This window comes from Schistocerca cancellata, chromosome 2 (assembly GCF_023864275.1).
Source record: "Schistocerca cancellata isolate TAMUIC-IGC-003103 chromosome 2, iqSchCanc2.1, whole genome shotgun sequence".
Lineage (NCBI taxonomy): Eukaryota > Metazoa > Arthropoda > Insecta > Orthoptera > Acrididae > Schistocerca > Schistocerca cancellata.
The window spans coordinates 480331840-480475508 of NC_064627.1; the positions used below are offsets into that span (position 1 = coordinate 480331840).

Consider the following 143669-nt stretch of genomic DNA (forward strand, 5'->3'; position numbering starts at 1 on the left):
AGTAATTAGCTGATAAGTACTCCATTTGCTATTGCTCCTAGTTTGTCCAGTTGGCTGCGCGCCGTGAGTGCCGATTCGCTTAAATTCTAAAATGGTTTCCGTCACGGTGCGCAGTGTGTCTTTGCGCATCTTAAAGGGGACACTGAACTCAACCTTGCTTTTTGCCTACTTGGCCCCTACGATCAGCTGTTAGCCGCTTCGTATATACAGGGTGTTTCAAAAATGACCGGTATATTTGAAACGGCAGTAAAAACTAAACGAGCAGCGATAGAAATACACCGTTTGTTGCAATATGCTTGGGACAACAGTACATTTTCAGGCAGACAAACTTTCGAAATTACAGTAGTTACAATTTTCAACAACATATGGCGCTGCGGTCTGGGAAACTCTATAGTACGACATTTTCCACATATCCACCATGCGTAGCAATAATATGGCGTAGTCTCTGAACGAAATTACCCGAAACCTTTGACAACGTGTCTGGCGGAATGGCTTCACATTCAGATGAGATGTACTGCTTCAGCTGTTCAATTGTTTCTGGATTCTGGCGGTACACCTGGTCTTTCAAGTGTCCCCACAGAAAGAAGTCACAGGGGTTCATGTCTGGCGAATAGGGAGGCCAATCCACGCCGCCTCCTGTATGTTTCGGATAGCCCAAAGCAATCACACGATCATCGAAATATTCATTCAGGAAATTAAAGACGTCGGCCGTGCGATGTGGCCGGGCACCATCTTGCATAAACCACGAGGTGTTCGCAGTGTCGTCTAAGGCAGTTTGTACCGCCACAAATTCACGAAGAATGTCCAGATAGCGTGATGCAGTAATCGTTTCGGATCTGAAAAATGGGCCAATGATTCCTTTGGAAGAAATGGCGGCCCAGACCAGTACTTTTTGAGGATGCAGGGACGATGGGACTGCAACATGGGGCTTTTCTGTTCCCCATATGCGCCAGTTCTGTTTATTGACGAAGCCGTCCAGGTAATAATAGGCTTCGTCAGTAAACCAAATGCTGCCCACATGCATATCGCTGTCATCAATCCTGTGCACTATATCGTTAGCGAATGTCTCTCGTGCAGCAATGGTAGTGGCGCTGAGGGGTTGCCGCGTTTGAATTTTGTATGGATAGAGGTGTAAACTCTGGCGCATGAGACGATACGTGGACGTTGGCGTCATTTGGACCGCAGCTGCAACACGGCGAACGGAAACCCGAGGCCGCTGTTGGATCACCTGCTGCACTAGCTGCGCGTTGCCCTCTGTGGTTGCCGTACGCGGTCGCCCTACCTTTCCAGCACGTTCATCCGTCACGTTCCCAGTCCGTTGAAATTTTTCAAACAGATCCTTTATTGTATCACTTTTTGGTCATTTGGTTACATTAAACCTCCGTTGAAAACTTCGTCTTGTTGCAACAACACTGTGTTCTAGGCGGTGGAATTCCAACACCAGAAAAATCCTCTGTTCTAATGAATAAACCATGTTGTCTACAGCACACTTGCACGTTCTGAACAGCACACGCTTACAGCAGAAAGACGACGTACAGAATGGCGCACCCACAGACTGCGTTGTCTTCTATATCTTTCATATCACTTGCAGCGCCATCTGTTGTTGAAAATTGTAACTACTGTAATTTCGAAAGTTTGTCCGCCTGAAAATGTACTGTTGTCCCAAGCATATTGCAACAAACGGTGTATTTCTATCGCTGCTAGTTTAGTTTTTATTGCCGTTTCAAATATACCGGTCATTTTTGAAACACCCTGTAATTGAAGTACGCTCTGCTTTAAGCGCGGCAGCGGCTCAGTACACTTCATCGCTCATGCCTCTCGCTTAAAGCTCGCGCGCTGTGAATTAAGTCGTAAGAAAGTACAATATCAAAATACAAGGAACATTTCTGTTCACTAGGCTGCATCTCACACTCTGCATGTTAGATAGTAGAAGAAAATTAAACATTCCTTATTGGCTAAACAGGATAGTAGAAGTGGGAGAGGGTACCGGAAATATAAATATTGTACCCCCTAGCTACAGAGGAACCGAGCGTCAGTCGGTTTATTCGTCAAAGAGCGACAAACCTCCTACCTTCTTGCGTTTTATTGATGCAACAGATAAGGAAAGAATGAGACTTGAATTTTAATTTAATAAATTTTCGCAAATCTTTATGTGGATACATGCCTTTTATTTTACCATTTTTTATATTTCCTATCAAGTAGCACCCCGGATGTGGCTTGTCAACAATGATATACGGACCAACACTTAACGATTGCCATTTTTTATTCAATGTCTTTAATTTCGATGATTTCGGATACGTTCTTAGTGGTACCTCCTGTCCAATCTGGAATTCTGTTACGTTTTTCAATTTCCTGTCGTAAGTTCCTTTCCTTATTTGAGCTTGCTCTTCCAGTGTGATTAGCGCTCGCCGTACTTTCTCATCTAAGGCTACGTCTTTATGCAGTAATTTAGGTATCTGTTTTGCCCATTCATCTAGTTCCACCTTTTCAAACATAAGTTCGGCCGGTGTGTACCCTGTTGACGTGTGTGGTAGGTGATTTACTATGTGCTGAAACGGACCCAAGTATTCTACCCATTTCCCTTGCTTCTTTGGTATATATGTCCGGATAAACCTATTAAATTCACGGAAGCACCGTTCGACGGGACTTGCTTCCGGGTGGAACTTGGATATGATGTATGTTTTGTGTTTTTAAAAATGATTTCCATTGGCCACATGTAAAATTTGATGCGTTATCACTTAAGACTGCGTGGGGTTTCCCAATGCGTGGTATCTAGTCTTCCAGAATCCGTCTTATAATTGGTCCTGACCTAACTGTTTTGACTGCGTACAGCTGGAGATACTTACTAAAAACATAATACAGGGCTACGATGTATTTAACCCCGCCGCGGGCTTGGGGATAAGGTCCTGCGGCGTCAATAGATACAAGATCTCTTGGTTGCTTTGGTATTATTGGGTGTAGTACGTTAAGACATGTCCTGTTCTGATGTTTGACCTTTTGACACACCGCACAGCGTCTGATTACTTGCTCTATACGTCGCCTCATATTAGGGAAATAACAATACGTAGAAATTTTGGCGGCACACTTTAGCTCTTCATAGTGTCCCCATGTGCGGTGCGTGTGTTGAATTAAATTTTCCACATATTCCTGAGGTATGCACACACACCACTTATCCATTCGTCGATCTCTTCTGTGAAAGAGGACGCCATTATGTATAATGTAATACTGCTCTAAACGTTCGTGTGTTCTAGCCTGCAATTTTTTTCTCACCTTGCTCCATCTCGGATCTTCTTCCTGTAAACGTTGCATGTTTTTGCACATTCTAATATAATATGGTTTAAAAGTTCCATCATTTATTAAAAGCACCTTGAAGTCTGATGTTTGTTCCTCTAACTCGTGGAAATCGGTAAGACCTTGAGGTAACCGTAACAGTGCATCCGCCAAAACATTCTGTTCCCTTTTTATGTACACTATCTCAAAATCAAACTCTTGGACGTACATGCACCACCTCGCTATTCTCTTATGTAACAACTTGCACGTAAGAAGAAAGGACAAAGCCTGATGATCACAGTAAACTTTGGTATGTTTTCCCCAAAGGTAATATTGAAATTTACGAAACGCCCAAACTACTGCTAACGCTTCTAGCTCAGTTACGGAATAAGATCTTTCACATTCTGTGAGGGTTCTACTGGCAAAACTGATTACATTGACTTCTTCCTTGCCATCCTTTGTTATTATTTGAAACAGACACGCACCGAGCCCCTGATAACTAGCATCGGTGCTTAAACAAAAATCCAATTCCATATTTGGGTGTTTCAGGATAGGTGCGTTAATCAGCGCCTGCTTAATCTGCTGAAAATCATTTTCACATTCTTTAGTCCACAACCAACTTTGGTTTTTACGCAGTAAGTTTAATAGTGAATTACTGTTCAACAATTGTTGTGGCAGAAACTTCCTGAAAAACGAGGCCATTCCTAGAAAACCCTTTAATTGTTTCTTAGTATAGGGTGTTGCGAAATTCTGTATCGCATCTAGTTTACTGGGGTCAGGTAGAATTCTTACTGGTGAAATAATGTGCCCTAAGAATTTTATTTTTTCCTTTCCGAATTCAGACTTTTTAAAGTTAACTGTGACATTGTATTCATCAAATTTTTGAAAAACCTTTTCCAAAATACTTACATGTTGATCCCATGATTGAGTTGCAATTAATAGATCATCAACGTAGAGTGTAACCTAGCTAAGCAGTTCCGGTCCAAGTACCCTGTCTAATGCTTCAATAAATACACCAGCGCTCACATTTAATCCGAAAGGCAGCACCCAAAATTGGTAGCTCCTCCCGGCATTTATGAAAGCTGTATACTTTCTACTCTCTTCATGTAATAAAATTTTCCAGTACGAAGTTTTCAAATCAAGGGATGTTAAATACTTAACGCCATGAAACTTTAATAACTGCTCGTCTAGATTCTCTGGCCTTGTTCTTATAGGAACGATGATTTTGTTAATTTCCTTCGCGTCTAACACCAACCGCACCGTTCCGTCAGTTTTACCAGCTGCGAGAATCGGACTGCAGTAAGGTGAGTGCGATGTTTCAATAACCCTCCACCTAGTCATACGCTCTATTTCTTGCCTTACTGCCTATTTCTTAGCCCAAGGGGTGCCATATGACGTTCTACAATATGCTTCATGCGGGTACACTTCCATTTTACACTCATATCCCTTAATAACACTAGGTTGTTTCCGAAAAATGTTATGATATTTGAAGAGCAATTTTGTCAGTTCACGTCGCTGTTCATTGTTAACACAAGTGGATTTACTTATTTTACTGTCTACTATTTGCTCATCGAGGATCTCCCTACCAGCGTCTTCAAGTTCCATCTCCTTTGCCATTAAGGATTGAGGGTACACGAGTTTAACATTCATGTCGGCTATCGACCTTCTCTGATTTGTCATTGTAGTTCTTATTAAGTCCACAGTCAGTGTGCGCTCCCCTACATGAAATTGACATTCATCGCTGCCGATATCTATTTTTATCCCATATCTTCTGAACACCTCCATACCAAGTATACAGTTCACTATAAGTTTGTATACCAACAAGAAAGTACACTGCAAAATTACACCACATATGCTAATGGGTATGCTGGCCTGTAATTTTATAACTTTAGATTTACTTCCCATCGCCCTTACGATCTTACAGTTCTCACAGGTAGCGTGGGTACATTTACTTCCTTCGATATCTCTTTGAACAAACTAGTAGACATTAGGCTCGTCGACGCGCCAGTATCCAAAACAACTAGTGTATCTATGTTTCCCACCTTCACCTTTATTATTTCTTGAATAATTTCACTTACCTTGCGTGTTGTTTCTTTCTCTTCAGTAAACAAGTCTTCTTTCATTTCTGCGTCCTTATCATACCTCAAAAATAGATTCCGGATATGCTTTGTGTGTAGGGTTGTTTCAGTGTCTACTTCCTCCTTTCCGTTCCTGTTCGTGTTAGTGTTTAAGTCGTTCATATTAGTACTTTGGCACATTGATTGTTCATTACCTTCTTCCTCTAGTCGCGCTCGATTACTATTTCCTGGGGGCGGTAAAGGTATGGATTCATTTTCTGCCGTCACTTCTACTATGTTTACTGTTATGTTCGCGTGCTCGCCAGTTCGCCGGTTTGTTTGGACTTGACTGTACGGGCTGCCTTTTCCCTCTCGGGTCCCTGTGTTGCACATTCCGATCCTGGTAATTTGCATTTCCTTGTCGCCTATTGTCAAAGTTTTCCCTCGAATTTCTAATGTCTCGGCCATTGCCGTACCTATGGGGCTGATATTTATTTTCGTATCCTCTGTCACCCTGTGGCTGATGGGTAGACCGATTGTACGGATTTCCGTTGTGGTGCGGCGGTGTATACGGATGCCATTCATTCATACGCACACGACCGTTATAATTTCCAAAGCCATTGCCATTACCGTAGTTCTTCCCGTTTGGGTTGTGCCCATTACCGTTACGATAACTAGGCGTGGCTTGCCCATCCTCATGAATCAGATCTATTGAGTCGAGCACTGAAAGAAAATACTCGAGATCATATTCGGGAACGGTTATTAATTTTTTCCTAACATTTGCAGGTAACTTGCTCTTTAAGATTTTCAGTACATCGACATGAGATATCGGATTATTCCAGTAACGGGTCTTGTTTAGGTATTTTTCAAAATAGCTTCTTAGCCCCCCCGAATTTTGAATGATACGGTACTGGGTTAAATACCTCTCGTCTTAACCTCTCCTGGATAGCTGTTGACCAGTATTTATCTAAAAATGCATTCTCAAACTGATCATATGTCTCGCAAAGTTCTGACATCTCCGTAGCCCACAAAAGGGCATCACCCTCGGTGTGTCCTACTACATATTTAATCTTTTGAGCTTCTGTTCAAGTCCTGGGCAGTACATTTCTAAAGGCTCGGACAAACACTACCGGGTGCGTTCGCTTTTTCTCATTTGAGAATACGGGAAACTGTCGATGTTTTATTAAGCTCTCATCCATTAACAACGCTGTCCAGCACGGCGGAACAACATTTCCCTGCGGTGATGGTATATTTGTTTCAGCAAAGTTTTGCCCGTTGCTCGCGTCGTGCGTCGACATGCGGTCACGCGGCGTGGGTTGGGCATTGTTGTCCGCGCCACTAATTTCTCCCACTGGCGAATGGCTGTTTATCGCTCCGCTTACCGCCCCCGGCGATGATATTACCGTACTTTGTTTATTTTTTTATTTTTTTATTTGGCCTTTAAGTGTGTACTCAATTTAGCCATCGGCAACACATAGTGACAATGTACACATAATTGAATAAACAAATACAGAAATGCATATTTACAAGACTAAAAAGCTTAACTGTTACAGTTTTGTACATAGTGTTTTAAAAATTGGATTGAATTGAATAGGAAAATAATAAAAAGTGTCTTGGCTTACAATTCACACCAATTCTGAAATATCTTCATCAGCAAGACATATTTATAATTTACGTACACCATTAAAACCTACAGATAGCAACCAGTACTCTTGATGAAGTTAACTATCACTTTATATAGACACAAAAGAGAAGAAGCTGATTGAGGAAGATGATAGCCCATACTCAGCAACGTCTTCAGAAAGACCAACCGTTCACGGTCAAATTTGGGGCACATAAATAAGATGTGGTTGACATCAGCTTCCGACTCAGGATCACACTCACATGCTGGTGAACTGTAAACGTTGATCCGATGTAGATGTGGGAAAGAGGCATGATTGAAGCGGAGTCTTATGATGGTAGAAATCGTGGATCGGTCCAGATGTGTCCTCATGAACCACGGCTGTGAAGGAATCCGAGGTTGTAGCAGTGCGTAGTAGCCGCCTTTTGTCTGTTGAGAAACGTTCCACATTTCCTGCCATTGTTGTCTTGCGTGATGCTTGACTTCACGTAAGTAGTCTGTATAAGTAAGGTGCAGATCCAGGTCGGTGCCTAAGGTTGCCGCTTGTTTGGCTAATGCATCAACTTCATCATTATAGAGGATACCAGATCGTCCGGCCCGTGCGTGTGCTGCAAATATATTCAGATATCACATCCAAGATATAACTGTTGGTTGTTTTGTTCCATCGACTGTACTGAATGTTTTTAAGAACGCTTTGCAAGTCAGATACTATCAATATCTTGGGGAAGGAAGTGCTAGAGACAAACTTAAGTGCTTCCAAAACTGCCACTGTCTCCGCCGTAAAAATAGAAGTGCTCGTAGGCAGTTCGAAGGTTTTGCGGATCTGGATCTGAGGGCAGAAAAAAGCGCATCCTGTACACTATTCTTGCGGAATTTTGGAGCCATCGGTATATACACAGAGAAAACCCGGCCATTGTGCTTGAACGAGACGATTGAAGCCAACGTTGACATTAGTACTGTCCAGCCAGGTCGTACTTAAATAATGGACTGGGATCTGGGAGCAGAGCGTTTGAAGATCATATTCAAAACAGTTAGATGCGCTGAACGCCGTATAGAATGTATGACAGGTCACCAAGTGTCAAAACTGGCACAAACGGCTGGCACTTTATTCCTTCCGTGGGATGCAATCCACAGTCGATAAATGCAGTCTCTACTTTGGTAGACGGAACTGTCCATAATGGCCATGCATTGAATGTAGAATTTGTCCGATAACATTTGGCGCCTAATGCTCAAGGGCATCTCCCCTGCTTCTATTAAAAGGGCGTTGGTGGGCGTCGATCGCATGGCTCCAAGACAGGTACGAATGGCTCTATATTGAAGAGTATCTAATTTGGAGAGATGAATCTTTGACGCAGTGGGGTAGAATTGACAGCCATAGTCTAATCGAGATCGAATTAGCCCTCGGTACATGGTGAGTAAAAGACTATGGTGCGCTCCCCACCAGGCACGAGTGAGTAATATGATTACATTTAAACCTTCTTCACACTTGGTAACGGTGGATCGGATGTTGGGCGCCCAGCTTAACCGAGAGTCAAAAATCATCTCCAGAAATCGAACGTGAGATTTTATTTGGAAGGTGTACTTGCCACAGGTAATGTGATCTTCAGTGCGAGCTGTCGTCGACTTGGAGAAGGGAACGACTGCTGATTTCTCAGCCGAGATCTCCAGCCCATTGATAGAGAGCCACTCGTCGATGTGTGCGATGGTTTTGGCCTGAAGATATGAAGCAGCAGTAGAATAAACACATGTATCATCAGCATACTGTAGGATTTTTGTGGGGGGAGTAATTATGCGTTCTAGGTCGTGCGTATATAGAGTATACAGGAGAGGACTTAAAATTGCACCTTGCGGCAAGCCCTGGGAGACATAAAAAGGTCCGATCATGGTACCTTTGAAATGGACGTAGATCGTTCTTTGAGTATTCAGGGTACTGATACCGTAGATTCTAGACGCTCCAGTCCGGAGCCGCGCTGCTGCTACGGTTGCAGGTTCGAATCCTGCCTCGGGCATGGGTGTGTGTGATGTCCTTAGGTTAGTTAGGTTTAAGTAGTTCTAAGTTCTAGGGGACTGATGACCACAGCAGTTGAGTCCCATTGTGCTCAGAACCATTTGAACCATTTTTGATACCGTAGATCAACCGTGAAGGAATTCCGAATCCTGCCAGCTTGTCCAAGAGTATCGGTATTTGTACGTGATCATAAGCACCCTTAACGTCAAGAAAAGCTGCCGCTACTGTCTCTTTCGTTTGAAAGGCTGACGTGATATCCATATTAAGCATAAACAGGTTATCCATGGTCCCTTCGCCTTTTCTGAAGCCGTATTGACTCCGAGGCAAAAAATTACTTTTTTCAAGCCACCATTCTAGTCTCCTTTTTACCATTCGTTCCAGTGTTTTTGCAACACACTACGACAAGGCAATAGGTCTATAATTAGTACCGACATTTGGATCTTTACCACTTTTGAGAATTGAAATTATTACTTGCGTCTTCCATGTTGATATGAGGTCTGTCTTCATCCAGTACTGATTAAAAATGTTCAAGAGAAAGTCTTTCGCTTCTATAGGCAGGTGTGCAAGCATAGAGTAGTGTATATGATCAATGCCAGGGCAACTGTCGCTCGATACTTTAATAGGATCGTTAAGTTCTTCTTTAGAGAAAGGACGAAGGAGAACACGATAGCGGGCTTCTTCAGCAGGGAACCGATGGTTTAAAAATGGCACCGTGGGAGGAGCGATTGTATCTATGAATTCCTGTAACCAGGCCGTGGTAGCAGGAGGGGAGGAAGACAGTCTTCTTGTTCTAAAAGCTGTTATTTTATGCCAGATGCTTGCCATACTGGTTTCATTATTTAGGGACAGGCAAAATTGTTTCCAACTGTCCTTCTTGGTTTTCTTCAGGAATTTGTTAACTCGAGCATTCACATTTTGCACAGCCAAGAAGTTGTCCAATGAAGGATTCTGACGATAGGTTTTCAAGGCGAGCCGTCGCTTCGCATCTTCCCGAGAGCATTCAGAATTCCACCAAGGAGGAGAACGGTGCTTCATTACTGTAAACTCTTTTTTTCTTAGGGATGCTGATGCCAGCTGCGACGTTCATAGCATTGAGTAAAACTGGGTAGGCATCTTCGTCCCGTAAGTCACGTCTCGTACTTGCGAGTGCCCGCCGAACCGTTTCCTTATAAGAGGCCCAATTGGCTTCCTTGATTTTCCACGTACTGTTAGAGTAACAGATGTGCGTAGTATCGACGTTGATGTTAATGTGAAACTCTATTGGGAGATGATCGAGTCCCATTGAATCCTTTTTAACGCACCAATTAGATATTTCAGTAAAGCAGGGGGTGCAAAGAGTTACATCCAACTGCGGAGGGTCTACGGAGAGGTGAAGTTATCATAGTAGGAGAGCCATCGTTGAGTATCACTAGGTTATTATCTTCGATAACGCTTATCAAGGTCCTGCCGTTCCTGTCTGTCACGTCTCCTCCCCACGCTACATGGTGGGCATTCACGTCTCCAGCTACGATAAAGGGAGGACGAAGCTGACTTATTAATTGTCTCCAGTCATCTTCAACGATACTGTGGTGGGGAGCGTTATACAACGAGACAAATGTAAAGGTTTTGTGGGCAGTTCGTATCTCCACAGCAACTAATTCAAGGTTGGTGACAGGTACGTGTAACGGGTGTGGTCGATGCGGCAGCGAAGTTTTTACCAGTATAGCTACGCCGTCCCATCCATCGAGACGGTCTTCCCTTACTATAGAATAATTTTGAAAGCGAACAGTTCGTTCGAATTTGAACCAAGTTTCACATAACAGAACGCTATCAGGCTGACTTACGAACAGTTCTCGTTGCAAGCTTTCTCCATTAGAATTAGCCGATCTCGCATTCCACTGCAATACTTTTAAAGGGAGAGAGAGATTGAAATATGCCCGTAATGAGGTGACGGATATCGGAATTGTTCATAGCACTATTTTGTCTCATGTTTTGCATGACAATATCAATCACATTTATTATGTTATCTATAAGTTCAGCATGACCTTGAGGCTGTCGTTGATTCGGCGCTTGTGGGGTTGCTAATCTGTGAGCGGCAGGCTGGTATGGATTTTGGCTGATAGGAGTAAATGAATGTTGCATGGGATATAACAGGCTGCGGTACTGAGACCACTCACGAACGTTACTTTGGTTGTTTACTTGCGCCTGCCGCCGGGGAGGCCGGTAAGCGACGTGTGTCCGCTGGGGCACAGTTGCACATCGAGTTGCGTCCCCACTTCCGCGTTGTTGACTGCATGCTTGCGGCGGGCAGCGGCGGGAAGAGTTGTGGGTTTTGAAAGTCCGGATAGCTCAAATTTATTGGAGCAGGAATGATCGGAGCCGGCAAGTGATGTTGTTGAACCCCGGTACGGATGCACAGGTTGGCATACGAGCAATAGACAGCGCATCCCTGAAGTCAATGTTGTTGAACGTAGCTAATTCTTGAGCTCGTCGCCGTATATGGTATTCCGGGCAGGAACGGTCCGTGGATGCGTGTTGTCCCCCGCAATGAGTGCAAATAGTGATAGGTGAGACACAGGATTCAACATTAGTGGACCAGTACATTTAATGCATCTCATCTGAGATCGACATTGTTTGCTGATGTGCCCGTAACGAAGACAATTAAAGCACTGCCTGACAGTTGGTACATAAAGGTCGACGGGACATCTTGTTCCGTGAATAGACACGGCTTCCGGTATGGTTTTAGAGTCGAAGGTTAACAAACAGGTCTGCAATTGAACGATTTGGTCTTTACCATATCTCTTCGTAAACCTCCGAACGCCTACAACAGGAAAGGGGGATTGTACGAATTCCAAAATCTCCGCTTCATCTAGGTTGGTGTCTACTTTCCTGACTACTCCCAGCTTATGGACAACAAAGGAAGGAATGTAAGCTTCTATATTTTTTGACTTTAATACCTCACTGGTAACTAGGAAATTAGCCTTATCTGGGGTTTTCAGTTCCACCTTAACTTTTGTTTTTGCTGCTGAAGAGATGTTAAGTATAGAATTCTTCACTTCTGGCAAGGAAATATGCAATAATTTCCCTAGTGCCATAGGGTGCAAGCGGCCTAAGTTTTTGTCCAAACATTCCATGTAAACTACGAATGGTCCCCTATCTGTACGTTTGTAAAAGTTGAGAGACCTCGGAGTAGGTGCAGGTCTCACAGGAGGGGTGTTAGTTGCAGCATGTTGGTTAGGAGTGAGCCCAGAAGCAGTTGCTACAGGGGGGTCAGCTACATTTGAAACGTCAGTTACAGGTAAGAGTTGATTAGCGTCTGCTATGAAGGTTTTGGAATTTCTTAAATCCAGACTGACCTCTCTTTGTCGCTTGTTTCTCGTAGCGGAGAAGCTGGAGGAATCCTGTTCCGATAAATCCATATGCTCTTCTGCCGGCTCTATCCCAGATTCTCCCCGAACAGCTGCTAACGAGTGGATGATCACAGCCGTCGTGTTGTCCAATGTAGTTCCTGGAGGAGCTGGTAAGGGTGCTGCATCTGGATGTAGCCGCTGGGCAGGTGGTTGTTGTTGATGTTGTACCATAGGGGCGTCGAAGTCACCACCCCCTTCTCCATACACCCCACCATACACGGCGGGGCTTGCCGTCACCGATAGCAATGTCAGGTGTTAATGTGCTTGTCAGCACGCGGCCGGCCGCAGCGAGCACGTAAACAAGGCCGTTCCGCGCAGCTCGCCCACCGAAGCAGCACGACTTGGCGCTGCTCAGGGATGCGTTGATACCGCAAAAACACACGGCAACACTAATTTGTAGGTGAACAGACACTAAATTATCTATATTTTTCAATATTTCTCGAGAACCACACGAAAACTGATGGTTGTTGACGTTGCTAACCAGAGATAATGACCGTACTTTGTTTGCTAACTATTTCGTCTCTTAACCTTTGTTCTAACTGTCTGATATCATGTCCTTCGCGTTTTAAGATTTCTTCTTCCTTGTCCCCCATTACTTCCATTACCGCTTCCACATACGTACGCTGTTCACGTACGCATTTTTCTGCAAACGTTGTATTTTCGTCCTTTGCATTGCTCTTTTCCGATTCATAAAGCTGCACAATGTCTGAGTTGATTCTCTTGTGTTCTAACTTGAGTAATCCTATCTCCAATGTGATTTTTTCTACATTTTCTGGCAAGTCGTCACAGAAAGAACGTAGTTTCGCTACTTCTGATTGTACATTGTCTAAGTTGACCTGCGTCTTCTTTTGCATTGCCTGTAAATTCTCTTGCGTTTCTCTAATTCCGGATAGCTCCTGTCGATATGTGTGTGTTAGGGTTTCAAATTTTTATCCTATTATGCCTTTTAATTTCTCACCCATATCGTGAACCGAAATTTGTACTTGCTCATTAATTTTCCTATCCACCTCCGTGGAGATTTGCGAAATCTGCTGTGTGAATTTCGTGTCCAGACTATTGAGTTCTGTGCGCAAATTTTTTACCTCGTCTGAAATGTGTGTCATGTTTGTATTAACCTTCCCGATCTCGGACTTTACTGTGGTCATGTCTGCTTTCATATTAGTCATGTCTGTTTTCATATTAGTCATGTCTGCTTGTATCGTTTCTAAACTTGACATTTTAGTCTCTACACCTGACATTTTTTTTTAATTTATGTCTGCTTTCATTGCATTCATGCTTGTTTGTAAGGTTTCTGTTAAGGCTCGAAAGAAGGCTTGCATATCTTCCCTATTCACTGCCGGTCTACTCCTGTCGGCATCTGCGTCCGTACTACGCGTACTACTCTCATTTAAAATATTCTCTTGCCTCGAGGTGCCATTAGTTACGTCTACTGTAATTAACGTATTGCTTGTAATTAAATGTTCTGTATTCACGGGCGTCGAATGCAACAATGACATGTCGCGCCCAGCATACAAATAATCACCGTTAAACGGTTCCAAACCACTCATTGTTGCATTTTGCAAATGAACATCAACTACATTGGCATTCTGATTTTCGAATGACATTTCCTTATTGTTTTGACCCTCCATTATAGAAATCCTTATGCCACTGCAGTTATCAAAATCAAAATTTTCTCTTTTAAGATTTTACTTCCGCGCTACTTCTCACGTGAAAAATGCATATACAGTTGTATGTAATTGTAGTCTCAACTGTTGTTCAAACAATATATTTTCCGTACTAATAAAGATATATCATTGTCCTTACTAGACTACAATAGCGTTAATCTTTGAAGCTTTAGGTTCTGGATTTTAGGAAGTAGGTAGTTGGATTTTCTAATAGGTCTACTGGAACGCATTCTCCATATGCATTGCGCAGTCCTACCTGATTGTTGCCTTGTAAATGGTACTTCCTCTATTGTGCTTTGTTCTGCGCTCTTGATATTGTCGACTTCTTCCTTCTAATTTATTTATTATTTCCTTTTGATAGTATTTCTTCAGTATCACATCACCGTCTCCGTCACATCATCAACGTACATGGAACACAAAGAAATTGTTAACATACATGTATATTCATTTTCTTAACAATGCTAGTACTCACAGTTCTGCCCACTACGTATCGTGCCTGTCACTTGTCGCCACTTTATAATATAATAAAATAATGGTTTAGATGATAATAAAATGTATTGAATTAATGAGATAATTTTTCGGCATGAATGACAAGCATAATAAGCTGAGCTATGCCTGGAAATAAGTTCGTATTAGTTCGTATTATTTTGCAGGGCGAAGTAGTTTCTTTCTCCACTGTAGATTTGTGCTTACCATTCTTTATAATGCTACGTTTGGTCGCCGTGTTCACCTTTTAAGTCTTGACCGTGTTCCCATTGAGCTTATCGGATCTTGGTAATTTTCCAAAGTACACAGGTGGGCTTCAGTTCTTGTAATTATCGTACTATTTGAAATAACAACTCACACGACCTTTCTGTTAATAAAACAATACTGTATAATTCCTCATGCTTTCCCGGCGATCTGTTGACATCTTGGATATTCGGGAATCCAGCCGGATGTTCGCGTCGTTCTCGCATGATATTTCAACAGCGTGCCTCGCTGTCTTCTTCAGGTGCTACCTGAGACTGGTCCTTGGGTCGATCGAGTCCAGTATTTATGCCTGGGAGGAGCTGGGCGTTCCCTAATCGGCCCGCGCCGGGTCGAGTGTTCCACCTGTGGTCCGCGCCCGCCAGACTCGTCTTCAATGGACCCCTCCAGTCGCAGATGTTCCGGCTGCCGTCGGCGCCCGTCCTGGCCGTCCTCAACGGATGTGGTTATCATCGGAGGTGTGTCAGATCTGGTCTGAGATGTTGGGTACTCTATCTCCTGACTGTTACTATGATTTCCACTTCTGTTTCGTGCTGGGCGCTCCCTAATCGGTCCGCGCCGCGTCGTGTGTTCCGAGGTCCGCGCCCGCCAGACGCGTGTCTCTCTTCACACGGGTACCACTGAAGGAGTCACTTGAGCTTATTGGAGAGAAGTTCGATGGGGCTCTCCTTGATCTATTCAGGCATGTACTCACCTCGACGTACTTCCTATATGGGGACAATTTTACGAACAAACAGAAGGGGTGGCTATGGGCAGCCCTCTATCACCAGTGGTGGCCAACCTATTTATGGAAAGGTTTGAAGAGGAGGCACTCTCTTCAGCCACATATCAGCCCAAGTGCTTTCTTCGGTATGTGGATGATACCTTTGTCATCTGGCCCCATGGTAGAGAGAAGTTAGATGAGTTCCTGCTACATCTGAACTCTTGCCATCCGAACATTCAGTTCACAATGGAAATGGAGAAGGATGGACTACTTCCGTTCTTGGATGTTCTGGTGAAGAGAAAGGCAGATGGCACATTTGGACACAGTGTGTACCGCAAACCTACGCACACTGACTTATACCTACAAGCCAGCAGTTGCCACCATCCGGCACAGAAGAATGGAGTGCTCAAAACAGTGTTCGACAGAGCACAAACTCTGTCAGATACTGATAGTCTGGCCACAGAAATAGAACACTTGCAATCAGTTTTCAGCAGGAATGGGTACTCCTCTAGAGATATCCAGAAGGCACTTCAACCTGCCAACCGGCCAAAGGATCAAGAAGAAGAACCAGAAGAGGCAAAGAAGGTGGCATACCTGCCATATGCCGGACCTATCTCTGCCAACATCAGCAGGATTCTCCAGAAATATGACATCAAGAGCATATTTTGCCCACCCACCAAAACTGGGGCTATGCTGGGGAATGTAAAAGATGACCTGGGGCTACGCAAGCCAGGTATTTACAACATACCATGCCAGTGTGGGATGTCATACATTGGCCAGACCACCAGAACTGTGAACATAAGGTGTAAAGAACACTAGAGACATACCAGACTCAGGCAGGCAACTAAATCAGCCATAGCAGAGCATTGTCTGGAACTTGGTCATTCAATGGATTGCAATGACACCAAGATTGTGACACAGACCTCAAGATTTTGGGATAGTGTCATTAAAGAAGCCATTGAGATTAAGGTCACAGACAATCTAATCAACCGTGACTCGGGATACCAAATCAGCACTGCCTGGAATCCAGCGCTTGAGCTTGTGAAAACTCAACGCAGGACACTCCGGGATTCTACAAAAAATAGAAGTGGAGACCCAGAGAACAGCCGTGAGACAAGGTGTCTGACATTGGAGACCAGATCTGACACACCCCAGATCATGAACTCGACTGCAGAAGACGGCCAGGCCGGGCGCGGACGGCGGAGGGAACACCAGCGACCAGAGAGGGACAATGTAGCCGCGTCTGGCGGGCGCGGACCTCAGACGGAACACACGACGCGGCGCGGACCGATTAGAGAGCGCCCAGCACGAAACAGAAGGGGAAATCATAGTAACAGTCAGGAGATAGAGTACCCAACATCTCAGACCAGATCTGACACACCTCCGATGATAACCACATCCGTTGAGGACGGCCAGAACGGGCGCCGACGGCAGCCGGAACATCTGCGACTGGAGGGGTCCATTGAAGACGAGTCTGGCGGGCGCGGACCACAGATGGAACACTCGACCCGGCGCTGACCGATTAGGGAACGCCCAGCTCCTCCCAGGCATAAATACTGGACTCGATCGACCCAAGGACCAGTCTCAGGTAGCACCTGAAGAAGACAGCGAGGCACGCTGTTGAAATATCGTGCGAGAACGACGCGAACATCCGGCTGGATTCCCGAATATCCAAGATGTAAACAATACTGTATTTTTCCAAACGGTGCACATATGAAATACATACTCCTCACTTATTCATAGCGACCCCAAAATGGCGGTCTACAATTACTCGCTAAAAATGGCGTGCTTCTCACTCGTTCACTTGCTGAACGCGAAACCTCCCTTCCTCATACTGGTACAAGAAAATCTCCTCTGTTTTTTAACAACTGAAAATCAAAAATACGTGACGGGCTACCGCTTCATCTTTTCTCTTTCTCTTTGCCTTTAAAGAAGACGAAAACATAAAAGAAATGCAAAAGGTTTATCACAATTCTTCGGACATAACGCGTATACCCAGTACGTGATGCTTCGCCTGCGGATGTCCTCTGTGATTTTATGGGTGACGGGTGCATATTTTATATAGCAGTTTCAAGCAGAAAGATAATTGATATCTATTATTTACCCTCATGAAGATCTAATCACAAGTTAAGGTTCGTAGTTCGCACTTGGTAGTTCATACTGGAAGCAATCTGATATAAACAGATGAGCTAAAACATTATGACCACCTGTTTAACAGCGCGTTGTTTCGCTTTTCAAACACAGTACAACAGAGATTCTGTTTGGCATGGATTCCACAAGTCCTTGAAAGGACCAGATGTCTACGCACAGTTCAAGCAGTTCCCGCAAATTACGGGGCACGCAGCTGGCGCCCGATACGTGTTCCAGTGGGTGTAGATCAGACACATTTGCTGGCCAACACATGGATGCGAGTTTACTGTAATGCCCGTCAAACCATTGTAACACGATTCTGACCTTGCAACACAGGCAGTTATCCTCGCCTTTGGAAGGGGGGGGGGGAGGGGGGGGGGGGACTTCAAGCATGAAGCAATTCAGGTGGTCCGCAGTAATGTTCAAGTAGTTCACTGCTGTCATGCTCAATGTAACCCATAGCATCATAATTCTGCCCCCACCGCCCTGCATGTGTGGCGCGGTGCATGTTTCGTGTAGCCATTCGCCTAGATTACAGCGCGTACGGACTCAAGCATCGACTCGGTGTAACAAAAATGCGCTTCATTCGATAGGCGACACGTTTCTATTGATCTACGGTGAAAACTCGTGATGCTGTGTCCACTGCAGTCATAACTGACGATGTCGTTGGGTCAACACAGGAATACGTGGGGGTCGTGTGATGTAGAGCTCCATGTTCAACAATGGCCCTTGAACAGTGAGCTCCGGAACACTTGTGCATCCACCAGCATTACACTCTGCCTCCAGATCTGCCTATCCTGGGGGTCATCCGACCTGTAAGTTTTGTGATGAGACGTTGTCGTCCAATAACATGTGGCCTGCTCGTTATTTCACCATCCTTCAGCCACTTTCCTGAAGTGGTCACGATAGTAGTGCGCCAGCAGGTGAGCAGATTCGCCGTTTCAGAGATTCTCGCTTCCAGCCGCAGGGCGATGACAATGTGCCCTATGTGAAAACCGCTAATATCAATGGATTTCCCCATTTGCGGCCCTTATCTTTGCTGTACTGTCTGCCCATTCGTCTCTCTTCTGCTTACATTCTTTCCTTACTACTTCAAGTTCCCGCTACACCACCAGGTGGCATTCAGCCTCGCGGTGGCCAGTGGTCATAATGTTTTGGCTCATCAGTGTAATGAAACTGAGTTTAGTTCTGATTGTAAACTATGTATCTTCTTCTCAACAAAACTGAGCTACGTTATTTGCCAAGACTTTTCCATCTGAGCGTATGCTCCGATAACGAACATTTGAGCAAAGATTATCCATTTCAGCAAACGCCAAGAATACGCAGAAGTAGTAATGAACTACGACTATAACGTGACTGTACAATGCCGAACCACTGGCGACAGTCGTGTACGCCGACTAGTGTCGGAGGCCTTTGGTCCTATCTGTACATAAACAAAGTTCAGTTCTGCGTTCTGCCGTCGGCAACTGTAAAATGGACAAGTTACAGTCAACTTGAAAACTAACAAATCGATAAGACGTGGTTCATGCAAGCCGGAGCTCGACCCCATCGAAGCAGGAGAGTGTTTGATTTTCCGAAGGAGCACTTTGGGGACCACATTCTGGCTCTTGCGTACCCAGAGGCCACTGGCATTGACCTAGATTTGCCGCCATATTCTGCAGATCTGAGCACATGCGATTTCTTTTTGTGTGTTGACATTAAAGACAACGTGTACAGCAATAACCCCAAAACCTTTGCTGAGCTGAAAACAGCCACTCAGGAGGTCATCGACAGCAACGATGTTCCTACACTTCAGCGGGTCATGCAGAATTTTGCTATTTGTCTACGCATCATCGTCAATGATGGGAGGCATATTTAACACGGCATACCCTAAATCCGAATATCTTTAGTGAAGTTTGGGTGTTGATTAAAGTGTGATCATGCCATAATTTGCAACTAATTTACATTTTTTTTCATACAGTTCAATAATACTCACCCTGAATATATTCGTACATTTAGTGCGTACGAACTAATGACAGAATTACATAAAAGGGAAAGGAGGGAAGCCTTTATGACTTGCTATATTTCAGCCTTCCCTGGTTTCGGCTTTTGAGGAAGAATGGGCTGCCATTCCTGCACAGACATTCAGACGCCACTCTGAAAGTGATCCCAGTTGAGCTGAAGCCGTCATAAAGGCGTAGGGTGTTCACTAATAGGCGCATGGATACCTTTGATCTGATAGCATAGATACAGGTTTCTGCAAGTTCCAAAGATCATATCCGTTATAACTCGCTATGATGCTAAATGTATGTGTAGGTTTACAATTAAGGTACCTAACAAATGTCAACATGCTGACCATTTATAAGTATTATCCTACAACACCACGCATACTGAAATTTTCACACTGCAGCGCTGTGTTTGCTGATATGAAACTTCCTGGCTGATTAAAACTGTGTGCCAGACCGAGACTCGAACTCGGGAACTTTGTCTTACGTAGGCAAGTGCTCTATCATCTGAGCTACGCAAGCACGACACACGCACCGTCCTCACAGCCTTACTTCCGCCAATAGGTTGTGTCCTACCTTCCAAAGCCAAAGGCAAAGGTCCCGATTTCGATTCTGGGTCCGGCGCACAGTTTTAATCTGCCACGAAGTTTCACCACGCAGATTAATTACGCAATGCAGTCACTATTATCTTTCTCTTTCAACCTCGAACCTTCATACCACACACAGTCCTTTGTAGGCACCGAGCGAGGTGGCGCAGTGGTTAGCACACTGGATTCGCATTCGGGAGGACGACTGTTCAATACCGGGTCCGGCCATCCTTATTTAGGTATCCCGTGATTTCACTAAGTCGCTTCAGGCAAATGGCGGGATGGTTCTTTTGAAAGGGCACGGCCGACATCCTTCCCAATCCTTCCCTAATCCGACGAGGCCGATGACCTCGCTCTCTGGTCTCCTCCACAAACAACCCAACCCAACCACTCTATAGGCTTTCTGCTGGCGGTAGCGTCCCCTCGCAATCTATATTTTGGAGACAAAAAATAAAAATGGCTAGGGAAGGGATATGTGAAGAAATAAAATAGGTTTTGTGACGCTTTATCCAGTATGTTGAGCCGCGCGGGGTAGCCGTGCGGGCTGAGGCGCATTACCACGGTCCCCACGGCTCACCCCGGCTGAGGTTCGAGTCCTCCCTCAGGCATGGATGTGTGTGTTGTCCTTCGTGTAAGTTAGTTTAAGTTAGATTAAGTAGTGTGTAAGCCTAGGGACCGATGATCTCAGCAGTTTGATCCCACAGGAACTTACCGCAAATTTATAAATTTCCAGTATGTTGATTAACTGTGACAGATAATGTTTACAGTCAGAATTTAATACATTGTTGGTTAGATAAATTTAAAAATGTGTTACAGGGAAAGTAAAAACGCAATTAAATGAATAAAGCAGCTCAGCTTGAAATTGCAGTAACTCACAACTGCTCAGCAAACTACATAACCCCATTTGACAATAAATTAATTTCATTTTGATGTGACATTTAGCTCGTGCCTAAATACGAAACAAGACAATTGTGTGAAGTTCTGAGAAATAATACGACTGGTAAGCCTTTTACTATTTGGACTGTTGATTTCGATAAATGATAGATGTTACCCTTACACTCTCAACTTAAAAATTACTTTTGTTGTATTAATTTAATATCTTTCATGCTCAGAAGCAAAAATAGCTTATGGTACCTATATCAGTTTCGTAGCACCAATGTTAACGTGTTGTTGTTGATGTGCCTTCAGTTGCGACTGTTAACAGCCACCGTATATTTTCACCAGTGACGAGCAGCTTGTACTTTGAATGATATTTCTAACACCGTACCTAAGTGTATTGAGCTTTCCACCTGGATCGCTAAGCTGCACTCCCACCGCAAATCGTGTTAAATTATATGCACTCACATTTGAGGCAATTTCTTCCTCAACGATAGCAGGATCTGCAGGATGGAGGTTTTGTGTGGTGCGGAAGTTAAGTGTCGTAATTTTTTTCAGAACTTGTGATGAGCCCGTTGGTTCTGACCTAAACTATGCTTTACCGATGCTGAAATTTGCTGCAGATTCCCTTCACTGTTTGATCTAATTTGATAATTAGTGTCATCTGCAAATAGTACCTTGGTTCCGTCAGTTAGTTTTTCGCACAACTCCTTTACACATAGTAAAAATGGCTGACATCAGAAGTGACACTTATGGACCTCCCTACTTTTTTTCTCATTATTGTATATCTAGAAATTCTGTGTTTCACTGTCTTTGCATTTTACTTCTGTGACCTGTTGGCGCCCCTCAAGGTATGACCGAGTCAACCCTTTTCGTTGGCCTCTATTCCATATTTATTTAACTTACGCAAGTGAACGTCATGATAAATAAGCCCGAAGGCCTTACTAACATCGGGAGTACATATACTGGTCCATCAATCCTTGCTGCTTGAAATCTGTGCTAGAGAGTCCGTGTCTCATGGTGACAGGCGAGTGGTGGCATGCCGCTCTGTCGGCGATGTACACTGAGGCGAGGGAAGTCGTGGGATAGCGAAACGCGCTTGTACAGATGGCGGCGGTATCGCGTACACAAGGTATAAAAGGGCAGCATTGGTGGAGCTGTTATTTGTACACAGGTGGTTCGCGTGAAAAGGTTTCCGACGTGATTATACACGTACGACAGGAGTTAACTGACTTCAACCGCGGAATGGTAGTTGGAGCTAGACGCATTAGGGAATTCAATGTTCCGAGATCCACAGCCTCAAGAGTGTGCCGAGAATACCAAACTTCAGACATTACTTCTCACCACGGACAATCGAGTGGCCGACGGCCATCAATTAACGACCGAGAGCAGAGGTGTTTGTGTAGAGTTACCAGAGCTAGCAGACAAGGAAAACTGTGTGAAATAACCACAAAAATTAATGTAGCACGTAAGAGGAACGCATCCGTTACGACAGAGCGGCGGAATTTGCGTTAATGTCAGTTTCGTCGTAACTGCCGCCTGCTTCACGTCTGCTGTGCAGCGAGCTACCTTAATTTAAGTATTAACTGTATTTTTCTTACTTGTCACTTCTTCTTCCGTGTGTTTTTGCTTTTAGGAAGCTTTAATTGTCGAGTGTTAGTAATAGTGTTCCATAGATTTCGTGTTTGTTTTGAATACTGTCAGAGAGAGTCCCTTTAGTCAACCATAGTGCAAGTAGTGCTAATGTTTGTTTTCAGTACAGTCCAGAGACAGGTAGTGCTATTTTCATTGTTTTCTACAAGAAGTGGCTAGCAACCACAGTTCAGTCAACAATCAGCCGCCTTTAGTGAATTAGCAGTCTAGTTAAAAGTTGATTAACTCTCTACAGTAAATAGATTTCTTAGGATGGATAGGATGTGTGACTGCTGTGTACGGAGGCAGGAGGAGCTGGCCACTGTTCGCGAACAGCTGAACGTGTTGATAGCTGCGGTCAGCCGTCTTCAGGCTGCTGCCTCGGAGTGTAGCGGCAGTTGGGAGTCTGGTGCGTCGCAAGGTACACCCCAGGTGTTACATGCTTCACCCACTGTCTCTGCTGCCGAGACATCATCGCGGGTACCGGGCGCGGTTGGGCCACCCTCTCCCCAAGGGGAGTGGCGGGTTCAGCGGCGTTCGCGGCGCACGAGGCGGAGGGTCAATATGGAGGCTGGCCGTGTGGCATCGCCCGCTCTGCCTGTGAGTGGACATGTGGCCGCTCCTTCAGCATGGTCACACGGGGGGAGGGGTTTATTAGTTATTGGGAGCTCCAACGTTAGGTGGGTGATGGAGCTGGCCGTGTGGCATTGCCCGCTCTGCCTGTGAGTGGACATGTGGCCGCTCCTTCAGCATGGTCACACGGGGGGTGGGGTTTATTAGTTATTGGGAGCTCCAACGTTAGGCGGGTGATGGAGCCCCTTAGGGAAATAGCGGATAGGTCGGGGAAGAAGGCCAGTGTTCACTCTGTCTGCTTGCCGGGGGGTCTCATCCGAGCTGTGGAGGAGGCCCTGCCGGCGGCGATAGAGAGCACTGGGTGCACCCGACTGCAAATTGTTGCTCATGCCGGCACCAACGACTCCTGCCGTCTGGGTTCAGAGGTCATCTTCAGTTAGTACAGGCGGTTGGCGGTATTGGTGATGGCGGAAAGCCTCGCTCGCGGGGTGGAATCAGAGCTAACTATTTGTTGTATCGCTCCCAGAACCGATCCCGGTCCTCTGGTTTGGAGCCGAGTGGAAGGCTTAAACCAGAGGCTCAGACGATTCTCCGGAGATCTGGGGTGCAAATTTCTCGACCTCCGCTATCGGGTGGAGAAATGTAGGGTCCCCCTGAATAGGTCCGGCGTGCACTACACGCCGGAAGCGGCAACAAGGGTAGCGGAGTACGTGTGGAGTGCACATGTGGGTTTTTTAGGTTAGAGAATTGCCTCCCTAGGCCCGACAAGACGCCTCCTGAGACGCGGCAAGGTGGGAGTAGACAAAATGCAACAGGGAATAACAATATTAATGTGCTAATATTAAACTGCAGGAGCGTCTATAGAAAGGTCCCAGAACTGCTTTCATTAATAAACGCTCACAACGCCCATATAGTACAAGGGACAGAAAGTTGACTGAAACCAGACGTAACCACAAATGAAATCCTGAACTCAGATTGGAATGTATACCGCAGAGACAGGCTGGACAGACGGCCGGAGTGGCCGTGCTGTTCTAGGCGCTACAGTCTGGAACCGAGCGACCGCAACGGTCGCAGGTTCGAATCCTGCCTCGGGCATGGATGTGTGTGATGTCCTTAGGCTAGTTAGGTTTAATTAGTTCTAAGTTCTAGGCGACTGATGACCTCAGAAGTTAAGTCGCATATTACTCAGAGCCATTTGAACAGGCTGGACAGTGAAGAGGGAGGCGTGTTTATAGCGATAAGAAGTGCAATAGTATCGAAGGAAAGTGACGGAGATCCGAAATTTGAGATAATTTGTGTGAAGGTCACGGTTAAAGCAGGCTCAGACATGATAATTGGATGTCTCTATAGGCCCCCCATGGCTCAGCAGCTGTTGTGGCTGGGCACCTGAAGGATAGTTTGGAAAATATTTCGAGTAGATTTCCCCACCATGTTATGGTTCTCGGTGGAGATTTTAATTTGCCGAATATAGACTGGGAGACTCAAACGTTCATAATGGGTGGCAGGGACAAAGAATTCAGTGAAATTTTTTTAAGTGCTTTATCTGAAAACTACCTTGAGCAGTTAAACAGAGAAACGACTCTTGGCGATAACATATTAGACCTTCTGGTGACAAACAGACCCGAACTATTTGAAACAGTTAACGCAGAACAGGGACTCAGCGATCATAAAGCGGTTACTGCATCGATGATTTCAGCCATAAATAGAAATATTAAAAAAGGTAGGAACATTTTTCTGTTTAGCAGAAGTGACAAATAGCAGATTACAGAGTACCTGACGGCTCAATACAAAAGTTTTGTCTCAAGTACAGATAGTGTTGAGGATCAGTGGAAAAAGTTCAAAACCATCGTACAATATGCGTTAGATGAGTATGTGCCAAGCAAGATCGTAAGAGACGGAAAAGAGCCACCGTGGTACAGCAACCGAGTTAGGAAACTGCTGCGGAAGCAAAGGGAACTTCACAGCAAACATAAACACAGCCAAAGCCTTGCAGAGGAACAAAAATTAAGCGAAGCGAAATGTAGTGTGAGGAGGGCTATGCGAGAGGCGTTCAATGAATTCGAAAGTAAAGTTCTATGTACTGACTTGGCAGAAAATCCTAAGAAATTTTGGTCTTATGTCAAAGCGGTAGGTGGATCAAAACAAAATGTCCAGACACTTTGTGACCAAAATGGTACTCAAAAAGAGGATGACAGACTAAAGGCCGAAATACTAAATGTCTTTTTCCAAAGCTGTTTCACCGAGGAAGACTGCACTGTAGTTCCTTCTCTAGATTGACGCACAGATGACAAAATGGTAGATATCGAAATAGACGACAGAGGGATACAGAAACAATTAAAATCGCTCAAAAGAGGAAAGGCCTCTGGACCTGATGGGATACCAGTTCGATTTTACACATAGTACGCGAAGGAACAGAGGGCCATAGACACGGGTTCACAGGTAGATGCCGTGTTTCTTGACTTCCGCAAGGCGTTCGATACAGTTCCCCACAGTCGTTTAATGAACAAAGTAAGAGCATATGGACTATCAGACCAATTGTGTGATTGGCTTGAGGAGTTCCTAGATAACAGAACGCAGCACGTCATTCTCAATGGAGAGAAGTCTTCCGAAGTAAGAGTGATTTCAGGTGTGCCGCAGGGGAGTGTCATAGGACCGTTGCTATTCACAATATACATAAATGACCTGGTGGATGACATCGGAAGTTCACTGAGGCTTTTTGCAGATGATGCTATGGTGTATCGAGAGGTTGTAACAATGGAAAATTGTACTGAAATGCAGGAGGATCTGCAGCGAATTGACGCATGGTACAGGGAAGGCAATTGAATCTCAATGTAGACAAGTGTAATGTGCTGCGAATACATAGAAAGATAGTTCCCTATCATTTAGCTACAAAATAGAAGGTCAGCAACTGGAAGCAGTTAATTCCATAAATTATCTGAGAGTACGCATTAGGAGTGATTTAAAATGGAATGATCATATAATGTTGATCGTCGGTAGCGCAGATGCCAGACTGAGATTCATTGTAAGAATCCTAGAGAAATGCAATCCGAAAACAAAGGAAGTAGGTTACAGTACGCTTGTTCGCCCACTGCTTGGATACTGCTCACCAGTGTGGGATCCGTACCAGATAGGGTTGATATAAGAGATAGAGAAGATCCAACGGAGAGCAGCGCGCTTCGTTACAGGATCATTTAGTAATCGCGAAAGCGTTACGGAGATGATAAATAAACTCGAGTGGAAGACTCTGCAGGAGAGACGCTCAGTAGCTCGGTACGGGCTTTTGTTAAAGTGTCGAGAACATACCTTCACCGAAGAGTCAAGCAGTATATTGCTCCCTCCTACGTATATCTCGCGAAGAGACCATGAGGGTAAAATCAGAGAGATTAGAGCCCACACAGAAGCATACCGACAAACCTTCTTTCCACGAACAGTACGAGACTGGAATAGAAGGGAGAACCGATAGAGGTACTCAGGGTACCCTCCGCCACACGCCGTCGGGTGGCTTGCGGAGGATGGATGTAGATGTAGATGCAGAATGGGCTATGACAGCAGACGACCGGCGCGAGGGAATTTGCTAACAGCACGACATCGCATGCAGCGTATCTCTTTGGCTCGTCACGATATTGTTTGGACCCTACACCACTGTGAAACCGTGGTGTGATCAGATGAGTCCCAATTTAAGTTGGTAAGAGTTGATGGAAGATTCTGAGTGTGGTGCAAACCCCTCAGCGCTATGGACCCAAGTTGTCAACAAGGCAATGTGCAAGCTGGTGGTGGTGGCTCCATAATGGTGTGGGCTGTGTTTGCATGGAATGGAAGGGGTCTTCTGGAATACCGAACCGATCATTGACTGGGAAAGATTATGTTTGACTACTTGGACATCATCTGCAGCCAAACAACGATGGAATTTTTATGGATGACAATACGCCATGTCACCGGGCCACAATTGTTCGCCGTTGGTTTGAAGAACATTCTGGGTAGTTCGAGCGAATGATTTGGCCACCCAGATCGAACATTCATGGGACATAATTGAGAGGTCAGTTCGTGCCAATTGTGCCAATTGTGCAAGGATAGAGAGACAGCTTGGCTCAGTATTTCCGTAGGGCACTTGTCGAGCCCACGCCACGTCGATTTCTTGCACTACGCCAGCAAAAGGTGGTCCGACACGATACTGCGAGGTATCCCACGACTTTCAGCACCTCAGTGTATGACCTGATGTTTCCAATCGATGAGAGATGTTGCATCCTCCCTTCGCCTGTGGTTTTTACTCTTGCTTCATTTCAGCAGTTGCTTGTGGCTATCGGACATGAGTAATGGATCGTGGGGAAGTGCGTCATAACTAATTGATCATTACTTCATTATGTTATAATGAAAGGACTGTGTCAGCTTTCCACCAAACTTCGCCATCTACAAGAGCCTTAGACAATTTTTGCTGCAGCTAGAAAGCGATGGAAAACATACTGACCATAATTACCACTCAGGAATTCCTCATTACTCTTTGTGCTCATCGAAAGAAAATGTTCCTACTAGCTATTTACTATGCAGCATCAAGAATAAATATAAGTTTAGATTTAACTTATTAGTGTATATAATATGCAAAAGTTCACACGCACAAAAAATATGTCTGAGTATTATAACTAATATCCCTATCAGAAACAGCATTATTAACAATTCTGAGGTGAAATAGTATATCGCAATAACTTCCAATCGCCAAAAGTTTAACGCTCGCCGTACAAACGAAAAACAATCTCGCCACTTGCCACTCGGTTTTGTCAACATCACGGACGGCACACAGACAATTACTTCCGTGAAATCTAAGCGATCCAGGACGGTGTACAGTCCTCATGAGTTCACTTCCGGTTTTTTACACAAAACACATTCAAATCTACCGATCTGACGCACAATGCACATAGGCGTTCGACTGATTCGGACAGTTTGACATATCAGTGCGAATTGTGTCTTTGTACTGCCTCTCTGGCTTGTTTACATGGGGGTGGAGCGGACCGCCAAATGGAACATCTGGTGTTAACCACCCTAGTCACAGGAAGCATTATTTAAATGGCCCCTTTCTCGGACACATTAGTTAACAGCTCTGTCATTTAACAAATTACAATCTTCTTAATTTTTATGTGAATAGAGCTAAGTTGGCCCTAGTTTCTGAAAAAGTTTTTGCTCCACAGCATTGCCGGCTAGAATTTTTAGGATGGAAACGGTAATAGAACATGACCTCTGGACTGCCCCTTTAACGATCCTTGTAACCATTGTTATTTACAATACAGTCTTGAACCTTGGTACAGCTGTATTATTGCATCAATGTAATCGACTGCTGTACTTAGAACTTTCTATTAAAAATGCAGATGTTAACTAATCTACCCGTCACCAATCTCTTTTTCGTTCCAAATTTGGTTTTTAGTAAATAACTTGAAAACTAATAGAGGTAGCTCATTGATGTCACATATTTAATGTCTTTACATGAAACTGAGGCTACGTACCAATTTTCAGCTTTCCAAGTCTAATATACAGGGTGATTTTTTCCACAAACTCTAGGGGTTGATCGATAAAAGGTTACGGAACAAAAAAGGTCTAATGAAATTATGACTGTAAATGCATAGTTTCCATGCTAGAGACCATTTATTCAATCATACTTTGTTACCCAGATTTCGGTCTAATATGCACTGTGCCATGCACCCGCAGTTATACTATGCACGGTTTCCTTCTAGAGGGCGGTACTGTTCCTTATTCGTCATGCCCCAGCACCCTTTCTTGCTTAGTAATTGGCAATGTTCTACAAAAATGGTACAAATGGCTCTGAGCACTATGGGACTTAACAGCTGAGGTCATCAGTCCCCTAGAACTTAGAACAAGTTAAAACTAACTAACCTAAGGACATCATACACATCAATGCCCGAGGCAGGATTCGAGCCTGCGACCGTAGCGGTCTCGCGGTTCCAGACTGACGCGCCTAGAACCGCACGGCCACATAGGCCGGCAATGTTCTACATCTACATACAGGGTGTTTCAAAAATGACCGGTATATTTGAAACGGCAATAAAAACTAAACGAGCAGCGATAGAAATACACCGTTTGTTGCAATATGTTTGCAACAACAGTACATTTTCAGGCGGACAAACTTTCGAAATTACAGTAGTTACAATTTTCAACAACAGATGGCGCTGCAAGTGATGTGAAAGATATAGAAGACAACGCAGTCTGTGGGTGCGCCATTCTGTACGTCGTCTTTCTGCTGTAAGCGTGTGCTGTTCACAACGTGCAAGTGTGCTGTAGACAACATGGTTTATTCCTTAGAACAGAGAATTTTTCTGGTGTTGGAATTCCACTGCCTAGAACACAGTGTTGTTGCAACAAGACGAAGTTTTCAACGGAGGTTTAATGTAACCAAGGGACCGAAAAGCGATACAATAAAGGATCTGTTTGAAAAATCTCAACAGACTGGGAACGTGACTGATGAACGTGCTGGAAAGGTAGGGCGACCGCGTACGGCAACCACAGAGGGCAATGCGCAGCTAGTGCAGCAGGTGATCCAACAGCGGCCTCGGGTTTCCGTTCGCCGTGTTGCAGCTGCGGTCCAAATGACGCCAACGTCCACGTATCGTCTCCTGCGCCAGAGTTTACACCTCTATCCATACAAAATTCAAACGCGGCAACCCCTCAGCGCCGCTACCATTGCTGCACGAGAGACATTCGCTAACGATATAGTGCACAGGATTGATGATGGTGATATGAATGTGGGCAGCATTTGGTCTACTGACGAAGCTTATTTTTACTGGACGGCTTCGTCAATAAACAGAACTGGCGCATATGGGGAACCGAAAAGCCCCATGTTGCAGTCCCATCGTCCCTGCATCCTCAAAAAGTACTGATCTGGGCCGCCATTTCTTCCAAAGGAATCATTGGCCCATTTTTCAGATCCGAAACGATTACTGCATCACGCTATCTGGGCATTCTTCGTGAATTTGTGGCGGTACAAACTGCCTTAGACGACACTGCGAACACCTCGTGGTTTATGCAAGATGGTGCCCGGCCACATCGCACGGCCGACGTCTTTAATTTCCTGAATGAATATTTCGATGATCGTGTGATTGCTTTGGGCTATCCGAAACATACAGGAGGCGGCGTGGATTGGCCTCCCTATTCGCCAGACATGAACCCCTGTGACTTCTTTCTGTGGGGACACTTGAATGACCAGTTGTACCGCCAGAATCCAGAAACAATTGAACAGCTGAAGCAGTACATCTCATCTGCATGTGAAGCCATTCCGCCAGACACGTTGTCAAAGGTTTCGGGTAATTTCATTCAGACACTACGCCATATTATTGCTACGCATGGTGGATATGTGGAAAATATCGTACTATAGTGTTTCCCAGACCGCAGCGCCATCTGTTGTTGAAAATTGTAACTACTGTAATTTCGAAAGTTTGTCTGCCTGAAAATGTACTGTTGTCCCAAGCATATTGCAACAAACGGTGTATTTCTATCGCTGCTCGTTTAGTTTTTATTGCCGTTTCAAATATACCGGTCATTTTTGAAACACCCTGTATATACTCCGCTAACCACCAAGCGGTGTGTCCCGTTCACTTCTCTTGCTGATTCACCTTGTGGATGTGATACAGCGTTACACACAATGGCTCCGTATTCTAATCGAGAGCTTCCCAGCTTGCTGTTTACTTACGGAAAGGCAAATGGCAGCGGGCGGCGGGCAGCAAGATTGTATAAGGAGATCTCTCCCCGCCGACAACAACGAAAGTATTCATGTTCGCACTAGTGTTTCGCCGTTCGTCTGAGATAGGGTCGTTTCAGGAATCAGGAAATCGTGAAGGACATACCCAAAAAGTTCGGACACCAGACTTCTAGGAAAATGGATTAACATTGTGGACGTGCGACCACCTTGTCGGTACCAGGCAGTTGGTCCACCAGTGCAGACCAATCCAGACGACCGTGTGGAACACTGTTCGTGATAGTTGTTACTACCCTTATCACTTACAGCGTGTACAGAATTTACTAGCGACAGAAGTTCCACATGGGAAGCAGTTTCGTCACTGGTTTCTTCACCAGACAACAACGATTCCTGGATTGGTGTCATCCATCCTAGTCACAGATGAGGCCTCCTTTACGCGGAGAGGTATCTTCAACTTTCATAAGTCATCCGTGGGATAGTATGCAGAACTCCCATGGTATGGTGATAGTGAATCAGCATCAGTGCAGCCTGAATGTGTGGACCGAGATGACTGGCGATCGTATTTTGGGACCAGACTTTCTTGCAAGTCTCCTAACAGGCGGGAACTATCGGTGTTCCTGGCGGGTGACTTTGCCTCTGCTACTGAAAGAAGTGCCACTGATGATTCGACGGGATGTGGACCTGCTGCATTGTGGTGGTCCAACCCACTTCGCCGTTAACGCTTGGACGCATCTCAGTCATGTCTTCCCTGGCCGATGGATAGGGCGAGGGGGTCCAGCCGTGGCCTGCTCATTCACTGTATCACAACCCGTGCGATTTCTGGTTATCGGGCCATCTCAAAAGTATTCTGTATGCAGAGCCTATTTCACATGTGGATACAATGGACTAGCGTATTCCTGCTGACTGTGACACTGTTCAGATGCAGCCTGGCCGATGAGAACATGTCAGTCAGAACGTGCTACGGCGCGTACACGCATGCGTTGAGGCACATGGAAACAATTTTCAGCACAAAGAAATGGTTCAAATGGCTCTCAGCACTATGGGACTTAACTTCTGAGGTCATCAGTCCCCTAGAACTTAGAACTACTTGAACCTAACTAACCTAAGGACATCACACACATCCATGCCCGAGGCAGGATTCGAAACTGCGACCGTGGCGGTCACGCGGTTCCAGACTGTAGCTCCTAGAACCGCTCGGCCACAACGGCCGGCTCTTCAGCACATACTGTAACTGTGGCTGCATAGTTAAGTGCAAAAATGATGCTTTCATAGGATAACGGTACACACCATTTTCCTTCATTTACTGGTTTCGCAAGTAACACATTTCCTAAGTTTGTGTGGAGCCAACCAAGTTCGAATTAACATTTGAAGTTAGTGCACGTTCACAATGAGCTTTGCCACCGCTGGATTGCTTTTGCAGATTAATATTCGCACTCCACGATAACGTTTCTAACCATATAAATACAGGGTGTCCTTAAAAGTATGACCCGATTTTAATTTGTAATAATATTGAGACAAATGTCATAAGTTAACTGAAACAGCGCTAGATGTAATCGGGCATTTCTAGAGTTTAAGAAAAAATCCGCTAGATGTCGCAAAGAGCACTGACCTAGAGCGTGCAGACAGTCTCGCGCAAAGTAAAAGTTTTTAGTCCTGTTTCGCAAAGCAAGGTTTACGGACCCTACTTTTTTGAGGAAGAAATCGTAACAGGACCATCATATCTTGCAATGCTACGGAACTGGTTATTCCCACAACTTGACTCTCACAATTTCATCTATCACCAAGATGGAGCACCACCGCACTGGGACAATAACGTGGGTAGTTTCCTCAATGCCAACGTGCCTCAACATTGGATAGGGCTTACAGGACCGAGTGACCAGGCTTTACACTCTTGGCCTCCTAGGTCCCATGGCTTAACACCATGTGATTTCTTCTTGTGGGGATATGTTAAACAATGTGTTTACGTTCCTCCCCTACCTCGTGACATTGATGAGCTAAAAACCAGAATATCAGCTGCTGTAGCTTCATTGACAGAAGACACCTTATGCTCAGTTTGCAATGAATTCGGCTATCGACTAGATGTCGTCCGTGCTGCCAATGGAGGACATATTGAACATTTATGATGGATTTTTATAAACTTCTGTCTTTTATGAGTAATTTAGTATGCAATTTGTTTGTGTTAAGCCCATCTTCCCAATAAATAATTCTATTTAAAATTGAGTCATTCTTTTTGGGACACCCTGTAGTAATGTTTCTCACGAACGGATACTTCTTGTAGAATGACGATACTGATTTGTCGCTGATTTTATATGTAATTAATTACACGCACGGATAAACGGAATAATTACTCACTACTGATCTATTAATCGACGAAAACACTTGCAAACTCATATCATAACATCTGCAAACCAGTTCTCCTGCCACTCAGCTGCACGCAACCTTTCCTACCGAAACCCGAATAGCGACACTTAGTTCGTTTCCTGGCGCTTGATCGGTAGCGCTTAGGCATTGTTGAACGAAGACAGCAAGCCAGTATCCTAAATCTCCATCTACATATATATCAACACTCTGCAAACCAATGTGAAGTTCATGGGAGAGGGCAAGTTTCATTGTAACATTTATTAGGGTTCTTTCCATTTCGTTCAAGTATGGAGTGCGGGAAGGATGATTGTTTAAATGCCTCCTTGCGTGCTGTATTAATCTAATCTTGTCCTCATGATCCCTATGTGAGCGATACAAAGGGGTTTATAATATATTCTTAGACTCATCATTCAAAAATCGTTCCTGAAAATTTTTAAGCAGGCATTCTATGGAAAGTTTACGTTTGTCTTAAAGCGTCTCCTCGTCCATTTTCTTCAGCGTGTCTGTGACACTCTCCCACGCGCCAAAAAGACCTGTAACCATTCGTGCTGCCCTCCTCTGTACACGTTCGACATCCCCTGTTAGTCCTATTTGGTATGGGTGTGACTCACCTGTGCAGTATACTAGAATGGGTCGGACGAGTGAATGGGTCGGACGAGTGATCTTTAAGCAATTATGTTTGTAGACTGAGTATTCTATCAATAAAACGAAGTCTACCACCTACTTTATCCACGACTGAGCCTATGTGATCGCTCCATTTCGCATCCCTGCAAAGTGTTACAACCAGGTATTTGTATGAGTTGACTGATTCCAACAGTGACTCCTTGAAGTTTTTCGCGTTTTTTGAAGTCTGCAGCTACTCATTTCAGAACGTTACAGCAAGTCTGCAAGGTCATTATTATACAACATGAACATCAAGGACACCAACGCACTTCGCTGGGCCACGCGTGAAGTTACTTCTGCATCTCACGATGATTCCCCACTGAAAGTAATCTCCTGCGTCATCCCTACCAAAAAATCTTCATGTCAGCCATAAATTTTGCTTTATCCACCGAATGATCGTACTTTTGACAATAAACATAAATGTGCTACTGAGTCAACTTGTTTTCGGAAATCAAGAAATACTGCATTTACCGGACTGCCTGATCCAAAGCTTTCATTGTGTGAAGTGAGAAAAGGTTTGGATTTCACATGATCGATGTTTTCTGATTCCACGCTGCCCGTTGGCATGGAGGAGGTCATTCTGTTCAAGATACCTCATTATGTTTGAGCTCAGAACATATTCTAAGATTCTACAACATACGGATGTGAAGGAGACTGGGTGATAATTTAGTGGATCACTTCTACTACCCTTCTTCTAAACGGGAATCATGTGTGCAGAATTCGTACTACTGGGCGCGCTTTTTTGTTTGAGAGATCTGCGATAGGTTATAGTGAGAAGAGGAGCTAACTCAGCGTCAGTGTAGAATCTACTAGGGGTTTTGAAACGATTCCTGCAATCACATTTATAGCATTAAATAATGCTAGAACAAGTTTAACCTTTAACTCTTAACAATGACCTCTCAGACCCATAATTCATTTGAACATTGAGTGTGGCAGCACTGCAAAAAACCACCCTCTCTTTTTCAGTGTCTTCACTTTAATACATGCCGCGTGTAAAGCAACATTCAGCAATCAGCTTAAGTCTGTCAGCGTAACGATGAAGTATATTACTTAGAACTGAGTGCGGAATAGGTTGTCTGTCTGACCGCACGTTCCGCATCACTTGTAATAATTAGATGAGTCTAATAGTCCACATATTTCTAATTAATGCTTACTTTCATTTCAGTTGATTTTTCAGAATTTTTGTGTCACAGCTTTTTATTTTATGTGTGAATTCATTAATTTTTAGCTATATCATGGAGCGATTTTCTAAGAGCTGATGCCGATTTCATTTTGTGATTGTTGGTGGTCACCACGAAACAGTGTGATACTAGTGAAGAAAATGCTCGACTGGAAGCAGTGCCAGTTGTGCCCTGTACCACAGAAATTATTCACAGCAAACACAGTCTTTCATCACAAAGACAATCTCAAATGGGTACGTTAAAAGCCCATTAGAGCAACAACAACGCCTCAAGACAACATTTTTAAAGGAGGAATACTTGGCTAAAAGCAAAAATGGAATTTTTGTGCAGGCGCCTACCAAATCTTGAATACAGGAGAATTATTTGATGACGACATGTTAGAGGTATACCAACTGACAGAATGGAAAAGAGCCAGACGTGTATGAAGTGTCCTGCGTCAGAAAGAAAGGAAAGGGGTATAAGCAGTGGCATATGTTCACCAAATGTGGTCAGCCAATTTGCCTGAAACGTGGTAGGGATATGTGCGTCGAGCGTGCAAACATTCTGCGAACAAATATTCTCAGTTCATTTTATTACTGCGTTTGTTTACTTTTCTGCAACCTTTTTTAATTTATACTCATAAACACTCATAAGCATCGTGAATGGTGTTCATTTGAAATATCGTAATCAACGAAGTCTGCAGAAGCGCTGACTAGTATTTCATATGCTTATAATATGAAATAGTTCACTATTCACTTCACTTTTATCAGCTAATGTCGAGTCATGTGATAAAAAAAATATTAAGACGTTTACAAGACCGCTCGTTTCTAGTTACACATACATATGTGATCAAAAGTATCCGGACACCCCCAAAAACATACGTTTTTCATATTAGGTGCATTGTGCTGCCACCTACTGCCAGGTACTCCATATCAGCGACTTCAGTAGTCATTAGACATCGTGAGAGTGCAGAATGGGGTGCAGCGCGGAACAACTCAGGAACTTCGAACGTGGTCAGGTGACTGCGTGTCACTTGTTTCATAGGTCTATAGGCGAGATTTCCACACTCCTAAACATCCCTAAGCCCACTGTTTCCGACTGTTTATTCAACCGGTATGCTTACGTAAATACACAGGGTATTTTAATAAAAGCATTTTGGATATTTATGCTTTCAAATTTTGATTTTTTAATTTTACATAGAATATTTATTCTGTTTGTTTCGTGTTTTGACTAAGACAAGCACTGTGACGTCACACACTGAAGCACTCTACACTGCACAGTATAGAACTTCATAGGATAGCTTATTTAGCACACAGACTTAAGTTTTATAATGAATTTTGGTAAAAGTTATTTGTAATACAGTTATACAGTTTTAGACGGATTTGACGACTATCAAAAAGCGTTTACATAAACATTGTTCAGGTTTACCTTAAAACAAAGACACACACGAAAGTTGAAGAAGAGGGAGAGAGTTTACATATACGAGGGTATTTCGGAAAGTAGAGATACACCGTACGCCAGCAAGTTAGCAACACTGGTGTTAACCTTTGAACCATTAGCTTTCTGCTCGCGGTCGTTTGGCAGTTGAACGTTGCTTCTGGTTGGAGTAGGTGGTGTTTAAAATGGCTGCGCCGATTCAGAATCTCGCCAAATGCGAAGTGCGCTCCGTCATACGTTTTCTTCATGCAAAAGGTCAGCGACTAGCGGATATTCACAAAGAAATTGTTTCTGTTTATGGGAACTTTATGAATCGACAAAATGTAACGAAATGGTGTCATCATTTCTCTGAATGTAGGACCGATGTTCATGACGAACAAAGAACAGGTCGGCCATCTGTGATATCTGATAGCCTTCTTCGGAGAACGGAGGAAGCAATTCGTGCGAATAGACGTCTCACATTGAAAGAATGACATCAGATCATACCAGATGTGTCAATGACAACTCTTTATGACGTTGTGACTGTCAAGTTCGAGAACAGGAAATTGTGTGCCCACTGGGTTCCAAACTTTTAACGGAAGAACACAAAAAGAAAAGGATGGGCTTTGCATTCGACTTCCTCACACGCTATGCTGAAGCAGGTGACGAGTTCCTTGATCACATTGTGACAGGTGACGAGACGTGGGTTAATCACCATACACCTGAATCCAAGCAACAATCAATGCAATGGCGCCCTTCGAATTCACCAAAATCCAAGAAATGCAAAACGTCGATTTCAGCGAAGAAAGTCATGGCTTCTGCTTTTTGGGACAGACAAGGCATTCTTCTGTTGGAAATTATGCCTCCTGGAACGACAATTAATGCCGCTGCATATTGCCAGACTTTGATACGTCTTCGAAGAGCGCTCAGTCCGGAACCGCGCGACAGCTACGGTCGCAGGTTCGAATCCTGCCTCGGGCATGGATGTGTGTGATGTCCTTAGGTTAGTTAGGTTTAAGTAGTTCTAAGTTCTACGGGACTGATGACCACAGATGTTAAGTCCCATAGTGCTCAGAGCCATTTGAACCATTTTTTTCTTCGAAGGGCAATTCAAAACACATGCAGGGAAATGCTGACAAGTGCAGTGCGCTTGCTTCATGACAACGCTCGGCCTCACACAGCGCTCGTAACCAAAGCACTACTCAAACAATTCAAATGGGACGTAATGGACCATCCGCCATACAGCCCGAACCTTGCGCCCACCGACTTCCATGTCTTCCGTTACCTGAAGTCACATCCTTGTAGAAGTCATTCCACGACGATGAAGAGATCAAAGATGAAGTTGAAATGTTCCGACAACAAGCGACAACCTTCTATTACTGTGGGATACAAAAGCTTGTGCACCGACTTAACAAATGTGAGGATAACGGGGGTGATTAAGTCGAAAAATAACGAATAATCCAGTTAATAAGATGTAACTGACGTTTTCTAAATGAATTTTCTATTTATGGACTGCGAGCCATTGCATCTTTACTTTTCGAAATGCCCTCGTACAACAGCAACAAACAAAACAGTTACACAGTACGTACATCATTTACGAAACTAGCGAGGAAGTATTACAGTCGAGTTGCTTCTGGCTGCTTCCAAGATTAGCTGTGTGTGATTGGTAATGACGAATAGTGTAAGGACTTTTGGCATAATTTGCGGCCTGAACACAACATGGCTGCCTTCTTAAGTGCCGTTGTCTATATGTTTCGTACATGGAACTGAAATTATGGAACTCAAAGAAGTTTCCAGATGAACTGTGTGTGAAACTGACGCATTCATACTCTTGTTAATTAACGAGCAATAAATTAATAAACAAGACACTTCATATATTGAATTATTTATTTGGGGCTCTGTATTGTTCACAGTTTCTTCTCTCGAGGAATCTGGAAATAGCCGGTGATGAATGTGCTGCCTTTACGGAATGGTGATGCCGGCTGTACTTGCGATCCAGTCGAGGACGTACGTGACCCTGGTGAAGCCGGCCGGGTCTCCGCTCGCACAGCCATTGCCCGAACCCCAGCTGACGATCCCGATCTCTGTGTAGCTTCCCAGTGAGCCGACCACCAGCGCGCCGCCGCTGTCGCCCTGAAACGTGACCACAGTATAATCTCTGGCTGGTGGGAGCCCCAATCAGGTATTTCCAACACAGTACAGTGTCACTCACTCAAGATGTAGCGCTGAAGGTAAACACATACATTCTAAAATAGCACCTCCATAAGTTCTTGAAATCGTTTCCCTGGAATGCAACTGCCATTGTGGCGGATATTCGCTATCTGTCCAAACGTACCCTTGCGTGTCCGCCATGTGCCTTTACTGTGCTGGGACACTTTCAGTCAGGTGTCTGAACGTATATGGAGCAATGCTAGCCCAAAACTAGAGGAGGTTGCGCTGTAGGACACTGCGGTTTGAAGCGATGGAAGTCATCCAAAAAGTGTTCCATTGTGTTCAGGTCGGGACTCTGTGCAGCCTAATCCAATTCAGGAATGTTATTGTCCACAGTCCATTGCCTCAAAGCTGCACCTTTATTATAAGGTGTATTGTCATGCTGTGACATTCATCGTTTGCTAACTGTTCTTCTAGTCTATGAAGTACAATATGCTATAAAATACACTGACGAAAAAATACTGCAACACGAAGGCGTCCTGCGACATACACGAAAACTGGTAGTCGTGTTTCTACATCTGAAAAACGATGTCTATTCAAATTTCGAGCTATTCGCATAAGAGCGCCGCTAGTAGCGTCACTGTGAGCATGAAATTCAGGTTTGATTTAATTACACGCTGTAAAGGTCGTGAGACTTAGTTACCTTTGAAATTGAATGTGAGTTGATTGCAGTCAGGGATGCCTTTAAGGCGATAAAGACGCCAAATTGAACAGGGTCGTATAATAGGGCTGCGATAAGCTGAACGTTGCTTCTGCGATGCTGTAGAAAGACTTGGTAATAATGTAGCCACTGTGAATGATTACTGCCAGCGGTGATCACGAGAATGTACAGTCGCGAGAAGAGCGGACCTCGGACGGCCACGTGGCACTACCGGGAAGGAAGACCATCGTCTTCGGCGTATGGCTCTGGCGCAGCGTACTGCACATACAGCAGCAAACTGAGCAGCAGTTGGCACCACAGTGACACACTAATTACTTCAAGAACAGCCCCGAGCCAGACGCCTTGTAGCGTGCTTTCCACTGACCCCAAACCGCTGTCATTTGCAACTTCATTGGTATCAAGCGAGAGCTCATTGGAGGGCAGACTGAGGTATGTTGTGTTTTCTGGTGAAAGCCAGTTCTGCCTTGGTGCCAGTGATGGCCGTGTGTTGGATAGGAGGCGGCGTGTTAAGTGCCTGCAACCAACCTGTCTGTGTGCTAGATACACTGGAACTACACTTGGAGTTATGGTCTGGGGTACGATTTCGTATGACAGTCGTTATCCCAAGCACCCTGACTGCAAACTTGTAGATTAGTTTGGTGATTTGGCCTGTTGCGCTGTCATTCAATAACAGCGTTCCGGAGTGTGTTTCCCGACAAGATAATCCTCACGCACATTCCGCCGTTGAAACTCAACACGCTCTCCAGAGTGTCGACATGCTATCTTGGCCTACTCGACCAATAGATCTGTTTGCAATAGTGCACATGTTGAACATCATTAGACGATAACTCCAGCGACATCTACTAACAGCATTAACATACTGGTGTTGAACTAACAAGTGCAGCAGGCATGGAACTCCATCCCACAACGACGTGCAGCATCAGTACAACACAATGCATACAAGTTTCCATGTTTGCATTCAACATTATGGCAGTTACACCGGTTATTAATGCTCCAGCATATCACATTTACAATGGCTTATCTCGTGCTTACATTAACCTGCAATCTTGCAGTATTAATCTCTTACATCTACTACCTAGACAAGTGTGTTAGAAAAATTTCATTACAGTACATAATTTGTTGGCGTTGCGATTTTTTTCTTCTCAGCCTATGTTCATATCCTTCCCATCTAGTGTTTCCTTAAGCACAATACGGGCATCACACCCTAACAAGACTCCAATACCATAACGCCACTTTCTCCGCACTCTACTGTCGGCGCAGACAGGTAACATTCTCCACGCATATCTCAAACTAAAATCCTCTTTCATCTGTTTGCTCCAGGGTACAAAGTGATTCAAGCACTCGTTTCCACTCGTACACTGCCCAGTGGCATCGCTGTTTGCACCTCCACAAGCGTCGGTTAGCAATAACTACAGAAATTTGTCGCTTCTGAGGAGCTGCTCGATAATTGTGTGCTCTGAGTTGATGCGTTTTTTTACATCCTCCGCAATGCTCGACCGTTCCTGTCCGTCAGTTCAGTATATCTACCTACTTTGGTTCAGTTGTGGCTCTACCGTCACGTTTCCACTTTACAATGACGTCAACGACACTCGACTTGGGCAACTGGAGAAGCGTTCAATATCTCCAATGGATCTTCTCAGGCAACGTCCAATAACTATTCCATGCTCGATGTAACAGAGGTATTCTGACTAACCTATTCGTCTGTCATTGTTTCTCTGCTGACAACACGATACTCTCCACCTCCTTTTATACACTCGTATCCACCTGACATCCAGCAGTCAGTCCCGCATTACGGAGGGGTGTCCGGATAATTGTCATCAGATGATGTAGAACTGTGCCGAGTCAAGGTTGCCCAAGCAAATATCTCATTTCCCTTTTCGCACCGCTGTCATATCAAATCGCGTTCACACTGACAATCGTTTGTTTCCATGTAACTGAATGCCATTGCTTGAGCTAGATACTCATTCCTTATTGTGAAGTGTTATGGAAGTCTGTAAATACCCTCTACAGGTTCTGACTGTGATGATGGTACAGGTTACCAGTGAAGAGGATATGAAAGAATAGTCGCTTCTTTGTGCAACAGTGTTGCCAGCACAGAATCTGGGAGACGACAAATTTTTATCATCGTCAGCAGACCATAACTGGTAAAATGAAATTTGGCATTTACACTTACGCCTTTTTCCTTAGTTGTTTCCGTACCGAAGTCCAATACCTGAAATTGATACATTTCTCTTTCTTTACCACGGCTAACAGTATGCATCCTCATCAAAGAAATAGAACCTTCCCTATCGTTAACCCCTAGATGAGCTTATTATTTTGGAAGATCTGCAGTACGTTTAGCTTCACACACAGTGTAGCCCATAAGGCAGGGCAAACTCCTACCGTGAGTAATATTAGCTCGGCATCGTGCGAACAAAAGTGTATCAGATTCGGAAATGATGTTAATATCTTTGGACACCGAGGGTGTAGCATCAGCTTTTCATGAACGATGAATGTTGTGAAGTATTGCGAGGATCGTTAGTAATTCGGTGTTGTGAATCATTCGGTGGATAGGAACGATCTTTATGATTTCAGACCTTGAATATAGTACAGATACGCAGTGCACTGTCTACACTACTGTTCATCACTTTGATGTGCGATGGAATAAAGAACAACCAGAAAAGTTTTATTGAAATTAACGCAATTGGATTTGCAGATGATATGATCTGAGGCATATCAGAACAGATTCAACGTGTGGAAATCAGCTCCTAGAATACCTTCATATCAGCGAGACCAAGGCAGAGGCGACAGCATTCAATATAGACGAGCATCAAGCGATTGTGAGACTAGGCCATCATCAGCTACTGTTTGTGGACGGTTTCCCGCACCTCTATAGCATAATCTCTAGGGATAATTCGATGGATAGGAGACTACGAACAAAGTTCAAAACGGTGCTGAGTTCTACCAACAATAAAAATTTCGCCATTGAAGCGTGCGCCCTCATAAAGAGAGGCATCGAGGTTCCTGGCAGCGACAGCGACGCAACCTCCGCCGCCCAGTCACCGGACGCACGAGTGCCACGCACCCTGAGCTTAGGCGCCACCGGCGCCAAAGATCACCTTGGTAAGAGACTGCCCGACCGTAGCTCTAGCCAGTTCCTGCTGGGTTGTAGTCCAGTTCTGGCATAGTTGTCACCCAGTTGTCGAATAGCTCGGGTTAGCAGCAGTCGAGGATAGTTACAGTGCAGTCGTAACTTGCTCTACGAAAGTAGTGCATCAAACTGGCACCAAGACTTTCAGTACGTATGTTTCTATGTAGTGAACTATTAACGTGATAACTTGTCCCTGCTTTGCTAAAGACTTATATATGGATTTCAACAAGGACACTTTCTTCCAAAGTTAAGTGTAATACAATATTACGCTGAGTGATGGTGTTCACTAGTTCTTTTGATTTCTATCCCAGAATCCACGCACTGTCCCGACTGGACATGGTGGTCAGATTACTCGGTCACTTCAGTTACTGTGGAATCAAAAACTGTAGCAGTGAAAATGACGGTAGGTACTTACGCCGCAGGTGCTCTGTCCGTTGGATCCGATGGCGCAGAGTGTGAAGTCGTAGATGGGACCGCCGAAGTATTGGCTGCACTGCGTGTTGGACATGACGTTCAGTGTCGTGTACTGCAGCGTGTCTGGGATGACACCGTCTGGAAACAAACAACACGGCCTCGTGTACCCCTCAATGCTTCCATGAGTGACAGCTTCACTAGATGTACTGATGTTCAGTTTCCAAAAATGTTCTTTATCATGATACGTTACGGAATTACACAGATAATGTAATGCAACTAGTAGGCCGAACATTAAACATATTCTGTGTATTTTGTATTACATGTTTGTCTTCACATACATAGCTTCGTTGTAAAGTTTTATTAGGGTAACAAGTGCCACATAATATGTGCTTTTATTGAGGCATATACAGGGTGACAATTATTGAACTATATGAAAAAAGCCATGTACCATTGACCTTCCCGTTGGTATGGTGGCTTGCGTGCCTCATCGATACAGATAGCTGTACCGTAGGTGCAACCACAATGGAAGGGTGTTTGTTGAGAGGCCATGCAAACGTGTGGTTTCTGAAGAGGGGCAGCAACCTTTTCAGTAGTAGCAGAGGCAACAGTCTGGATGATTGACTCATCTGGCCTTTTAACACTAACCAAAACGGCTTTGCTGTGCTGTGGTACTGCGAACGGCTGAAAGCAAGGGGAAACTACAGCTGTAATTTTTCCCGAGGGCATGCAGCTTTACTGTGTGGTTCAATGATGATGGCGTCCTCTTGGGTAAAATATTCCGGAGTTAAAATAGTCCCATATTCGGATCTCCGGGCGGGGACTACTCGGGAGGACGTTGTTATCAGGAGAAAGAAAACTGGCGTTCTACGAATCGGAGCGTGGAATGTCAGATCCCTTACTCGGGCAGGTAGATTAGAAAATTTAAAAAGGGAAATGGATAGGTTAAAGTTAGATACAGTGGGAATTAGTGAAGTTTGGTGGCAGGATGAACAAGACTTCCGGTCAGGTGAATACAGAGTTATAAACAGAAAATCAAATAGGGTTAATGCAGGAGTAGGTTTAATAATGAATAGAAAAATAGGAACGCGGGTAAGCTACTACAAACAGCACAGTGAACGCATTATTATGGCCAAGATTGATTTGAAGCCCACGCCTACCACAGTAGTACAAGTTTATACGCCAACTAGTTCCGCAAATGAAGAGATTGATGAAATGTATGATGAAATAAATGAATTTATTCAGATAGTGAAGGGAGGCGAAAATTTAATAGTCATGGGTGACTAGAACTAGATAGTAGGAAAAGGAAGAGAAGGAAACGTAGTAGGTGAATATGGAATGGGATTAAGGAATGAAAGAGAAAGCTGCCTGGTAGAATTTTGCAAAGAGCATAACTTAATCATAGCTAACACTTGGTTCAAGAATCATAAAAGGTTGTATAAATGGAAGAAGCCTGCAGATACTGGAAGGTCTCAGATTATAAAATGATAAGACAGAGATTCAGGAACCAGATTTATATTTTATGACATTTCCAGGGGCAGATGTGGACTCTGACCACAATCTATTGGTTATGAACTGTAGATTAAAACTGAAGAAACTGCAAAAAGGTGGGAATTTAAGGATATGTGACCTGGATAAACTGAAAGAACCAGAGGTTGCAGAGAGCTTCAGGGAGAGCATAAGGGAACGATTCACAGGAATGGGGGCTAGAAATACAGCAGAAGAAGAATGGGTATCTTTGAGACATGAAATAGTGAAGGTAGCAGAGGACCAAGTTGGTAAAAGGACGAGGGCTAATGGAAATCCCTGACTAACACATAAGATACTGAATTTAACTGATGAAAGGAAAAAATATAAAAATGCAGTAAATGAAGCAGGCAAAAAGGAATACAAACGTCTCAAAAATGAGATCGACAGGAAGTGCAAAATGGCTAAGCAGGGTTGGCTAGAGGACAAATGTAAGGATGTAGAGGCGCATATCACTAGGGGTAAGATAAATACTCCCTACAGGAAAATTAAAGAGACCATTGGAGAAAAGAGAACCACTTGCATGAATATGAAGAGCTCAGGTGCACGGAAAGCAGAAAGGTGGAAGGAGTATATTGAGGGTCTATACAAGGGCGATGTTCTTGAGGACAATATTATAGAAATGGAAGAGAATGTGGATGAAGATGAAGTAGGAGATATGATACTGCGTGAAGAGTTTGACAGAGCACTGAAAGACCTAAGTCGAAACAAGGCCCCGGGAGTAGACAACATTCCATTAGAACTAATGACAGCCTTGGGAGAGCCAGTCCTGCCAAACTCTACCATCTGGTGAACAAAATGTATGAGACATGCGAAATACCCTCAGATTTAAAGAAGAATATAATAATTCCAATACCAAAGAAAGCAGGTGTTGACATATGTGAAAATTACCGAACTATCAGTTTAATAAGCCACAACTGCAAAATGCTAGTACTAATTCTTTACAGATGAATGTAAAACTGGTAGAAGCCGACCTCGGGGAAGATCAGTTTGGATTCCTTAGAAATGTTGGAACACGTTAGGTAGTACCCTACGACTTATCTTCGAAAATGGATTAAGGAAAGGTAAACCTACGTTTCTAGCACTTGTAGACTTAGAGAAAGTTTTTGACAATGTTGAATGGAATACTCTCTTTCAAATTCAGAAGGTAGCAGGGGTAAAATTCAGGGAGCGAAAGGCTATTTATAATTTGTACAGAAACCAGATGGCAGTGATAAGAGTCGAGGGACATGAAAGGGAAGCAGTGGTTGGGAAGGGAGTGAGACAGGTTTGTAGCCTGTCCCCGATGTTATTCAATCTGTATGTTGAGCAAGCGGTAAAGGAAACAAAATAGAAATTCGGACTAGGGATTAAAGTCCATGGGGCAGAAATAAAAACTGAGGTTCGCCGATGACATTGTAATTCTGGAATGGACAGAGTCTTGAAAGAGGATATAAGATGAACATCAACAGAAGCAAAACGAGGATAATGAAATGTAGTGGAATTAAATCTGCGGGAATTAGATTAGGAAATGAGGCTTAAAGTAGTAAATGATTTTTTTTCTATTTGGGGAGCAAAATAACTGATGATGGTCGAAGTAGAGAGGATATAAGCGTAGACTGGCAATGGAAAGGAAAGAGTTTCTGAAAAAGAGAAATTTGTTAACATCGAGTATAGATTTGAGGGTCAGGAAGTCATTTCTGAAAGTATTTGTGTGGAGTGTAGCCATGTATGGAAGTGAAACATGGACGAAAAATAGTTTAGACAAGAATAGAATAGAAGCTTTCGAAATGTGGTCCTACAGAAGAATGTTGAAGGTCAGATGGGTAGAAGAGGTACTGAGCAGGATAGGGAAGAAGAGGAATTTGTGGAAAACTTGACTAAAAAAGGAGTCGGTTGATAGGACATGGTTTGAGGCATCAAGGCATCACCAATTTAGAACTGGAAGGAAATGAGGAGGATAAGCATCGTAGAAGGTGGTCAAGGGATGAATACAGTAGCCAGATGCAGAAAGATGTAGCTTGCGGTAGTTATTCGGAGATGAAAAGGCTTGCAAAGAATAGAGTAGCATGGAGAGCTGCATCAAACCAGTCTCTGGATGGAAGACCAGAATAAGAACAGACTGCAGCTCCCCTTCTGACAGACTACTCCAACATCCAAACGTGCGAACAAAAGGTACAGATTGCTCAGTGATCACGCACTGATAAACGAAGAGAACCAAAGAAACCCTTAAAGCGTGGATTTGCTTTGGAACCAGCTAGAGGGGACTTCAACTCGCAGTTTTAGTTTCAACACGCAAACTGGGGAGGTACGACAGTTTCGGAATATGACTGGCAACTATCCTGTTCACAATTTAACAAATTTAAATGTCAGAAAACTTACTGACGGTTGTCACGCGTTTGGTCTTACACTTGTGTCTACTGTTTTCAAAAGACATCCCCCCCAAAAAAAGAAAATTTGGCGCTCTCCACAAAAATATTTAGGTGAATTTCAACTGGACTACGTCGCAATATCTAAATGCGATGTTAAGGAAATAGAGAATGTAGAAGTGAGGAAATGTGGCATTTTTAACCTATCACTTTCTGCCGCGCGGTGTAGCCGGGTTGTCTAGGGCTCCTTGCCAGTGTTTGCGCGCCTCCTCCCATTGGAGGTTCGAGTTCTCCCTCAGCCATGAGTCTGTGTGTGTTGTCCTTAGGGTAAGTTACTCGAAGTTAGATTACGTAGTGTGTATGCCTAGGGACCGATGACCTTAGTTTGGTCCCAAAGGAACTTAAAATTTCCAATTTATCACTTCCTGACCCGTGTAAGGTTAGACTTCTATCATTAAATAAGAAAACACTGCCTGTGAATAAAGTTATAAGAAGCGACGCTGAAAATCTCAAGCATAGCTAATTTTCAAAAGCTGCTTCAGCAAATGAAAACAGGGATCTAGCTTGATACCTGAAAAAATACGTACCTACAGAAAAGGAAATAACAGCGTTACAAAGGAGATGTAAACATGCTTGGTGGACTGAAGACTGTGATAAGGCAGTCTGCCGAATGAACGAAGAAGTGCTGAAGCAGATAGCAAAAATCCTCCGTAAAGCCAAAACTTCAAGAGGGCGATGGGAATCTGGCAGTTTAGAATTAAGAAAACTGAAAGACGTTGGCTGTGTAGTGATCTTGTGGATGTTGCAGTTCTTATTTGGGTGCTGGAAGAAAAACTGGAGACGAATTCCGCGTTATTCAAGACACTGCTTTTTTTTTTACCCAAAAATGTTTCAGCACTTTTGTGCTATCTTCAGTGGATTATTGTTTATTTTCTTTCTGAAAAACTGTTGTTTCATATTAACCTCTCAGGTGGATTATTTGAACTTCTGGTACAAATATATTTGGATTTGTAAAAGGAACGATTGTTAAGTGTCAATCGTTTTTCATTAGTTTACATACAGCACAGAGTTGAGACATACACACATCAAAATAAGTTTTGCATCACCCCGGTTCCTAGAACTCCTGAAGACAGACGTTAACTGTGGATATTGTATCACAGACACAGTCCGTTTAACTGTTCAGAGACTTCTCTAAACCCGCCCAAAGATGTAAACAACCATGCATGAGCAGCACCTATTAGACGGAGGAGGTTCGACAGCCGATAAGTTCCAGTCATTCCACCAGGAAAGAGGTACACGGCTCGTGTTGTCTGTAGTTCAACCATGCCTAGATGGTCAATACCGTGCGTGGTTCGATCGCGTTCGCAAAGTTGCTTTGTGACAGGAGGGGGTCTCAACAAGGGAAGTGTCCAGGCGTCTCGGAGCGAACCAAAGTGATGTTGTTCGGACATGGAGGAGATGCAGAGAGACAGGAACTGTTGATGACATGCCTCGCTCAGGTCGCCCAAGGCCTACTACTGCAGTGGATGACCGCTACTTACGGATTATGGTTCGGAGAAACCCTGACAGCAACGCAACCAAGTTGAATAATGCTTTTTGTGCAGCCACAGGACGTAATGTTAGACTCAAACTTCGCGCAATAGCCTGTATGATGCACACCTTCAATCCCGACGTCCATCTTTGTAACCACGACACCATGCAGCGCGGTACAGATGGGCTCAGCAACATGCCGAATGGACCGCTCAGGATAGGCATATCGTTCTCTTCATCGATGACTGTCGCAAATGCCTTCAGCCAGACAATCGTCGGAGACGCGTTTAGAGACAACGCGGTCAGGCTGAATGCCTTAGACACACTGTCTAGCGAGTGCATGCAAGGTGGAATTTCGCTGCTGTTTTGGGGTGGCTTTATGTGGGGTCGACGTACGCCGGTGGTGGTCATGGAAGGTGTCGTAACGGTTTGTACGTTACGTGAATGCCATCCTCAAATAGTGCAACCACACCGGCAGCATACTGGCAAGGCATTCGTCTTCATGGACGACAATTTGCGCCCGCATCATGCACATCTTGTGAATAAGTTCCTTCGCGATAACGACATCGCTCGAGTAGAGTGGCCAGCATGTTCTCCAGGTATGAAACCTATCGAACGTGCCAGGTATAGATTAAAAATGGCTGTTTATGGACGACGTGACCACCAACCGCTCTAAGGGATCTACGCAGAATCGCCGTTGAGGAGTGGGACATTCTGGACCAACAGTGCCTTGAGGAACTTGTCGATAGTATGCCATGACGAATACTGGCACGCATCAACGCAAGTGGTCGTGCTACTGGGTATTGTAGGTACTGGTGTGTGCAGGAATCTGGACCACCACATTTGGAGTTCGCGCTGCATGGTGGTACAACATGCAGTGTGTGGTTTTCATGAGCAATAACAAGGGCGGAAATGTTTATGTTGAGCTCTGTTCCAATTTTCTGTACAGGTTCCGGAACTCTCGGAACCGAGGTGGTGCAAAACTTTTTTTGATGTGTGTATATCACAGAGTTGAGACTTTAGGAGTTGTTCATTTACCGTATGCCTAAAGATTTTAGTTTTATAGTAAATTTGGAAATGACACAAATATGTACATGTGTTTACATACCTCACGCGAAGCTATTAATTGCGTATGGTGGTAGCTTTAAACCTACTATACAATCTACAACTTTCATCTGCAAACATGATGTGTATGTATGTGTGTGTGAGCACAGACGCGTGCGAAACGGAGAGCGAGCGAGCGAGACAGAGAAAGACACAAAGACAGAGAGAGAGAGAGAGAGAGAGAGAGAGAGAGAGAGAGAGATGGTGTGGGGGGAGGGAGTGAAGGAGATAGGCGACATTCACATACTGTCAGCAGGTAGTAAGTAACAAAAAGCACTTAATGACTTACAGCAACTGAGTAGGCAATATGCTAAAGATACCGAAAAAACAACATAATACAGAGGAGACTTGGAAGACATAATACCGACGCTGATAAATATAGTCTGTCTGGTATGTATCGGTTAACATGCAATTACAATCAATCTCCACATGTGGGTCAAACGTGCAGGAAGTTTGGAACCAAATATACAGAACATGATTGCATTTGCAATTGTAGTGATGTTTTGGCGACTTTTGGTTACTTCAAATGGTTCAAATGGCTCTGAGCACTATGGGACTTAACATCTGTGGTCATCAGTCCCCTAGAACTTAGAACTACTTAAACTTACCTAACCTAAGGACATCACACACCTCCATGCACGAGGCAGGATTCGAACCTGCAACCGGAGCGGTCACGCGGTTCCAGACTGAAGCGCCTAGACCGCACGGCCGCACCGGCTGGCCTTTTGGTTATTGATTACACCTTCTGTCCAACCGCCCACGAGCGCAATGACCATTTAGCATCCGTGCGCGGCTTGTGCTGCAGTCACTAAGTATGGAGCATATACAACCACAAATCCAGGGTTTTATCCGATTGCCACCACGGTTACTGCAGAGGCACAGAACAATTTTAGATTTAGTGCCGTACAGGACTGTTTGCACTCCTGCGTATGTTTTTAACCACATTTTTTATGACATTGCAACTGGGCAACACAACTCTACAGCTGTCTTTGCGGATTCGTCGAAACAGGACTCCGTTGGTTGCCCTGTTGATCGAGTCCTCTAGGTCCGGCAGCCTCGGGACTTAACTGCCTTCGACGGGAATTTCATACGTTGTTGCGGGCACTGGAGCAGATAAGATGCTGCTTCAAGTGCAAAATTCCTTGTCTATTCAGTTTCTCTGAGCGACCGTCATTCTATATAATACTTGTACCCAGAAGTGAAAGTGGGACAGAATTTACAAGACACCTCCATTAAGTACAATGGCTGTGGAGGTAGGTCTTTTTTCTTGGTGCCAAGGCACATGAATATTGCGGGGAACGAAAGCGCAGATGTAGCAGCGAAGGAGGCATGTCGTGATCCTCAGTTATTTCACTGTGCCGTCCCGTTGCACACTATCGCCTCGCTGTTGAGGTACAGAGTCATGCCGCAATGGGAGTAACTGGAAGTGACAGCTAATATGCTGCATCTAGTAAAGCGCACTACGCGGCGGTGTTTCAGCCACGAAGATGGGGTGAGCTTCTCCTTGCTCGTCTTCGCGTAGGCCACAGTCCTCTCACGCCTGGCTTCTTGCCCCAACGCGGCGACCCTCCAGTGTGTGGTGCTTATGGTGTACAGATCACTGTACGCCACATTCTGTTAGACTGTGTTTTATCTTCGGGCCAGAGGGAGACGGAAAATTTACCAGCAGTTCTGCCCTCCGTTTTAAGTGACAATGAAACGAATGTGGTTAGAGTTGTAACGTTTTGTGATCTGTCCACCTTGTTTCCCCAAATTTTAGGGAGATGTTCGTAATGTGTTAACAGTTTCGTACTTTATTGTGGCGCTTTTCGTATTGAGAAGTTTTCATTTGCGTTCGTGCACTAGAGACACACTTGTGTTCCTGGCCGCCGGCCGAAGTGGCCGTGCGGTTAAAGGCGCTGCAGTCTGGAACCGCAAGACCGCTACGGTCGCAGGTTCGAATCCTGCCTCGGGCATGGATGTTTGTGATGTCCTTAGGTTAGTTAGGTTTAACTAGTTCTAAGTTCTAGGGGACTAATGACCTCAGCAGTTGAGTCCCATAGTGCTCAGAGCCATTTGAACCATTTTTTTGTTCCTGGCCAGTGTAGGCAAGCAGACTGCAGAGTCTCGTAAATGTCTGCGATAACTGGGTGTCTTCAATCATTGGAGTTTTCAGACTTAGTAATACGTCCATAGTCTAGCCGTATTTATTTTCTGGACGTTACACTGAATCTCCACGGCGCCGCCAGTCTTCTACGACGGGGAAGATAGACACTTTTCTGATCACTTGGGTGATATACGCGAATCGAAGTAGTATAGGGAAGAGTGAATTCACATAATTGCAGTGCCACTAATTCGTCTGTGAGTTTTTCGTTGTCTACTCCAGCTTAGGTGGTGGTTAGAGCTTACAAAAGGGTTACAACATCAACCTTTGCAGTGTTCTTAACGAACTTAAGAGGGGAAGCGTTTTGACCGCTAGGTGTTGTGCCAGTCTTGGATAGGGTGTATACTACGATTTATGATTGTATATTTGTTAGGATTCCATGTGTGTTTTGCACTTTCATTCTTATTTTATAGTGAAATATTCATTAATAGAATTCTCTTTTTCTCGTTTAACTAGGTTTTGTCCCTATTCTCACTCTGAATACATTAGATAAGGAATAGAAATAGAAGGATCAGAGCAAGGAATTTCAGAGCGCTGAATCGGACAGGTATGTTAGATAATTTAAAAACGAAAATGGATCGGTTGAAGTTAGATATACCGGGAATAAGTGAAGTACGGTGACAGGAGGCACAAGAATTGTAGTGCGTTGAATACGGGGTTATAAATAAAAAAGTGAAATAATGATAATGCAGGAGTGGGTTTCACACTGAATAAGATAGTAGGAATTCGGGTAAGCTACTATGAGCAGCATAGTGGACGCATTATTGCATCCAAGATACAATGGTTCAAATGGCTCTGAGCGCTATGGGACTTCTGAGGTCATCAGTCCCCTAGAACTTACAACTACTTAAACCTAACTAACCTAAGGACATCACACACATCCATGCCCGAGGCAGGATTCGAACCTGCGACCGTAGCGGTCGCGCGGCTCCAGACTGTAGGGCCTAGAAACGCTCGGCCACACCGGCCGGTATCCAAGATAGACACGAAGCCCACAACCATCACTGTAGAACTTGTTTACATATCAACTTGCTCAGCAGAAGATGGAGAAATTGAAGCAGTGTATGACGACATAAAAGAAGTTATTCAGACGAAAATTTAATAGTAATGGTGTACTCGAATTCGCAAGCAGGAAGAACGGGAAAAACAGCAGGTCAATGGACTGGCGAAAAGGAATGAAAGAAGAAGCCGTTTGGTAGAGGTTTGTACAGACCATAATTTAATCGTCGCTAACACTTGGTTTAAGAATCACAAAAGAAGATTATTTACGTTGAAGAGACCTGGAGACACCGGAAGTTTTCAGATTGAGTATGAAATGACAAGACAGAGTTAGGAATCAGGTTTTAATCTGTAAAGCATTTCCAGGTGCAGATGTAGACTCTGACTACAATTTATTGGCTACGAACTGTAGATTAAAATTGAAGGTATTGGAAAAAGGTAGGAAATTAAGGAGATGGGACCTGTATAAGTTGAAAAAACCAAAGGTTGCTGAGAGTTTCAGAGGGAGTATTAGGCGATGGATGACTAGATCAGAGGAAAGGAATACAGAAGAAGACGAATGGGTAACTTTAAGAGATGAAATAGCAGCAGAGAATCAAATACGTAAAAAGACAAGCCCTAGTGAAATCCATCGATAAAAGAGATATTGAATATAATCGCTGAAGAAGAAAATATAAAAATACAGAAAATGCAGAAGGCGAAATGGAATACAAAAGTCTAATATATCACATTGGCAGGAAGTGCAAAATGGCTAAGCAGGAATGGTTAGAGGACAAATGTAAGTATTTAGAAGCGTATTTCATTACGGGAAAAATAGATACCGTCTACAGGAAAGTTAAAGATGCCATTACGGATAAAAAGAAGCAGCTGTACGAATATCAAGAGCTCAGATGGTAAACCAATGCTAAGCATAAAAGGGAAAGCTGGAAGATTGGTGGGGTACATACAAGGTCTGTACAAGGGAGATAAACTTGAAGGCAATGTTACAGAAATGCAAGTGGACGTAGTTGAAGTTGAGATGTGAGATATGATACTGCGAGAACTTGAAACAGCTCTGAAAGCCCTAAGTCGAAACAAGACCCTGGGAGTAGACGATATTTCGTCAGAACTTCTGATAGCCTTGGGACAGTCATTCATTAAAGAACTCTTCCATCTAGTGTCGAAGATGCATGAGACATATGAAATACCCTCAGACTTCAAGAAGAATGTAATAATTTGAGAGAAAGCAGTTACTAACAGGTGTGAGAATAACCGACCTATCAGTTTCATGTCATGGCTGCAAAATACTAACACCAATTCCTAACACAATAATGGAAAAACTGGTAGAAGCAGACTTCGGGAACGATCAGTTTGGATCCCGGAGAATGTAGGGACACGCGAGACAATACTGACCCCATACTTACAAGAAAGACTTCTGAGGTCATCAGTCCCCTAGAACTTACAACTACTTAAACCTAACTAACCTAAGGACATCACACACATCCATGCCCGAGGCAGGATTCGAACCTGCGACCGTAGCGGTCGCGCGGCTCCAGACTGTAGGGCCTAGAAACGCTCGGCCACATTTTTCTTACTTGTCACTTCTTCTTCCGTGTGTATTTGCTTTTAGGAAGCTTTAATTTTCGAGTGCTCTTAATAGTGTTCCATAGATTTCGTGTTTGTTTTGAATACAGTCAGAGAGAGTCCCTGTAGTCAACCATAGTGCCAGTAGTGCTAGTGTTTGTTTTCAATACAGTCCAGAGACAGGTAGTGCTATTTTCATTGTTTTCTACAAGAAGTGGCTAGCAACCACAGTTTAGTGAATAAGCAGCCGCCTTTAGTGAATTAGCAGTCTAGTTAAAGGTTGATTAACTCTCTTCAGTAAATTGTTTCCTTAGGATGGATAGGATGTGTGACTGCTGTGTACGGACGCAGGAGGAGCTGGCCACTGTTCGCGAACAGCTGAGCGTGTTGATGGCCGCGGTCAGCCGTCTTCAGGCTGCTGCCTCGGAGTGTAGCGACAGTGGGGAGTCTGGTGCGTCGCAAGGTACACCCCAGGTGTTACATGCTTCACCCACTGTCCCTGCTGTCGAGGCATCTTCGCGCGTACCGGGCGCGGTTGGGCCACCCTCTCCCCAAGGGGAGTGGCGGGTTCAGCGGCGTTCGCGGCGCACGAGGCGGAAGGTCAATGTGGAGGCTGGCCGTGTGGCATCGCCCACTCTGCCTGTGAGGGGACATGTGGCTTCTCCTTCAGCAAGGTCCGAGCAGGCACACGGGGGGAGGGGTTTATTAGTTATTGGGAGCTCCAACGTTAGGCGGGTGATGGAGCCCCTTAGGGAAATAGCGAGAAGGTCGGGGAAGAAGGCCAGTGTTCACTCTGTCTGCTTGCCGGGGGGTCTCATCCGAGATGTGGAGGAGGCCCTACCGGCGGCGATAGAGAGCACTGGGTGCACCCGACTGCAAATTGTTGCTCATGTCGGCACCAATGACTCCTGCCGTCTGGGTTCAGAGGTCATCCTCAGTTCGTACAGGCGGTTGGCGGAATTGGTGAAGGCGGAAAGCCTCGCTCGCGGGGTGGAATCAGAGCTAACTATTTGTAGTATCGTTCCCAGAACCGATCGCGGTCCTCTGGTTTGGAGCCGAGTGGAAGGCTTAAACCAGAGGCTCAGACGATTCTGAGGAGATCTGGGGTGCAAATTTCTCGACCTCCGCTATCGGGTGGAGAAATGTAGGGTCCCCCTGAATAGGTCAGGCGTGCACTACACGCCGGAAGCGGCTACAAGGGTAGCGGAGTACGTGTGGAGTGCACATGGGGTTTTTTTAGGTTAGAGAATCCCCTTCCTAGGCCCGACAAGACGCCTCCTGAGACGAGGCAAGATAGGAGTAGGCAAAATGCAACAGGGAATAACAATATTAATGTGCTAATAGTAAACTGCAGGAGCGTCTATAGAAAGGTCCCAGAACTGCTCTCATTAATAAACGATTACAACACCCATATAGTACTAGGGACAGAAAGTTGGCTGAAACCAGACGTAAACAGTAACGAAATCCTAAACTCAGATTGGAATGTATACCGCAGAGACAGGCTGAACAGTGAAGGGGGAGGCGTGTTTATAGCGATAAGAAGTGCAATAGTATCGAAGGAAATTGACGGAGATCCGAAATGTGAAATGATTTGGGTGAAGGTCGCGGTTAAAGCAGGCTCAGACATGGTAATTGGATGTCTCTATAGGCCCCCTGGCTCAGCAGCTGTTGTGGCTGAGCACCTGAAGGATAATTTGGAAAATATTTCGAGTAGATTTCCCCACCATGTTATAGTTCTGGGTGGAGATTTTAATTTGCCGGATATAGACTGGGAGACTCAGACTTTCATAACGGGTGGCAGGGACAAAGAATCCAGTGAAATTTTTTTAAGTGCTTTATCTGAAAACTACCTTGAGCAGTTAAACAGAGAACCGACTCGTGGCGATAACATATTAGACCTTCTGGTGACAAACAGACCCGAACTATTTGAAAAAGTTAACGCAGAACAGGGAATCAGCGATCATAAAGCGGTTACGGCATCGATGATTTCAGCCGTAAATAGGAATATTAAAAAGGGTAGGAAGATTTTTCTGTTTAGAAAAAGTGACAAAAAGCAAATTTCAGAGTACCTGTTGGCTCAACACAAAAGTTTTGTCTCAAGTACTGATAGTGTTGAGGATCAGTGGACAAAGTTCAAAACCATCGTACAATATGCGTTAGATGAGTATGTGCCAAGCAAGATCGTAAGAGATGGAAAAGAGCCACCGTGGTACAACAACCGAGTTAGAAAACTGCTGCGGAAGCAAAGGGAACTTCACAGCAAACATAAACATAGCCAAAGCCTTGCAGACAAACAAAAATTACGCGAAGCGAAATGTAGTGTGAAGAGAGCTATGCGAGAGGCGTTCAATGAATTCGAAAGTAAAGTTCTATGTACTGACTTGGCAGAAAATACTAAGAAATTTTGGTCTTATGTCAAAGCGGTAGGTGGATCAAAACAAAATGTCCAGACACTCTGTGACCAAAATGGTACTGAAACAGAGGATGACAGACTAAAGGCCGAAATACTAAATGTCTTTTTCCAAAGTTGTTTCACAGAGGAAGATTGCACTGTAGTTCCTTCTCTAGATTGTCGCGCAGATGACAAAATGGTAGATATCGAAATAGACGACAGAGGGATAGAGAAACAATTAAAATCGCTCAAAAGAGGAAAGGCCTCTGGACCTGATGGGATACCAGTTCAATTTTACACAGAGTACGCGAAGGAACTTGCCCCCCTTCTTGCAGCGGTGTTCCGTAGGTCTCTAGAAGAGCGTAGCGTTCCAAAGGATTGGAAAAGGGCACAGGTCATCCCCGTTTTGAAGAAGGGACTTCGAACAGATGTGCAGAACTATAGACCTATATCTCTAACGTCGATCAGTTGTAGAATTTTGGAACACGTATTGTGTTCGAGTATAATGACTTTTCTGGAGACTAGAAATCTACTCTGTAGGAATCAACATGGGTTTCGAAAAAGACGGTCATGTGAAACCCAGCTCGCGCTATTCGTCCACGAGACTCAGAGGGCCATAGACACGGGTTCACAGGTAGATGCCGTGTTTCTTGACTTCCGCAAGGTGTTCGATACAGTTCCCCACAGTCGTTTAATGAACAAAGTAAGAGCATATGGTCTATCAGACCAATTGTGTGATTGGATTGAGGAGTTCCTAGATAACAGGACGCAGCTTGTTATTCTCAATGGAGAGAAGTCTTCCGAAGTAAGAGTGATTTCAGGTGTGCCGCAGGGGAGTGTCATAGGACCGTTGCTATTCACAATATACATAAATGACCTGGTGGATGACATCGGAAGTTCACTGAGGCTTTTTGCAGATGATGCTGTGGTGTATCGAGAGGTTGTAACAATGGAAAATTGTACTGAAATGCAGGAGGATCTGCAGCGAATTGACGCATGGTGCAGGGAATGGCAACTGAATCTCAATGTAGACAAGTGTAATGTGCTGCGAATACACAGAAAGATAGATCCTTTATCATTTAGCTACAAAATAGCAGGTCAGCAACTGGAAGCAGTTAATACCATAAATTATCTGGGAGTACGCATTAGGAGTGATTTAAAATGGAATGATCATATAATGTTGATTGTCGGTAAAGCAGATGCCAGACTGAGATTCATTGGAAGAATCCTAAGGAAATGCAATCCGAAAACAAAGGAAGTAGGTTACAGTACGCTTGTTCGCCCACTGCTTGAATACTGCTCAGCAGTGTGGGATCCGTACCAGATAGGGTTGATACAGGACATAGAGAAGATCCAACGGAGAGCAGCGCGCTTCGTTACAGGATCATTTAGTAATCGCGAAAGCGTTACGGAGATGATAGATAAACTCCAGTGGAAGACTCTGCAGGAGAGACGCTCAGTAGCTCGGTACGGGCTTTTGTCAAAGTTTCGAGAACATACCTTCACCGAAGAGTCAAGCAGTATATTGCTCCCTCCTACGTATATCTCGCGAAGAGACCATGAGGATAAAATCAGAGAGATTAGAGCCCACACAGAGGCATACCGACAATCCTTCTTTCCACGAACAATACGAGACTGGAATAGAAGGGAGAACCGATAGAGGTACTGAAGGTACCCTCCGCCACACACCGTCAGGTGGCTTGCGGAGTATGGATGTAGATGTAGATGTAGATGTAGAAAGATTAAGGAAAGACGAACCTACGATTATAGTATTTGTAGACTGAGAGAAAGCTTTTGACGACATTTACTGGAATACTCTCTTTGAAATTCTTAAGGTCACAGGGATAAAATACTGGGAGCGAAAGGCTATTTACAAAAGAAAACAGAAGGCAGTAATAAGAGTAGAGGGGCATGAAAGGGTAGCAGTGGTTGAGAAGGAAGTGAGGCAGTTTTTTAGCCTACCCCCGACGGTATTCAATCTGTATATTGAGAAAGCAGTAAAGGAAATAAAAGAAAAATTTGGAGTAGTAATTAATATCCAGGCAGATGAAATACAGACCTTAAAGATTGCCAGTAACATTGTAATTCTATCAGAGACAGCAAATTACTTGACCAGTTGAACGGAGTGGACATTGTCTTGAAAGCAGAATATGAAATTTACATCAAGAAAAGCAAAACAAGGTTAATGAAATGTAGTCGAATTAAATCACGTGATGCTAAGGGAATTAGACTAGTATATGAGTTTTGCTATTTGGGAAGCAAAATAACTGAGGAATGCAGAAGTAGAGAGTATATAAAGTATACACTGGAAATGCCAAGGACAGGATTTCTGAAGAAGACAAGTGTATTAACATCCAGTGTAGATTGAAACGTCAGGAAGCCTTTTCTGAAAGTATTTGCCTTGAGTGTTGCCATGTGTGGAATTGAATCATGGACGATAAGCAGTTTAGACAAAGAAAGAATAGAAGTTTTCAAAATGTGGCGCTACAGAAAATTATTGGATATTGGATGAGATGATATTTGGTTTTTGGGGCGCTCAACTGCGTGGTTATCAGCGCCCGTACAATTTCCCAACCTTTGCTCAGTCCAATTCCGCCACTTTACTGGATGATGATGAAATGATGAGGACAACACAAACACCCAGTCATCTCGAGGCGGGTGAAAATCCCTGACCCCGCCGGGAATCGAACCCGGGACCCCGTGCTCGGGAAGCGAGAACGCTACCGCGAGACCACGAGCGGCGGACTGGATATTGGATGGGTAGATAACGTAACTAATGAGTAGGTACTGAATATATATGGGGAGAATAGAAATTTTTGGCACAACTTGACCAAAAGAAGAGATCGGTTGAGAGGACAGGTTCTGAGACATCAAGGCATCACCAGTTTAGTATAGAAGGGGGGTGTGGAGGATAAATATCGTAGAGGGAGACCAAATGATGAATAGAGTAAGCAGATTCAGAAGGATGTAGGTTGCAGTAGACTTTGGAGAAGAAGATTCTTGCAGAGTATAGAGCAGCATGGAGAGCTGCATCAAACCAGTGTTGCCACTGAAGATTAAAACAACAATATGTCACATTTTCTGGAATTTACTCGAAGCGTTTCGAAGTTAAGCATTACATGTCAATTTTGCTTAGTGCCACCTCTACTTCTAGGAGTCAACTGTCACTGGAAGTGTCACCATTCGGAAATCCCGAAAACTTTGGACTAGATACTAATATAGATCATTTTCGGGCTTTTTTAATGTCCTTCCCCTAACCACCTACGGCTCTGCCCTAGGGCTGTCTTACTCCACAGCAAACTCTTCTAAATGATAAATCACATGTAGCAAATCTGCTTCGAACTTTTTGCAGACGATCCAGTGCTAAGCATATATCTTCATATTCAGACGGTAGTTGTCCCGATGTATTAAATCTTAATAAAGCACTGCAGGCCTTCCAGAGCTATGCTCGAACAGGACACAAACGCAGTATGTGAAATATCGTAGGACAAGACTGTTATCCACGAACCTCATAAATGACACATATATTCTTAATTGGAACTTACATTGAGGTTCGTCTTTCCCTTATCCACAAAACATTTATGCTGCAATGTTAATGAGCTGTAGCACTCTTTTACAAACTATTTAACTTCAGTTAGCTTTATTCGGTTTCGATAGATATTACACTAAAGCGTCTCTCCTGTATTACATTTGGTTATCTACATAATTCTGAATATCTTATTCAAGTTGACACATGACGATTTTTTAAATATAGATATTCAAATGTAAATTTCGAATAGCTCGTGACTATCTATCACTACCTGATGGATATTCTTTTCTATTCTTCTCTGGATGCATCCAGTCAGCAACTTATGAAATTGCCGTGCCTTGTTGACCATGTGGTAGCTATTAGCGTTATCTGCTTTTAATTTCTGCCGCAGTAAGAGTACATTGCTTTCCTGGAAGCCTGACGGCGCGTTTAATATCTCATACGCCACTGATTTTAGTGATCCAGAAGATACTTCCATGAAACTTGTTGCGTTGAGGAGATTACTCAGTTTACATTAAATTTACTCAGATCGTGGAAAATTTGACGTATTGTATGACATGAGACAACCTATACAATAAATGCAGACTCACATTTTCAAACGTATTACCGCTAACAACATTCGATACCCTTACACCAACTTTCAGGATGAGACGGAATCAATAAAAAGTTTAAAAAGTAGTCACCACCTACGTAGAACGCGTGTACTTACTGTCGGTATTGAGGCCCCAGCCGCTGACCGTAGCGGTCTGGCCTTCGAAGCTGTTGCCCGCCTCTGAGCGAGAAGGCAGGTTCACCAGTCCGATGTAATCTGTAAAAATAGAAATATATTTTTATATTTCTCGTTATATCCCTGGAACAATCAAGACGTAGGACTCTCGAAGAATGAAGTCGCAGAAGCAATGAAAATAGCTGAACTACGATTCTAGTAATCAAGACACATATGGACGCATTTAGTACGTAAATGAACGGACGTCTCTATAACATAGTTGATCGGGATAATTACGATGACTTCGAAAATATGAGCACTCGACCTACGGTTTCTGAGAAACCATGTGTGCCCGCATCTCGTGGTCGTGCGGTAGCGTTCTCGCTTCCCACGCCCGGGTTCCCGGGTTCGATTCCCGGCGGGGTCAGGGATTTTCTCTGCCTCGTGATGGCTGGGTGTTGTGTGCTGTCCTTAGGTTAGTTAGGTTTAAGTAGTTCTAAGTTCTAGGGGACTTATGACCACAGCAGTTGAGTCCCATAGTGCTCAGAGCCATTTGAGCCAAACCATGTGTACTTGGCAGTAAAATTAAGACAGTTACGTGCGAACCACCGTGTGCGGTCCCTATCTGTTTGTGGAGAACTGCTTTTGCCGAAAATTTACCATGGCATTTACTGAGATATCGGTGAATCACAGAATATTATCAACATAGACAAATGATGCCCCCAACAGACATTCGTTTTGGTATTCCCTGTGACCGATCTTACTGCTCAAAAAAGAACATGAATATTCTGTTCTAAAAATTAGCTTCAAGTTCAGAGAAATTTTGTATAAATGACATCGGTCAGTCAAATAATTTAGAAATCTACGCATAGAAAAGAATTCCAATAAGCAAGACATTATGCTAAAAATAGCCGTGGAGGAAGTGCTCAAGTAGGAAAGCCAAAACTAATCGTACTGTTCAATTATATTGAAAACGAGCCGTTAAAATCGTCTGAAATATACATTAGGCTCTCTGTAACTGTAGTTAATAATTATCAGAACATGATGAATGAGAAATCCACGACATTAGTGCAATATTCCACAAGATTGTAGTGAAATCGATTTTCGGTTGTTACTCTAACGCCAGGTACATGGGTAAATACGTGTGGTTGTGAAATTACTGCGCGGTCAGATATTTGAAGCTTGGTGTATCTAGCGAGTATCTAAGTTTGTTTTCAAAGATGACAGTTGGTAATATGTGCTTAATCACTAAAAACAGGAGGTTTTCAGTAAAATGCAATGTAAAACTATTTAGCTTAGGTAAAATATGTGACAAATGAAATGATGAACTACACGATAAATTACAACAATTGTTCTAAGACAAAAATTAGCTGCACAAAATATATTATCCGTAATTACTTTATACTTCAGAATATGTTTCGTTAAATACTGCGATCAGAGAGCAAGTAATGGTCCCCCTGCAGCGTTTTGTCTCATCCCACTCCATTGATCGGAGACAAGCAGCAGTCGCACTACGGAATTCTTATCTCATTTGTAGGCTGCCATTAACACCACAATACAAACGGCTCAGTTTTGGAGTGGTGTCATGACCGGGTATCGTGGACTGCTGATTAATGACGCCTCATTATGTTCAACGTCGCATTGTGGTCGTCCACTACCCAAGATAACCATTGCCGGTGAGTATGATTTTGACCTGGGCAGGGGACCCATTCTTCCAACATACTGGGGAACACAGTGGTTTTATTTCTGGCGTCATGATGCGGGGAGCAATCACGTATTATTTCAGGACACAGATGGTAGAGGGAAGTCTGGCGGCACAACGGTACGTCATGGACATGTGTTACCACTCATGCGATCTTATCGTGATACTCTTTCTTGCAACAGGACAGTGCTCGTTCATACATAGCCCGTATCTGTATGAACTATCTCCGTGATGTTGAGGTACTACCGCGACCACCAATATCCCCAGATATTCCCCCGATAGAACAGGTATGGGACGAGCTCGGACGTCCACTCCGACCCACTGGATATCAAGAACGAGTCACACTATGTGATCAAAAGTATCCGATGCATTGTGCTGCCACATACTGCCAGGTACTCCATATCAACGACCTCAGTAGTTATTAGACATCGTGATAAAGCAGAATGGGACGCTCCGCGGAACTCACGGAGTTCGAACGTGGGTGTCACTTGTGTCATACGTCTGTACCGGAGATTTCCACACTCCTAAACATCCCTAGGTTTCCGATGTGATAGTGAAGTGGAAACGTGAAGGCACATGTACGGCACAAGATCGTGCGGGCGAAGAGGATAGTAACGTGTAATAGGCAGACATCTATCCAGACCTTCACACAGGAATTCCAAACTACATCAGGATCCACTGTAAGTACTATGGCAGTTAGGCAGGAAGTGAGAAAACTTGGATTTCATGGTCGAGCGGCTGCTCGTAAGCCACACATCACGCCGGTAAATGCCAAACGACGCCTCACTTGGTGTAAAGAGCGTAAACATTGGACGACTGAACAGTGAAGAAACGTTGTGAAGAATGACGAATCACAGTACACAATGTGGCGACCCTATGGCAGGGTGTGGGTATGGCGAATGCCCGGTGAACGTCATGTGACAGCGTGTGTAGTGCCGACAGTAAAATTTGGAGGCGGTTGTATTAAAGTGTGGTCGTGTTTTTCATGGAGGGGGCTTGCACCCCTTCTTGTTTTGCGTGGCACTATCACAGCACAGGCCTACATTTATGTTTTAAGCACCTTCACCTTCTTGCTTACCACTGTTGAAGAGCGATTCGGGGATGGCGATTGCATCTTTCAACACTACCGAGCACCTCTTCATAGTGCACGGCCTGTAGCAGAGTGGTTACACGACAATAACCTCCCTCTAATGGACAGGCCTGCACAGGGTCCTGACTTTGGGATGTTTGGGAACGCCGACTTCGTGCCATGCCACACCGACCGACATCGATACCTCTAGTCAGTGCAGCACTCAGTGAGGAATGGGCTGCCATTCCCCAAGAAACCCTCCAGCACCTGACTGAACGTATGCCTACGAGAATGGAGGCTGTCATCAAGGCTAAGAGTGGGCCAACACCATACTGAATTCCAGCATTACCGATTGAGGGCGCCACGAACTTTTAAGTCATTTTCACCCAGGTGTCCGGATACTTTTTATCACATAGTGTTCATCAGTTATGGGCCAGTTTACCCCAAGGGAGGATACAACGGCTTCCCAAATGAATGAGGTGTGTGCAACCAGGACAAAGTAGGTGCAGCGTCATACTGTTGCGTAGCCTCGCACTTCTAAGTTTCTTGATTTCTTGACTATTTTGTAATCACCGAAATAACGTCACACACTCTCTCGACCCGTGATGATTCATTTCGTTTGATGCTCCCCTTCTGGGTGCATCACTTTTTTTGTCAGACGATGTAATAAATGCTATAGAACATCACATCACTGTAGTGCGTTATTCCATTTATAATGTGTAAAATTGTCGTGTCCTGATACAGGATAGTGGGAAGGCGGGGGTTTAAGGTCAGTCTGCAATTTCCGAGCTAATGCAGTAAGACAAATTACCTGTGAAGGCAGGTTGATGCCTTGGATCAGCGCCAAACTCTATCGCAGGGTATCTACGAGAGACGCTTGTGTTGTAGCTCGACGGATACTTACAGCGGGAGACTCATGGAATTCATACTAACTACTACACCGAAGACTAATTCCAAAGATTAGAAAAAGCGAAGAAGGAAATTGCTTGCACAGCAGAGTCAGTGTCTGAAGCTCACGGTGGTGAAACGTGGGGTGGGGGTGTGGGGGAGGGGAGACTACTAACACAGCTATGGAATAGTAGCAGCACGGCAAGTACAAACTCGAGAGCAGCACTCCAAGTGAGAGAAAGACATGTCAGAGCTTACCGAGGCTGGCCTCGAGAGGCACGGAGTCGGCGCCCCAGCGATTTGACTGAACTCCCTCTAAATACAAAAACGAAGCTTTTAAAAGAATCGTGGAGGAGCACCATTTCTCCCTTCCTGTAGTCGACCTACCAGTTCATCAGCACTTAACAAGCTTTGGTCAGTCTGGTGAGTCGTTCGGCACCTCCAGGATGCCTCTGGCCAACCACTTTTGGATTCCTCCCTTTCTCCTACTCGGTAGGTAGGGATGCTTCTGGATTTTACATTAACATACTCCAAGTTTGGTGTCAACAGCGTTCAGCTGACAGCTAAACGTCATTGCCACCCTATTAAACCCAGCAACCACGCTGTTTTACGTGACTTGGCCCCGTCCTCCGTCATTCTTTGGGTGGGGACTGCTGTAGTAGCTATCTAACCTGTGTAAACCCTCTGACGTTGCAGTTCTTAGGAGAAAATGTCAAGCTTGCTGCCTCTGGTAAGATGTGCCTGAAATGCCCTGCTTAACCCGCAGGAAAGGACATATACAATAAATTGTGGAAAGGGGCCAAAATAAGGAGCTGTCAGTTACACTCGAACATACAACTATATTATTTGATCAAACATTACAAGAGCCCAAAAACTTTTTTATACACACAGCTTTAATATTTGGGACTTAATTACCGGCTGAAAGCCACTTCAATTTAAAAACGGCTGAAGGCCAATAACTTAAAACGCAAGCACAATCTGAAATTTTAAAAGGCAAGCCATATCTTAAAACAATTCTTTAGTTAGGCTGAAGTAAACAAGTTAAATTCAAATCTGCTGAATGCCAAAGACTTAAAAATTCAAAATATTTTAAAATGCCAAAGGGCTTACTTGAAACAGTACTGTAAACTAGGCTGAAGGCCTTAAGAGTAAAACAACTCTAATTTAAAACACAAAACCGGGTAGAAGCCATACAAGTACCAACAACAAGAACAATTAAAAAAAGTAGGGCAGCACACACAAGGGCACCCAGATGTTCGAGGGTCGGCCTATAATTCAAACACTAACGCTCGCTTGGATAAGACAGGCAGTCGGGCCAACCATTCACGATCCGACGACAAACCAACCGACTGAAAGTCAGCGGGCCCAGCGACAAGATAACTTCCACTTCACCCGACCAGGCCACAACAGGGAGTTGAACGGAACAACGTGGAAGATGTTGACGCCCACAACCAATCATCCACGGAGCTGTCAAACTACTCACCGTGCTGGACAGCAATAACACGATGAGGAAACTAAACTGCTTGAAATTTATGTCAACGCCCACGGCAGGTAACCGCTGGTGCACTTCAATTCAAATAACCAAATACAGTGAAACTCCACAGGAGGGTGGCTAGAATTTTCCAACTTGAAAACCACGTTGTTGCTCGTGGGAATATCCCAACAGCCGACAACGAACTCCAAACGACACAATGTGGACAATCTTGAATTGCTGGTACGTTAAATCAAAACTCAACTTCCGTGTTTAGGTTCGATGAGCCACGGACCTCGTAGCAATGGGAACAGCACCACACTCTCCGACACCGCGTAGAGACCGCCAGCGGGCCCCGGCCAAACTACGCCCCGCCGAGAATTCCTCACATGCTCCACGCCAAGCGATCAACTCCTCAGAGCCAGTACGTTGACAACATTTAAAGTAACTTGTCAGTCAAAATCACACCAACTACACACAGTTTCACGAACACTTGCACGATGAAATAGACAATGCTAACGGCAGTAACTGTACAATAACAGGGACGAATCACGAGTCGGCACACACAGCCAACTCATAAGCTATCGCCGGCCAAATACACGTCGTCCGGCAAGACGACCGACCGCCGACCTACCAAAGTCGTCCCCACTCCAATCATGTGTGTTGGCAAATGTCCGGACCTCACTGCTGCCGCGCCCCGACTGAACTTGTGCCGCGTGCCAACTCAAACACTGCCATGTCCGAACTAACTCAAAACACACGACGACCGGGAAGTAATAGCAGTCCGGCAAAGATAATACGGCAGGGCCTATATCGATAAGCGCTGCTGATGCCGCACACGGGCAAGCAAGACAGCACCTCGTTGACACCAGTAATTGAAAATTAACAAAACGAGGTGGCAGTACGAAAAAACAAGATCTAAAATAAGAAACGACACGAACACCAGCTACACACGGCTCAGTGCCTTTTCGTGGCGATCTTCTACAGTGGCGCCTTACGACAGCGTCTAGGTCGTGGATCACGTTACCTCTTAATTCTCTGAAGTGAAACTTCTCCCCTGAAACAGTTGCAATTTGCCATAGTGTTACTATTTATCTCCGGAAACCTAAATGCTACCACTTTTGCTTGCTCTCCACTTTGTGTCTCTGATTTCCTATCTTAGAATGCCCTTGATGGCTCCAAACAGCCTTAAGCGTAACAGCGTACAAGTCATTATGTCGTCAATATAAGACAAAATAGTCTACCAAGAACAAAGTAAGGTCAGTTAATGCAATTTCTCAGAAACTACACTCCTGGAAATGGAAAAAAGAACACATTGACACCGGTGTGTCAGACCCACCATACTTGCTCCGGACACTGCGAGAGGGCTGTACAAGCAATGATCACACGCACGGCACAGCGGACACACCAGGAACCGCGGTGTTGGCCGTCGAATGGCGCTAGCTGCGCAGCATTTGTGCACCGCCGCCGTCAGTGTCAGCCAGTTTGCCGTGGCATACGGAGCTCCATCGCAGTCTTTAACACTGGTAGCATGCCGCGACAGCGTGGACGTGAACCGTATGTGCAGTTGACGGACTTTGAGCGAGGGCGTATAGTGGGCATGCGGGAGGCCGGGTGGACGTACCGCCGAATTGCTCAACACGTGGGGCGTGAGGTCTCCACAGTACATCGATGTTGTCGCCAGTGGTCGGCGGAAGGTGCACGTGCCCGTCGACCTGGGACCGGACCGCAGCGACGCACGGATGCACGCCAAGACCGTAGGATCCTACGCAGTGCCGTAGGGGACCGCACCGCCACTTCCCAGCAAGTTAGGGACACTGTTGCTCCTGGGGTATCGGCGAGGACCATTCGCAACCGTCTCCATGAAGCTGGGCTACGGTCCCGCACACCGTTAGGCCGTCTTCCGCTCACGCCCCAACATCGTGCAGCCCGCCTCCAGTGGTGTCGCGACAGGCGTGAATGGAGGAACGAATGGAGACGTGTCGTCTTCAGCGATGAGAGTCGCTTCTGCCTTGGTGCCAATGATGGTCGTATGCGTGTTTGGCGCCGTGCAGGTGAGCGCCACAATCAGGACTGCATACGACCGAGGCACACAGGGCCAACACCCGGCATCATGGTGTGGGGAGCGATCTCCTACACTGGCCGTACACCACTGGTGATCGTCGAGGGGACACTGAATAGTGCACGGTACATCCAAACCGTCATCGAACCCATCGTTCTACCATTCCTAGACCGGCAAGGGAACTTGCTGTTCCAACAGGACAATGCACGTCCGCATGTATCCAGTGCCACCCAACGTGCTCTAGAAGGTGGCCAGCAAGATCTCCGGATTTGTCCCCCACTGAGCATGTTTGGGACTGGATGAAGCGTCGTCTCACGCGGTCTGCACGTCCAGCACGAACGCTGGTCCAACTGAGGCGCCAGGTGGAAATGGCATGGCAAGCCGTTCCACAGGACTACATCCAGCATCTCTACGATCGTCTCCATGGGTGAATAGCAGCCTGCATTGCTGCGAAAGGTGGATATATACTGTACTAGTGCCGACATTGTGCATGCTCTGTTGCCTGTGTCTATGTGCCTGTGGTTCTGTCAGTGTGATCATGTGATGTATCTGACCCCAGGAATGTGTCAATAAAGTTTCCCCTTCCTGGGACAATGAATTCACGGTGTTCTTATTTCAATTTCCAGGAGTGTATAAATGTTGTTCAAGCCAATGCATTATCAGACCATCAAAAATGAAAGGATTATACCTCAAACGTTGCATTTCACTGGTTATACAGAACGACGGGAACAGAGATGCCAGAATTTTTCTTCAAAAAGTGCTTTTGGAATTTTTACACAGTAAAAACACAATAACCTCTGTCTTTAACAATCTTCACGTTTTAAACACTGGGAAATTATACACGAAAGCTATATGTTCTGCTGATACTTACAAATCGGAAATGGGAGTACGCTGAAGTTTCATCCAATTATGCACCCTGACAGTTGTGTTAACGTTCGAGAAATGGAGACGTGGATGTGTAAATCGTATGTGCTCCGGTACAGGCAAACGATGAGCGCCGAAAAGCGCGAATCGAGAAGTGAGCGCCGATGTGACTGCCTGACTGCTGTAAAAATTCAAAATAGCCTTTTCTTCTCTTTGCTGCTCACTTAGTAGCCATTTTCTGTAAGATGTCACGCTTTTAGTCATCTTGAAATATGTATCTTATCTTTCAGATATGAGCCACTTGTTGTTTATGAAATCCTTGTTTTGTCATCAGTCAGAGTTTGCATTATCCATCAACAGTCTCACAACAGTAAAATTTACCGCTATAGACTTGACACACCGCCATTAAAAGCACACGGCGTCGCTGTTAGTGTTGTGACTATGAAAAATTATTTGGAAGACTGCAAATAAGATCAGCTGCGTTTCACAGTAGTGTGAGTGTATTTGAAGAGTTCAGATACAATGATGCGAAAATGCTTAAACCGGAAAATCAGCTTAGCATAAACTAATACTGGGTTGGCGACAAAGTACGAAATAATTTCATACATTCTCTTAACTCGAAAAGTTAAATTTTTATGATATGCTGACATATTGTTTTCCTGCAAACGTGAGACCCAGATTAATTGACTCTTAAAATAAAGATGGGGCTGCTTAACGCATTTGATGAAAAACGGAATTCGAAAACGTCTTGTTAAGGTACTTAGTTATCAGCTTGTAAAAACTTAATAAAATGCGTGACACACAAATGTTGGCTTATTTATATTTTACTCCAACGGTTTCGAACGTAAACTACGTTCACAGTCGTCGAAAAATTAATCTGCAGTTTTGATATGTAATATTGACTACAGATTAATTTTTCGACGACCATGAACATCGTTTTCTTCCGGTTGAGCGCACAATTTCGAGTCAGAGACATGTATGAAGTGTGGACTGCGCTGCTTGTTGGTTCAAATAAGCTAGGTCGCAGAATGCTCCTGTACCAGGAGCTTTTTGAGTGGAAAAACTGTTGAACTGGAGAAAAACAAATGGATATCGAATTTTCCGCATATAAAGTCTGATTATAACGTTCATGAAAACGAACAGCATAGAGTTTAAAATGTCTGGAGTGAACCTAACCAAGGTTTATCGACTACGACTACAGATATGCCGCGGCAGATGTTTTCAACACCAACGAAACTACGTCAATTTGCGCCTGCATACCCAATAAAACTGTATCGCTTAGGGGTCAATCGTTTTCAGGGAGGCTAACCTCTAAGGAGAGATTTACGTCATTGGTAACGTACATGTCAGATGGATCTCATAAACGATCCTTATTTGCCATCGGGACAGGTTTAAAGCCATTATGTTTTAAAAATATACGGCCACGAAATGAACGTGGGTGCTGACTGATATGTTTACCGACTGGATTCTCAAATTCAGATTACGAGAAAAGCATTAAGCGTAGTTATTCTTGATAATTTTCCACTACCCCGCAATAATAAATTAAAATCTATAAAGCATAAAAATTTCCCTACGAACACCACAAATTTATTGCAATCGTGAGATTGAAGTATCATACAAAGCTTGAAATTTCACTATCAAAAGAACTTACTTGCAATCGTAGCAAATAGGAGCACGCGGGGATTTCTCCCCAGTCTTTTAGATGCATTACATATGTTGCGATTACGTACGTTGCGATCTGCATGGAAGTTGGTGACGCCAGTGACATTTAATGAAATGTTTGGAAAGTTTTTACATTATTGGGTGGTTTTACACCATCACTATTACGCTCACGTACACTCTACAAATACACGACACACCTCCCTCATTTCCGCAAGAGAAGGGGCCAAAGTGCGCCGAAGAACAACACCCTTTCTGACAACGGCTGTACCCACCCCCTGGGTTGTCACAACCAAAAATGCCACACGATACTTATTTTACCGGGCGAATTTGTTGCAGTCCATGAGGACCTTGTTTTCCTACTGTTACCACCGACAAAATGTAAGAAACTTAACCTCGGCAGTCTCATGACATCTTCAGAAATTTCAACACATTGAAATACCCACCGCTCAGCTGAATTATTCTACGCCCTAAGTAAGATCACTACGATACCACCAAAAGAATTCTTATTTTTGTATTCTTTAAGTATTTTATAATACAACGCGGCAGTGCAAACAAAATGGATTTCAAATGGACGACGACGAATATGACGATTGAATAAACACTGCAGTTTCTGTCCCTAGATGCGGAACACCATTCAAAACACTCGCAGCAATTGAAATGCTCATTCGAGTGGTGATATCGAGCAGTTTGTCGAAAATTATTTGTTTAGAAAGACATTGCAAAATACAACAACAGCTTTTTTCCGAAAAAAACCAAAGCATATTGCTTCCGGACTTCCGGTCTTCAGTTTTTATGTACAATGGTAAATGTTAGCAGGCGATCGAATTCTCTAACAAAATTTGATGAGATCGAAACTACAGCATTATTGGACTTTTCTGCGTGCACCATTGACACGGAATTCTATTAACACTAAAAACAATTTCGGTCCTCTCAGTTTCGTGTATGAATTTTTCATCATACTCTTCTTAGAAAATGTCCTTGTCCTTTCTAAAATGCACAGAACTAGTTACATTTATCATACGTTGCCTGGCGCAAGTAAATAATTTTCCTTCACCGCCACTCATTCAGCGCATAATGTGTGTTATGTGAATGCATATTTCAACCGAGAAATGCATTTTTGGTTTGAAGTTTAATTTTTTGTTTTATTCGTAAAAGTTCAGTTTAGCAGTTACTTTCTCTTTTCAGCACTTGGTCACAGCTCTATTTTCGCACCATTTAAAACATTAGCTCACTGGGAAAATAATTTTTGTATGTGCAGTGGAGGGTGCAAGCTTACATTGTGATGGCAAGTGCGAAAATGAAAATTTTTTTTCTTTTTTCTTAGTCATCAGTCTTCTGTTTGGTAGCATGTAAGATCTGACTATTCTCAATATGTTTCAGCGTACATCACACGAACTGAACAGTGGCTTCTATTTGCCAGACCATAACAAAACATTGTGTCTGCCATTCCCTGTGTGTAGTAATTAGCTTACATTGTGATGGCAAGTCTTCTGATTGGTTTGATGCTGCCCGCAACGAATTCCTCTCCTGTCCCAAACTCTTCATCTCAGCGTAGCACCTGCAACCTACGTTCTTAATTATTTGCTGGATGTTTTCAATCTCTGTCTTCCTCTACAGTTTTTGCCATCTACAGCTTCCTCTAGTACCATGGAAGTCATTCCCCGATATCTTAACAGACGTCCTATCATCCTACCCCTTCTCCTTGTCAGTGCTTTCCACATATTCCTTTGCTCTCCGATTCTGCGCAGAATCTCCGATTTTCTTCTGTTCCAGTTTTTCTACAGCCCATGTTTCACTACCACACTATGCTGTGCTCCAAATGTACATTCTCACAAATTTATTCCTAAAAGTAAGGCTAATGGTAGATACTAGCAAACTTCTGTTGGCCAGGAATGCTCTTTTCGCCACTGTAAATCTGCTTCGATTTTCTCCTTGCTCCGTCCGTCGTGGGCTGTTTTGCTGCACTTCTTGCACTTCTTATTTTTCCTACTTTCTTCGATTTACTCGCAATCCATATTCTGTACTCATTAGACTGTCATTCCATTCAGCAGATCATGTAATTCTTATTCACTTTCATACAGGATTACAATGTCATCAGCGAATCGTATCATGATATCCTTTCACCTTGAATTTCAATTCCACTCTTGAAACTTTCTTTTCTTTCCGTCACTGCTTCTTCGATGCATGGATTGAACAGTAGGGGCGAAAGACTAGATTCCTAGGATACACCCTTTTTAATCCGAACACTTCGTTCTTGGTCCAGAATTCTTATTATTCTTTCTTGGCTGTTGTACAAGTTGTACATTACTCGTTTTTCTCTATAGCTTATCCGTATTTTTTTTATAATTTCGAACATCTTGCACCATTTGATATTGTCGAAAGCTTTTTACAGATCGACAAATCCTATGAACGTTTGTTGATTTTTCTTTATCTTGCTTTCAGGATCAACCGCAACGTCAGAACTGCTTCTCTGATGCCTGTATCTTTCCTAAACCCAAACCGATCGTCATCTAACACATTCTCAGGTTTTATCACCGACACGTAAGTCGTCCCATATGATAATATACAGAACGATGGAAAAGAAAATTAAAGGTAAAATTGCAATGTAATAAAAGTATTTGACAGTCTAATCACAACACAGCCTGGTTCCCGCAGAACTAATGTATGCTCTGCACTTACCCAGAACCCTGAATACCGTTTACAGTAACAACACTAACAAATGTTTACTGCACGCTGTATCCACAGACAGTAATAAAGGAGTGTGTCCTCATTTGTTCACTGCGTTCTATACATTATTCGTAGTAACAAAGAGCTTGCAATACAAGAGATGTGTTTCAAACTAGAGAAGAAAAACAAATGGTCATAGCTCTTAAGGTACGCATTTTGGAGCCTGTATTTAGTGGACATTTGTCTTGTTTTCGTTCATATACCACCTCACAAAATATTTTTAACACCCCATATATCCTCTTTTCCAATGACATACAGTTAGCGCATAAGGCGTTATTTTGGCAATGTCATGCAGTCCAGGATGTGAAGTTACGTCCTGATGTGTTTATTTGCGAAGATTCATTATTCAAACCCCCCCCCCCAACCCTCGAAACCCCCCACCCCCCTAAAATCCCTCCTCGTATGATGACGTTAGTTGGAACACAAGCTCCGATATGTCAGAAAACCTGCAATGGCTTTGTCAGTGATTCATAACAGTCCCAAGTTAGCGTTTAATGATTTAAGGGTTAGGGTTAGATCCTCGCTCCTCTCGAAACCCAGACCATTGCTTCCATAGGAGGAACTTGCTCGTCCATTGCCTCCATATGAGAAACTTCCTCGCTGAAAGATGTGTGCACTAATCTACATTACTTGATTCCATTAGTGATGTAAAAGAACCGCCAATAGCTTCTTCAGATCAGTAACCGGACATTTTTTGACTGGAATGCGTAAAAGTTTTCGAATGTAATATTTTTTGTCGCTTTTGTGGTCCTCAGTCCAAAGATTACAATCAAGAACAGCTGCCAAGATGAGAAACATAGAAGTAGATATCCTCGGTGTAGAAAAAACAGCTTAAATCACTTAATAAAGGCAAGGCCTCCGGTCCAAATTGTATACCAGTCAGGTTCCTTTCAGAGTATGCTGATGCAATAGCTCCATATTTAGAAATTATACAACCGCTGGTTCACAGAAAAATCCGTATCTAAAGACTGGATTATTTCTCAAGTCACACCAACACGAAAAAAGGGAAGTAGGAACAATCCACTGAATTACAGGACCATATCAAATGGTTCAAATGGCTCTGAGCACTATGCGACTTAACTTCTGAGGTCATCAGTCGCCTAGAACTTAGAACTAATTAAACCTAACTAACCTAAGGACATCACACACATCCATGCCCGAGGCAGGATTCGAACCTACGATCGTAGCGGTCACGCGGTTCCAGACTGAAGCGCCTTTAACCGCACGGCCACACCGGCCGGTAGGACCATATCACTTACGTCGATTCGCAGTAGGATTTTAGAACATATACTGTGTTCGAACGTTATGAAGTATCTCGAAGAAAACGATTTATTGACACAAAGCACGGATTCAGAAAATATCGTTCTTGTGAAGCACAACTAGCTCTTCATACTCATGAAGTAATGAGTGCTATCGATAGGGGATGTCAAATTGATTCTATATTTTTAGATTTCCATAAGGCTTCCAACACCGTTCCTCACAAGCGTCTTCTAACCACACTGCGTGCCTATGGAATAATGCCGCTTGTGCTACTGGATTCGTGGTTTCCTGTCAGGAAGGTTACAGTTCGTAGTATTAGACGGAAAGTCATCAAGTAAAAGAGAATTAATATCCGGCTTTCATCACGGAAGTGTTATAGGCGCTCTGTTGTTCCTGATCTATGTTAACGACATAGGAAACAATCAGAGTAGCTGTCTTATATTGTTTACACATGTTGCTGTCATTTACCGTCGTGTGAAGTCTTCAGATGAAAAAAACGATTTAGGTAAGATATATTTATGGTGCGAAGAGTACTAAAAGAAATCAGCTAAATTTCGATTACGCGATAAGCCACACAAATCTGAAGGCTGTAAATTCAATTAAATTCTTAGGGATTACAATTACAAATAACCTAAATTGGAACGATCACATAGATAATGTTGTGGGTAGAGTAAAAACCAAAGACTGCAATTCAATGGCAGAACACGTAGAAGGTGCAACAGGTCTACTAAAGAGACAGTTTACACCATGCCTGTTCGTCTTATTCTGGAGTATGCTGTACGGTGTGGGATCCGCATCAGGTGGGACTGACGGATGACATCGAAAAACCTCAAAGAAGGGCAGCTCGTTTTGTATTATCGAGAAACAGGGGAGGAACAGACATGATTCGTGAATTTGAGTGGCAGTCACTATTTTTATCGTCCATCTTTCACTTCCATACATGGATGTACTCCATACAAATACATGCACAAAAGACCTCCTCACACTTAAATCTGTACTCGATGTTTACAAATTTCTCTTCTTTAGAAACGCTTAACTTGCCATCGCCAGTCTACGTTTTGTATCCTCTCTACTTCGACCATCATCAATTGTTTTGCTGCCGAAATAGCAAAACTCATCTACTATTTTAAATGTGTCTCATTTCTTAATCTAATTCCCTAAGAATCACCTGATTTAATTCGACTACTTTCCATTATCCTCGTTTTGGTTTTGTTCATCATCTTGTATCCTACTTTCAAGACACTGTCCATTTCGTTCAACTGCTCTTCCAGGTCCTTTGCTGTCTCTGACAGAATTACAGTATCATCAGCGAATCTCAAAGTTTTTATTTATTCTGCCTGGATTTTAATTCCCACTTTGTTTCCTTTACTGCTTGCTCAGTATGTAACGCCAGAAATGCATATCCTCCTATTTGCATCTATTGTACTATAAATTTTTTCCTTATTTTGTTACCTGAAGATTTGACGTTTCTGCATCTTTACATATTGTAATTGTTTTACAATGTGTATATATATATATATATGTCGATGTATAATTGTTTTGTTTTGTAAATATAATTTGTATTTTTACGCTGGGTCTTGCCTAGGGAAAACTATGCTATTGAATGATTACATCGATAGGTCGGGTGGAAAACCAAAATGTTTAGGAACTTGGGGAGTGTTATCTCTGGCGCGTGGAGCGCGGGCAGAGGGAGTCTGGCTGGAGTAGGGCGGTGGAGCAGGTGTGTTGAGTGACGCTCCAGCGAGTTACCGCGCTTTCGGGGTTTGGCGGCATGTAATTGCGCTTGACTTGCTATGATAGTTTCTGGCACAGTGTCACGGACGGGAAACATTAGCTGGCACACATCAAGAGCCCGTTTCGCCTGGTTACCGTGTCAAGAAGAAGGCGCGCCAACATCCAGCTTGTGCAACAGTGACGGCCGACGATAAGTGATCGTCCCACCTCCTCGATTGATGACTTCAAACCTTCAATCAACCAACAAGGAAGACTGAAAGCACGTGAAGTTTTAGAACTGTATGGCAGACCTCAGCTTTTCAAACTGTTCCATTTGCATCACTAAAATACAGGAACTTAGCATGAACCTTTGTTGCTCACTGTCCCAATTGCATTACCAAGCAGGGTCCCTTCCTTTTCCGAAATGAACCCGAGTGTCGTTGAAATTCAAACGCCAGCATTAAAGTAATATCATTCCATTTCACTGCTTTAATTTCAAAGTTCAGTTAAGGTATTAATAGCTGGCTACAATAACCAAACAGAACTATATTTAGATTACACAAGCACAAATGAAGAGTGCGAATTGTTTTACTATGTTTTAGCTTACCTGTGACTGCAGCTCAGCTTGGTACAACTAAATTTTATTATTGTTAATTTTTCAAAATCATTTAATTCAAGTTCAAAGTTAAATCTCTTATTTCTAAATTGTGTAGATTCAAGATGCTTTTGAGATGATTGTTGAGATAGCCCAAGACTAACCTTATTTTATTTAATTTCGTAGTGCTTCATAAAAAAAGTTCACTATTAATTTCAGACACTAAATTAACTTTCAATTTTCTGGTTTTATTAATTCTTTCGCTAAATTAAGTCAGTGTGTAGCGAAATTTATTACTTCTGACAAACATTAAGTTTTCACACAACACGTGTCAACCTTTAGTTGCCACGCTTTTAGTACTTGTTATTCGTGCCTTAACCTTTCTTTTTCAGTTCTTATAGTAGTTGACCATAGGACTGGCGACAGTAATTTTCCCCAAATCTCAAATATCTCATTAACGCCAGTTAATTGTTAACGTAAGGACCACATATTTACTTTCATTATTAACTGTACCCTTTTCCAAAATTAATTTCCACCAATTTCATTCCCATTAACTTTGGTGACGAGTGCTATTCCCAAATTTCCATTAGGTACACACGGTTTAATTTTTCACTGTCATTAAGGTCGATAAATGACAGGGAGGTTGCAAGTATACAGATTGAGTAACATCGGGTATAGGCTACAACCCTGTCTCACTCCCTTCTCAGCCACTGCTTCCCTTTTGTGCCCCTCGACTTAGAATTTGGAAGAGAGCATTTCAGGCAACATTGTCAAAAACCTTCCATAAGTCTACAAATGCTAGAAACGTAGGTTTACCTTTCCTTAATCTATCTTCTAAGATAAGTGGTAGGGTAAGTATTGCCTCACATGTTCCAGCATTTCTACAGAATCCAAACTGATTTTCCCATCTACCAATTTTACCATTGTTCTGTACAGAATTCGTGTTAGTATTTTGCAACCATGACTTATTAAACTAATAGTTCGGTAATTTCACACCCGTCAGCACCTCTTTTCTTTGGAATTGGAATTATTATATTTTTCTTGGTGGATGATGGTATTTTGCCTGTCTCATACATCTTGCTCGCCAAATGGAAGTGTTTTGCTATGGCTTGCTCTCCCGAGGCTATCAGTAGTTCTAACGGAATGTTGTCTGCTCCTGTGGCTTTGTTTCGACTCAGGTCTTTCAGTGCTCTATCAAATTCTTCACACGGTATCATATCTCCCATTTCATTGTTATCTACGTCCTCTTCTGTTTCTATAATATTGCCATCACTTAAATGGAGCTGGTATGATGCATCTCCTCCATGTTAAATTTAGCAAATAGAAGGAGCATTTTTTCTAAAACCATTAAACATATTGCTATGAAATTTGTACTACATGTTCAGTGACTATTTCTCTACAAATTTATAATGCCATGTTAAGAAATATTTATTGGTTTTTGTTTTACAATTTTTTAAGCAGATGCTTATTTTTTTCTCTAAAATGTTGCACTTTTTCTTCTGTAACTCTTGAATTATACAATATTTTTTTACAATTTGATATAAAAATGATGGAAAGGAAGCTAACAATATTGTTATAAATTTCGTTGATACACTGTTTGCAGTTTTTGATAAAATGTTCCTCAAAGATGAAAATTTTAATGTTACAGGAAATGGCTTCCAAAGTTTTTTTAATACATTCCTGGCCCATATGATGGATTATCAGTATCCTCGTCTTTTTCCAGTGTTAATTTCCTTTCACTGTTCTTTTCTTCCCTTTTGCTTCATGTTGTAGGCTTTTGTCTCTTCTGCCTGCACCTCTTAGTCTTTCTTCACCAATTAGCCGCATTGTGTAAATCGTGTTGTGCCCTGGTTGGTAATCTTAACGTTTCAGCACATCACACTTGACAATGTTTCATTCATTGTATGTTGTCACTGCATCATACATTCCAAAAGACAATGTTTTTATCTTTACAAACACTTTTTTAGGAGTCCTAATAGAAATTAAATTACTTACACTTTCATTTGGATTTTGTGTTTTCCCTTGGAAACACTTTTCCAATAAACTTGGCTGTGATAAATTACTGAATATCGTCTTAATTACATCAATTACAGCATTTGTCAAACTGTTTTTATTGGCATATTCCTTTCCTGATTGGTACTTACACCATGAGTCATCACCTGTGGGGCACAGTGCATGTTGTGGGTGCTCATTTGTTGATGCAGTATGAAAAAATAATGCCCATACTGTTCTCCTCATATGCTCAACGCTTCTTGTATATTGCCTAATAGCACACTCATACTACCTCTGCAATCTATTAATTGCTTCATCTGTCAATCTTCCTCTTCCTCCAAGGGTCTTACTATCGCTGTGGTTTTGGGATCCTAATGTCTGCTTTAGTTAGCACAAGCGAACCCGCATGCGCTTCTGCACATTTCCAGTGCACTCCTGTTTTTTAATGTGAATTTCATTGCCATAATGTTTGAGTTCCTCTACAGCTTTATATCCCTTAGAATCACCATCTCCTAGATAGTTAGTGTATCATACATTATACCACTCCTGTGATGTGGAAAAAATTGCTTTCACTCCCTCTACTTCCATTGCACCACTTGTGCCGCGAAAATTTGCTTCACAACTTTCACTCTGTTCGGCCTTGGTATTGCCCTTACATCTACAATATTTTGAGAGAACAGCAACATCAATTACTTTGCAACTGTCTCCACTGGTAGCTGTCACAACTCCATTTAGAAATTTATGACTTTTACATTGCCATGACCGATCTAAAGCAACAGTTAAATCTCTGTAATTACCGTTACCTGTCACAGCTTCTTCAACTACTTTCTTCATTGTTGCTTGAGCAATATTTTCAGCAGAAGATTCCATTAATTCATTATAAAATCGAAACTTGGTTGGTGATTTTGGCAAGTCCATAATTCCACATAACATTGTATCTGCAGCACTGCCCCTGCCAATGCAACGCAAGCCATGCACTAGCTTAACATTTATATCATACACCTTCTTTCCACTATTACCACTCTGAGGAATACTGTTAGAATTAGAAAACGAAACTTCTGCAGCACATTTGTTACACTTCAGTAACATTTTACATGCAAAACCAACGTGTGAAGTTAATCTCAATTCCAGTCCTCTTTCTTTGCAAACTTAGCATAATACGTTATGTTTAAAAAAATTACAGAGCAAGAAATTGTAAATTATTTCATTCACATAATTACTGTCACTTTCATATTTTTCAAATTTTTCTTTGCTGTCACAAAGTTTCTTGCTGGAAGAAGTTATATCACATTCATTTGGAGTAGTCGGTGAAGCAGTCTGAGGAGCATCTCCCTTCGAAACAACAAAATATTTCTTCTTCCACTCATTGTGCCTTTTCTTAAACACTCGATTGCTGAAACGGGACATATTCATATCCACAAACCAAATACGTAAAACAGGTACGAGCAAAAGTCGTCAAATACGCAAAATTGAACAGCTAAACAACACGAAGCAAACTCCACAAGTTAACGCACACGGTATAGCGTTTATGTTTAGCTATATGAATAGTCACTTGTCACAGAGATAAAGCCATACAACGTTGGAAAACAGAACACTGTCCAATTCCGCAAAGGTACCCTGCTTGCAGCCAACGAGCGGTGCTGTCAGAGGTGGCACACCAAGTTGCTATAACCGTTTACGCAGCGCGTCAACTTTGCAGCGATAAAAAACACGCTTAGAATTCACTTAAAAGGGTGAAATTTGATTTGTTTTATTCAGAAAACTCCAAATAATTTTATAATGAAAAAACCAAAAAACGTCAATTTTGTCATTTTCAACGTTCTGGCTCCCCTTATGTCTCCATCGTGTAGACCTTCTACATACACCTTCCATCTTTCTGCTTTACCATCTTTACTTATGACTTGTTTTCCACCTGATCTCTAGATATTCATATAGGTGGTTCTCTTTCCTCCAAAGGTCTCTTTAATTTTCTTGTATGATGTATCTACCTTATCCCTATGATATATGCTCCCACATTCTTAAATTTGTCCTCTAAGCATTGCTGCATATCCATTTTGCACATTATGTCGAACTCATTTTTGAGGCGTTTGTGTTTCTTTTCGCCTGTTCATTTACTGAATTTTTATATTTTCTCCTTTCGTCAGTAAAATTTAATATCTCTTCTGTTACCGAAGGTTTTCTACTAGCTCTCGTCTTTTTACCTACTTGATCCTCTGCTGCCTTCAATATTTAATCTCTCAGAGCTACCCATTCTTCTTTTACTGTATTCCTTTCACCTGTTCTTGTCGATCATTCCCTCATGCTTCCTCTGAAACTTCATACAACCTCTGCTTCTTTCAGTTTATCTAGGTCCGATCTCCTTGAATTCCTACCTTTTTGCAGTTTCTTCATTTTTAATCAACAGTTGATGACCAATAAATTATGGTCAGAATGCACATCTGTCCCTGGGAATGTCTTACAATTTAAAACCTGCTTGCTAAATCTCTGACTAACCATTATATATTCTATCTGAAACCTTCTGTTGTCTACAGGTCTCTTCCACGTATACAGCCTTCTTTCATGATTATTAAACCAAGTGTTAGCAATGATTCGGTTATGCTCTGCGCAAAATTCTACCAGGTGGCTTGCTGTTTTATTCCTTACCCCCAGTCCATATTCACCTACTATTTTTCCTTGTCTTCCTTTTCCTAATGTCGAATTCCAGTCCGCCACGATTATTCTGTTTATACAGTGTATACAGTGGTAAATTTTTAGATAGTGTTGGAAACTATTTGTCTATATGATAATGTATCCACATATGTGTTGGACTTACTGTTTAGCGCGACGTTGGTACCCAGGAAGAGGACGGCGACGTCGTATTCAGGGTGCACCGACGCCGACGTGGTGTAGATGGTCACGCGGCTAGGCTCAATAATGCTGAGACTGGTGAGTCCAAGCCTCACCTCCCACGTGCTAAACCTGTCGCAGCAAAAGAAGGTTACAGCACAGGTTAGCGTGACGAAGTAAGAATATGCTGACTTAATAGCATTCAGGAGAATTTTCTTCCTTCTTCTTCTTTTAGACAGCGTTAATCTATACTATTATAGGCTCTGCTGTACTCAAACTTTGGCAACTTTATGTCTGTTTTACTTTTGTGGCCAGATCCTCGTCCTGTCGCCGAAGATGTTTGTTACCTCATGGAGGGAAGTCGTGTGCTCAACTTGTCTGTGGATCGTGTATTTTGTATCTGCACAGGGCGTAAAAACGCAGCGAACCGTCACTGTCGGCACAAATGTAAACTGTGCTAGCTGGTGGAGGCTCGACTACATATCTGGGGTGCTGAACCTCGGAAGAGGGAAAGGAAACTCGAGATTCGAGTCGATCTATCGGGGATGCAAAGAGTCTGAACAATGCGTAGAGATAAGCATAGAGAAAAACACAAAACGTGACCAGCGCGAGGAACTGAACAACCAAGCACCAGAAACAAAGCAAGGTGCAAGGTGAACGCCCCAGCCAAGGAAGTGGAAATCAGCTTAAAAACGCAGCACCCGTCTATCGCTGCCGACAGGTAAACTCCAGGCTCAGTGACTCTCCCTATAAAATGCTTTGAGCGCGCCTTCAGTGGCAGCGTGGTGCACTATTCTGCAGTGAAACCTACGCCATATCTGCGTCCACATCGATGTGCACAGGCGCGAATGCTAATTCTGTCACCCCTGAAAAGGCCACGGAGCGGCGGGGGAAGGTGCAGGCTGGAGTAACGGATGGTCCGTCTGCATCAGTGGGGATGAGCAAAAGTCCACGGGCGAGCGGGAAAAGGAAGGAGCTGGTTCCAATTCCATGTAGTCCGAAGTGGAAGTCGCGGGATCAACAACACACTACCCTATTCTGTGGGTGAAAGGATGCACACTGTATCAATTTAGTCTACGGGTAGAAATATGCCATGACTGACACCGTCGCCCTGCTGACACGTAAACCCATTTATGCGAAGCAAGAGCTGTTGATGGCTCTGTGGAGGGTGTGGGGGGGGGGGGGGGGGCACGGGTGTAGGGGAGGCTTCTCTCTAGGCACTTGGCCCGCCTTCAGAGCAGAGTTACTCCTCATTCTGTTTTGAGCAGTTTCTGCATCTGCTCTACATCTACATTCATCTACATCTACATTTATACTCCGCAAGCCAGCCAACGGTGTGTGGCGGAGGGCACTTTACGTGCCACTGTCATTACCTCCCTCTCCTGTTCCAGTCGCGTATGGTTCCCGGGAAGAACGACTGTCTGAAAGCCTCCGTGCGCGCTCTAATCTCTCTTATTTTACATTCTCCTCGGGAGGTAGAAGTAGGTGGAAGCAATATATTCGATACCTCATCCAGAAACGCACCCTCTCGAAACCTGGCGAACAAGTTACACACTGCGATGCAGAGCGCCTCTCTTGCAGAGTCTGCCGCTTGAGTTTGTTAAACATCTCCGTAATGCTATCACGGTTATCAAATAACCCTGTGACCAGCGCGCCGCTCTTCTTTGGATCTTCTCTATCTCCTCCATCAACCCAATCTGGTACGAATCCTACACTGATGAGCAATACTCAAGTATAGGTCGAACGAGTGTTTTGTAAGCCACCTCCTTTGTTGATGGACTACATTTTCTAAGGACTCTCCCAATGAATCTCAACCTGGTACCCGCCTGACCAACAATTAATTTTTTATGATCATTCCACTTCAAATCGTTCCGCACGCATACTCCCAGATATTTTACAGAAGTAACTGCTACCAGTGTTTGTTCCGCTATCATATAATCATACAATAAAGAATCCTTCTTTCTATGTATTCGCAATACATTACATTTGTCTATGTTAAGGGTCAGTTTCCACTCCCTGCACCAAGTGCCTATCCGCTGCAGATCTTCCTGCATTTCGCTACAATTTTCTAATGCTGCAACTTCTCTGTATTCTACAGCATCATCCGCGAAAAGCCGCATGGAACTTCCGATACAGCTCGTGCTGCAGCTTTTTCTGCTGTTCATGGAGGCGCAACTGCTCCTACTAGCACTGCAAAAATGCCGTCTCCGTGGTGGCCACCAATTAAAACTACAAAAGAAAGAAAAGGAAAAGCGTCACACGCATAACAATATCCTACCTCGCCACTTTTGCATCTGCACAGGGGTGACAGCTCCGCAAAACCGCCACACTCGGCACAAATTGTTGCAATCTACACTAGCCGACTAGAAAGCCCATGACCTGAATCCCCAGAAGAAGGAATGAAAATTCGACATGTGAGCTGATCTATCGGGTGAACAGAGTCTGAACACTGCGTATAGGCAAGCGTGGAGGAAAACACAAAACGCGCGATGTAAATAGCACTGAACATGTAAGTAAACGGAAATAATGGAGGACAGGTCCAAGGTAGTTAAAATCACTGTAAGAACTGACGGAGGTGAATTATCGCCACCGACAGGAAAACACGATCAGTGGATCTCTAAAATTGGGAACTTTGGATGATGTATGACGCTGAAGCGCAATTTCATCTTACAGGCAAGGGTAGTAAACATGAGACATTTCGATACCAGGACATAAAGTCTTTGTGAATTTCATTCCGTGTACTCAATTGGACCGTAAATGACACGAGAACAACATATCCACATGTCAGCATTTGAGAAAGGGCGCGTAGATGGGCTCAAAGAAGACGGTTGGAGTAATCGAAGCATTGTTCGACACTTGAATAGGAGCGATGCTATTATTCGATGATGGTAAAAGGAATTGGTGAACCAAGGTTGAACTGTGTGCTAGGTGGGCAGCCTTAATTAAGTCTGTAAGTTCTCTTAGTGTCCTGTGGTTAAGTACAGAAACTATAAATCTATAGTGCCATGTATTGTAATTATTATTGTGTCTCCCAGATTTATTTATGTTTGATTGTGTCGAAATCATTTAATTGTTAATTTCTTGTTTGAGCTCTGCTTGTGGAACTAAATTGGGGTAAAAACTAAGTTCTGTTTAACTGTTATTGACCTATTGCAAGAAATGTTATGTATATTTGTTAAGCTGCACTCACGAATGTGCAACCCCCAGTCGTAATCCAACGCCACTGAAATGCTATGTATCCAATTCTAAATAGTGGCAACTAGAATAGCAACACCGGGAAGGATAGCAAATAACGAAACTTCCGACAGGTTCTTGAGTATGAGATAGTAGGGGACTGGACGTAGAGCTATGGGCTGGTAGTCCAAGAAGCCTGCTGCCAGTGCCGCTCTGTCGAGGCAGTTCTTGCCGAATGACTGTGGGAAACCTGGATGAAAACTGTTGTCTCGCTTGACAAGAGCATTGTTGTTGTTGTTGTCTTCAGTCCTGAGACTGGTTTGATGCAGCTCTCCATGCTACACTATCCTGTGAAAGCTTCTTCATCTCCCAGTACCTACTGCAACCTACATCCTTCTGAATCTGCTTAGTGTATCCATGTCATGGTCTGCCGCTATGATTTTTACCCTCTACGCTGCCCTCCAATACTAAATTCGTGATTAGCTGTCGTTACTTCCACCGCCTCTTTGATCACAGACTCTCAGATCCGTTTTGCACTGTACAGCACTATGACCTGTTCGAAGTTGTCGTAAGGTGTGTCCGTCATTGTTTCTCTGTTCTGCAAATTTCATTTAAAGGAACTGTTTTTTTACGCTGCACCCAGTGCCGCATGATAATGCAGAGTGTTTGGTCTATCTACAACTAACACTGCAAACGCCTAGTCGGCTTTAATGGACGGTACCGTATTTTTAATTCTGCTATTATTCGGAAAAACACGGCTCATTTTCCCCTCTAGATAGGCTTTTTTCCGGAGGTATCGAGCAGGAGTTATAGTTCGGTAGTTCAACAGACAGGCTGTTTCTCTCAGATACTCGACCTGTACATCAGGATGGGCAGCACGAAGCTTTAATTTGGCAAAGTCCTACAGCTCCAGAATTACTCTGTGGTGTGATAATTTGGAAATAAACGTTATATACGTTACCCCAAGTTCCACCTCCGCCCAAAGAGCGAGATACATAGAAATAAATACGAAATAGATAGACTAGACATCTCGTCTATGGCGATGTCGTCAGAGTCTGAACACAAGCTTTGGTGAGACAGTAAATGTGTGATGGGACTGTCAAGGAACGATTTAGTTCAAGAATACACCAAATTGCTGTCCACTGTCTCCGTATGAGGTACTTTCTCGTTCAGGGATGTGTGTAGCGCACAACATTCCTCGACTTCAGCAGTGGAGTAAAACATCTGCCAGAAGCTTGTTCAGAACAGTAATGTGTTGATTTCAGTGGAGAGTTCTAGGAATGTGCTACAGTTTCTCGCACGTTCTTATACGGTGTCGGAAACGATTTGTTTTTATAAGTGAACTAGCGACACATTCCGGCTTCATACGGTTGTTTACGACGGACGAGTTGTCGGGGTTAGCGGTAATGCCGCCACCGCGCATTACTATGAATAAAAATCAGAGAACAACTTTGACCATTTAAGCAGTGCACGCCAGGGAAGTTCTCAGGAGACCTGAATGTTGTCTGTCCCGTCGTTAATGGCGTTTGGAGTGATTTCTCATGGTAATGAAGGGAGAACATCATGGTTTGTTTGAAATGTTAATAACCAGTGCTAATAGGATCTATCTGTGTGTGTGTGTGTGTGTGTGTGTGTGTGTGTGCGGCCGGCCGCGGTGGTCTAGCGGTTCTAGGCGCTCAGTCCGGAACCGCGCGACTGCTACGGTCGCAGGCTCGAATCCTGCTTCGGGCATGGATGTGGGTGATGTCCTTAGGTTAGTTAGGTTTAAATAGTTCTAAGTTCTAGGGGACTGATGACCACAGATGTTAAGTCCCATAGTGCTGAGAGCCATTTGAACCATTTTTGTGTGTGTGTGTGTGAGAGAGAGAGTGTTTGTGATTGGATGTGGCTGTGCGGATCATGTCTTAAGGCGACAAATGAAGTAAAATAAAAGGGAGCTTGCCCAAAGTACATATGTAGCCCGTGACGGCTGAAAGCTCATTTACAGCTCCACTGAAACAATCTAAGTAAACGAACCAAAGCTGCATTTGTGGCTGAAGTAGTTTTTTGGAAAAGTTTTACATTTAGCATAAAAAATTAAAAACCAGAGTTTTAGGATTCTCGGTTTTTTTTTGCTATGCAATTGTTCTCAGACTATTTCAGGGAAACTACTCAGTAAAATTATTCGATTCGCCCGCATCTTATAGTCTCACATCGTAGCTTGATGGTTAAGTGATTATGTTTTCGTTATTGCCTATGTTTATGGTGATTGAAGTCAAATAACTCACTGTTCATTCTTCAAAGAATCTGCAGTGAACTATATAGCGCGAATTGCGATTGCCTATCTGAGGTAAGCACAAACTGGCAGTTCGAACTGCTCTCATTTTTACGAAATGCGTCCCCGACCATCTATAGAAATATTCTATAATGATCTGCAAGGTTTTCTGAATCCTATTCGGTCCACTATGTTTAACGAATCAGGAAGATCATGCCCATGTCTGTTTCCTTCTATAAGACGCCATCAATGTTTATGAACTTTTCAGTTGGTGCACTTTAGATTACATACCAGGTATTGCTGTCCACAAAATGTAGCTAACATACCGTCTGTGTGTGTGTGTATTTGTGTGTGTGTGTGTGTGTGTGTGAGTGTGAGAGAGAGAGAGAGAGAGAGAGAGAGAGAGAGAGAGAGAGATCGTCAGAGACTTACATCACTTTTTTTTTCACTTGATGCGTGAATGCACATCCACACTAAGCATTCTGCGCCAATCTTTCCGCATGGTGGTACATCAAAGAAAGCAGAACACATGCACTCTGTTTGAGTGGAGTGCTTCGCACTTTGCAGAACTTTGCTTCCAAAGAGTTCTTCCATTCACCACCAGATGTCAATGACATTCAACATGCTTTTCACAGCAGCGGTGGAATTAATTTCGTCGTAGTTGAATGAAGTATTTAAAAATTATATACTCATTCCTTCCTCATACGTCAGTCTATCTATCAGTGAAAACCATATCAATATCCCCCTCCCCCCTACAGTAGATCCTGATAGAACAGCAACTAAGCACTTCATTTTGTATGTGGGTAGATAGAAGAGAGAGAGAAGATAGAACGCAGAAGACGGATAAATGATAAGTAGGCTAATACGGTAGATCGTGTTGCGCTGTGTCAGATGAGGGCAACTGCCGGTCCCTCAAGACAAGAAGAGTGCAATTCATAGTATATTTAAGATGACTTCATACAGGATACCAGTCCCTCTCCTGAAGTTGGTAAATAGGAAGCTTGTCGAAACGATGCTTCAAGGCAGTATTGTTTTAAGGTAACAACACAGGAAGATTTCGTCAGTGCAATTCGACGTCAAGTCTTACAACAGCAGATGAACGTAATCTTTTTTCGTATAAGCATGAGACCACCTTATGGATCTTGGCGTTGGTACATTGATTTTACTCACCCGGAGGCGCAGTGCCCTGCTGTTAGGACGACAGAGGTGGAGATCAGCGACCCGCCACACATGGCGCCGTAGTCCACGATCAAGGACGCCTGGTGTGGGAACTGGCCGAGATAGGCTGGGGCGCCATTTACAATGCGGCCAGCAGCCTTTTCAGCCTTTGGGTGTCCAGCTGAAACAGGCGGAAACTGGTCATTGATTGGCAGTTTAATTAAACACTTCAGGTGGGATTTGGGAATATGACAAGTTTTTGTCCTGGTTGTATCTATATATTCAGATAAAACTTCCAAAACTCACACAAAATGTACACTGCTCAATGGTCCCAAAGAACGAGGGAATTTTCATGGACGACAATGCCCCATGTCACCGGGCCACAGTTGTTCGCGACTGGTGTGAAGAACATTCTGGACAACTCAGGCGGATGATTTGGCCACTTAGAAAACCTGACGTGAACCCCATACAATATTTATGGTTAACCGAGAGGTCAGTAAGTGGATAAAACCCTGCACCGCCAATACTTTCGCAATTATGAACGGGTATGGAGGCAGTATAGCTCAATATTTCTTCATTGGACTTACAACGACTTGTTGCTTCACTACGCTGGGCAACTCGATATTCGGACGTACCGAATGAGTCACCTCACTGTAGAGACACATTAAGAGAATGTCCAAGTGTACGTGCAAGTGCTGATTCATCGACACAATAATTAATTCCTGCTCAGAAGACGACCAGAAACCGTCGATATGTAGTAACAACGTGGCATCTATGGCAGAACCGGTAGAATGAATGATAGCCTGTAGAACAGTGTGAGTCTCCCACCAAGAGCAGGCTGTGGGGGGTGGGCTGGCGGATCCGTTCAGTTCCACTGGTTAATCTCTGGGGGGGCTGCTGACCATGGAGCTAGCTCGTCCGTGCTCCACTCTAATGGCTGACGCACGTGGATGCAGAATTGTTAGGGACTGCTATGGGTTTCCTGGAACTCTGGTCCTAGAGATTTGGCAGTGTGGCGATTCACTACCGTAGGTCAAAGGTATATAATTCCGCGACAGGGGCTGCCTGAAGTACACAATTTCCTTACCCCTGAGCTGTCCTAGTGGTAAAAATCAAAAACTGCCAGTAACTCATCTGTTGCGAGATATTCAACAAATGAAGGACCATCCTTTAAGAGTTTTGGTTGTTTTTCTTTCTTATATGTCATTTAATTTAAGCAGTTATTGAAATTACTTGAACTGCCTTACATATCTTGAGGCGAATACTTAGTTCCAGTTTTATACAACTTCCTTTTTCTTTGTGGATATACGACCCGCAGTGCATTCCAAGTGGCAGACACCCCTTCTCAGTGCTATGTGATATTGGTCCGACACACTTCAGTGATATTGCAGGATGTTCAGTTGTTAAAAAAAATCATCGTATAGGCTCAGTTGTAAGTAAAACAGGTGTTAGACTTGAGTTCATTGATAGAATATAAGAAAACTGCAGTTAGTCTACGAAGTATATTACTTTTTTATTTTTTTATATACACGAATAAAAAAGTAATATACTTCGTAGGCTAACTGAAGTTTCCCTATATTCTATCAATGAACTGAAGTCTAACACCTGTTTTACTTACAACTGAGCCTGTACGATGATTTTTTTTAACAACTCGCAAACTGTTACGCCCATATATTTGTATGAGTTTATTGGTTCCGATCATGAGTCACTGATATTGCACAGGATCTGATAAAAAGTCCTCCCGTATTTCAAATGTGGATACAAACAAAGATAGAAAGATACGGAGTTTTATTTGTGAACAACAAATACTATGCCATTTTAAGTTAGTACGTGTAGTCTTCCATTGCTGACACATTAAGGAAGCTTTAAGGAGCTGTCCATTTTCGTGTCATTGCCGGTGTAATGGCAGCCACTTCCTGGGTGATTGCCTCCTTCCGTGCTTGCAGAGTTGTGGGTATATGTTTGTGCACTTCAGCCTCCAAGTGTCCACAAATGAAAAAAAGAATCAGAAGGTAATAAATGAGGTGACGTAGGGGGCAGGCGATTTCTACTCAAGAAGAGAGAAGGCGCCTGCTGAAAATGGCATGTACGCTACTGATCGATACCTCGTCCACATCAGTAACCCCATGACAACTCACACATTGGCCTCTGCAAAAACAGGAGGTCTTTTTGCCGCACCCTATATTTATACTACCTGTTCCCATTTTTTGAAATTCCCAATTTCAACGTTCTGAACATTTAAGGTTCCGATTTTAGCACAGCTTTGAGGTCTTATTAATATCTGACATGATTTTGTGCGGCATTTTCCACACTGTACTTCATTGAAGGTAAGTATATCATCTACATAAATCTGAGATAACTCTTAAATTTGACTGCCAGGTAATTAATATAACAATATTAACAGTAATGGTTTCCACGCACTTCCCTGCGGCATGCTTGGAGTTCTACGTCTGTAGATGACTGTCCTGTTAAGGTAACATGATGTGCCCTCCATACTAACAAATTCTCAAAAAATGTTCAAATGTGTGTGAAATCTTATGGGACTTAACTGCTAAGGTCATCAGTCCCTACGCTTACACACTACTTAACCTAAATTATCCTAAGGACAAACACACACACCCATACCCGAGGGAGGACTCGCACCTCCGCCGTGACCAGCCGCACAGTCCATGACTGCCGCGCCTTAGACCAGCAAATTCTCAAACAAGATACGAGTTTCACTTTATATCCTATACAATAGCAATTTCGTTAGTAACTGTTTGTGTAGTAATGAGCAGGAAGCATTTCTGAAGTCAAGAAACACTGCATTTGCCTTCATACATGGCTATCAGTATGTTATGTAAGAAGGGCGCATTCCGAGTGGACGAAGATGGCACCTGTATTAATCGGTAACTAATAGAAACATTTAACCTAACAGCCAAATAAGCACAGAGTTTTCGCTTGATGGTGGACAAGAGATCAATCGTCTCGGAGGGATCAGACGATGTAGTTCCTGAAGGAGATGATTGTTTTTCCGTTCTCAATAAGCGAACTCGCTTACTACGTCATACCGCAGCGTCAAGTACGTAGTAAAACAATAGTACCACTTATCCTTTCCCCTTCACTTCTTATATTATCATGTTGTTAGTGTTGTCCAGAGTTTGCTTTTGGTCAGTTGCTTCTTACATATGTCGCAGAAAATCCGTGCTCCACATTGTGTTCACTATTGTACGTTTGTTCCAATCAAGGGCCCGTTATCATACCATATGACTGTTGTTGTGAGGTTAGAGCCCCCAGCTTTTACTTATAATACTATAGGCACCAGGATGCTACACATGTGCCACAGACGTTTGACACACTGTGTTTCCCAGCTCAGATGTATAGGCGGAAAAGACTTAAAGGAGATTTTATGTACTGAACTAGTGTATGTGCAGTTAATTTTAAAATTTATGTTACTTTCAACAAATATGATTTAGAACATCGTATCATTTCAGAACATAAAGATGTACAAGAGCTAAATAGTGATAGACAGAACTATGGCGATAAGCAATGGCACAAATTTGCGACGTATGACTCTGATGCTACGAGAAATGCGTATTCTATGATAAGCCGATTTAAAGGTCGCCAATAAGTAAGCAACCAGTTATAAAATGTCACGGATTCGAGGATTAAGTAAGAGTAAATTAAATACTGCTGTGAATCATAATTTTTCTCTGGTACTCGTACATTATAGAAATACTTACGCACAAGTGGCTTTGTCTTCACCATTGGTGTAAGATTGCGCTGTAGCGTCGCATACTGGGGCAGCGCCTGTCAACAAAGGAATGTTATACATTTTTGTTGAACCGTACGTCAAAAATACGTCATCTTCTATATATGTATCTATACTAATAATGATGCTGTAAAATCGTTGTGGCTGTCTCTCTATTTTAAAGACGAATTTTAGTGGGGTTTTCACAAGTAACTTGAGCGTAGACTGGGGCAACATACAGGCTATGTTTTCTCAAATCGGATCAAGAAAAAAATATCGTAATTTACTATCTGTAACTATACTAATAATGATGCTGTAAAACCGTTGTGGCTGTCTCTCTATTTTAAAGACGAATTTTAGTGGGGTTTTCACAGGTAGCTTGAGCGTAGACTGCGGCTACATACAGGCTATGTTCTTTCAAATCGGATCAAGAAAAAATATCGTTATTTAAGGTGCTGTAAATGCGAAAGGGTGTTTGTCTGTTACTTTTCCACGACTAAAGCGCTGAATCGATTTTGATGATATTCGGTATAGAGATAGCTTGAACGCTATGGAAGAACGCAGGATACTATAAAAAAGTGTGTGATTTAAGAAATTTATTGATTTGAAGAATATTAAGCGAATTAGGAGAAAATATTTGCACTTTGAAAAAGCTGTTTATTCTTTGACTCATGAACTTAATCGTACTTGAGAAAATGCTTTTATTGGTTGATATGTTTTACGAAATACGATTCAATGTAACGTAGACAATGCTTATACAATCCTCAATGTCTTTAATCCATGCTGTAATATAATATCCGCGAAAGTATCTGAGTTATGGTTTCACGACTAAACTGCTGAACCATAAAATGTGATATAGAGATAGCTTTAATTCCGAGGAAGAACATAGGATATTTAAGAAAATAAAAAAATGTCTGCACCTAAATCATGAAATAACGGATGGAACACGCTTGCACCACTCAGCAACAGCGCTGTGTGCGTACAGCCTTGTTGTGAACTGGAGTAGGGGATGTGATGGAGGGAGGGGGTTAGGGACGGCGTGTATGGCACACATCCTGAGCTAAACTTACCCAAAAAGCAGACACGTGAGGGCAGCTCAGGTTATTGCATGTACAGTAGCTTACTCACCATCACTCATCGTAACAAAACTACTGATATGCAAGCACAGCCAGAGGAAACAGCTAGTTTTCAAGTAATCAACTAAGGCAGCAAATTCTTTCATGTATTAATACTGAACTAGAATATCGCGTCTGTGGTGACAAATTATTTTACAATTTGTTGCGATTTACATGCATTACCACTGTACATGTCCATAAACAACCAGAATTTATCAAGTCAAAACAGCAGGAGTAAATTGTCCACACAAAATGATTAAAATTGATACGATTGGTTCTTCCCTTTGTATGACCAGATAAATCTTCAAAGGATGTGAAGCTCCGCACAAACATGAGGGAACCTAAAGTAACTGAAATTAATACTGTACTGAAGCTGTCATGAAGTAATAACAGCAGATTTAATGTACAAAACGTATTAACAAGTGTGGAATCGCAGTGATTGTGGATATCCAGTCGAAACTTTGTCTCACTATGGGGCAAAGGGCCTGCAATGCTCAGAACATTTCCTTCATGCTCTTGATTGATGGCGGTCATGAAATGTAATTAAACAGAATTACTCAATTATAAAATGGGAGAGCAGGGATTGCACCTTTGCCTGCATGAAGGATGAAATATGATTAGTTAGGACATATGCTTAAAAATATTCAATAGAAACAAAGCATTCGTTAATCAGGTGTTATGTTGTGAAAATTATGACAACATATGAAATGGTGTACATTACAAATGTTGTTAGTGTGCATGTAAAGTCTGTAAGCTTTCATTCAGTTCCCTTAGAACTGATGTGCTACTAAAGTTATTCACTACGTTCTATCAAATTATTTACGATAGAATACATAGTGTATTCACACAATTTACTGCTAAGAAACAGTGAAATTTATTGGAGAAGTTTGAAAAATTAAAATAATAATAATAATTAAATTTTCGGAAATTATTGAACATGTTAAAAATTGTACCACGTTCAGAAATACTCGTTGAATGGCGATAATTACATATTACATTGTCGCTGTAGATTCACGCATTTTTCCATTCTTTATCATAGATATTGATTCTGGACTTTGTACACAACAAAGTCTGCTCTGTTCATATGATGTGGTATTTTAATATTTAGAATGTGAATTACTTCAGGAAGTTGCAGAAAAAAGATAAAAAAATTGCATTATATGTGACCTAACTAGAAAAAGGACAATACTTCCGTAGCTAAGCAACATTTTCTCTTACTTAAGACTCTTAGATTAAATTTGTAAAGTATACATCAGAATTTGTAGTTCCGGCTTAGATGAACAAAATTCTATAGTCATAGATGTTTCCTAGCAAGCACACTAGCATTTGAGAAATTTATATCATTTGATGCACTGTGTATCTTTGAACTCTGTATTTTTATGGAACTGCGTATTTTGCATATTTTTGACAGATTCTTATTATTATGATTATCACGTAAGTATGATTTATGTGATATTAACCAATGAACCTCAATGTAGTTCATTTAAAATTCCACGAATCTTATTGCGAAGTTACGTTGTTTATGAGATTATCAATTAGGGTAGCTACTAAATAACTTGGGAGTATAAATCAAACCCTGTTATAAAAAATATATCAGGTATAACCTTAACCATAGTCAAATCGACGTATTTCAGCACAGCTGATCAGTACACAACTGGCTTTTCGACTACAGTGTAATGTTCTATTGTCTAATTGTTTGAATCAGTCTACATAAGCTCTGATGCAAGTTTGGTGGTAAGATTGGTTAAACGTAGTGAATGCATTGGCAGTAGCCTCAGAATAATCTACACAATGTTCAAAATCGCCATTTAATGACTCATCGTGTTTGCTGCACTTATAGTATATGTGCTACCGTGACTGCACCATATTTTACCTGAACGGCAACGGCCACGGCAAAAAGCAATATTGCCAACACGTTCATTGTGGTCTTGGGCCCGCACCTGCGGGTTTCAGATGCATCGCTCCGTTTTATACTCTATATTGTGCAGACTTGTTGACAAATGAGTTATCAAACTCAGTTTCAGATTTCAAGATAAAGCTAACAAAACGGACTTTGAAACTCTCAGAGGGTTCTGATATCTGTAAAATTGGAAAGATAACAGTGATTTCAAAATAACAGGTCGTGGTACAGGATCGAAAGAACAAGGAGTGGTTTAGTGGTTTAGCACACAGTCGACAGCATTGTTATTTGATATGCATTTGCTATAATTGAGAGAAACCGTGGAGCATCCTGATCGGGGCAGCCCGACGGGGATTTGAAATCGGCTCCTCCCTAATAAGAGAACAATGCATTAAGCAGCCTAATCTACGTGTTGAAACCATTTACATTACCTAACAAAAAAGTGAAGTAGCCAGAGTGGCAGGAGCATGGGAATGAGGGTATGTGACAGAGTATGTGATGTTATTTTAGTGATTACAAACGCTAGAGAAGTTTACAAAACATGTGGGAGTATGAGACTAATAGTCAGCATGACACTGCACCTCTCTCTTGCCTCGATGTATGCAGAAGATTCGATTGGGGAAGGTGCCATAAAGCCTTTCTATCCTTTCCTGAGGAAAGTTGGCCCACAACTGTTGTAACGTCTTCTTAATATGGAGGTTACTGGCACTAGGACAATGTTGACCTGCGAGCCGGTATCTCACATGTTCTATCGGGGACAGATTTTGGGATCTCTCTGGCCATGCTAGTACCTCAACAACACACAGACAGTTCAAAGAGACAAATGACACTGTAAGCGTATTGTCATATCGCTGGCTTAGTTTCGGAGAATCTTTGCGGGCAGCGCGTCTGCAGAGTCGAGCACGGGACACGGAACTGTTATGTTGTGTTGTGGGTAGCTCTGCATGTGAGAAGCATAGTTATTATGAAAGTTCAAGTGTTACTACAAGAACTATTACAGTAAGGTGATGAAATATGGATTTGATTCATAGGAAAGTGCGTAATGACAAAATGAGCAGTGCAGCCGATAACGTATTTGTGTATCCTCCCGTTGCGTGTCGCACAGCATCAATCATCCGCGCCGTGTCCGGGCTCTCAGAATGAACTAATGTGAATCAGTAAAAATTAGTTATCATAAAAGAGTACAGTCAAGTGCCAGTGTCTTGCAGCGAGTGTGACAACGTGCGTTCGGTCATCGCGTTTCCGCATCATCAACAACCAGCCGCGCCGCGACGGTTACGCTCACGCTCGTCCGACTGTGAACTGTGAACTGTAATTTAACTTTATGAGCAGTGTTATATCATTACTAGTGACAAGGAGGGCTGGTGCGTGACGAGCGTAAGAACTTTCGTTCGATCATTCGGCTTCCGCGTCATTATCAATCGCCCGTGTTGCGTTGCTTAAGGATACGCTCGTCCAAGTGATATTGTGGACAGATAATCATCAAGAATATTAATTAGGATAAGCAGCTATGACTTAGAATGTAAACAGTGCAACCTGTGATTTTCATATCGTCTCAGAATATAGATGTTCATACCAAACGTAGGACATCTACATCTACATCTACATCTATACTCCGCGAGCCACCTTACGGTGTGTGGCGGAGGGTACTTATTGTACCACTATCTGATCCCCCCTTCCCTGTTCCATTCACGAATTGTGCGTGGGAAGAACGACTGCTTGTAAGTCTCCGTATTTGCTCTAATTTCTCGGATCTTTTCGTTGTGATCATTACGCGAGATATATGTGGGCGGTAGTAATATGTTGCCTATCTCTTCCCGGAATGTGCTCTCTCGTAATTTCGATAATAAACCTCTCCGTATTGCGTAACGCCTTTCTTGAAGTGTCCGCCACTGGAGCTTGTTCAGCATCTCCGTAACGCTCTCGCGCTGACTAAATGTCCCCATGACGAATCGCGCTGCTTTTCGCTGGATCATGTCTATCTCTTCTATTAATCCAACCTGGTAAGGGTCCCATACTGATGAGCAATACTCAAGAATCGGACGAACAAGCGTTTTGTAAGCTACTTCTTTCGTCGATGAGTCACATTTTCTTAGAATTCTTCCTATGAATCTCAACCTGGCGCCTGCTTTTCCCACTATTTGTTTTATGTGATCATTCCACTTCAGATCGCTCCGGATAGTAACTCCTAAGTATTTTACGGTCGTTACCGCTTCCAATGATTTACCACCTATGGCATAATCGTACTGGAATGGATTTCTGCCCCTATGTATGCGCATTATATTACATTTATCTACGTTTAGGGAAAGCTGCCAGCTGTCGCACCATGCATTAATCCTCTGCAGGTCTTCCTGGAGTACGTACGAGTCTTCTGATGTTGCTACTTTCTTGTAGACAACCGTGTCATCTGCAAATAGCCTCACGGAGCTACCGATGTTGTCAACTAAGTCATTTATGTATATTGTAAACAATAAAGGTCCTATCACGCTTCCTTGCGGTACTCCCGAAATTACCTCTACATCTGCAGATTTTGAACCGTTAAGAATGACATGTTGTGTTCTTTCTTCTAGGAAATCCTGAATCCAATCACAAACCTGGTCCGATATTCCGTAAGCTCGTATTTTTTTCACTAAACGTAAGTGCGGAACCGTATCAAATGCCTTCCTGAAGTCCAGGAATACGGCATCAATCTGCTCGCCAGTGTCTACGGCACTGTGAATTTCTTGGGCAAATAGGGCGAGCTGAGTTTCACATGATCTCTGTTTGCGGAATCCATGTTGGTTATGATGAAGGAGATTTGTATTATCTAAGAACGTCATAATACGAGAACACAAAACATGTTCCATTATTCTACAACAGATTGACGTAAGCGAAATAGGCCTATAATTATTCGCATCTGATTTATGACCCTTCTTGAAAATGGGAACGACCTGCGCTTTCTTCCAGTCGCTAGGTACTTTACGTTCTTCCAGCGATCTACGATAAATTGCTGTTGTGCTTAACGTTGAGTGGCTCCCCTAAACCCGCTTGCATATTTAAATACATAATTTCAGGCAAGCCAGCAGCAGTGTGGAGCAGAACTACACGACCCTCGCGGGATTATCAGGTACGTGGTGAGGACAGGGCGTGCGGTCACAAAACGAGAAGCGACTACCAGGTAAGGAACCCCCCCCCCCCCCCATTTGTACCACCGGGCGTGTTACAACATGTGTGGACGAGCATTGTCGAGTTAAAAAATTGTGCTACAGTACTATTGCGTGGAAGGTAACACCTGAGGGCGCAGGATGTCCGTGTGACATACTATTGTGTCGTCAGAGTTCTCTCAATCAATACCAGCTGCGACCTGAAGTCATACCCGATGCCTCCCCACACCGCGACACCAGGTGTAACACCGCTGTGCTTTTCCAAAGCATCGCAAGAATGGGACCTCCTCGAATGTTCGTCCACGGAAGTGCAGAGCAGTGATTCATCGCCGAACGCATTGGAGCCGCGCAATGCAGTTGCGCCAGTCATTAGTAGTCCATTCTTCCCTATCGTGGCACTGCAATGATGTCCCTTTCAGACTCTGTCAGGAGCTGTTAACGCTGCCTCAAATGAGCACGCTGCACCTCCACGTTCTTCGCAGTTGTCAACCAACGTCTGACTCTGTTCACGCCCCTTACGTGCGCTACCAGGCCTGGATACAACGCTAAACTCAAATAACACTCCTTCTGGCAGCAGTTCTCCTGTCACGAAGAGCTGCAGCTCTAATCATTTACATATCGTCAGACGGAGTGCAAATGTAACAAATTGCACTGTTTGACCGTATCTTCGCCGGCCGCGGTGGCCGAGCGGTTCTATGCGATTCAGTCCAGAACCGCGCGACTGCTACGGTCGCAGGTTCGAATCCTGCCTCAGGCATGGATGTGTAGCGGCACCACCGTTTAGAATAGGGAAAGTTAGTTTTGTGCGATACTCAGAGCATGAGTTACAGCCAGGTGCGGGCTGTATTGCAGTAAGTTATGCTGACCAGCGGTTGCGAAGTGGAATGGAAGCCACAGGGCCATCGAACCGCTGAAACGTGTAAACGCAGTGGTTTGCATGCTTTCAAGTTACAGGAAGAAGGGGCCCACTGGCGCAACCGGGGTGTGGGGCGTACGTGACTTGGAGCGATGCATTAGCAAAACAGAGGCATGCAGCCGAGGTATTGTTTTCTAACGAGATTCATTCAAGTATGGCCGCTCTCCTGGTAGGTGGGGTGTGTCACTCCGCCAGGCTACACGCAGCAGCGTATGGGGCGACAGCGTCCCAGTCCACGGCGAGCCATTGGTTCGACCCTCTGAGGCCAACACGGTGTCCGCAGCCAGCCAGGGCGGGCCACTTCGGCTCGCTACCGAGGGGCAGTCATCTTGGCTCCCAACACATGCCGGAGACTTCCGAGGCGATGGGCTGCAGATTCACACACTGGATCGCAGGCGGTCGTTGCCGGCGGCATTCCCAGCTACGCCAGCCGAGAAACAAGCAGCAGCGGGGCCAGCCTACTGCTCCTGGCGGAGCAGTGCAGAGTAAATGGGAAGGGTGGCCGCTGAGTCAGCTACTGGTGCAGCCATCCTGACATAATCGGAACTGTACAGCTGGCGAACAAGGCCGGCACGACACAGCGTTGCGTTGCACAGGTCGCTGCGGCCTCAGCATTGCGGGGCATGTGACGCGGACCATGGTGAACAAAGAACTGTATTGGAAACGAATAAATCATTTGGGAAGTTCTCGCCGAGTTTTAATACGGCACATTGTGGCACCCATCCACTACATTTGGTGTCTTCCTGCTACATTTAGTCATCCTGATACATTTGGTGTCAATACGCCGCATTTGGCGTCTGATACCACTACATTCGGAGTCAGAATAGTGGACATCGTCTGTCCAATACGACGTTCGAGCCCACCGCCTGTACTACAGTCACAAGATGTGGTGTGTGCTGACAAAATTGTCCTTTTTTGAATGCTGGACGTTTTCTTTCTTTTTTTGTTGAATATGGCTTGCCAGAAGCCACATTTCAGATGTTTTGTGTAGGCATAGTATTTTTGTTGTCAGAGTAAGTGTTTGTATGTTTAAGGAGTAACATTGTTTTGTGGCGTTTAATTACTTTTGTTGTTAATTTGAGTATGATGTTTTATTTATCTCCTCCTAAAACGTAAGATGAGGTACTGAGTGTGATGATACAGAGCTCTAAGAAGGCAGATTGTTCTTGTACTTAAGTGTTTTGCTTAGGACTAACTGCAAATGAAAGAAACATAATGGCAGAATCAAGGACGCAACGTGTGTCGGAACCAGTAGCGGTGCGGATTTTGATGGAAAAAGTAGCACAATTGACAGCACACAACGCAGTTGCGAATTGAATTAACATCTAGAAGTGAGCGGGAAACCGCAACTGATCAGTCGTTGTTGTCTAGGGTGCAGGAGATTGAGCCAGCTGCCGCAAGTTTGATTATTACGTTTTCTGACAAGGCATCTGAGGATGTGCGTTCATTTTTGGAGGACTTGGAGATGTGAGCAGTCATGAATGATTGGTCTAATGAGCAGTTGTTACATATAGCCAAGATTAGATTAATGGGTGAAGCGAAAACATATGTAAGGTGTTCTGAGGCCTTAAGGAAGGCAGGACAGTTTAAGCAGTTAAAGGAAGGGCTTTTACAAAGGTACAAGAAACAGAATAGGACTCGGTACTTTAGGGAGAGGTTAAGAACAATGACAAAGAGACGCGGTGAGACGGTGGAGATATTTGCGGACAGGATAAGGTAAATTAATGAGTGTACTTACACGTTGGGTCATAGCGATGAAGCGAGTAGTGTTCTGTTGCAGGAGGCCGAGCAAAGGGCACTTGATATATTTTTGAGAGGGTTACCAGCGCATATGTCACGGAAAGTGCGTGAAGGGACTCTGAAAGATTTCTATTCGGTCATTCAGCTAGCAATTCAACGTGAGGAAATAGATGTGGCAACAGGGGTGTGCGAGAGGCAAACAGTGTTTGCAGCGGGTATAAAATGTTATAAGTGTGGTCACACGGGACATGGGCAGAGGCAATGTACCCAGTCACCAAGGAAATGGAGGAAGGGGTGGAAATCAGCAGCTTGGAGGATGGAGAAGTGGAGATAGGAGAGGTGAACAATCGTTAAACGACAGAGGGGGCCCAAGACCCACCTAAAGGAGCTCCAGTTTAATTTCAATGCTATGAATATATAAGCAGAGGTGGAATGTTCAGTGGCAGGATCCGTAGGAACTAAAAAGTTTAAGATTTTGTTGGATACAGGGAGCAAGTGTCAGTGGCTATGAAGAATGTAGTGGGACGAAGGAAGTTGGACCCACCACATTATAGGATGCGTGGAGTGGGGGATAAGGAGGTCACGCCTTTGGGGTTGGAGACACTTGACTTTCGCATAGGGAAAGTCTGATTTAATGCATGCATGGAGGTGGTACCATGGGTGAGCGAGGGCCACGACATAATCCTAGGAGTAGATTTCTTCCATCAACATCATGTCAAAATTGACCTTGGACAACGAACTGTGGAACTTGGCGGAATGTTATTTCCGGCCGGCCGGAGTGGCCGAGCGATTCTAGGCGCTACAGTCTGGAACCATGCGACCGCAACGGTCGCAGGTTCGAATCCTGTCTCGGGCATGGATGTTTGTGATGTCCTTAGGTTAGTTAGGTTTCAGTAGTTCTAAGTTCTAGGGGACTGATGACCTCAGAAGTTAAGTCCCATAGAGCTCAGAGCCATTTGAAACTTTTTTTTTTTTTTTGTTTCCGCTAGGGGAAACTGTTGTCAATGCAGAGCTGTCGCAAGGGGCGTTCAATGTAATGAACAAATCAATTGAAACGTGTAGCATTAAGGCTTCATTAGCATGAGTGTGTGTCTAGTGGCACTTGGAAGTCGCTTTAGGTAAGTGTGGAGTCGAATCTACCTATGGGAACAGTATGTGTTATTGAACCATTGGGCGATAATGAAGATTTGGGTTCACTGGGTTGTTTTGTGAAACGTAGTGTTGTACGCATATAGGAGGGGAACGATGGGCGAGTAGTTTCTGTGAACGTGGATAATTTTAGCACTGTAGACGCGAATTTGAGGAAAGGAGCTTTAGTAGCAAACTTGACGACGAAGACTGGTGTTTGGGAGGTGGGCGAAGCGATCACTAACTGCTGATAGAACTGCATTGCATGACAAAATTAAGCATTTGAAAGGATAAGAAAGAGAGCATATGGAAGAATTATTATGGGAATTTAAGGATTTGCTTTTTCCACAAGGGCCGTTACGAGCAACTCCATTAGTTCAACATAGGATACGAACAGGGAATGAAGCACCTGTTTACCGTAAACCATACAGAATCCCGAGGTATTTGCAGCTCATTGTGGAGGATTTCATTTATCAGCAGCTTGCGGACGGTATTATAGAGCATAGTAATAGTTTCTGTGGAGCGGGCATTGTTGTTGTGCCTAAAAAATCTGCGGATGGAACTAAGAAATGCAGGTTCTGTTGTGACTACCGATACCTCAATAATAAGACAGTAATGGATGCATACCCCATTCCAAACATATCAGAGACTTTGGATTAGTTAGGACAGTGCCAGTACTTTTCTACGATGGATTTGACAAGTGGTTATCATAAGTTAGAGGTGGCTCCAGAGCATCGTCCAAAAACTGCTTTCTTTACATCTGGAGGCATTATCAGAACATTAGAATTCCATGCACTTTGAAAAATTCTCCGGCAACGTTTCAGAGGTTGCTGACAATGTCTTTTGAGGGGTTTGAAACCACGGCAGTGTCTTGTCTATTTGGATGACGTTATAGTCTTTTCAAGTAGTATGGAGCAACATAGACAGTGGTTAAGGGAAGTCTTTATGAGGTTAAGGGCAGCTCGTTTGACGTTGAACTTGGAGAAGTGTCATTTCTCATTGGAAGAAGTAAGATATATAAGGAGGTGTGGTCTCCTGACCTTCATTTCTTACATATTCCGTCCTCACAATAGTATTCTGCACATCAAGACGCTTCATTCGAACCCAGACTCGTTAAGGTAGAGTCAATTTTGTATGAATTCATATAAGCGATATTCAAATCTAATAAGTAAATCGCAAGTGCGCACCGAGGTTGACAAAGTCGAGGCTGGCGTACATGACATGACAGCAACAGGAATTTTCGTTCTAAGGAGGCAACCAGCCCGCTGGGAGGTCCGTCCCTTCAGAGGGGTGAGTCAACACACACCTACTTCGGCCAGAGTGACTGCTCAGAGAGAGGACAGCTTTTGCCAGAGCGAAGGGATAACGACCCCCATGTTCGACTTAAAAGCAAATTCTGCTTCATTGTGTGTGAGCGCCCAGAAGACGCATTTTTTGACGGACCGACTGCGTAGTTATGGAGTTCTCACAAGACGACAGTATACGCCTAACAGAGATGCTACATATTTCCGCATTAGTCGACTTAAACGAAACGTTATTCTCCCGTTTAAAACAGCAACGCTCATTGGCCGAATATTTCTGACGCAAAGAGCCAGATGAGTGAGGGAAGAAAGAGAATGATATACCCTTGCCATTTTTCCAGAAAAAGGGGCCATTCTGTTGTCGCTCTTGGAGCGGGAACACATAACGAGAGCGAGTGCGCTCTTACGTGTATGCAAAGAGTGAGGAACGAAGTCTCTCCTCAGCTCAGTACTTCACTGGGAGAGCACCTCTGTTGTTAGCGAATCGGAGTGATCCTCTATACTGAGTCGCCTGCGATTGAGCATTGTTCACTGTGTTGGCTGCCACGCTTATTGTGCAGTGTGAACACGGACAGAGTACTAGTTAAACGCCTGCAAGCGAATATTGAGTGGCATCACAGTGGACTGGTTATCTGACCGGTGTACCACGCCAATAGTTAGACCAGGGGTGGACGGGAGTCCTTGACGTCATCAAGGCGTAGGGAGAGTTTGATTGGTGAAGGTCAATCCAGATAGAAAGAGATAGTTGTGTTATTTGTCAGCAGCAAACGACGCAGGCAGCAGTCGTCGCAGCTCACGGTATTGTACGCTACAGCGTATGCGAGCCCCATCTTTCCTCCATAACAGTACACTCCATTACATTTCTCACACGACAGCCTTGACCACACATAGAAAAGTTATTCAAGTTGTGTAGGCCCGGCTCCCAGCCATTCTGCCGAGTAAATAACATTCTTAAAGAAGAGGGAGAAAAGAACCTTTCCATACTTTGTAAAATAATAGCATTCCTATCCATAAGAGGCAATCTACTGTTCCAAAAAGAACCTGGAGATTTATTAATTTATATGAAAAAACTTTCACATGATTTCTCAGAATTTTTTTGCAATAAATAATATTTTTCGTTAGTTTAATGTTTTTCTTACACTAACTAGCTATACTCCAGTACCCAAGTATTCCACTTGTTACGTAAGAATATAGAATATTTTTGTGTCTTTTCCTTACAGCGGACGACTCCAGAAGATATTTGTTTCTGAATGTTTTCCAAGCAGTTCTTGTTGGTACATCTGACTTCTGTAGTAGCGTGAGGTGGAAATTGTTTCTTGCAGGAGCCAAAGGGTACTTGTTGGATCAATCCATTGCGCAACTTGACAAAATAAAACCCACACACTCACAGATATTTGGGTCATATTATCAGAAAGGATGCGGTGCAAACAGATCTGCGGTTGGTAAGGCCGTAAGGAATTTTCGGGAACCGAAAATAGTTAAGGAAGTGCAGTCATTCATCGGACTTTGCAATTTCTATCGAAAGTTCGTGAAGGGTTTTGCAGATTTAGCACAGCCATTGACGCGATTGTTACGGAAGGGTGTGAAATTTGAGTGGACAGAAGAGTGTCAGAAAGTGTTTGAAAAACTGAAAGAAGTGTTAACATCAAGTCCTGTTCTTGTGTTTCCACATTTTGAAAAGGAGTTTATATTAGCATGCGATGCATCGAATCAAGCATTAGGGTGTGTTCTTAGTCAGGGAATTGATGGGAAAGAACATCCTGTAGCCTATGCGTCTAGGCAGCTGAATGCAGCAGAGAAGGTTTACTCAACAACAGAGAGGGAGATGCTTAGCATAATCTATGGAGTTACATATTTTAAATGTTATTTACATGGGAGAAGATTTCGGGTAGTGACAGATCATGCTACGTGGAAGTGGTTGTTGGGGTTGAAGGATTCGTCCACTAGACTCGCTAGATGGGCTGTGAGGCTTAGTGAATTTGATTATGAGGTGGTGCACAAGCCTGGGAAGAAGCACAGTAATACAGATGCACTGATTAGAACGATGGCAAAAGTAGAAGTTATAGGTTATGACCTAGCAGTATGGCAAAAATTACAGGAGGCGGACAACGGTTGTAAATTGTATCGGACACAGCCACAGTTTAATGTGTACGACGGTCTTCTGTGCAGGGAAACTATGTTAGGGCAAAGAGTAGTAGTGCCAGCGAAGTTGAAGGATGAGGTTTTAAGGGAAGCACATGATCACGTGTTATCCTACGCTGACCAGCTGTTGCGAAGTGGAAAGGAGGCCACAGGGCCATCGACCACTGAAAAACGTAAATGCAGCGGTTTCAATGTCGCAAGTTACAAGCAGAAGGGGCCCACTGGCGCAACCGGGGTGTGAGGCGTACATGACTCGTAGCGATGCGTTAGCGAAACAGAAACGTGCAGCTGAGGTGTTGTTTTCTAATGAGATTCATTCAAGTGTGGCAGCTCTCCTGGGTAGCGAGGCGTGTCACTCCACCGGGCTACACGCAGCAACAGATGGGGCGACAGCGTGACAGTCCACGGCAGATGGTTGGTTCGACCCTCTGAGGCCGAAGCGGGGTCACAGCCAGCCAGGGCGGGCCACTCTTCGGCTCGCTATCGCGGGCAGTCGTCTCGGCTCCCGACACACACCAGAGACTGCCGCGGCGAGAGGCCGCAGATTCCCACACCAGATCGTGGTAAGTCGTTGCTGCTACATTCCCAGATACGCCAGTCGGGAAAGAAGCAGCAGCGGGGCCAGTCTACGGCTCCCAGCAGAGCAGCACTGAGTCAGTGGGGATGGTGGCCGTTGAGTCTACTGCTGGCGCAGCCATCCTGGCGTAATCGGAACTCTACAGCTGGCAAACAAGGTTGGCACGATACAGAATTGCATTGCACAGGTCGCTGGGGCAGTGGCCTCAGAATTGTGGGGCCTGTGACGCTGACCGAGGTGAACGATGCACTGTAGTGGAAACGAATAAGTCATTTGGGAAGTCCTCGCCGAGTTTTAATATGGCACCTCCTGGCCCCCATCCACTACATTTGGTGTCTTCCTGCTACATTTGGTCATCCTGATACATTTGGTGTCAATACGCAGCATTTGGCGTCTGATACCACAACAGATATGTTTGATGTCCTTAGGATAGTTAGGTTTAAGTAGTTCTAAGTTCTAGGGGAGTGATGACCTTAGATGTTAAGTCGAATCGTGCTCAGAGCCATTTGAACCATTTTGAACCGTGTCTTCAAAGTGCTCTATTGTTTTTCTCAGGCACTGTAATCAGCACATAATTAATTAGCCGTCAGTCTCTTCACTGCTTTTCGTTACAACAAATGTATTTCTATCTCACAGATAAATTTACCAACCTAAGTAACCTTGATTAGTGTGCAAATCTAATCTAATCTAATGTGTGTGACACCTGTAGCCAAAGGCGTTATCTGTCTTGCTGTTGGCTCCCACCGTGTGATGAACAAGCGGTTTAAGTGATTCACACTGTCAGCAAAGACGCCAGCGGTCATCCTCCGTCACCTGACTGCTAATCTCTTGTGATAAACACTTGTCTACTACTTCCCACAAAGGAACGCTCAGCAACAAAATCACCCTAGAATCTCCAAGAGTTTCTGTTTCATTGGCGTTGGGCCGCGAAGGTTAAAAGAAAAAAAAGGGACATAGAATATCGTCGACGTTCCGCTGTTTGGTAAGGGACGACAGCCAAAGGGGTCCTGCTGTGATAATAAACAGCATCCCGTACCATCACTGCTGGTTATCGGGCCATTTGGCGGGAGACAATCAGGTTGGTATCCAACCGTCGTCCGGGGTGTCTCCAGACACATCTTCACTGCTCATCGGGGCTCAGTTGGAATTGGTACGTATCACTGAAGATTACTCCAGTCAATGACATTCCAGGCCGACACCCTTGGAAAGGGGCTGTTTGGTGTACACAGGCCAATGTTCTTCGGCGCAATGGACGCCGTGAGCTCAGCCTTGTTTCTGTGATCTGCCTATTAAAGGTCCTTGCGGTCACTGAAGCACCAGTTGCACATCAGATCTTTGACAATGATGAATCCATGGCTCTGAGAGGCTATGTGACGATTTCTCGATCTTCATGTTCCATCGTCTCTCTAAGTTGATTGCTTCCTTCTTGCCACTGTGTTCGGCCATGGTTTACCAACCGCTTCCAACATCATCGAATAGTGGCATCGCTCCCATTCAAATGTCGAGCGATTCGCTGATTACTCCACCTGGCTTCTAAGAGCCCAACTGCACGTCCTCTCTCAAATGCTGACATCAGACCGTCTGCGAGGCATAGTTACTGACCAACCGAGTACAAGGAACGATGTTTACCAAGACGTTATGTCCTGGTATCGACATGTCCCCCTGTTTACTGTATCTGCCAGCTGTACAGTGAATTTGCGCTGCAGCATCACACATTCATCCATCGATCACCAAAGTATACAACATACATGTATGAACATCAGTTTATGAGCAATTTGCATAACTACTTTGTTGTGCCTCTATTCTTTTCGTCTTGGATTGTATTTAAGATTGCTTTTCTCGGTCAAACTAACAGCTCCTTCTGTCTCGGTTCCAAAGAACCCTGCGTTCCGCGAATAACGCTGCAGCTCAATATTGGATTAGATCAGGTGAAAGAGACCCTGATTCCTATATTAAGAAAATTTGTGGGTTCCTTATTAGCTCTCTAGATCAATCTTATTTAAATTGTAAAACGGGTCGGCAAATGAAACAGAAAGAATTGCCTTGCTGTAGTCCTGAGGGATACCGAGAGAGAAATGTAGAATTGGGGCCACAGCGACAGCATGTTAACTTCGACCTTGAACTCTACTTGTGCGCTATATGGTGCACGAAATAGCTCGAGCAGCGTCGTTTAGATCAAGCAGGATTTTTACAAGAGTCTCCACCTTTTCTTTGAATATTATCTGTGTTTTTTGGGCTGTGAACCTAGTGTCGAGAGGAACTCACTTTGGCTTGCACCGTCTGCCTACAAACATAGACCCGAAGCGCATGCTTTTACTTCTCTCCTGTTACAGACATAAGAAGACCACATTCGTGAAACAAGACACAGGAACATTCCTGAGGCACATTGTAATGGAGAAGGGACAGATTCACCTTGTGATATTCGCTATTTTTGACTTCATTAAAACAGCAAATACGAGTAGTTAATTCTTTCAGCCAGAAGGCAAATACTTCTTTATAAATAATGATTAGTGTATAATGAGGCGTTGCATGGCGACGGTGGAATTTTCTAAATAATGTAATTCGTCGTCTTTGGGCGGCAATATAAACAGAAAAATACGGATAGATATGCGATCCTTCACTATTTTGTTCACTGGAGAACAAATGAAGCCTTGAGCGCTAAAGACTTGTACTGTTTTTCTCAAGTAAGACGGACGCAGATTTGTGGCAGTCTGATCTAATTTTTACTAAATGTATAAAAACGTGTCATGTCTAAGTTTGAGTGAAGTGTAAAGAACTGTTATAACTTACCGTGACGACGCACGAGCGACTCAAAGAAGACAATGGCTATATAAAAGAGCGCTCAATGGACATGATACGGACATAAAAATCTACCGTCATTGTAGTACTAAGCTTAAGGTACGATATATGTTTTAGTTATAATAAATATTTGTTCTGGGAATACTGAATCATTTAGCAGTGCTCATTCCTATTATCTCCTCAGTATTATTTTCATTTTAATTATGCATTTTGCTAATATTACAGACACCAAGATCAGCAGTCCAATGTGCGTGTTACATTGATAAAAAGAAAACTGTTTTATCGTCTTCTTGCATCAGCTTTGATATTGAATTTCCCTTTTGTGTGATGTTACAGTTGTTTTTGCGCCCTTAAGAACTTTCTGGTCCCTTAGGAAATTGTTTTGTCATAACAATAACTTCACAACCGGGTATGATCGTATCTACGATCATGAAGTAATTAGAAAGACGATAACGCAATTTCTTAATCAATAGCACGCTAGTTGTGACTGCCTCAAGCCACGCGAAACTGCAAGTAAAAACTATTCACATCTCATAATGCAATATTTTATGACAATGGTCAATCCATGACTCTTACGCCAATTGTGATTGATAAAACAGTAAGCTAAATCTCAATTTCCAACTTTCCATTGAATAACAACATCACTTTTATTTTGTAACATCACACTTGGCGCCCGAACAGGGAGCTGACCAAAAATTAGTTCAAATTCTTGGATAATTTTCTATGTGCTTGTGTTAATAAATGTTCTGTCGTCTCATGTACACATCATCTCTGTGAGAATGACGGAAAATATGCTGGCCAATAACGCAGTTTAATTATCGAGAGAAAGGAAAAGAAAAGAGACGCGAATTTGCTGTGACAACATAGTGCTAACCAAGCCATCAAAAAGTAAGTCAGAATTTTGCGTACGCAGTGTAGTGCTTCAGTAGCAACGTTGCTTTTCCAAGTCGATCCACATCCTTTCTATCTCGTTCCCGCTATAGAAAATCTGCTTTATTTTATCTTTCAAAGTAAAATTCTTCGTAGTCTGATAATAGAAATTATTTCTCTCCATTGTTAATATTGCTGTATTACATTTTCAACATGGTGGATAGTATGTGCAATTTGCAGTGAAGAGCATCTTCATTCATTTGTCTGAAACGTTTAGGTTCCATCTTGTCTTCTCGCCAGATAGAATTTCATTTGTTGCTCACGCGAGAGCGGTGCTCTTAGCGGACTCACCACGTCACTGACAAACGACGAAAGCCTTGCGTAGCACGTGATTTACTGACGAAAATGGCAGATAGTAAACAGAGACAGGTGACAACAGGAGACGGGAGTGAAGACGTTAATATTATTCCATACCCTTTACGATCGCGAACGGTAGGTTCCCGTGTGGAAACTGAACTAACCATGTCTGTAACAGGGGAAAGGTACCCTAAACTCCAAACTCTTCCCGCTGCAGCTACAAATGACCTCGGTGCGTTAATGGAAATGCTGAAACAACAGTTTGACGCAGTAAATGAGACTATAAAAACACAAAATGAGACTGTTAACGCCCGATTAGATGCTGTAAGCGAATCAGTAAAAACACAAAATGAGACTGTTAACGCCCGATTAGATGCTGTAAGCGAATCAGTAAAAACGCAAAATGAGACTGTTAACGCCCGATTAGATTCTGTAAGCGAATCAGTAAAAACACGAAATGAGACTGTTAACGCCCGATTCGATGGTGTAAGCGAATCAGTAAAAACACAAATTGAGGCTGTTAACGTCCGATTAGATGCTGTAAGCGAATCATTAAAAACACAGCTAGGCACAATCAAAACAGACCTGCATAAAGAAATTACGGCTGAATTAAATACACATTTGGGCGAGGTGCAAAATAAGATCAGTGATCAAATTCAGAAAATGCAGAAACAGGTGAAAAGTGAAATAGCTGAAGTATCTGGAACATTAAACACAAAAATTCAGGCAGCTACCAAAGAAATAAACTCAGTTAGAAATGCAGTCTGACATTGAAGGTGTAGTGGAGGATCTGTCGAGGCAGATAGACTCAATCAATATTGAAGAACAGGTTAAGAGCACCATGAAAGCACACGCGGAGGCATTGTCGGAACACTACGGTGAATGGATAAAGGGTAAAGATATTTTTATCGAAAAGAAGGTCAGGGAGGAGCTTAGGGAGACTGTCAAGGATGTAACTTATGAAATCTTAGCTGCTCCTGGTAAGTCGGGAGACACAGTGGTTTCTGAATTGGGACAGATTCGGAGGACACTTACACGGGATCTTCCCGAGTGGAAGCAGCAAGTAGTGGACGAAGTCAGAATGCTGAGGAACTGGGTAGAAAATCCGCACACGCATACGTAAACTATAGGGAACAACTCTTTAGACGGTGACGAATGTCAGTCAACTCCTTATCGTTCACCGCCTGATTACATGCAAAACAACAGTCCTGTTGAGTCCCGAGTAGCGAAAATAAATGATCCGCCCACAATTGTGAGTTTAATGCAAGAGGAAAGTGTGATTAAGCATCGCACTTTTCCTGTTTTTCATCCGCAGAAGCGAGAAATACACCCCATCGTGTTCCTAAAGAATTTTTCCGGCATATTTCCCAGGAGCTGGACAGACAGACTGCGTATTCAGTTCGTCACTGGCTTTATTTCTGGTGATGCAGCATTATGGAGAACGGAAATGGTAGACACGTGTAGGAATTATGAAGAGTTTGAGGAAATGTTCTTGGCAAAATTTGGAGTAATGGGGTACAGCAAAGATTAAGGAAGGAGGTGTATGGTGCGGAAATTTTCAATGAGAAGCTTGGAAGTCTCCGGCGATACTTCGAGAAGTATCTAGCAAAAATTAAATTCTGGGATTCTCCGATTTCTTCCAAGGACGTAATTATGATTCTCAAGAGCAAACTCCCTGTGTCTATTAGAGAGAAACTAGTAAATGTGTCCGAAGAAGACACGGATGTATTCCTTTCTGTGCTGGATTCCTTAGATTTAATTAGCGAGGATGTGCGCTCCAAGGTTGGCAGCGGCAAATTCTTCCCTGGCAGCCAGCAGAATGCATCGCACGCGGACAACAATGCGCCGAAGAAGAGAGTGCGCTACTGTGATCGCGGGTACCAACCTGCCAGCCGTTATGAAAACGCAAACGGCAATAACTTTAAACGGAAGCAGAAAACCAATTACAGTAATCAGCAGAGATACCACCCAATTTACAACCACCAGGTACAACATCAGTACGGAAACCCACCCTTTAATTCTGCGCCTGAGCAGTATGGAAATTCTCCACAAACGATTGGTAATTTTTCAAATGGGCCAGTGTACAATCAAAGTTATAGGTCGAAAAATAGCAAGTGGCATGGGCAAGGTGGAGGCCACCCAGCACAACATCAGAACAACTTTTCACAGGATAGAGGACCGCGGAACAATTTTCAAACGGCACCAAATGCGAACTTTCCTTCACAAGGAAATGGTTTTGCCGGCAACCAAAAGATCGGGCGACAGCAGCCGTCTCGAGTATTCTATTCACAAGTGAATGCACCCAGTGGATCTTACCCCTTTACACCGGTATTTGTACCACATAACCAGCACCAATATGAAACGGAACAAACACTTAAGTCCATGAATGACAAACGGGTTAAACATCCTGCGGAAAATTAGAGGCAGCGCCTTTCAGCGTCCTGGAGGTCGCTGCCGGTTCCATTGGGGGTACTAATGAATACTCTGATTCTGAGTATGTCAATGCGATACGATACGACCATGAGACCGACTTACGAGATGACCTTGCACCTGACCTAGAAGCTCAAGACATTAATGACATTTATGATGAACAGGTCCAGGCTTCGATTAAGATTTCTATTGCCAACATTCCTGTCACAGCCATTGTTGATACAGGAGCAAACATCAATGTGATGTCATCATGTCTCTTCAGACAGGTGTCTTCTGTTTCAAAAGTTTTATCATTGCCGATTCAGGTTGCTCCATATCGGGAGCGATTGGTCCATTGAAACAGAGAGTTAGTTTACAGACGCAGCTTCAACTGCAGATAGAATCTGTTTTGGTTTTTTGCCACTTTCTAATAGTAAAGAACTTGTCAGTTCCATGTCTCTTGGGGATGGAGTTTCTTCGACAAACAAAAGCAGTGATAGATATTGAATCTGGAGTGTGTACCTTTATCGTAAATCAACAACAAGTTGTTGTTAACTTGTTAAGGAGTAAGGTGAAGGCAGTGTTGACATTGCATCAGGTTTGGAGACGACAGAGGACAGGCAAACCGTGCTTTGATCAGACAAATGACCTGACTAAATGGGATGACATAAATGACAATGAGTATGAAGACTTACTTCCTGACAAAGACGAGATCGATGCTAAAGCCAAGGAATCGACTGAACTCAGGGGGGAGCAGAAATATTAGTAAGTTACAAGAAAATCTTTTCAAAGAAACCAGGAGTAATAAAAGGATTCGAGTATAAAATGGAAGTGCTTCCCCACTCAACGTTCTGCAAAGCAAGCTATTCAGTACCCTACGCCCGACGAGAAGCTGTAAAGCATGAGATTAGGAAAATGCTGTGTTGGGATGTTATCGAGTTATCGAATTCGCCGTACTCAAGTCCCTTGTTGTCCGTACTTAAACAGGACGGTAGTGTCAGACTAGTACTGGACGCCAGATCAATAAACAAGATAATTGTACCGATAAGGACTCGGTCTGAAGCACTTGAGGAGCACTTGCAAAAATTTCATGGCATTAGATTTTTGAGTACACTTGATTTAAGAAGTAGCTATTGGCAGGTGAAATTGGCCAAGGAATCCAGAAAATATACTGCTTTTATATTTGCCGGCTGCTCATATCAGTTTAAGGTCATGCCTTTTGGTTTAAATGTAAGCTCGGGAATATTTATTTCTGCTCTCGATTTTGTGTTAGGACCTGAACTTCTGGATGAGGCAACTGTTTATGTAGATGACGTGTTGATAGCCACTAAGAACTGGGAAGATCGTTTAGCTATTCTACGAAAGGTGTTTCAGAGATTTCAAGAACATAATGTTACAGCAAATCTGAAAAAGTCAAAATTTGGAAAAGGTGAGGTAAGGTTTTAAGGTCATGTGATTACACCTGAAGGGATTAAACCAGACCCGGAAAAGTTGTCTGCGATTAACAATTTCCCTACACCGGTAACTAAGAGGCAACTAAGAGGATTTCTCGGTCTTTCGTCTTTCTTTCGACGATTTCTGTCTGGTCAAATAATGAACAATCCCGCTTTGCACAATCTTCTGAAGAGAAGTACGCATTGGATTTGGACACCAGAGTGTCAGAAAGCTTTTCAGGCAATTAAAGATGGTCTTTTAAACAATAACATTCTCTATCATCCAGAAATGGACAAAGAGGTCGTGCGGTAGCGTTCTCGCTTCCCACGCCCGGGTTCCCGGGTTCGATTCCGGGCGGGGTCAGGGATTTTCTCTGCCTCGTGATGGCTGGGTGTTGTGTGCTGTCCTTAGGTTAGTTAGGTTTAAGTAGTTCTAAGTTCTAGGGGACTGATGACAATAGATGTTAAGTCCCATAGTGCTCAGAGCCATTTGAACCATTTTTTGTCATCAGACAACTGGCTTGTTTGTATACCTAGCAGTTTTGTCGAACATCTTTTGTGGTATACCCACATTTCTTGGGGCCACTATGGTCCAGAGAAGTGTAAAAAGAAGATTGCTACTTACTGTTATGTGCCCAACCTACATCGTCGGATACACAAATTGCTAAAATTCTGTGTCATCTGCCAAAAGGCGAAAGCTCTGAATATTCCTACTTTAATTCCATTGAATCCGATCATCGCAGAAAGACCTAATCAGCTCATTAGCATTGACCTGGCTGGCCCTCTACCGATGGGTCGGGGAGGTGTCAAATACCTCGTTGCTGTTCTCGACAACTTCACAAAATACGTTCGAATGTATGTTATGAAGACATCTTGTGCTCCGCCTATTATACGCTGTCTTGAAATGACTATTTCCCTCGATTCGGAGTCCCCGAATCTATACTTTCAGATAATGCATCCAACTTTACTTGCCGCAAATGGCGTGAGTTTTTGGCCCATCACAATGCCAAGCAAATCTTAATATCACGTTTTAGGCCTCAGTCGAATTTGACTGAGCGGATCTTCAAGGAGTTTAACAGATTTGTTCGGACGTACATTCCAGACAAGCAATCTCGTTGGGTTGATTTTGTGACACCTTTTGAAAAGATAGTTAATAATTTGCCACACACTTCCACAGGTTTTACTCCACACGAGTAGATATCTCGAAAGAAGGAACAGAATGAGTGGGTTGATCCTCTTCCCAAGATACCTAGCTAGCCCTGAGGTAGATCTAGATGTCAAAATTCGAGAAGCTTTAAGTTCCATTACCACCAATGCTCAATTAAGGAAGAAAGGCTATGATAAAAAAGTAAACAAAGTTGTAAATTACCATGTAGGTGAAAAGGTATTACTGAAGACTCATTTCAAGCCATCCTTAATATGTAAGAAAAATCGCAAGTGGCAACATATGTACCAAGGTCCTTACCTTATTTTAAGGAAACCGCACGTAGGGAGTTATTTATTAACTGACCCGGCTACGGGGAGAGTAAAAGGCTTATTACACCACCAAGACTTAAAGAAATTTTATAATGGTAGTGGTTAAATACTGTCGTGGTAATGAATTCTTGCTTACTGGAAATTTCCTTGTGTGAACTGTTAATGATAAGTATTGTGTTGAACAGCGCACTGACTACATGGTAACGGCTACTACATGTAAACTTTAAGTATTAAATGCTATGTATGGAAAAATTGTTTATAGTGATGGACATGAACTGATATTTCTTCAACAAGCTGAAGCAGAAAATTAAGGTTGCAGAAAGAATTTCAATTTAGCTTTAAGTTAGTATAAAAAAAATGTGCTTCCGAGGTGATTGCCAGGATCTATATAAATATGTAAAGGTGAGAAATGGAGGAGGATGTGTAAATAAGCACTTCTCTCAAGGTACAAGAAGATTTATAGATTTGTTTTTAGTAATGTAAGTACTTGAAGTTCAGTTGTAAAAGCCCAAATTACCTGCTTAAAGAAAAGGTACATGTTCAAACAATCCAGACAGTGGACAGGAGTAGAAGAAATAGCAAGTTCAGTTAAAGCGTGCTGTTAAATGGAAAAACAAGTGGTAACCCACATGTGTTCACGCAAGGAGACAATAAGCTGTAGTAAACTAAGTTAGGTGAAATACAGTACAAATAGAGGCAAACCATGAAGCATCAATAATGCAGCGTAAGTACTCCACGAGGCCATTAATTGCTATGAAAGTAAACTATTTCTCTGTGATCTGAGCCCAATGTAAAGAGTATATGAGGAATGTTAGTTGACGAATTGATTTCAGTAGAATCAAGGTACTAAATAACCACACAGCAAGCCCCTTGTATCACAAATAAGTCCAAGTAAAGATCTTCAGAAGATTTGTAGTGTAATCTAGCGACCATTCAATACCCTAATTGAAGGCTAATCTAAAGAACAAGCAATGCAGTGATATTTAAACTTAATACTGACTATAACCAGAGTAAGACGTAGAAGTAGCAAAGCATGCTGTAATGAAAGAGGTTGAAATTTATATATGTGTCTATGTTTATTATGATAATTTTATTTACATGCAGATTTTATTGCAAAAATGTCTCCTAAGACACTCCTCTTATGAAAGCCATTTTCCTTGTGCCCGTTCCTTTTGATCCTGGTTCATTAACCCAGACCAAGGGTCGACCTGTAAAAGGCACGTGTGCTTCGAGGCAAAGCAGTGCTTTTGAGAAATGAGACACGTAGCGTGATGAACTTCGCTAGCTTTGGTAATGTTTGTTATGGACCAGTTGCGTAAACCCAGTGAATTGTCGGTAATTCCATTCATCCGAAAAATAGTAGACACGCGTTACCCTATTTTTTTTTTTAACAGAGAACGATTGCTGAGTACATGAAGCGAAGAGGGAGACCTATTGTTATCCAGTCTGCTCTCAAATATAAAAAAAATTTGGCAAGCACAAAGGAAAGCACAAAAAAAGATTCAGCGTTAAATGCGTACTCGTTAAGTAGTAGATATGCTGCGTGGCAGTAGAAAATGATCTTGGGTGCACTAAAGAATAAATGCAACGAGTGTTGCGGAACCTGTAGTTTTCATAATGAGGAGATGAGCCCTTAAAAGAAAGTTTCAAAGAATATTTTTAGGTTCACTAGTGAAAGTAAACCTTGAGATATAAAGAGTCCATTCATAAAGCAGTTGTTCACTGGACTTAACAAAAGGAGTGACCATTAATTGTAAATATTAGCTCGTAAGTGATCTTTTGTAAATGGTAGAATATAAGTCTTTCTGTACCAATGGAGAAAACCTGCAAAATTGATTGTTTTGTAAATGAACTCTATCGGCGAAGGAACTAAGCACGAATGCTGTGTGAAGATGCACACTAAAGTGCGACATGCATAATAAAAATAACTGTTCACTGTATATTAGTGGTAGTGTTGTACTGCAAGTGTAAAAAGAAGTCAAGGCTACGACAACAGGTGCAACGCAAAGTTCAGTGTTGTTCTAAGTGCAGCGACAGCTAAAACATACGTCGTCACTTACCTGTGAGCCTCAAGGGAGGCAGTTGACAGAGAAGTATGGAGGCAGCTTCAGTGTCCGGCTCCTCCGATGGAAAACGCGCGCGAGGTGGCTGACGTGTGGGTGACGAAACAATCCAAACTTTAAACTGCTAACCGCCATGACTTCCATCGTACATACTGGAGGAAAGACATTTGTACACTTGTGTGACTACATTTTCATACGTAAATTAAGCAATTTTCTTGAGTTGAAGTTAAGATGAGTGAGAAGTAGATTGTTAGATTACTCAGGCCTTAAAGCCATTAATACCGGCACTCCTGAACACTGCTAAAATGAATTATAATACTGTCTCTTGATGGACAAAGAAAATGAATGTGCACTATAGGAAGACCCTAAACGCCAGACCAGTCCCGATCCTTAACAAATGTATCCAATAGGTTGTAAGTTATACTAATAATTTTCCACTTCTTCTGTTTCATGTTGTAAATAAAAACCCGGGAAGCCACTTGAATTCCTGGCACCACAGTGGAAAGGACAGATGTACTGCATGATGAACGCCGTAGACAGCTAACACAGAAAGTGAAAGCATCACGACATGTAGTGCTACGTTATTGAACTGTAATTGAACCACAATGAGTCCTCAGAAGCTCGAATATTGTCCACTCTAGTTTAGTGAAAATAAGCACTAACTGTACTCATGTATTAGTTGTTAAGCTCAAGAGAAAGTAATTTCTGAATTCTATCCCCTGAAGTGCGAAATGAACGTTCACTTATTGTTATAAGCAAATATGGACCAAACTTAAATATGCACATAAATGTTAATCTTGGTATTATGGAATGAAGTAACTGATGAACAAAGAATGAAAACTTTATTTTGAAAAATGATAAATATCTGATATACGTTTATAAATGTAATTTCAATTTATGTACATAGTACGCCAGTAACATTATGTAAATGTCACACCAAAAATCACGAATATCTCATGAGGACAGGAGGATCGAGGTAATCCTTCGGCATTCCCTCTCCCCTCATGGGAGGCAATGTGATATTCGCTATTTTTGACTTCATTAAAACAGCAAATACGAGTAGTTAATACTTTCAGCCAGAAGGCAAATACTTCTTTATAAATAATGATTAGTGTATAATGAGGCGTTGCATGGCGACGGTGGAATTTTCTAAATAATGTAATTCGTCGTCTTTGGGCGGCAATATAAACAGAAAAATACGGATAGATATGCGATCCTTCAATATTTTGTTCACTGGAGAACAAATGAAGCCTTGAGCGCTAAAGACTTGTACTGTTTTTCTCAAGTAAGACGGACGCAGATTTGTGGCAGTCTGATCTAATTTTTACTAAATGTATAAAAATGTGTCATGTCTAAGTTTGAGTGAAGTGTAAAGAACTGTTATAACTTACCGTGACGACGCACGAGCGACTCAAAGAAGACAATGGCTATATAAAAGAGCGCTCAATGGACATGATACGGACATAAAAATCTACCGTCATTGTAGTACTAAGCTTAAGGTACGATATATGTTTTAGTTATAATAAATATTTGTTCTGGGAATACTGAATCATTTAGCAGTGCTCATTCCTATTATCTCCTCAGTATTATTTTCATTTTAATTATGCATTTTGCTAATATTACAGACACCAAGATCAGCAGTCCAATGTGCGTGTTACATTGATAAAAAGAAAACTGTTTTATCGTCTTCTTGCATCAGCTTTGATATTGAATTTCCCTTTTGTGTGATGTTACAGTTGTTTTTGCGCCCTTAAGAACTTTCTGGTCCCTTAGGAAACTTCACAACCAGGTATGATCGTATCTACGATCATGAAGCAATTAGAAAGACGATAACGCAATTTCTTAATCAATAGCACGCTAGTTGTGACTGCCTCAAGCCACGCGAAACTGCAAGTAAAAACTATTGACATCTCGTAATGCAATATTTTATGACAATGGTCAATCCATGATTCTTACGCCAATTGTGATTGATAAAACAGTAAGCTAAATCTCAATTTCCAACTTTCCATTGAATAACAACATCACCTTTATTTTGTAACATCACAACCTGAGATATCGGAAATTACAGGAGCCCATTAGGGAGACAAAAATATTATAGAAAATAAATATTTGAGATTCTATAAAGAAACGAAGTGACAGATTTTTGTACGTAGAAAAGAAGGTGACTCACGGGGTCAATCAAACAACTTAATCGCTATTAAGGTTCAAAATACACTCCTGGAAATGGAAAAAAGAACACATTGACACCGGTGTGTCAGACCCACCATACTTGCTCCGGACACTGCGAGAGGGCTGTACAAGCAATGATCACACGCACGGCACAGCGGACACACCAGGAACCGCGGTGTTGGCCGTTGAATGGCGCTAGCTGCACAGCATTTGTGCACCGCCGCCGTCAGTGTCAGCCAGTTTGCCGTGGCATACGGAGCTCCATCGCAGTCTTTAACACTGGTAGCATGCCGCGACAGCGTGGACGTGAACCGTATGTGCAGTTGACGGACTTTGAGCGAGGGCGTATAGTGGGCATGCGGGAGGCCGAGTGGACGTACCGCCGAATTGCTCAACACGTGGGGCGTGAGGTCTCCACAGTACATCGATGTTGTCGCCAGAGGTCGGCGGAAGGTGCACGTGCCCGTCGACCTGGGACCGGACCGCAGCGACGCACGGATGCACGCCAAGACCGTAGGATCCTACGCAGTGCCGTAGGGGACCGCACCGCCACTTCCCAGCAAATTAGGGACACTGTTGCTCCTGGGGTATCGGCGAGGACCATTCGCAACCGTCTCCATGAAGCTGGGCTACGGTCCCGCACACCGTTAGGCCGTCTTCCGCTCACGCCCCAACATCGTGCAGCCCGCCTCCAGTGGTGTCGCGACAGGCGTGAATGGAGGGACGAATGGAGATGTGTCGTCTTCAGCGATGAGAGTCGCTTCTGCCTTGGTGCCAATGATGGTCGTATGCGTGTTTGGCGCCGTGCAGGTGAGCGCCACAATCAAGACTGCATACGACTGAGGCACACAGGGCCAACACCCGGCATCATGGTGTGGGGAGCGATCTCCTACACTGGCCGTACACCACTGGTGATCGTCGAGGGGACACTGAATAGTGCACGGTACATCCAAACCGTCATCGAACCCATCGTTCTACCATTCCTAGACCGGCAAGGGAACTTGCTGTTCCAACAGGACAATGCACGTCCGCATGTATCCCGTGCCACCCAACGTGCTCTAGAAGGTGTAAGTCAACTACCCTGGTCAGCAAGATCTCCGGATCTGTCCCCCATTGAGCATGTTTGGGACTGGATGAAGCGTCGTCTCACGCGGTCTGCACGTCCAGCACGAACGCTGGTCCAACTGAGGCGCCAGGTGGAAATGGCATGGCAAGCCGTTCCACAGGACTACATCCAGCATCTCTACGATCGTCTCCATGGGAGAATAGCAGCCTGCATTGCTGCGAAAGGTGGATATACACTGTACCAGTGCCGACATTGTGCATGCTCTGTTGCCTGTGTCTATGTGCCTGTGGTTCTGTCAGTGTGATCATGTGATGTATCTGACCCCAGGAATGTGTCAATAAAGTTTCCCCTTCCTGGGACAATGAATTCACGGTGTTCTTATTTCAATTTCCAGGAGTGTAGTTCAAATGGCTCTGAGCACTATAGGACTTAACTTCAGAGGTCATCAGTCCCCTACAACTTAGATCTACTCAAACCTAGCTAACCTAAGGACATCACACACATCCGTGCCCGAGGCAGGATTCGAACCTGCGACCGTATCGGTCGCGCGGTTACAGACTGTAGCGCCTAGAACCGCTCGGCCACTCCGGCCGGTCCTATTAAGGTTATGGCCCCCACTATACTGTTTACCCACCTGCGAGACCAAGAGAACGTTCACCATCTTTGGTAGGACTCGACCGTTTACCAAGCTTAATTTACAGTTATTTGTTTACTCCTGTGAAATCACATTGCACCAGCCTCGAAGCAATTCTACTGTGAATGCTATTCTCAGTCAAGGGATGAGTTAGAGTTTGTAGGTTCCTGAAAATGGAGATGAGTAGATCTAGTGTTTAACGTCCCGTCGACAACGAGGTCATTAGAGACGGAGCGTAAGCTCGGGTTAGGGAAGGATTGGGAAGGAAATCGGCCGTGCCCTTTCAAAGGATCCATCCCGGCATTTGCCTGAAGTGATTTAGGGAAATCACGGAAAACCTAAATCAGGATGGCCGGAGACGGGATTGAACCGTCGTCCTCCCGAATGCGAGTCCAGTGTGCTAACCACTGCGCCACCTCGCTCGGTTCCTGAAAATGGCTCTGATTGCAGTCAACCGATCCGCATACGCAGCGACAGGACTTGATGGGAGGGCTAGCGACAACATGTACCGAAGATATTCCAAGTATCCTCTCCCGTGGACACTGTATTCTCTACATGAAGTGCAGCATCTGTCAGCACTCGTCCGTTAGACTGTGAGTGGCGTATCAGTGGGGTGGGTCTAAGGAATTTGTATGGGAACTGGACGCGGAACGAGATACTAACAGTTTAAAGGGGACGCAAGAAAACACTATCTTAAGGTATAAAAAGTCATCTTGTATTATAACCCAGCGTACCTACTCGAAATATACGTAGAACTCTACGTTTTCTAGTTTTAGCATGTTTTCGAAGCAGTGCTTATACATTTCCCGTTCTTCGTATAACCACTCGTTATACATCTGACCTTTTTTGTAACTAAAATTAATTCGAACTGGCATGAAAAATTCCCAAATTTCATGCAAAAACATCAATTCAAGTATTAATGAAGGGAAAATTAAATAAAAGAACAATAAGAGGCAATTGAATAGAGTATTATACGCAAAGTAGCAAGGGGCTCTATTCAAAGAGTTTCTAATAAACGTCCCTCTTGTTTAACAACTATTATATAAACCCCACGCACGTACTGTTAACGTCTTTAGCATCTAGGAGCCTTAAGCGTCTGAGGATCTTTAGCGTTTGGGGGTCTTTAGAATCTGAGAGTCTTTGTGTTCGAGATTTTAGTGTCCGAGCTTCTAGCATTTGAGTCCTGAGTATTCGTGTCTCTCATGTTCGTACACCACTGTGTGAGATAGCTAACTTTACTGAAGGTCGGGCTAATTAAAAGTAAATGTCTGTTCGTTTAATTTATTGTCAAAGGTAGGAAAACTGACAGAAATGAGATAAAGCTAACATACAGCGAACATCTCAGTTGATAAAAGATCGATATCATCAATTTCAATTAAAGAACATCAGTTGGTACCGAAGCTACTATTGAAACAGCGCGTCGAAACTTGACTTTCGATTATACACCCTGTTTGGACATTTATTATCGAACTAAAGTGTGACCATTCATAGTAGCGAATCATATCGAAGGAACTATGTTAATAAAAACCAAGTTAAGGAAATACTACAATCTGCTGCGATTTCGAACAGAGTATCAAGAGAATTGATCCATGTATTGGATTACCTCTGGACAGTAATAATAATAATATTTTATTCCAAATTAATATTAAAGGGAATAACTTTCTATAAAACATCGTACTTTGTTAAACGAAATTTGTGTCTTTCGAAGTAATTAATTCGGTGTACATGTGCTACGCTAATCAAAGATATCAATTCATCTGGAAACACGAATCGGTAGCCTAGTAACTGTTAATGAGCATCTTTGGTGGCAACGTAGCTAGGCGACAGTAATAATTAGAATCTAAGTTTAATAACGAAAAAGACCTTAAAAAATTTTCTGAAACCCCAGTTAGTGCAAAGACCGGACATTATCAACAAATATTGACTGCAGTAACAGACAACGTTGTGTCACCTCGCTTTCACGCATCTCGACGAGCTGACGAATACTGGCTGGGCGTAGAAGGAGGACGTTATACTTCCGCTGGGCGTGGAAGTGCCAGTATGCAGCAATAGGAGGCGTCACAAATGGCGCTCAACGTGGGGTTCGAAGGTATTAAATTAACAATATAGAGTTCATACATGCTAATTTGTAAATTATGTAGTGACTGTATACGAACGAAATAACCCCTCGTGTTAACTTGCTCGTGTTACACGTTCACTGTCTTCGACAAACTACGCCCGGAGTGACAGGAAGGAAGTACTACACGAAACGAAAAGCGATAGACATCGTGCCTGAGGGAGGCACACATGTTGTTGTTGTGGTCTTCAGTCCTGAGACTGGTTTGATGCAGCTCTCCATGCTACTCTATCCTGTGCAAGCTTCTTCATCTCCCAGTATCTACTGCAACCTACATCCTTCTGAATCTGCTTAGTGTATTCATCTCTTGGTCTCCCTCTACGATTTTTACCCTCCACACTGCCCTCCAATGCTAAATTTGTGATCCCTTGATGCCTCAAAACATGTCCTACCAACCGATCCCTTCTTCTAGTCAAGTTGTGCCACGAACTTCTCTTCTCCCCAATCCTATTCAATACCTCCTCATCAGTTACGTGATCTACCCACCTTATCTTCAGCATTCTTCTATAGCACCACATTTCGAAAGCTTCTATTCTCTTCTTGTCCAAACTAGTTATCGTCCATGTTTCACTTCCATACATGGCTACATTCCATACAAATACTTTCAGAAACGACTTCCTGACACTTAAATCTATACTCGATGTTAACAAATTCCTCTTCTTGAGAAACGCTTTCCTTGCCATTGCCAGTCTACATTTTATATCCTCTCTACGTCGACCATCATCGGTTATTTTACTCCCTAAATAGCAAAACTCCTTTACTACTTTAAGTGTCTCATTTCCTAATCTAATTCCCTCAGCATCACCCGACTTAATTTGACTACATTCCATTATCCTCGTTTTGCTTTTGTTGATGTTCATCTTATATCCTCCTTTCAAGACACTGTCCATTCCGTTCAACTGCTCTTCCAAGTCCTTTGCTGTCTCTGACAGAATTACAATGTCATCGGCGAACCTCAAAGTTTTTACTTCTTCTCCATGAATTTTAATACCTACTCCGAATTTTTCTTTTGTTTCCTTTACTGCTTGCTCAATATACAGATTGAATAACATCGGGGAGAGGCTACAACCCTGTCTTACTCCTTTCCCAACCACTGCTTCCCTTTCATGCCCCTCGACTCTTATAACTGCCATCTGGTTTCTGTACAAACTGTAAATAGCCTTTCGCTCCCTGTATTTTACCCCTGCCACCTTCAGAATTTGAAAGAGAGTATTCCAGTTAACATTGTCAAAAGCTTTCTCTAAGTCTACAAATGCTAGAAACGTAGGTTTGCCTTTTCTTAATCTTTCTTCTAAGATAAGTCGTAAGGTCAGTATTGCCTCACGTGTTCCAACATTTCTACGGAATCCAAACTGATCTTCCCCGAGGTCGGCTTCTACCAGTTTTTCCATTCGTCTGTAAAGAATTCGCGTTAGTATTTTGCATCCGTGACTTATTAAACTGATAGTTCGGTAATTTTCACATCTGTCAACACCTGCTTTCTTTGGGATTGGAATTATTATATTCTTCTTGAAGTCTGACGGTATTTCGCCTGTCTCATACATCGTGCTCACCAGATGGTAGAGTTTTGTCATGACTGGCTCTCCCGAGGCCATCAGTAGTTCAAATGGAATGTTGTCTACTCCCGGGGCCTTGTTTCGACTCAGGTCTTTCAGTGCTCTGTCAAACTCTTCACGCAGTATCTTATCTCCCATTTCGTCTTCATCTACATCCTCTTCCATTTCCATAATATTGTCCTCATGTACATCGCCCTTGTATAAACCCTCTATATACTCCTTCCACATTTCTGTTTTCCCTTCTTTGCTTGAACTGGGTTTCCATCTGAGCTCTTGATATTCATACAAGTGGTTCTCTTTTCTCGAAAGGTCTCTTTAATTTTCCTGTAGGTAGTATCTATCTTACCCCTAGTGAGACAAGCCTCTACATCCTTACATTTGTCCTCTAGCCATCCCTGCTTAGCCATTTTGCACTTCCTGTCGATATCATTTTTGAGACGTTTGTATTCCTTTTTGCCTGCTTCATTTACTGCATTTTTATATTTTCTCCTTTCATCAATTAAATTCAATATTTCATCTGTTACCCAAGGATTTCTATTAGCCCTCGTCTTTTTACCTACTTGATCCTCTGCTGCCTTCACTACTTCATCCCTCAGAGCTACCCATTCTTCTTCTACTGTATTTCTTTCCCCCATTCCTGTCAATTGTTCCCTTATGCTCTCCCTGAAACTCTCTACAACCTCTGGTTCTTTCAGTTTATCCAGGTCCCATCTCCTTAAATTCCCACCTTTTGCAGTTTCTTCAGTTTCAATCTGCAGTTCATAACCAATAGATTGTGGTCAGAAGCCACATCTGCCCCAGGAAATGTCTTACAATTTAAAATCTGGTTCCTAAATCTCTGTCTTACCATTATATAATCTATCTGATACCTTTTAGTATCTCCAGGATTCTTCCAGGTATACAGCCTTCTTTTATGATTCTTGAACCAAGTGTTGGCTATGATTAAGTTATGCTCTGTGCAAAATTCTACAAGGCGTCTTCCTCTTTCATTCCTTCCCCCCAATCCATATTCACCTACTATGTTTCCTTCTCTCCCTTTTCCTACTGACGAATTCCAGTCACCCATGACTATTAAATTTTCGTCTCCCGTCACTATCTGAATAATTTCTTTTATCTCGTCATACATTTCATCTATTTCTTCATCATCTGCAGAGGTAGTTGGCATATAAACTTGTACTACTGTAGTAGGCATGGGCTTTGTGTCTATCTTGGCCACAATAATGCGTTCACTATGCTGTTTGTAGTAGCTAACCCGCACTCCTATTTTTTTATTCATTATTAAACCTACTCCTGCATTACCCCTATTTGATTTTGCATTTATAACCCTGTAATCACCTGACCAAAAGTCTTGTTCCTCCTGCCACCGAACTTCACTAATTCCCACTATATCTAACTTTAACCTATCCATTTCCCTTTTTAAATTTTCTAACCTACCTGCCCGATTAAGGGATCTGACATTCCACGCTCCGATCCGTAGAACGCCAGTTTTCTTTCTCCTGATAACGACGTCCTCCTGAGTAGTCCCCGCCCGGAGATCCGAATGGGGGACTATTTTACCTCCGGAATATTTTACCCAAGAGGACACCATCATCATTTAATCGTACAGTAGAGCTGCATGTCCTTGGGAAAAATTACGGCTGTAGTTTCCCGTTGCTTTCAGCCGTTCGCAGTACCAGCACAGCAAGGCCGTTTTGGTTAATGTTACAAGGCCAGATCAGTCAATCATCCAGACTGTTGCCCCTGCAACTACTGAAAGGGCTGCTGCCCCTCTTCAGGAACCACATGTTTGTCTGGCCTCTCAACAGATACCCTTCCGATATGGTTGCACCTACGGTACGGCCATCTGTATCGCTGAGGCACGCAAGCCTCCCCACCAACGGCAAGGTCCATGGTTCATGGGGGGGGGGGGGGGGAGGCACACATACAGGTGTTATAAAAGACAGAAAACCGAAGTATGTATTGAACTAATTGACACGTCGAGCTTACTGTAATGATCGATGTTTAAAGTTTGAGTCATAGCTCATTGTGCTTCAATTAAATACACTCATGGAAATGGAAAAAAGAACACATTGACACCGGTGTGTCAGACCCACCATACTTGCTCCGGACTCTGCGAGAGGGCTGTACAAGCAATGATCACACGCACGGCACAGCGGACACACCAGGAACCGCGGTGTTGGCCGTCGAATGGCGCTAGCTGCGCAGCATTTGTGCACCGCCGCCGTCAGTGTCAGCCAGTTTGCCGTGGCATACGGAGCTCCATCGCAGTCTTTAACACTGGTAGCATGCCACGACAGCGTGGACGTGAACCGTATGTGCAGTTGACGGACTTTGAGCGAGGGCGTATAGTGGGCATGCGGGAGGCCGGGTGGACGTACCGCCGAATTGCTCAACACGTGGGGCGTGATGTCTCCACAGTACATCGATGTTGTCGCCAGTGGTCGGCGGAAGGTGCACGTGCCCGTCGACCTGGGACCGGACCGCAGCGACGCACGGATGCACGCCAAGACCGTAGGATCCTACGCAGTGCCGTAGGGGACCGCACCGCCACTTCCCAGCAAATTAGGGACACTGTTGCTCCTGGGGTATCGGCGAGGACCATTCGCAACCGTCTCCATCAAGCTGGGCTACGGTCCCGCACACCGTTAGGCCGTCTTCCGCTCACGCCCCAACATCGTGCAGCCCGCCTCCAGTGGTGTCGCGATAGGCGTGAATGGAGGGACGAATGGAGACGTGTCGTCTTCAGCGATGAGAGTCGCTTCTGCCTTGGTGCCAATGATGGTCGTATGCGTGTTTGGCGCCGTGCAGGTGAGCGCCACAATCAGGACTGCATACGACCGAGGCACACAGGGCCAACACCCGGCATCATGGTGTGGGGAGCGATCTCCTACACTGGCCGTACACCACTGGTGATCGTCGAGGGGACACTGAATAGTGCACGGTACATCCAAACCGTCATCGAACCCATCGTTCTACCATTCCTAGACCGGCAAGGGAACTTCTGTTCCAACAGGACAATGCACGTCCGCATGTATCCCGTGCCACCCAACGTGCTCTAGAAGGTGTAAGTCAACTACCCTGGTCAGCAAGATCTCCGGATCTGTCCCCCATTGAGCATGTTTGGGACTGGATGAAGCGTCGTCTCACGCGGTCTGCACGTCCAGCACGAACGCTGGTCCAACTGAGGCGCCAGGTGGAAATGGCACGGCAAGCCGTTCCACAGGACTACATCCAGCATCTCTACGATCGTCTCCATGGGAGAATAGCAGCCTGCATTGCTGCGAAAGGTGGATATACACTGTACCAGTGCCGACATTGTGCATGCTCTGTTGCCTGTGTCTATGTGCCTGTGGTTCTGTCAGTGTGATCATGTGATGTATCTGACCCCAGGAATGTGTCAATAAAGTTTCCCCTTCCTGGGACAATGAATTCACGGTGTTCTTATTTCAATTTCCAGGAGTTTATATTGTAACAGCTGGCGAGCCACTACGGCAAGGTCCTCGCATTGTTGAATTTATATTGCAGCTTAGATAGTATTTGTGTGTTGTGTATCTGTAGTTGTGTCAGTGTTGGTTGGTTGTAATTTGTAGTATTTGACCACGTCAGAGAAGTAATAAGATTGAGATCTAATGTAGAGGATTGAAGATATGACTAGGGAGGAGGGAACAGAAATGGATGGTAATAGGGTAGGAGAATTAGAATCATCGTGTGGGACCGGAACAGACACGTTGTTTGCGACGAAAACAACTGAAAGTAATAACGTCGGAATGTCGATACCCAATAGTGACTCAACTGTAGGATTTAGTAGAACGGTTAATGGTGTGGGTGTTTTGTTTGAGTTTTTAATTAAATTCTATGGGGAAATATTCGAAGCTAATTGGCAACGGGATAAAATAGACCGAGAATACAGGGAAGAAAGGAATCAGGAAGACCGAGAATTTAAGGAGAAAATCAAACGCGATTACATCGTTAGAGGCTCATACTGACGAAAGAGAAGATAGGCTGGCTAAAGAACTCGAGAAACTGAGACTGAACTTAAATTCAGCCAAGTAGTAAACGTGCTACTTTACAAGGCTCGATAAGTACTTTAGAGAAGGATGTGGAATAGATACGTAAAGAGAAGTGTACCGAGTCAGATGAGTAGATGATCTGTCGATCAAAGTAAAAAGCCTACATTTAAGAAGTTAAAAGTATATTGACGATTATTTAATGGGTCAGACGAAAAAGACTGAGGAAAAAGGACATATTCCTGGAACAGACATAGAGTGAATATTTAACTTGTGTCTAGTATCTAAAATGAAATTTACAGCTTTTGAACTGACTTATTCAGTATTGACGTTAAATGACTGAAATATTTAATTAATGTTAGGAAAAATAGAAATATCTGAGACTGAGATAATACTTTGAAATACTTTAGTCCGTGTTGAAGAACCTAATATTTGCGACGTCTCCTATTGCTACGATCAGCGGAAGTATAATGTCCATTTTCTATGCCCAGCCAGTATTTTTCCCCTCATCTACATACGTGAAAGCGAGATGACACAACACTATCTGATATTTCAGTCAATATTTGTAGGCAATGTCCGCTCTTTGCACTAACTGGACGCTATATTCGGGGTTACACAAATCTTTTAAAGTCTCTTTCGTTAATAAACTTAGATTCTTATTATTACTGTTGTCTAGCTACTTTCTTTAGCGGTTGCTACCAAGATTCTCATTAACCGTTACTATGCGGCCGATTCGCGTTTCCAGAAGAATTGATATCTTTGATTAGCATAGCACATGTACACCGAATTAATTCCTTCGAAAGACACAGATTTCATTTAAAATAGCACCATCTTTTACCCGTTGAAAATTACTCCGTTTAATATTAAATTGGAATAAATAATAATAATAATTATTATTATTATAATTATTATTATTATTATTGTCCAGAGATAATGCAATACACGGATCAATTCTCTTGATACTCTGTTCGAAATCGTAGTAGACCGTAGTATTTCCTTAACTTGGCTTTTTTTAACATAGTTCCTTCGATATGATTCGCTACTATGAATGGTCACACTTTAGTTCGATAATAAATGTCCATACAGGGTGTATAACCGGAAGTCAAATTTCGACGCGATGTTGGAATAGTAGCTTGTGCAACAACTGATGTTCTTAAATTGTCATTAATAATATGGATCTTTTATCGATTGAGATGTTCGCTGGATGTTAATTTTATCTCAGTTCTGTTAGTTTTCGTACCTTCGACAATAAATTAAACGAACAGACATTTACTTTCAATTAGCCCGGCTTCCAATAGAAATAGTTATCTCCCACAGTATCGCACGAACATGAGAGACACGAATACTCAGGACTCAAATGTTAGAAGCGCGTACACTAAAATTTCAAATACAAAGAGTCCCAGATACTAAAGACCCCCAGACGCTAATGATCCTCAGACGCTTGAGACTGCCAGACGCTAAAGGCGTTAACAGTACGTGCGTGGGGTTTATATAGTAGTTGTGAAACAAAAGGGACGTTTATTAGAAACTCTCTGAATAGAGCCCCTCGCTACTTTGCGTATAATACTCTATTAAATTCCCTCTTATTGTTCTTTTTTAGCATAAAATAAAAAACAGATATGTAACGAGGGGCTACATGTCCCACCTACAGGGCAGAATGGGATATGGAAATTTTTTGAAATTATTGCGTAAACGTGGAAAATATTGTATAAACGTTGAAATTACGAGCTTTAACTTTCTCGAGGATTTTTTTCTTATCTGATTTCCTTGTCTTGGTATTTTTAGCCATTTTTCGCCCTCTTTATTTCTTTTCCGTGCTTGCAACAGCATCCCGTATTTTATTCTCGTAACGAGAATGTGTTAATATGACATTTATTCTGCACTAAACACATTTTTGTGTTCAGCTGGATCATTAAGCTCAAATTTTCTCAAAGAGTTCTTTGTAGCTTATTTCTCAGTATTGGAATTTTTGACCTTTTATGCATATTCTTTCTTTCTTTTCTGAGCTTGCTACAGCATTCTGTACTTCATTCTGATAACGAGAATCTGTTAATACGACATTTCTTCTTCAGTGCACTAAAAACTAAACTCCGTCCGAACAGGCTTCGAAAGGCTCAATGGTACCGACCCACTGCCGAGTCGTAGGTATCACACGATGCAGATCTGGAGGACCATGTGGTCAGCACACCGATCTGCTGGCTGTTGCCAGCTATTGTGACGAGTTCTGCAGTCTACAGTTAACACATTTTTAAGTTTCCCATCTGATTAGTCAGGCCTGTAGTCAGGGTTATTCTTAACTTTAAGAATAAAGCTTTCCACCACAGGTTCTGTTACGAAAACATACTGCTTAGATGGTTCTAAAGATTCCATTTCAGAAGATGAAATTGCTGAATCTGACATTTCCATTAATCTGACATCCCATTGCTGTATATAGGTTTTTCTAATGCAAGTTCGCATCTTATGGAAAAACAAGAAGAAGAAAAAAACTAAAAAATATATAGTTTGAAATCTATTTGCATGCAAAAGCTAAGGGACGGAACAGGGCATAGTTTGAAATCTATTTGCATGTAAAAGCTAAGGGACAGAACAGGGCACTGTTAACAGTTGATACTCTTCCAGTGGTTTATCGACAACAGCATAATGGTACAGTAACTGCACACGTGCAAACAAAAGTTGACACTCGACGCGGAGGCTGATGGGAGCGACAGTAAAGTCATTTCCCATTTACAGCCGCTCCCATCAGCCTCTGCGCGAGTGTCTACTTTGTTTGCGCGATTCTCCTCTTTGTGCGCAACACTTTACTTTTATTTACATCCATGATCGACGGCAGACGACTGCTGTGACCGAGCGGCTCTAGGCACCTCAGTCCGAAACCGCGCTGCTGCTACGATCGCTGGTTCGAATCCTGCCTCGGGCGTGGATCTGTGTAATGTCCTTAGGTTAGTTACGTTTAAGTAGTTCTAAGTCTAGGAGACTGATGACCTCAGATGTTAAGTCCCGTAGTGCTCAGAGCCATTTAAACCATTTGAATGAGCGAGTAAAATTCCTGTATAAAAATCATTTTGTATGATACGTGAAACAAATCGACGCATTCCGTCGAAGTTGGGCGTCGTACAAGAGATGTGATGATTTGGATTTGTTTGGGCTGACAGAGGGTGCTGAGAGCTTGCCTCGGGTTCTATCCTTACTAGCGCTCCATGTCCAATTTTTGTTCCACTCTCTTGATCGATTGTAGGAAACCAAATGAACGCGATTGGTGACACAGTCTCTAGCCGGCCGATTGAATTTGCTGGCGCAACAGAATGATTGGTCTGTTTCGATTTCGATGGTCATCAAATCGGAAACCGCACAATGCATCAGATTTTTTTCTTAACTATTACTTCTCAGCGAAACCTTCCCTGTAACACTCCTACAAGCTTTCCACACGGGTTCTAACCACCCTGTCGGTCTCTTCTGTAGGCTTCGGTGAGAGAGTCTGCGAGTATCAAAGTAATATGAGACATAAATGGCTGTATCTTTTGATTGCATTGACATGGAAGCTTAAACATTTTACACTGCCAATGAACCGTAGACTTTAGTACCCTACATAAATTTCAACTTGACACCGACAGCTTTTCCTGAGAAGAAGGTGTTTCAACAGTTAGACAAACGCAAAACACAGTTCGTATTTTGCTTAAGTATATTGCTCTAACGACCGGCTAGTCCGTTTCTTTTTTTGTCTTGTGAGACTATATTCTACTTTAGGATATAGGCTCTATCTGATTTAAAGTGTCTGTCCTTCAGTCTCTGTTTTTTATGCGAGTACACTGGTTACTTTTTCCGTTTTCGGTTCGCAACGTATTTTCAACTCATTGTACAACTGATACGTATGATGTCACATTGTAACATCGCATGGTGGGTGCAAGAACGGTGTTCTTTTTCACAATTTTCTTAATGTTATTGCACTTTAAGATGGCAAGTCTGCTCTTTGTTGGTTAATAAGACGTGGTCCCATGCTGAACACATATGTGCTTTTTTGAAGCTGTCGATCTTTTACCGATATTTTGTAATCAGTTTGACCCTATATTTTACTTTTTACCTCCTTGCACAAATGTGGTGTATTAGTTCACACGTAAATATAGCTGCTTATGACACTGTCAATGTGTAAAGATATTTTAAACTGTCAGTTATATCGGCGATTGCGTATTTGGGTTCTGTACAGATGTTCCCATACCTTCTTGTGCTGCACTTTAGTTATTTTCCCGGCTGGATTTGGTTTTACAATTTCACCGCGTGTTTGCGGCTACCGGTCTTTCAGTTCCGCGCATGCTCGCATCGGACATAACGCGTGTACCCAGTACGTGATGCATCGCCTGCGAATGTCCTCTGTGATTTTATGGGTGACGGGTGCGTATTTTATATACCAGTTTCAAGCAGAAAGATAAGCGATATCTATTATTTACCCTCATGGAGATCTAATCACAATTTAAGGTTCATAGTCCTCACTTGGTAGCTCTTACTGGAAGCATTCTGATATAAACCGATGAACTACAAACTTTATAACCACCTGTTTAAAAGCGCGTTGTTCCACTTTCCAAACACAGTACAACAGAGATTCTGTTTGGCATGGATTTCAGAAGTTCTTGAAAAGACCAGATGTCTACGCACAGTTCAAGCAGTTCCCGCAAATCACGGGGATGGTGGTTGACGGGCACGCAGCTGGCGCCCGATACGTGTTCCAGTGGATGCAGGTCAGGCACATTTGCTGGCCAGCACATGAATGCGAGTTCACTGTAATGCCCGTCAAACCATTGTAACACGATTCTGACCTTGCAACACAGGCAGTTATCCTCACCTTGGGGGGGGGGGGGGGCACTTCAAGCATTAACCAATGCAGGTGGTACGCAGTAATGTTCGCGTAGTTCGCTGCTGTGTTGCTGCCTTCGATTACCACCACATATCCCTTGGATACCCAACTCAATGTAACCCATAGCATAATTCTTCCCTCACCGCCCTGCATGTTGTGGTGCAGTGCATGTAGTGTGCAGCCATTCGCCTAGATTACGGCTTTTACAGACCCAACCATCGACCTGGTGCAACAAAAATGCGCTTCATTCGATAGGCGACTCGTTTCCATTAACCTACGGTCAAAACTCAGTGATGCCGTGCCCATTGCAAACATAACTGACGATGTCGTTGGGTCACCACAGGAATACGTGGGGGTCGTGTGATGTGGAGCTCCATGTTCAACAATGGCCTTTGAACGGTGTACTGTGAAACACTTGTGCCTCCGCCAGCATTACACTCTGCCGTCAGATCTGCCGCAGGTCGCTGCCTATCCTGAGGGTCATCCGACCTGTAAGTTTTGTGGTGAGACATGGTCGTCCAATGACATGCGGCCTGCTCGTTATTTCACCATCCTTCAGCCACTTTCCATAGGTGGTCAAAACAATAGTGCGCCAACAGGCGACTAAGTTCGCCGTTTCATAGATTCTCGTTTCAAGCGGCAGGGCCATAACAATGTGCCCTACGTGAAAACCGCTTATATCACTGGATTTCCGCATTTGCGGCTAATATCTTTGCTATAATGACTCCCCATTCGTCTCTCTTCTGCTTTCATTCTTTCCTTACTACTTAAAGTGCCCGCAACACCACCAGGAGGCATTCAGCCTGGCGGTGGGCAGTGGTCATAACGTTTTGGCTCATCGGTGTAGTCAAACTGAGTTTAGTTTTAAATGTAAACTTTGTATCTTCTTCTCGACAAAGCTGAGCTACGTTATTTGTCAACGCTTTTCCGTCTGAGCATATTCTCCGATAACGAATATTCGCACAATGATTGTCCATGTCTGCATACGCTAAAAAGACGCAGAAGTAGTAATGAAGTATTACTATAACGCGACTGTACAGTAGCGAGACGTGTGCCTCAGTAGTGTACTGTCGGACGCCTTTTGTCCCATATGTACATAAACAAAGTTGAGTTCTGCGTTCTGCCTTTGACAACTGTAAAATGAAAAAGTTACAGTCAACTTGAAAACTAACAAATCTAAAATTATAAGAGGTAGCGATTAAACAAGTAAACACAGAGAAATCAGCAGCACAACAGGTGCTGGGGTAGGCTCTTTATGTACCCAGCAGCTGGTGGTTTCAGACGCATGCTCTCCAGTCCAAGCCCCTCTTCTTACTTCTGCGCTCTGGCCTGGCCGTCTCCCTATCAGCACGGATCTTCTGCTAGCCACCCCCGAGATGCGAAAGCAGCGACCGGTTACCGTAATGCCCCTGGCACTGTACCCGCACAAAACTTCTGATCAGTTTGCACTAGGACCTTCAAACTGCATGGCTGGCAGTGGCGCATGATGGGAATTAGTATGCATGGTTTCATTTAGCGACCAAGCCCACTTTCATACGGAGAAGTTCGTCAGTAAGCAAAATTGGCGCATTTGGGGGACTGAGAATCCGAATTTCGCTATCTACAAGTCTCTTCACCATCAACGGGCGACTGTGTGGTGTGCAGTGTTCAGTTACGGAGTAATCGGTGCGATATTCCTTGACGACATGGTGACTACCAAACGTAACGTGAAGGTTTTGGAAGATGATTTCATCCCCATTATCCAAAGTGACCCTGATTTCGATAAGATGTGGTTCAATGCAAGACCGAGCTCTACCTCATCGAAGCAGGATAGTGTTTGATGTCCTGGAGGAGCACTTTGGGGACCGCAGTCTGGCTCTGGGGTACCAAGAGACCACTGGCATTGACCTCGATTGGCCGCCATATTCTCCGGATCTGAGCACATGCGATTTCTTCTTGTGTGTTGATATTAAAGACAACGTTTCCAGCAATAACCCCAAAACCGTTGCTGAGCTGAAAACAGCCACTCAGGAGGTCATCGACTGCAAAGATATTCCTACACTTCAGCGGGTCATGCAGAATTTTGCTATTTGTCTGCGCATCATCGCCAATGATGGCAGGCATTTTGAACACGTCATACCATAAATCCGAATATCTTTAGTGAAGTTTATGTGTTGAATAAAGCGTGTATACACCGTAGTTTGCAACCAATTTCCATTTCTTTTCATATAGGTCAATAATTGTCACCCTGTAGATATTCGTGCATTCAGTGCGTACGAACTAATGACAGAATTACACATAAAGGAAAGGAGGGAAGCCTTTATGACTTGGTGTCTTTCAGCCTTCTCTGGTTTCGACTGTTGAGGAAAAATGAGCTGCCATTTCTCCACAGACATTCAGACGCCACACTGAAAGAGATCCCTGCTGAGCTGAAGCTGTCATAAAGGCTAAGGGTTTTCACTAATAGGCGCATGGATACCTTTGATATGATAGCGTAGATGCAAGTTTCTGCAGGTTCCAAAGATCATACTCTCCGTGAGCCATGCGTGGCTCACGTTCCCACCACCATGTATTTCACTCCCTGTTTTTAACGTACTTCCACCTCACTACGTTAATTTATATTACTGGTGACTCATTTGCTGCTTTGCCTGAGCGTGAGCGGCTCTAGCAGCGCGTATCAATATATCCACTGTCGTAGTATCTTTGCTCGACTGCTGTTACTTCCCGGTCGTTGTCTGTCATAAGGAGTTCAGGCTGACAGTCAGTTGGAACGCGTCTGGAGGGCAGTCCGGACCTGCCAGTCGGGGAGTTGCAATGCAGCACTAGTGCAGTCAGGTTGGAGATGTGAGGTCTACGTTGACATGGCTCGCTCGACCATTGCCGCCACGCATCACTTGAGCCGGGCCATGGTCTCGGTGGGTCGGCGGTCGGTCGTCCTACGCGTTTTGGCTCGCCGATCGTTCAGTGTCGGCTGTGTGTATGTGCATCGACTCCTGATTTGTCTTCGTGTGTGCATAGTTACTGTCGGGTATCGTTCAGAACTTTGTGCAAGTGTTTGTCAGATTGTGTGTGTAGTTGGCGTTATTTCCACTGACGACTATTTTAGATGATGTCGCCTTTCTGAGGGTAGTTGGTAGGGAGGATATCTCCATGCGGCACAGTTGGCTGGGTCCACTGGCGGTCCCTGTGCAGTGTCGTAGCGTGTGTGGAGCTGTCCGATCGTTACGAGCTTCGTGGCTCACCGACCCAGGTCGTCAAAGTTGAGTGGTGTCTTAAGTACCCAGGGCACGTCCGTTCATGTTGTGTTGTTGGTTTTGGTGGTTCGCTATTAGGGAGCTTTTCCTACGAGCAACACAAAGTGTTTGTACCCCAGCTGTGCCAGTTGCCTGGAGAAAAAGCAATTAGATGGAGAAAAAGCAATTAGATGGAGAAAAAAAGGCCATTAACCTCACTATTGACATATCTTTGTAGAAAGCATTTCAAATAAGACGCGCTCATACTTGAAACATATGATTACAGTTTTGAGCCATTAATTTCTGATATTTACTCAAATGTCTAATAAAATGATGAGGAATATTTTATGTCTGTACACTTGATTATGACAAGTGTTTTTCTACGAGGGTTGAGAGAGTTTTTACTGCCTTATGAAATGCCATATGGCTAGTGAATGATGTTTCATGCTTTGCTTTGTATATATATTGCCTATTTTGTTTAATATCTACTTTCTAGCTGCACTGCAGCATTGGTTAAAATAAAATTTAATGGATGTACAAATGTAAATATTTTCTGTCTACAGATCCATTAAACAATAATATTATGATACACTTTCTCAAAAAAAGGCAACACAAATACACATTTCCCTTCACAGGAATTGCATAAATAATTTTTTAACGATTTGGTAACTTGACTACTAGAGTAAGTTATCGTGATGCATCATCCTAGTGTTAAGATGTGACATAGGTATTAGACATGGCCATCTTTACGTTAATATTCTTTCTGCTTGAGCGTTATCATGTTTAGGTATAAGTTATTGCATTTGTTGCTGCTGTTTGCCAGGCATAGTGCTACTGAATTTTAATTTGTGTTTCTATGCTAATCCAGTTTTACTACTGATTTATTTTTCTTGTTGCTGCACATTGGCTCATATTAGTTGTAATGTTGCATTCGCTTTGCTAATTTAGATTTACTGCTGCTAGCTTTGCCAATTTTTTGTCATTGCTGTTTGTGTTAATTGTTTTGTGCTGCTGCATTTCCTCGTCCCTTAGTTTATGCATTTGAGCTCAGTAGATTTAAATTAGCTTAAGATGGGGTAGGCTATATAAGAGAATGAGTTGTGATGAATTGGAAGAAATGGATTGCGAAGTTATATGAAAAATATTTGGGCCAAAATGAGTATTGTACAATGAGAAATAATTATTTAGAAATAGGATATGAACAAAACAGTAGGGTTTAGGGACATCAGGTATAGATAGGACTTTTTGGGAATAATGATGAATGAAGGGAGATCTCCAAGAAGTAAAGAAAGTTTTGTTTGCAAAATACTGCAGTAAAACAAACCCTGACCTTTCCTTTTGTGTTATTCCGCTAAGTGTTTGTGTACCCTTGTGTATTTGTGTTCTTCCTGTCTTTATATGTTTTTCTGATAAGAGATATGTTGTAGAATTTTTCTAATACTATGTTATTTACTTTGTTAAGATGTTTAGACATTAGTAATTCTGTTCTGTTTCAATGCTCATATGTGAAATTAATATTTCGAAAACTATTCTCATTATTTTATTTATTTACTTATGTCATAATTCCTGTAACACTGATATACATGTTTATTTCTATTCTTTTGTAAAGCCTGTACTACTACAAATGTTATCTGTAGTGTTCTGTTCTTTATGTATTTTATGCCTTTGTAATTGTATTCTTGTGTCGTAAATTTATAATTGTATAGACACCAGTTCTTCAAATTAAGTTTATTTCACTGCACACGTTTTTGTTGTTCACAGTACACGCAGAATATGCAAAAGAAGGGGGACTGTTAGCATTTGCACCTGTGTTGATAATTCAGCAAGGGACTGGTTAACCGCATTGCTGGTTCTAAGGTCAATTCCAAAAACTTTGTAAGTGCACAAGTGGTGGTTTATGGACTTGCTATATTGTCCACAAGACTCTTCGATGGTGATTGAGCACCTGCACAGCCGCAACAGATGGCTGCTGGCCGTCTCTACAAGGACTGCAGTGGGTCTGCACCTTTGATGACCCACCAATAACATTATTTCTACAAGGACTGGAGTGGGTCTGCACCTCTGGTGGCCCACCAATACCATAATCTTTACCAGGACTACAGTGGGTCAGCTCTGTGATGACTACCTACCAATATTCTTCAACTTCGACTGACTGCTGTGGGTTTTCTCTGTTGTGGCCCATTACCTGTCTGCATGTCAAGAGTCAGCACTGTCTTTCCATTGAAAGGACAAGACCACTTCTTCACGACTGCATGGAAATCCACTACTTTCGTGTGCATTTTCGTTTACTGCTCAGACTTTGAGAAAAACACTGCAATTTTACTGTGATGAACGATCAGGACTGTCTTTATGGACTGTGAGAAAATCTTTGCTTTTGACCAACAGTGTATCAATAAGTGTGTGCATTTGATTTCATGTTATTGAAATTATGAATTTTTTTAAAAAAATCTGTAGTGGCCATGGCCCAAAACAATTTGTAAAATTTTTTGTGGGCAGCATGGGGGCTATGTAAGTAGGCTGTTTAGGTTTTTATGTTGGTAACGCCACGTCGCGCTCTGTATGGAAATCACTGAATGTGCTGTGTGCAGTCTGTGGCTGGTTGGCATTGTTGAAATATTCTCTATTGTAGTGTTGGACAGCTGGATGTGAACAGCGCGTAGCGTTGCGCAGTTGGAGGTGAGCCGCCAGCATTGGTGAATGTGGGGAGAGAGATGGCAGAATTTTAAGAGCGGACGATCTGGACGTGTGTCCGCCAGGAAGAGTAAATCTGTAATACTGTATATCATGAACTGATATATATATATATATATATATTATAACTTTTGAACACTATTCAGGTAAATACATTGTTTGTTCTCTATCAAAATCTTTAATTTGCTTAGTAAGCCTATCAGTAGTTAGTGCCTTCAGTAGTTAGAATCTTTTATTTAGCTGGCAGTATTGGCGCTCGCTGTTTTGCGTTAGTTCGAGTAACGAAGATTTTTGTGAGGGAAGTGATTCATGAAAGGTATAGGTTATTGTAAGTCAGGGCCATTCTTTTGTAGGGATTATTGAAAGTCAGATTGCGTTGCGCTAAAAATATTGTGTCAGTTTACTTTTGATCAGAATAAGTAAAGAGCGAAATGTCTGAGTACGTTCAGTTCTGCTCAGCTGTTTAAAAATCAAATAACGTAAGGGGTTTATCAGCACAGTAATTCATTAATTTTTCTAAGGGGACGTTAAACGTCAATCTCCCTTCGTAATTTTATGTATCTATCACTTTGCCATTATTGTGTAGGTCAATCCTTGCAGTGCATATTTCCACGTTAATTAATTAAAACTGCAGGAATACAGTTCGACAACCGATTACTCGACCTGATGGCCAGGAATACGTGCGCCTGTTCACATGTCATCCTTATTTGCTTTAACATCCCGGAGTTTTGTGTTTCAGTTCTCAAATGGACTTGCCTTAGCATTTATCACAACACTCTCTCATGCGTCATCTTTTGTATGTGTGTGTTAAACACAGGGTGACGATTATTCGTACCGATGATAGAAAACAACATCCGGTTAAAGATGGAAGCACTTTCGGTTATTTAGGGTAGCTGCCTGTTCAACAATCTAATACACACTTACTCGACACATTACACCCTCTAGATATGTATGCAACGAACAGCTAGGCCTCTTCTTTACATTATCAGAATCACTCTCAATAGATTTTTCTCCCCATATGCTTGATCCACTAGTGAGACCCTCTTAGGAAGGTGACGCTTTTGACAGTTTTAGAAACCGTAAATAACAACCGTGTCTCCCAGTCTTGATTCAGAAGCTTGTACCAGACCTCTAGTCGTAACATGTCTGAGGAACTGATAATTAAGCAATCACTTCTGCGTTGGGAGAGGAGGAAAACAGTGTTTCTACTGCATACTACTTTACTTAAAAGGATTATCCATCAGTGCCTGGAGAAAAGAAATCTGGTTTATAAGCAATAATTTTTCCAATATTTTTTTTTGCAACCAGTGGACTGGACGGGAGGAGCGCGCAGGATGGATGATAGATTCAGCAGTGATGGACGTGACAGACCACAGCCAGTAGTGATGAGATATGGACTGGTGGTGATCCTGATGATTCAGTTACGGCAGTAGCTGTAATGATACCACACAGATCTGATGATGTCAATATTGCTTATGAGTAGCAGTCCTAATCCGGCGATATCCTCATCTGACGGTATGGGAGAAGAATGTCCTGGACTGAGAGAAATACGTTTCTCATGCTTTAATGTAGCACCTCTCAGTCACATTTATGTCGTCTTTGTTGGCGTCAGTGTTAATAGTCTCCATGCAGTAGACAACTAAAACAGTATGTAGACAGAATACCGTTAATATGCTTGGTAATCGTAACACTTTAAGGCAATTTTCGAGTTTTATTACTATCTCCAGTAAACAAACTGCTGCTGTTCCGCAAGTTATTTGTTAGCTGGATGTATCTGCACAGCGTAGAGTGGAGCACTTTGTAAATGCTGTTTGTTAGACTTCAAAAACACTTAAACAGTCTTGCACTGTGTCAGACACACGATTAATTCCATAATTATATATTGTAGCCTCCATTCTGGTATCACAATGGTCTTGAGGCAAGGAGTACGTAAAAGTTCTTCACACTTTATGAAAGGCGTTTACCGGTAACTTTGTGCAGGGCTGGGTTTGTGATCGAACATATAAATTTATTATATATCTCTACTCCACAGTAGGTCATCCACTTCAGGTAGACTGTTCCAACTACGTTATCGTTGTCCACAATCAGATTGCTGTATTCCTGGCAATCTCCTTCTATGGAAAAGTCGTGATCGGATGTCACGTGTTCGGTGTACGTGGCGTGAGAACTGCTCCTGTATCTAATCGTTACATCTTCTCTCGACCGATTACCATATCTGTATAATTTTGTTTTGTTCTAAGTACGTCTATGACGCCATGTCTGTCTCTTATTCTATATCAGTAACAACAATATCCATATTTTTTCCCATGGAATCTACGACAAGCTCTCTCTCTCTCTCTCAACATTTAGCACAGATCTCAGTCAGTCTGCAGACAGATTTCGCAGTGATTCTGATACATTACACATCCTCAGTGCTTTCTGGGAAAGCACCCAAGCGATCTCCCCAGACACTTTGATCTAGAATGTATGTCACATTCTGACTACACTCTAACACACATGCAGATATCCTGTGTGATCATATCGTACTTTCTACTGAATTTTTTTGACATTTCGACCGTTTTCGATATTTATACATTTTTTCCTCGTAAGTAAGCAAGTAAAAATATACTCTTACTGTTTAAACGACCAGATGTGGCTTGTTACTTTTTGCTGAACGTGGTAGGGAAACTAGACAACCTGAACCGGGAAATGCTAAGGTTCAATCTAGGTATAATGGGTGTCAGTGAAGTGAAATGGAAAGAAGACAGATGAGTATAGCGTAATATCAACAGCAGCAAAAAATGCTATAACGAGAGTAGGATTCGTTGTGAACAGGAAGATAGGGCAGCGAGCTAGTTAGTGTGTACAGTTCAGTGATAGGGTTGTTCTCATCAGAATCGACAACAAACCAACACCGACAGCAATAGTTTAGTTATACATGCCGACGTCGCAAGCCGAAGGTGAAGAGACAGAGAAAGTATATGAGGATATTGAATGGGTAATTCAGCACGTAAAGGGAGATGAAAATCTAATCGTCAGGGGGGACTGGAATGCGGTTGTAGGGAAGGAGTACAAGAAAGGATTACGGGAGAGTATGGGCTTGGTACTAGGAGAAAGGCTAATTGAGTTCTTCAATAAATTTCAGCTGAAAATAGCGAATGCTCTATTCAAGAATCACAAGAGGACGAAGTATACCTGGAAAAGGCCGGGTGACACAAGAAGAGACATCATATATTTTAAGGCGTACCTAAGAACTGACATAGACTCACGATTTAGTAGTGATGAAGAGTAGGCTGAAATGTAAGAGATTAGTCAGAATTAGAATACTAAGGAATGAGGAGAAACGCTTGGAGTTCCCTATTTCTGTAGATACAGCGGTAAGGAATAGCCCAGTAGGTATTTCAGTTAATGAAGAATGGACAGCTCTCAAAAGGGCAATCACAGAACTTGGAGACAATAACATAGGTACGCAGAAGGTAACTGCGAAGAAACCGTGCGTAACAATAAATACTTTAGGTGATCAATGAAAGAAGGGAGTACGAAACTGTTCAGGAGCGCAGAAATACAAGTCACTTAGAAATGAAGTAAACAGGAAGTGCGGAGAAGCTAAGATGAAATGGCTGCCAGGAAAATATGAAGAAATCGAAATGAAATGATTGTCAGTAGGACTTACGCGGCATGTGGAAAGTTTAAACGAACGTTCAGTGAAATTGAAGGCAGGGTGGTAACATTAATAGTGTAATGGGGATTTCACTGTTAAATGCAGAAGAGAGGGCAGATAGGTGGAAGGAGCACATTGAAGGCATGTATGAGCAGAAGGCTTGTCTGATGAGGTGATAGGAGAAAGAACAGGAATGATATAGAAGAGATAGGGGATCCAGTAATAGAATCAGAATTTAAAAGAGCTTTGTAAGACTTGTAATCGAATAAGGCAGAAGGGATAGACAACATTCCATCATACATTTTAAAATCGTTGGGGCGAAATGGCAACAAACCAAATATTCACATTGGTGTGCAGAATGTATGGGTGCGACGATACACCATCAGACTTTCGGAGAAACATCATCGACACAATTCCGAAGACT

The 143669-nt window shown here is 43.2% G+C and overlaps 1 protein-coding gene across 1 annotated transcript; it reads right to left on the minus strand.

Moving 5' to 3' along the window:
- Positions 1-38407: 38407 nt before the first annotated feature.
- LOC126162006 (brachyurin-like) lies at positions 38408-95002 on the minus strand. The gene is made up of 7 exons (XM_049918228.1): positions 94928-95002; positions 91932-91998; positions 88222-88390; positions 81610-81755; positions 60796-60894; positions 42956-43092; positions 38408-38671 (listed from the first exon to the last, which is right to left on the minus strand). The coding sequence occupies exons 1-7, from the start codon at positions 94973-94975 to the stop codon at positions 38501-38503; spliced, it is 837 nt and encodes a 278-aa protein (XP_049774185.1). The 5' UTR covers positions 94976-95002; the 3' UTR covers positions 38408-38500.
- Between the last annotated feature and the right edge of the window lie 48667 nt (positions 95003-143669).

Coding starts and splice junctions, on each gene's coding strand:
- LOC126162006 (XM_049918228.1), bottom strand. CDS start 94,975: ATGAACGTGTTGGCAATATTGCTTTTTGCCGTGGCCGTTGCCGTTCAG. Junction 91,999..94,927: donor CCGTGGCCGTTGCCGTTCAG/GTAAAATATGGT, acceptor CTTTGTTGACAG/GCGCTGCCCCAGTATGCGAC. Junction 60,895..81,609: donor TACCAACGTCGCGCTAAACA/GTAAGTCCAACA, acceptor CTATTTTTACAG/ATTACATCGGACTGGTGAAC.